This window comes from Sturnus vulgaris, chromosome 4 (assembly GCF_052056855.1).
Source record: "Sturnus vulgaris isolate bStuVul1 chromosome 4, bStuVul1.hap1, whole genome shotgun sequence".
Classification (NCBI taxonomy): Eukaryota; Metazoa; Chordata; class Aves; order Passeriformes; family Sturnidae; genus Sturnus; species Sturnus vulgaris.
In genome coordinates this window covers 63,201,327-63,309,107 of record NC_142246.1, presented here as the reverse complement: position 1 = coordinate 63,309,107, position 107,781 = coordinate 63,201,327, and the positions used below count along the sequence as shown (strand labels likewise).

At 41.1% G+C, this 107,781-nt stretch overlaps 5 protein-coding genes across 8 annotated transcripts; 3 read left to right on the top strand and 2 right to left on the bottom strand.

Moving 5' to 3' along the window:
- Window positions 1–4,109: 4,109 nt before the first annotated feature.
- On the bottom strand, window positions 4,110–17,862 carry HELQ (helicase, POLQ like). Its single transcript, XM_014878991.2, has 18 exons — window positions 17,639–17,862; window positions 16,532–17,270; window positions 16,008–16,186; window positions 15,262–15,462; window positions 14,152–14,224; window positions 13,558–13,655; window positions 12,867–12,965; window positions 12,033–12,178; window positions 11,141–11,380; window positions 10,321–10,462; window positions 9,915–10,019; window positions 9,190–9,409; window positions 8,301–8,458; window positions 7,817–7,915; window positions 7,375–7,548; window positions 6,798–6,911; window positions 5,700–5,834; window positions 4,110–4,308 (listed from the first exon to the last, which is right to left on the bottom strand). The coding sequence occupies exons 1-18, from the start codon at window positions 17,789–17,791 to the stop codon at window positions 4,222–4,224; spliced, it is 3,162 nt and encodes a 1,053-aa protein (XP_014734477.2). The 5' UTR covers window positions 17,792–17,862; the 3' UTR covers window positions 4,110–4,221.
- Window positions 17,863–17,974: 112 nt separating this feature from the next.
- Window positions 17,975–20,368, top strand: MRPS18C (mitochondrial ribosomal protein S18C). Its single transcript, XM_014878996.2, has 6 exons — window positions 17,975–18,072; window positions 18,187–18,260; window positions 19,222–19,305; window positions 19,738–19,795; window positions 20,098–20,157; window positions 20,245–20,368. Exons 1-6 carry the CDS (start codon window positions 18,021–18,023, stop codon window positions 20,319–20,321), a joined length of 405 nt encoding a protein of 134 aa, XP_014734482.2. The 5' UTR covers window positions 17,975–18,020; the 3' UTR covers window positions 20,322–20,368.
- Window positions 20,324–26,897, bottom strand: ABRAXAS1 (abraxas 1, BRCA1 A complex subunit). 2 transcript variants are annotated; one of them, XM_014878994.2, is made up of 9 exons: window positions 26,757–26,897; window positions 25,613–25,703; window positions 24,722–24,758; window positions 24,122–24,188; window positions 23,297–23,490; window positions 22,597–22,716; window positions 22,199–22,283; window positions 21,600–21,708; window positions 20,324–21,456 (listed from the first exon to the last, which is right to left on the bottom strand). In XM_014878994.2, the coding sequence occupies exons 1-9, from the start codon at window positions 26,841–26,843 to the stop codon at window positions 21,029–21,031; spliced, it is 1,218 nt and encodes a 405-aa protein (XP_014734480.2). In that variant the 5' UTR covers window positions 26,844–26,897; the 3' UTR covers window positions 20,324–21,028. The 2 variants fall into 2 exon arrangements, with proteins under 2 accessions (XP_014734480.2, XP_088020230.1); XM_088164104.1 differs by having other exon boundaries at window positions 24,042–24,188; window positions 26,757–26,890.
- Window positions 26,898–28,728: 1,831 nt separating this feature from the next.
- LOC106854826 (glycerol-3-phosphate acyltransferase 3-like) lies at window positions 28,729–49,300 on the top strand. 3 transcript variants are annotated; one of them, XM_088164103.1, is made up of 12 exons: window positions 28,729–28,870; window positions 41,949–42,021; window positions 43,553–43,823; window positions 44,207–44,281; window positions 44,639–44,728; window positions 45,057–45,150; window positions 45,437–45,552; window positions 46,237–46,292; window positions 46,641–46,726; window positions 47,347–47,475; window positions 47,899–47,978; window positions 48,419–49,300. In XM_088164103.1, the coding sequence occupies exons 2-12, from the start codon at window positions 41,994–41,996 to the stop codon at window positions 48,531–48,533; spliced, it is 1,140 nt and encodes a 379-aa protein (XP_088020229.1). In that variant the 5' UTR covers window positions 28,729–28,870; window positions 41,949–41,993; the 3' UTR covers window positions 48,534–49,300. The 3 variants fall into 3 exon arrangements, with proteins under 3 accessions (XP_088020229.1, XP_014734429.1, XP_088020228.1); XM_014878943.2 differs by lacking the exon at window positions 28,729–28,870 and adding an exon at window positions 34,930–35,219; XM_088164102.1 differs by lacking the exons at window positions 28,729–28,870; window positions 44,207–44,281 and adding an exon at window positions 34,930–35,219.
- Window positions 49,301–58,218: 8,918 nt separating this feature from the next.
- On the top strand, window positions 58,219–81,681 carry LOC106854847 (glycerol-3-phosphate acyltransferase 3). Its single transcript, XM_014878987.2, has 12 exons — window positions 58,219–58,492; window positions 68,287–68,359; window positions 74,039–74,309; window positions 75,399–75,473; window positions 75,963–76,052; window positions 76,241–76,334; window positions 76,739–76,854; window positions 77,974–78,029; window positions 78,510–78,595; window positions 79,017–79,145; window positions 79,621–79,700; window positions 80,533–81,681. The coding sequence occupies exons 1-12, from the start codon at window positions 58,352–58,354 to the stop codon at window positions 80,657–80,659; spliced, it is 1,338 nt and encodes a 445-aa protein (XP_014734473.1). The 5' UTR covers window positions 58,219–58,351; the 3' UTR covers window positions 80,660–81,681.
- The last annotated feature ends 26,100 nt before the right edge of the window (window positions 81,682–107,781 follow it).

The following is a 107,781-nucleotide window of genomic DNA, read 5'->3' as shown; positions in this document are numbered from 1 at the left end:
TTTGGACTTAAGGAAATTAGGACAGAATTTGAGTGATGCCCTGTGAGCTACAAGGGGAGCACTTATGAACTAGGACTAGGCTTAAGCCCACTTGAGTGTTACTTGAAGCCAACTCCAAACAAGCATTCCACCCCTCTTCCTCACTCCACACAAAGCCCAGTCCCTGCCTTGTGGCATTCAAATGCTTTGGTCTTGAAGCTCCTATTAGACAGTTCTGCTTTTCCCAGTAATGCCATTAGACACCCCTGTGATGACTATGTTTTTATAACCAGAAAGAACTAAAAATAGAACCTTCCAGGAATTTCAACTGTCTAACAGCAGTAGCAGCATGCTGTTGCTAACTGGGGCACCTCTGCTGTTCCTGGGCAAGCACTAAGAACTGATCTATTCATACCTATATCTACATATATCAGTGCTTTACCTTGTGTATATTAAGGGAACTCAGAAGGGAAAAGCTGCCTGTGCAAAAGGCAAGCAATTCTTGTGACACAGATATTTGGGCAGATGAACAGAGCTGAGCTGTGTCAGAATATCGCTCTGTTCCTATATAAGAAGCCTCAGGAAGATGAAACTGAGGCTAAGATGATGCCAAGAGAGCATGGAAACTGTAAAACCAGAGATGCCTATCAGAGTGGTTTTGTGATCCTTCCTTCCTCCCTGCCCCAAGCCTGCAGCCAGACCTTGTCCTGACACAGCACACAGCTCTCAGTACTCCCTGCTGGTTTTATTTCTGAGCCCAGCCTCTTTGGGGAACCTGGGATGGCACACGCTGTTTATTCAGAGATGGAAATGACACCTTGGCTGTAGATTTTAGCAGCTCCCTTTGATATGCACACAGAGATGAAAAGAAGCTTTAAAAGGAAGGAAAAAGTGAGAGCTAGGCAGGACTAACTCACATAGAAACAGCTTTCCAGAGCACAAGAACACAATAGGTCTCATTCACACAATGAAAATTAACAGCTAAACATTACCCTGAGCCTGACTCTCTTTCCAGTCCTTCCAGGGAGACAGTTTTCAGTAAGTTACGTACAGGGGTTCCTGAAAGTACAGAATCATAACTCAGGGGAAGGAAGGGAATCACACAAACACAATCACTGGTCCACGTGGGCAAGTTAGAAAGTGCAGTGAACAGAAATAAAGACTAAGAAATATGCTCTGAGATTTTAGGTCAGAATGTTTCTCTGCACCTGAATGGACTTGCACACACAATAGCTCTTATCCAATTTACTGTGGGTTATGAAGACATTGGCAGAAACACCCAAGAGAGCATATTTTTATGACCTACTTATCTTTGAAGCATCTACCATTATATCACATGGAAATAAGATAAATTCATCAATGTTGTTTCTTTCCCTTTAACACAGCCTTAGGATACCAACATCCCATTGAAACAAGTGAGAAATGTTTGCTTTCCAAAATATCTTGAACCCATCCTCAGCATAAGTTTTCCCACAGCACATCCACCCATAACAGATATTCACCAAACGAATGCATACCTATTCCAATACCTGCATGTTTTATATAAATATATATATATACTTGACACTGAAGCACTGAGCATCATCTGGCAGCACAAAAATACCATGAGCAGCATCTGTTGTATTCCCTTTTTTCTCCTTTCCCATCTCCACTCAGGGGAAAAGCCCAGGTAAGAAAGCTTCATCTGAAGAGCATTTAATTGCACTTTAATACATTCTGCAGAATGAAAAAGCAGCATGAAATACATCTACTGCCTTGCCTGATGAGCTCGATTTCAGGAAAATAAGACAAGCTACATATAGCAAAGTTTCAGTGCAAATTAGTGCAGCTTCATTTCGCTTCTGATGCTCTCAAAGGTCACAGAGAAAGCCTTAGGGGAATTGCACTCATCCATCCAGGCAAAGCACAGCCTGTGTAAAGAGAGCAGCCAAGACAACAAATGCCAACCTCTTTTTCTTTCCAGACCAGATTTATGCAGATTTAAAAACACTGTCTTGTTTCAAACCAGCTTTTCCTACCATTTTCACAGGAGCTCTGGCATTTGTAGGGAATACTTGACTTTATTCCTAAATGTCTATCTCACCAGATCTTGCAGAAGTGCTGGGTCTTACAGTCATGTATAGTGTGAGGATACATTTAGCAAGTGTCAGGAATGGTATTTTCCTGCTGTTCCCCTCTGCTATACAAATACATAAGGTGTACACTTTAATTAGCATGCAAGTACAAATATCATGCAAAGAATTGGGACAGAGGTTACTGGCTCATTAACTATTCTGTAATACATGTAGCAATTAATGGATTATTTCCATAATATCTGTTATTGCAGTTACTCAGTACTCAGAGTGAATAATTTTATAGTAACTTCCTGGGGTTCTTTTACCCCCCAGCTCCACAGAAAACTGTACCAAACTTTGGAAAAGCACCATTAAGTACCAATAAACCTTTAAGGTAGCTGTGTTTTCTCATGTGTGTACTACATCACCTGCTTAGATATGTATTCACAGTTATTCTGGAGTGAGCATCATCTGCCATTTAAATGTAATACAAATAAACCAATATAGATTTCAATATTATCTATCACTTGGTCAAAAATATCTCTCAATTAAAAGGACAAGGCATTAAGAGACAGACGTACATATAGCCTCAAGTCATGGCAAATATTGCTTCTGCCCTCGAGGACCAACTTCACATTTTTTCATGTTTCCAAATCCAATTGTGCCTTAGGCACTTAAATATCAGTAACAGGATTCCCCTGTGGGCACTCAGTGTACCAGTGGAAATGAATCACACTGCCTCTAAAAATTGCTGGTTTTAAATTCCTGACCTGGTTTAATACTGAATGCAGTCAAATATTGCATTTATCCAAACCACGTAAGGCACTATGAAGCAGCACAAGTATGGGTTTAGAGATATATTTATGCCAGATAAAGGCTTATAAAGAATTTATTCAATTGCTATGATTTCTCTAATGCAACAACAAAATGAGCAGTAGAATATTAGCATTTTCATCAGTTTTTCACCATAACCACTTTCTATCAAGCATTCAACATCTAACATCCTCACTAGATTTAAACACATTTGTTTATTTCTAGAACCCCAACATAATTAACCTGACTATCAAGCCCCCATTTCAACTCAGGTTTATTTTACTTTATTGAGAAAAGACCCAGTTTTACACAGAAATGCCATATTTAAGTGTGCTGTTATACTGGCTACCATAATCCAAAACTACTTTCATGGCCTCATGAGACCCCATCTGAAACACTGCATCCAGATCTGGGGTTCTCAGCACAAGAAAGCCATGGACCCTGCTGGAGAAGGTGCAGAGGAGGCCATGGAGATGCTCAGAGGGCTGGAGCATCTCTCCTATGGGCACAGGCTGAGAGAGCTGGGGTTGTTCAGCACAGAGAAGACTCCAGGGGTTATAACAAATGAGGGAGTGAGAGGCAGATAGTGATAGGACAAGAGGGAATGGCTTTAAACTAAAAGAAGAGATATTTAGATTGGATATTAAGGAAGAAATTCTTTACTGTGAAGGTGATGAAGCACTGGCACTGGGTGCCCAAGAAAGCTGATGTCCCATGTCTGGTGTTCAAGGCCAGGCTGGGTGAGACTTTGAACAACCTGGTCTGGTGGAAGTGTCCCTGCCCATGGCAGAGGGTTTGGAATGAGATGATCTTTAAGGTTTAAGGTTCCTTAAGCAAGAAATTAAAAAAACCTTTTAAAAAAAAGTAAACCTTCTGTTTGGAATACTGCTTCAGAGGCATTCTGAAAGAATTAACTCAGGGAATAGCCAGAGGCTGAATATGAATTTGATATCTGCATTTTTAAAAAAAGGCTTAAACGAGGCATCATTTATCATGTCTTACACAACTCTGGGACAACTTCTTTGTAACAAATTGCAGCTCCTTCCACTAGCTACGTTTAGGGTACAGAGAAACCTGCAATAAGCTCCCAGCAGAAGTGCACACAAGGCAGTCAGTCCAATTCTCGAAGTACTCCTAGGGCTATGTCTAAAACCAGGAATGAATGAAGGTATTCTTGTCCTGTTGCTCAAGAAGTTCATAATCCAAACCTTCAAATTAAGTCAACTTTCCAGGAAACATTGTGAATTCAGAACTCACTCAAAATTGTGGTATACAAAAGACATTAAATATTTATTAAATTACAGCAGCTTTAAACAGGAGAGTAAAAAATTTTAAAATATCCAAATTTTGGATTAATGGTTTTTCTTCATGACAATCAGTGGGTCCCTGGGATATCTGCTGGCACTTTTAAGAGTTCTTCAACTTCTTCCTGTAAAGCCTCAGCTTTTTCACTCAGCAGCATCTACAACAAGAAAAAATCAAGAAACAAAAAAGAGAAAATAAATATAAGCATTAGCTATAACTCTTAGATTAAAACACCAATGTTTCTTTCCAAACTTGCACCTGGGTCTGTAAAAGACTTCTGCTGCTCCCAAGACTGCAGCAACTTTTACTCACAGGACCAGCATTTTTTTGCTGATTAGTGTACACCCAGATAGGAAGCAGTCACACAAAAATTCATACAGGACACAGTTGGTTTTCTGGATTCTGCCATCACATAATCCACCAAATTTACAGAACAGGAACAGTTTTGTCTGGAACTGTTAAGGAACATTTCTAATCTTAGATACTTATTGTCTATGATGGAATAAACATTTTTAAGTTGTGCTTGCTGAGTTGACAACTTCTTTTATTTGAACTTTCTTACTACAGCATTTTACACCAGACATATGGGACTCCTGACATCAGCAGTTGTTTAATCCACTGCCTTGAACTGTTTGTTGCTGGTATGGAGAAGAACAGGATCCCATGTAAGCACTCTTCTAACTTTCCAGTTAGAGAAAACTCCATTAATTTAGTATCTGAGCATGAGAGTAGGGTAGATTGCTAGATTTATCATTGATGTAGATAAGGAATCTGCATATATCCCTTTCTTCTGGCTCCCACATCAGCAAACTGAAAAAGCAGCAAGAAGTCTACAACAACATTATCTGAACATGACCTTTTAAGTGCACAACCCCCAAAGTTGTTATGTTTATGAAACCAAAACTTTCTAATTGACTGCCTTATTTTTATACCAACCACCCAATCCTTTTATTCTGGACATTCCCTTACTTCACCAAGAGCTTGCTCTTTTAGTAGAATCAAACATGAAGCCAATACCATTGCAACAGCAAATGATGAATGGAGATAGAGAATACCATCACTTGATAAAGCACTTCCTGTAGTTTTTGTTTAGACACAACTCAGTGTTTGCTACAGAACTTGCACATTCAAAATGCAAAAGACAGGAAAAAATAAGAGAGCATGACAAAAGCAACTTAAATAGGTGAGGTTAACCCTGCACCTTGTTGCTTTCCATTCCTACAACCCTACAAATCCTATTCTTTTGTCACAACTACCACTAGAACTTCTGTAAGATAAGTCCTGAGATACTGGTAGAACTGGGCACTTCAGGTGTCAGACAAGCTGTCAAGCATTTTTGCCCTTTGCTTCCCCTCTGGAAAGCAGCCCCACTTGGCACTGTCCTGTACACAACAGATTGTTCTTAGTACAGATCAGCATTTGGATCACAAACATCCACTAATGCCTTTACTAGTAAACTGATTCTTTCCCTTTTAATGCCATTCAAACACCCACTTTTGACACATTGGAGTTCTGAAGCAGGTTTGTATAGATTTGTTTCTAACTCACCTTTGCAGATGAAATGATTTGTTTGGCTTGACGTCGTGACAAGTGCTCAATCATCTTCACCAGAGTTTCTGGATTTGCATTAGCCAAGTGTGCTAAAGTTTTGTACCCTGCATTGTAAAGCTGCTTGGCTCGTGCCTGAAAGTACAAAATTGTGTTAGATTATCAGAACGGGACATAAGAATTACTGATAAGTGCCAATCCCTGCACCAACCTCAAACATTTCATTCTGCTTATCAATCCAATTCTCTTTTTCTAATATGAATACTCACTGAGACCCTTTATAGCCCAAAAGCACAGCTTTACCACTAAGATTTACCACCCTAGCAATCTTACTCTGCTCTTAGGAACCCATTTGCCTTTATTTTCTCTGAGCCTAGATGATACCAAGGCTTCTGTCTTCTCTTGTTGCCATGTTTTTTCTGCATTCACTGTCACTGACAGGAACGACAGTCCCACATTCTTTGAAGGTGTCTGTCTTGTTTAGCTTCTCAGGTTAAAACCTCACTGCCACTAAATTCTATGGTTTTCTGACAAACTGGTTCTACAATATGCTGGACAAGCAAGTTAAATAATTTTGCAAAGAGTAGAACTTCGGACTGAAGCCCCAAAAGAGCTTTTATTTTAATAGGAGTCTTTGATTCAGAGACTGGTTAAATTTCTTATTTAAAATACATGCAAGTACTGCAAGTGATAGCCAAAGCCAAAGTTCCCAACAGGACTTTGCATATTTCTGTAAGGATCTTCTAACTTAAATATGTAAATTCTTATTTCTCTTTACTCCCAAGAACTGAAGAATCCTTACCACAAAAAGAAACCTGGACTCTGTTTTCCAACTGAGTATGCAGTTAAATTATTGTCCAAATACAGTATTTTCATAGTTGCTGTGGCAGCAGCCAGAAGAAAAACTTTGGATCCAGCTCCCATTTCCTCAACAGATCACTTTTCCCCCAACCTCCAGACTGTTGTGGAATAAATATCTGCATTATGCTGAACTCCCAGTAACAAATTAGCTTGGTCTTCCAGATACACTTGGAAGGCACAGTAACATTTTGCACACAAGTTAACATTGAAAAGTTCCATGGAGCCAGATTTACTGACCTCTAGAACCCCTGCTACCTCCATCAGAGGGATGAGCTCTGTCTTAACACAGTATGTCAACTGCTTGGTAAGTTCTGTCAGCAAGGCTTTATAAACCCAGAATTCTTCCAATTCCTGCAGAGACAAAGATTGCTAAAAATCAGCTCCAAAGTTCTGTATTTGGGGAATATGACTGACCAAACTCTGCTATGGCAACAAGCATGTATCTGGCTTTTAGATGGAAGAAGAACTATTATTTCTAGTCATCCTTTCAGAGTTGCAGAGGAGTATTCAGCATTCTTCAGCTGAACATCCCAAAGCTGGGGCAATTCTGAAGGATAAGCAATGCATTATTTTAATTATTTTACCAACAGCGTTGGCAGGGATCAGTGCTTGCTTTTACTATCAGAAATGTCACCGTATGAGCATACTTTGCTCAATAGAAAAAATAACATAGACCAAGAAAGGCGAAGAAACATTTTTGCACAGGAAAGGTGAAATACCACATCTGCATTCAGTTCTAAAGTTAGAGAACAAAACTCCAGATTTTGCAAAACCAAACCACAAAGAATTTATTTACATTTTTTCAACACAATACCTCACAGAAATGTAGAAGGCAGGATGCAAAGGAGGCAGCAGAACTAAGGAGATTTTGCACATATCCCCTGGACATGTTAAATCTCTCTGAAACACTCCATATATTGGTCTCTTTCAGTAGGGAATAAAGGACAAATGTCAGGTAGAGCCTGTTCACCACAGCATTGTCCACATTCTAGGAATAAGACAAGCTAGAATTCAGAGCCAGTATCACACTGCAGATGTTCTGTTAGTACTACAAGGCAAATCTTTTCATCTCTGCTCCCTTCACAGTTTTAAAACACTTCTATATTACATGCAAACACATTAAAACATTAAGAAAATCAACCAATGAGATTAAAGGAACTTTAACCATCAGAACAGCAATAAAAAAACACTAGCAGAAAAATAATCAAATGAAATGACTAAACTGTCATCTTAGGTATGAGAAATCTCCAACCTACCTTTTTGATGGCTTGACCAGAAGCCTTTTTTGTAATAAAGCTTTCAGGTACTCCCACAATATCTGCTACTTTTCGCTCTGCTGCACTCAGCTGGTTGAACTAAAATCAAATTTTATAAATAATTTTCAGATATTTAGCTTTCTTAATATTACAGGAAACACAAGTGTATTATTTACAGTGCAACAATGTTTTTCAATATCTCTATAGAATCAGTGGAGTAGCACTACAGTCACAGTCACAGGCAGCTCTGAAGCTTCTTTACCTACTTGTCTGAATTATCTGCAACTGTCCATCTCTGAATGCCTCATTTTAACAGAATTAAATAGATTTTAATGCTCCCCTAGTAAAAAAAAAAAAAAAAAAAATCTGAATATTTGCCATCAGATTGTTACACCACTTCATATCCTGTGTGTTCAAACCCCCTGCAAACTTAATATACAGGATTACTGAATGTCCCAATGCATGTTTGCTAGCAATTTCTCACCTGTCTAAAGTATATCATCCAATCTGGGCTACAGGTAGAAGTCATATCATAAGGAGTTGACAGATACAGGAGATGAAAATTGCTCTCAAGAACCAGCCCCTCCAAACCCTTCTTCAAGTCTCTGTACAGAAGATTGCAGTATGCCAAATCTATTGAGCCTAGAATAAGCACACAGGGTAAGAATAAGCACAATTATAAACAGGCACATAGAGTTAAATGAAGTACATTTTAAAATAGAGTCAGTATTGTCTCTACCTCCCACTAAAGCTTGCTATGCCATCTGAACTGGAGAGAAATATCTGTAACCTGAATAACTGTTCTGACTTAACATGAGCAGTGAAACAAGGCTGAGGAGAGGCAGTCACCTATTTCCATGTATGTTCATTCTGTGTGGGTTTGGAGTGCTTGTGAAATGCCTTGGCTTTACTGAAATCCTGCAATAACGTCGTAGATTGAAGGAACCCTTCAGACTCATCCTATTTCAATTACATTCCATACCCCAAAATCTTTGTGTTACAACAGGAAAACAGAACCTCCTGATACATTTGTTTTAATTACAACTGGTCTATGTGTCATATGTTCCCTTTCCGTCTTAAGCTTTCCAAGAAATCCTTCTGTTTACAATAACCAGTTCATAACAACGAATTGTAAAACAAGGTCCTGAGCCACTTTGATTACAACCACTAAATCAAATCTTTAAGTGATTTTTCTAAGGGTACAGTTCTGGTTTTGTTCCCAGTAGGATCAATATTATGACACTTCATTCCCATTGCATTCAGTCATGTGCGACTTCACTCCCATTTGCAGTCCACTACATCACGTAGTAAAACTCTTTCTCTACAACTTATTTTTCATTGAAGTTTGATAATAAGAATTAAAAAAGCCTTACCCTTATATGTAGCTTTACCCAACGGTGTGATTGTCAGGGAACATTTGGAACTGTCGTCTTGCTCAGATATTTTTCCTTTTAGGAGTCCTTTTTCTATTAGATTTTGCAGCCCATCTTTAACTACCTCTGAGAGGCTCTTCTCTTTAGGCAGCAGCTGCTGCTGAACACCCAGCAAGGTACAGCACATAAAATTGTCCACTTCCTCATGGGTAACTGCTATCTGCACCAGTTTGGGAAGTGATTAGCATATTTAAAGTTATAATTTCACACATTTAATAAGACATAGGAAAAAATTACTGAATAAAGAAAGAGTTTGTGTTTCTACAGAAATACACCTCAACAAACAGAATGATACTCAGTGGGGCATCTGATAGACTGCTCTCCATCTTTTCTATTACCCTAGCTACTGCATCATGTTGTTTTGTTTCCACTGTTTGTACTTTGAATCAAGTATCAGAAACAGAAATATTACTAGTCTGCTGTATAATAAGGTAGATATAATATTGCTTTTACACATAAGATAGTTGTTGTGTTACATGATTACTTATTAAGTGATTTAAATGAAAAGATCTAATCAGATAAGGAAAAAAATTTGAGTAAAGCTGTTCCGAACTTGCAAGTCTTGCAAATTTAAGCAGTCTGTCTTTTTCTACAGAATCCACAGGTGACATTTTCTTGGCATTTCCAAGCACTTGAATTACTAACAGAGAAGAGTTAACTGATACCTTCAGTCCAACTAAAGATAACAAAAGGCTCTGCATTCCCTTGGTCAACTCCAGCAGAAGATTGCTGTAGCAATTCTCCAAAGGACTGTGAACTAAATCCTGAACCTAAAAGGGCAAGGAATATATTAGTACAGAAGAATATTCATGCATTAATTTCACACTTAAAAAAAATCAAACCTGATATGCATGACTCAGCTTATAAAGAAAGTAAGGGTAAAGACTGAAAGTTTACAGTTCCCATCTGAAAACAAGCCACATAAAGGTAGTTTAAAGGTATTATGACATAAATCAAATACTTACAACTATAAGAGGTGAATAAAAGTTAAGCTAGGCATCTTGGCTCCTCCTGTTTATTCTGCCATCTTAACCCAGCAATTTAAATTACCAACAGCTTTGTAAAAATTACCAAGTGTTTGTCTTTTTCTTGCACTATGAGAATACTTTCTCCAGCACTGTCAATACCAGCACGACCAGCTCTGCCAATCATTTGTTTATACTGGTTCTTCTTCATGAAGTCATTGCCAACATATGGAGATCTGAGAATCACCCTGCAAAGAAGCCTTGAGTAAGTTATACTTTATATTCAAAGTACTAAAGCAGCAATAACATGTTACAAATTCAAATTCATTCTCTAGATGTGCCCCTTACCGTGTAAACAATAAAAATCAAATGCACATCTTTGGACAGATGTGACATCAATTGTAAAGCATTAAACTATTTAAAGTGTATTAAATGTGCACACGGAAGTGGATTCTTAGCAAACAATCTTTGGTCACACAGAGCACAGCAGCCCTATTATCAGAACTTGTATAGGAAATGATAACACATTTTTGTGTTAGAACATATTCCAACTGTAACTCCTTAGAAAAGGTTTATTTTACAATTTAAACACTGTTCTTAGAGTATCTAAAGAAACCACTGTTCTCTTGAATAACACTACTAAAAACACTAAAGCATTTTTCAATTTATTAAAACTTCCTTAGTCTATTTAGGTAATTGCTCTTCAGTGATATACTCTGAGGTATTTCCTACTGATTCACATTTCCTACATAAATACTGCACAGTCTTGTGTCCCAAGCTGAACACAAAATCCCTTATACTTCCAATTTGCTGGTAAAAGCACAAACACACTTTAAATAGCACCGAGATTCCCAACTTATTAAAGAATTTTTTTTTAAATACAAAGCAAAAAATCAATGCAAAAATGAAATGTTTTGGCTACTCACCTTCTAGCTGGCAGGTTGACTCCAGCAGCTAGAGTGGCTGTGCAAGCAAGCAGACACAGGACACCTGCACAATAAGTTTCCTCTATGCTTTTTCTTTCATCATTTGTAAGGCCACTGTGGTGATAGGCAATACCAAAAGGGATTGTTTGCTTCAGAACAGGACAGACAGTTCCATTTCCAATACTCTTTAGGTTCTTGATGAGATCTTGTTTTTCTTTCTCCCTGTGAGCTCTAAATTCTCTTGGAGGTAGAAAAGCATTTCTTTAGACTTTGATCAATCATTAACTAAAAAGAAAATAAAAACCAAGAGACATGCTAACTGTCCACTTCTGTTCATCATCCATTCCTTTAATATCTAAGTTGGAGAAATAGTTATTTCCAGTAATTTTGAAACAGCAATACACAAGAGGCTAACTTAGTTGCAATAGAACTTTTCCTGTTTGGAAACACAGAAACAGAAGGGATTCTATTCTGGCTGCTTTAAAATTTACAACTCAGATTTCCAAAGTGGGTACAGAACAGAGATATTCAACTGACTACCAAAGGACATGACCAAATACCATGATATAGAGAAATATGTTTGCTTTCTAAGCTTCCAGAAACCAGTGCCAAAGGGACACAAAGTTAGATTAGTTTAGTATGCTTTTCATTCTTTTCTTTAGTATTTGTCCTCTGACAATCATCTTTTTCAACTGTTTTGGTATAAATTAAGAACTTTTAAAAAAACTTTTATTTAATTAATGCTATCACTTATGCAGTTAAAAACTTTATATGCTTTCATGCTCAAAGCACTTACTTCTAATCACCAGGACTTGCAAACTAAATGACAATAAACCCTAAATTGTAAGCAATTATTTCACATATAATTAAAAAATAAAAGACAGAAACTTACTTCTTGAGGTACTTGCACACCAATGAAGCTACATTTTCACAACTCTTTTTAGTGGGACAAAAGATGAGGCAGGAATATTTAGGAATAACTTCGGTAACCAGTGCAATGATGTGGTCAGGATCTGCTTTCTCCAGATTACTAGAATACTGTAATAAGCACAGATTGACAAATATTTAAACGTAGGAATTAAGTCATAACCGAAATATTCAATAGCTGTTCTCAACCATGCTCCCACTGGATTTAATGTGATGTAATTCCAAGAAGTTGTAGGACAAGCTTTTCTCCCAATCCTCACTTGAAAGGCACCTAACTTGAGGGATACATGGATACACAAATCAAATTCTTTGCTTTTTCCCTTAATACTTCATTTTCTTTTAGCAACACTTGTGATACTGGCAGTCTACCATTATACACATTGTTCTTTATAAAGGTTGTAATGAATCCCTACAAGGCAGTAGTAAGCTGGCAAAACCCTCAAAAGGTTCCCATCTGATCTTCTTTCAGTTTTGTCTGAGAGTGATCAACTGTTGAGAAAAATCTACCCCCAAATATAAAATGTTGAGTATCTGGAATACTCAAACACATTACACTTCACATGTCAAAATACTGAAGAAACCTCTACCTTGAGGTGTAGAAAAGAAGTGAAAATCAAGTTAAGCATTCAGTAATTTAAGGCTTTTTTTTCCTTCCCAAAGCCTATCACTTCTTTCTCATGGTACTACAAATGTATTACCATGTTTAAGTGATTTCTCTAGTAAAAGGTCTGTAAGAAAATCAGTGTAAAACAATGCATTTCACAACAGTTCAAAGAAATTACAAGCACTTTGTTTTTACCTTGAAATTAAGGAGACGTGAAAAGGCAAAGCCATTTTCAGCTTTGCTGTCAACTGCATAAATGGTGTCTCGTATCTTTATGTATTCCTTTAATTCTACCTAGCAAGACAGAAGCCACAAAGAGAAACTTTAGATAAATCATTCAGTTTTCTCTAAAGATATTGCTGATGTACAGCTGCACCTTTTCCCTGGGCATCACATCATACACATACTGGCACATAAGTACATGCTTTATAATTTTTAAGAGAACTTAATTGTTTTAATTATTTTAATAATTTAATTATTAAATTATTTAATTTGCCTTGATAAAGCACGGAATAATAATGAAGAACACCAAAATTGTATTCCATGAACTATTTATAAACTATGCTGTCCTGACAGCATACAAGAACCAGCAGTACAGATTCTAGTTACACCAAATGGACTGCAATGATTCATCACAGCAGCTGTAATTTAGGAATTGCTTAAGTTAAAATGAAACAAATGCCTTAGCACAGCAGTATAAAGGTATTTGGGTATTTAGAAGTGCATAGTGCTATTTATTGTATTGATAGCAATTAGAGAGCAATAGCAGGCCTGATATTATACTGTGCAATTAAGCACAAAAGTTGTGATACAATCCCATGCAGATTTACTATGATTTTAAAGGCAAATCTCTTCTTTACTAGTTCCTGGTATTTTGGATACAGACCGGTCTAAAATTATTAGTGTAGTACTCTGCTTGCAGGAACTTCTGCAGGTCTCCAACATTATTTAACGTTGCACTCATGCCAATGATCTGTGTCTTTTCTGTAAAACAGAAGTTGAGATGAATTTATTGTCACATCACCAATTTTTAACACCTCCATTCAATATTTAAGTCATGAGACTCCTTCATCATTAGTCTTTTCAAAATGCCAAAGTAGCAGGTTTGAAAGGAAAGGCCACTACAAAAGAAATACTAAGTAGTAACACTGTTACAAAATACTAACTGAGACTTAAATGTTAAAAACGAAGCATTGAATTGGATGCCTAAAGGGCTCCTACGAAGAAATGGAAGACATTTGACAATACTCAAGATTTCACAGAGAAGCATCAAAAGAGCTTCAAAAACACCCTAACACCGTTAGAGGGTCAATTATCACTTAAATGAGTAAATGCTGTTAATAATAGGGAGTCATGCCATGTTTTTCAAAAGTAGCCAAAACAGCACAAAATCAGAAAGTGAGAGCTGACTTCCCTCAGAGAGGTCACAATTACAAAACTAAAAATAAAATTAATGACATTAACTGTAGCCATGACTTACTACTGGTGTAAAGAATTTTCGCCAGAGTAATTTCCAGAATTGCTCCACGACTTCCCTCCCCGAGCATATGCAGCTGTGCACAGAAGGGGAAAAGAAAGGGCAAAAATGCTTCTGAGCTGAGAGTATTTCTAAAAAAAACCCCTCCAAATATATAGACATAAATAATTACTATAGAACTGTCTTTGTTGGACTTCCTCATGATATCCCTTGTGTAAACTTAGATTGTTAAGTTCAGATGTGTAACCTCCCTTAAAAAGCATTCAAGAATCACAGAAAAACAGAATCATGGGCAAATGTAGACAACAAGATTTACCTTCCATTTAACTAGACCACAACTGACACAAACATTTAACTCCTGACAGTAAACAGTCAGCTTGGAGATTTTTGCATTCACCAGTCTGAGGCAACTTTAAACAAAACGTGGTTTAAACAACACTTAGAGTAAAAACTTTCCTAGCAGACAGCTTCCAGAAAAAAACAGAAATTAGTGCTTCAGCTGCCCTCTGTTTAGAAGCTACAGTATGGTCAGTCAGCCTGAAGAAATCCATGAATTAAAATCCCTGTTAGAAGTTATACACATTAATCAACCCCACAATCCCCCCTTGGTAGTGCAACTCAGCCCCACCACTGTAAGGGGCAATTATCACAGCCAAATGTTACTTGGTATTTTTCTTTTTTGTCAATGTTTCAATGGGTCATTAATACGAGACACAAAGTTGCAAGGTTTCACAACTAAGAGTTAAGTTCTAGGCTTCATAAAGTACATTCCATACAATTAAATTTCTTTATGCTTTTTCGTAACCCATTAGAGACTTCAAAATGACAAATAGTTATGCAGGAATTCACCATCAACCACTACCACAGTGGATGTCTCAGTATAAATCTATCACTCTAATATAGCAATAAGTGCTTCATTTAAAGAAAAAAATATCTTTCAGAATTACAAAATCACGTGCTAATTCAGAGCATAGAAAAATAAAAGTAATGTTCATGATGAACACTGTAGGCAAAACCAAGCAGGCAAAGAACTACACCTTCCTAAATAATTGCTTATTAGAACCCTAAAACAACATGCATCTGACAAATCTGAGTACATTTTTTGTGGCCTACCTCATCTACCACAACGAGGCCAAGGTCATCAATTCTTTCTGTTTCAATTAAGGAGTTCACCAGAGCATGTCCTTTTTCTATAGTAGCAATATAAAGAGATTTTTTTACTCTCCTTTTGATTGGTGGAAATCTTCCTTTACTTCCTGCATATTCTTCAACCAGGAAACCCAATTCTATCCCAAAACTCGATAAACCCCTAACCTATAAAAGAAAATCAGTTAAGAGAAGAAATTTATGCTCATTTTGGATTTCCGAGCTGCCTCAACAACTCAACAGAAAACCAACTCACACCACAACCAACTGCTTGAATTAGTGAAACATACTAGCTAAGAATATCTATTCCAGCTACAAAATTGAAGAGTCCACACATATTATCAAGCTGGGTTTCATCTGTTCTCTAAAAGTAACTTTTCCTTTGTACCAAAAAATGTTCATTTTTATATCAAGATCACTTCTTCAGCAAACTGGGCAGCACAGCTCTTAGGCTGCAGAGCTAAACAAAACATCAACAAAAAAGCCATTATTTGAAAATTCAGCGTTTCATAACTCAACATCTTCACCTCATGATTTGTGGCTGTTCCATTGCAAAATTACTGACCCTCAGAGCAGCATTTAGGAGAGATCACTCTCTTCCCACCATATATTCATAAAAACCTTGCTGAAAACCAGGCGAGTGAGCAAGTAAAAAAGCCTACCAGGAAAAATTTATATCAAACAAAGCAGTACTAGAAATACTGTATCCAGACCTTTTCTTGGACAATGGCAACATATGGCAGGATCATCAGAACATCCTTCTGCCTGCAGAGTAATTCTTGGAGAATTATGATTTCAGCTACAAGAGTTTTTCCACCACTGGTTGGCAATGAGTATATCAAGTTCTTCCTTTGCTGTAGGGATTCTAACATTAAGCAATCATGCTGCCACTCTGCAAAATGAAAAAGGAATTATCAGCAATCCTAAGGGCATGTTAGTTGATACCAAAATGACTGTGTTTCATTTAGAACATTTTGAGCTCAGTGTTTGAGAGCTTTTCTTCAAAAAAGCACTTAAAGCCTTCAGTGATGGTGACTTCCAAAGTATTCCATAATCCGGATGGACACCATCCACCCATTCCATCCATCTAAAACACCAAAACAGCCACTTCCTAAAACAGGACAACTACTTTCCAACGTGGTTTACATTAAGCGTTACCTTAAATATTTTTACAGTATAATGGGTGAGACAGACAATACTCCACTAGCAGTTCTTTTTTATCCATTAGTTACACTACCATAGAGTGTTTCAATCCCTCGAAGTTGTCTGAATAAATCTTTAACCTTGCTAGGTAATCCATAAAAAGGGCCTATATCAACAGAAGAAGATTCAATAGCCTTCCTAGCCACAAAAATCTCTTCAGATAAAACAGCTTCTTTGAGCTGCTTGGTCTTGGAGACCTGCAGAGTCTGGGCTCTGGCATTTCCAGTCATAGCATTTTTCAGGTGATCTTTGAGACTCTCAGTTTTAGATAAAACACTCTTGGAGCATGAGGAAGAGTCAGTAGGTCTGTTCCTGTGTTCAGCACCAGTATAAAAAGACAATGGGTCCCTGACTTTGTCCGAGGAAGAATTCACACGTTCATCCCTCCCTTTTGAGACTGGAGATGTTCTAGGAGCAGAAGAAAGTTCATCCATTTTTTCAAAATACAGAAGTTGTGACGATGGCAAGTCATCTAAAATAGAATCAGTTAATTCTTGATTGCCACCAGCTGGGTCACGGTCAGGCCTTTGGCAAGCACCCTCTTTGTCACTTTCAAGGCCAACCACATTTTCCGAAGCAGAAAAGTTATCTTGCTCTTTCTGGTGAACTCCTGACTGAAGGTTCCCAAGTAAGACCTCTCCAGCTGCTTTCACATCCATATTTTTGTCCTGCAGGTATTTGTGTTCAATATCATCCACTTGAGCTATCAACGAATCGTTTCCATAAAAGCTGTCATAGTCACCAAACATATCCTCCTCGCTATCGTTACTGCCCTGCAAAAACGAAACAGGAGTCATTAACACCCCGAGGCAACACCACGGAAGGCAGAACAACTTGCAGAGCACAAACGTCAGAGCCAAGTTACCTAAGTCTGCCCCAACTTAACACGAAAGCATTTTGGCTGATGTTGCCATTGAGGACAACCCAGCTTGGGTTCTGAAGGAACGCCTTGACTCACACAGATATCCTACAAGTAGGAGGATACACGTGAGGAGAGATGATAGAGATGAATTTTTTCAATGCTAAAGCCAAACAGCACCATACCTTTGCTTACAAAGTACGGCTCTTCCCGACACACACCACCCTCCCAGACGGAGCCCCCCCGCCCCGCCACCAGCCCCAGGATCCCGCCATCCCCTACCGGAGCCTCGGCCGGGGGTCCCTCGCCACCAGAGCTCGGTCTCTTGCGAGCCACCGGCGAACTGGCGGCGATGGGCTGCACTGGGGCCCGGCTCCGCTTGCGCTCCGAGCTGGAGCGGCTCTTCCTCCGCACGGCGAGCCTGGGCTCCGCCATGTCCGGGGCTGCACGGAGGCAGCGCGGCGCTGTCACGGCCGCGGCGGGACACGGGGAGAGGCCGCCGGACCGCCCCAGGGAGGCGCGGCCGCCACGGCGGGAGCGGGCACATCCTGCAACAACCCGCTCGGGGAGCACGTGACAGGGCTGCGACCAATCGCCTGCCCCGAGTCGGGAAGGCCGCGCTTCTATTGGCCAGCGAGCGGCCGGAAGTGGTGCTGTGGGTGTCATGGCGGCGCGGGCAGTGGTGGCGAGGGCAACCTGGCAGCGCCTGGTTCCCGGTGCGTCCCTCCCGCTTCCCCCCTCTTTCCTTGCCCTGAGCGGCTGCGGGGCCGTTCGCGTTTCCGGGCTGTCATACCGCGCCACCGCTAACCCTGTCGCTCTTTCCCCTGCAGCGGCGCTGTGGGCGCGGCCGCGCCGCCTTCGGCATGAAGGGCAGCCTGAGCGGCAGCTTGAGCATTCGGACCAGGTGAGGCTTCCCCGCCCTGCTGTACCACTGTTCCCCCGCCGCAAGGCACCAGCAGTGGATGGAAACGTTTTGCTCTGGTCGCTGTGTAGCTCTGGCTTCTCAGACCCCGAATCTGTCGTGGGGAGCGCAGAGGGAGGTCATCAGGCGCTGGAACTTAAGGGCCCATGGATCTGTATTCCAATATCTTGACTAGAGCCTGTTAAACCTGCTGTCTCAGTAACTCGGATGTGGAGCCAGTGACAGGACAAGGACCAGTGGCCGTAAACTAAAAACGCAAGTTTCACCTCAGCATGGGGAAAGACTTCTTTACACTGAGGCCTCCTCCCAGGGAGGTTGTGGAGTCTCCCTCTCTGGAGACATTCCAATCCCACCTGGACGTGTTCCTGTGTCACCTGCTCCAGGTGACCCTGTCTTGGCAGGAAGGTGGACTGGATGATGTCCAGAGGTCCCTTCCAACCCTGACAGTCTGTGACTCTGTGAAAAGTAAAAAATTGCCTTTCATATCTTGTAAGAATTTGGTGCTGGGTGTATTCTGTAGCTTGAGGAGGTGTTTAGTCCTTGGGAGGTATTTCTTAAACGCTTTATAAAGTGTGTGAGCATACAGGAACCTCCTCAGGCCATTTTTTTTTTAAAGATTGTTGCAACTTAGCAGACAGATCTACTTTTCTACCTGCTTCTGTAGATTTTGACTTCAAGTAGAAAGTGTAAGCACTATCTTATGAATGATTTAATAGAGTTGCTAGTGTCATTGTTACTGAAATATATAAGGCTGTTTACTTGTGAGAAATCTGCTAGGTTGCAAGGTATCAAGAAGTGAGTTAATGAAGTTATTTCAAAACTTCAGTGGTGCACTAAATATCTCTCCTGGTTTCAAGACAAATATTGATCAAATTATTAAAAGTAACAAATGTTCTCTATTTTCTTGTGAAGCTTACAGATGTTAATAATACTCTGATTTCAGCCCATACAAATGGAGAACCCCTATAAAGACCCTCCAAAGAGATGTGTGTTATGTGGAATAAATGTGGACTATAAGAATGTGCAGGTGAGTTTGAAAACTGCTGTGCTTGCATGAGAGTAATTGCTTTACAGTTTTTAAATGTGTAGGAAGACCAAAGTGATAAAAAAAATAATTAAAGGGATCTATTCATATGTGTAGGGACTTAAAACTTAAGAGTAAGAATGTGTGCAGGTTAAGGGCCATATAATGTAGTCATGCTAAGATGCTTAATCTACTAATGGTGTGTGACAACTTTGTTGTTTAACAAATAGAGTCCTTGTTTACAATTTGGCTGCTGCAAAGCATGGAAGTTATTCCATAGAAAATACTGTCTAGCTCCAAGCTGTACTTTTTTCTTCAGATAGAACTGAGTTTTGAAAAAACAGATGAAAAAAATAAAAAATAGAGTGTAACATAGTAACATAAAGCTCAAAAAAAATTCTTAAACTGACTTTGATTTTTCTTAATTTTAAGTAGCTTCTTTCCCAGTTTGTTTCTCCATATACTGGCTCCATTTATGGCAGGCATATCACAGGTATGTGAAGTATTAAATTAAATCATATGGGTTAATAATACTGTTTTTGTGACTCTGTGCATCAGCAGTCTTTCTGAAACTAACCACTCCCAACTCTATACATTTTGTAATAGTATTCCCCTGACTTAGTAACCTGGATCAAGGAATTAAAATATCTTTAATTGTATGCATTTTGTATTTAACAGTGAAAGCACATGTGCATTTTTCTAGAAAGACTTAATCAAAGCTAGAGGGAATTGTCAGTAACATGCCTTTCACCCTCTAATGACTTGCTTAGTGTTGAAAATAATTTATCTCTTTAGGCTTGTGCAACAAGAAGCAGAAGGAAATTACAAAAGCCATTAAAAGAGCTCGTGTATTTGGTAAGTATGATTTTGCTTTTGAGTTTTCAAACTCAAGGCTACTTTTCTACTAAGAACACCTCCATCTTATTTTTTTTTTTTTGACAGGATTTATGCCAGTTATGTTTAAGAACCCACAATTTCTCACAGACCCCAAGCTATGTAATATCAAGTATCCAGAGTGATATACTGTACAGAAATAAACAATAAAACTGTATTTCATGTTTATATACTTGTTTGCTGGAAATGTGGTTTGCTAGCATGATGTGTGGTTGATTGAGGAGTGGATATCAGTCATTATTTTTTTTTTTTTTTCTTCATGAAGTCTCTGCAAGTTATTGTGTGAAGGAGGATTAAAGCAATAATAGAAACTGGCAGCTGTATGGACCCCTTCCTCTGCTCACTGGTCTTGCTAAAGCTCAGGTGGCTGCTGTTTCCCTTGCTGGGTTGTAAGATGGGGAGAAGTAAACAAGCACTGGTTTCCTGAGGATAAATTCATGTATCTAAACTGTGGCAGTTCATGTAGAGAGCTAATTCTGTTACGTGTTCATTTGATGCTCCCTGCATCAGGAGGGTAGCACTGCTTCTTCACCAGCAGCTTGAAGTTGAATCACTTGGAGGCAGTATGTGACATGCTCATCCAACTGATAGCATCCTCTAGCATAGTCTTTGAACCCTGAGAGAGAGAAGACAAGATGGAACTCTGGAAAGCAAAGTGAGAAAATGTCATCCTGGACTTATCTTTATGCTGAACGGGATTCGTGCACTGGAAAAAAAAACAAACCAACCTGCAAAAATGCCCTGCTACATACATACATCCCTGCAGTGCAATAGATAGATACATCACTGGAGTACACCAGCAGCAGCTGTTGGTGTGAAGTCATCTGACAGATCAGAAAGTAGGAGAGTGTGGGTATTCATTTGCATCTCTGTTTTTATCAAGCACTTCCTCATCTGTTTCAGTGCTACTCAGTGTAAGCTTCCTGTCCTGGTCACTGTCCTCTTGGTCTTGAAGTGATTCTTGATGAAGCTGCAATGATCTGGATTTCTTGAATGACTTTGAAGCTGTTGTGGTCCCCCTGACTTTACGCTTGTTTATATGCCTTGTTTCAGCTTCAGTGAAGTCTCTTTCCTCTACCATGAGAGTCAGTTTGTCCATGACATTAATATGGTGGTCTATGTTGCAGCAATTCTTGGATATGTGTTGGCCTTTGAAGGAAACAATGCATGTCTGGAGTCCGGAATTGGGGAAAAATGTTTGCAGTGCCTGACAAAGGAGAACGTTCTCCTTTGGCTCTGCTGGGTGGTTTTTGTCTTCTCCTGAGGAAACAAAACAAAGTCAGAGTTCAGAACCTCTTGCACCACTGCTGTTTTGGCTCCCTCAGGTTCAGAAGTGTTTTCTGCTTCTGCCACTTGAGTCAACCTTGGAAAGGCAAGGCTTGCATCACATTTGGTTAACTTACCCGAGCAATTTTGTTGCTTTTTCCTCTTTATTTCTTCTTTTAATTGGCTCACCTCTGCTAAGAGTTTCTCTACAGATCGTTCACTGATTTCTACTGTAATGCATATTTTCTGCAAAAAGAAGAGCATGTTGATCAGATTAACAGTATTCACAGCAGCTGATTTTAAAATACTTGCAAAATCCTTAAAGGTACTCATGGCTAAGTTGGACGTGAAGTAGTAAAAAGCTTAAGTAATGATTTGGAGGTAAATCTGTCAGATAACTTAAACCGTGTATTGAACAAGATGCAAGATGTTTTATTTGATCCCATCTAGGCAAAGGAGATCTAACAAACAACAGATTGTACTCCTTCAAAATAATCCTCTTGTAAGAATGTATTTGTGGACTTGAAGATTAAACATTGTACTTTCATCAAATGGGAATTTAAATCCTCAGCTTTGAGAATGCAGTGTTCAGCACAGTAAATGGAACTCATTTATCTTTCAGTTTGTCCATGTTTTGGACATGGCTTTGTTTTCTCATGCAGTGCAAGATGTTGTAGCCCTTGGGTGCCTTGGTTTTGTAGAATTGCTGAAGGTGAGGCAAGTGTGCCCGGCTTACCTTCAGTTCCTCCTGCAAGGTGGCATACATCTCATTTATCTTATGAACCTCTAGTAGGGACCCATCTTCATGGAAGAATTCTGGCCTGTGGACCAAGAGTAGAACTGCATAATTACAAGTTAGTGATCCCAGTGCTTAGTAAGAGCTTTAGTAAGTAAAGAAGTATTTTGGGCTTCAGTGCCAGGTGCCTGTGTGAGACAGACAGCTCCTGGCAAAATATGGGACTGAATTAATTTCCAAGTATGCTGGAATGGTAAGTAACTGTAGAAAACAGGTCAATAAGTGAGCAAGGTATGGCTGTAGCATTTGCAAAAGCACTTAAATGCTTTCATAGAAAGGTGAGTGTAGTTATGGTAGTGGGGAGCTACAGCAGACAGTAAATATGACATGTATTGTACCTGTGTTGTCTCACAGCTCTCACAAAACCGGAGGATACACAGGAGCCAGACACTGTTCTGTAACCTTGCTGTTCTGCCATGCCCAAGTTGGTAACCACCAAAGGGACTTTCTGGAAAAGACTTAAAATGCAGAAGTATGAAAACAGATCTAGTCATATCCAAAGGTCTCTCTTTAAAAGTTAAATGTTCTTGACAATTCAAGATCCAAGGAGAGGGTTATGGCATGGTTGATCCTTGCTAAATGTCACATAGCAATGAGGCTAAACACAAACTCCAAGAGCAACCAGAAGCTGAGCAGTGCCCATAATTTCCCCCCCCCTTCTGACTACAACGCACACTAATGCAACACTTGCAAAGCCTAGCTTGTGAGCAGGATATCCCTGAAGATAAAGTTAACACCAATTTGAATATTTTGATGAACATCATGTATGGTTGGAAGTCCTGTACACAAAACAATTTGATCAGGAGCAGCTTATGTCTGTAAATAAACTGACAGTGTCAGTTTGGTGATGCTGGCACCAGAGATAAAAAGGGTAATCCTAGAATAGATTTCCAGGGTAAGCCTTCAACTGGGCTCTGGCAACATAAGGAACAATCTTATTAACAGTTTAAGTTTCAAAAGTAAAATAAACAGTGTTACTGATTTAGCTGCAACAAAGTAGGGAAACTTTCAAGTTTTAGCACATGCTGTAGACATTACCCTTCCTGAGGCCGATGTAGAGCATGTTCCAATCTGTAAGTAGAACAACTTTCTGTCATCACACTAGAGGTTAAAAGGAGGAATACAAGCCCCTGATTTGATAGGTGTGACTGCAGGTTTTTGTGAAGAACTCTTTCCCGGAATGTCATGGTCTGGTCTGTGTTACGTCTGAATTTGTACCATCCTATTACACTCTGCAGGCAGAAGAAAATTCAGTTACTGTTGAATCATTATGTCCCTGTGTGTCACACTGAAGCAAATTTCATTCAGTTCAAAGTCACTGAATTGTTTGCTAGTAGCTGCATAGTTAAGCAGTTGAAACCCTTAAAACTTCTAAGCCTAATTCCCATCTTCTTTCCTTCAAAACCATGTGTCAAATTGCTCTATTTCTGAGCTTGTGTTCAAGCTGAAAGTGCAAGCTTTCTTCTGTGGTGTTGTTTATTTTCAGCTTTCAGTTTCCCCTTGTAAAACTTTGTTCTGTGGAAAAGACTGAAGTTTTTTTGATGAAGTGGTCCTCAACCATTTGTGAGCTGACCTCAACTGATCTTAAGGTGGAAATTTGTGCAATTCCTTTGGGATCCCTGAAGTGTTCACTTGAGAAATTAATAATTAAAGTTGTGATACATATGTAGACAAGCCCTATTCAAAGATAAGCTAAACTGGTTTTTTAAGGAGAAAAAGGATGTAGCTGCCTTGACCAGCAGCATGAGGGACTATAAAAGGTTTAAAATGAGAAAAGAAAAACCTTGATGCAAGAGGTATCCAGAGCAGCCTCCAAAATTTGAGTGAGCTCCTCAGTAGGGTTTAGATTTGAAAATAAAGTACCTTCTTACAGCCTGACAGTATTTTCTTCAGGGCAAGTTCATTCAGTTCTCCTGCAGAATTATAAAAGCTAGAAGAAAATTAGGACAATTAGAGGGCAAGAAATTTGACTGGAAAAATAACTCTAGCATGCTGGCAATCATCTCTCTTTTTTTTTTTTTTTTTTTTTTTTTTTTTTTTTTTTTTTTTTTTTTTTTTGTTTTTTGGTGTTTTTTTTGTTTTTTTTGTTTGTTTGTTTGTTTGTTTGTTTGTTTTTTGTAGTTAATACTATTAAGGGTGGGGTTAGAATGTATGGAATGCTTTTTTTCAGTGTGTTGACATTGTTCTGTAGCTTATATAGTATCATAGCTCACCAGAAGTTGCAGTATGCCTTATCTCTAGTTCTATACACATAGACAAACACATGCACACACACACACAAAAGACATAAAGAACCAAAATAGGAATAACATAAGGCACTTTGCATCTGTAATTCCAAGAGGTTGACATTACTGCTACAGTTACAGTTGGGTGATTTTCTCAGGCAATATAAGTTTAACTCTTGAAGAGTTCAAGTTAGGATTTATTTTAACTTTTCAATGTCTGTTTACTTAAGATTCTTACCTGAACAACTGGTAGCATGGAATATGCTTCTGTATGTCTGGAAAGAGAAAGTCATATTACTCTGGGTTTGTCAGCTCAAGATGTGTATTCTATGTGCTATGATCAGCATGAAACTGATAGAAGGACCAAGAAATAATTCTATATAATTTCTTAAAATTGAATGCATTAGCATAAATAAGGCGAAGAAATATTTTTAAAATACAAATTAATTTTGTCAAATATAAAGGAAACCACTTACATAAACTGTACTTTTTGTATATTTTTCTAGTTTGTCAACTGAAAAATCAAGCTGGGTACTTTATCTTTTTCTCCTTTCTGCTGGGTGCAGGAGTAGTATGTAGTAGGAAGTATTTCACTTGAGTTACTCCACTCCAATCACATCAAGAGGATAACGAAAAATACATCTGGCATCTGCTTAGTGAAATTATTAAAGAGCTTGCAGCCTTCATGCACAAAATTTTGTCAACTCCAAATGAGGTAATAGATACTAATACGTTACAGTTCACATCACTGATAGACTAAGCTCTTCTAGGGCAACTGTAGTCTAGGACTAGAGTTTAATGTAGCCAAGACAAAGGTCTAAACCCCAAGTTATGTTTAATGTAACAAGATATGCGGCAAGATATTATCCATTCAAGGAGCTAAGAACTATTATTTCTGTTAAATTACTCTGTTTTCTGCAGCAAAATTGTAATTTTTTAGCAGTTAAAATGTTACAAAATAACCCTTCCATGTGTTTTGGTTGTTTGGTTTTTTTTTTCCATCAGTGAAGCGTGTAGGACCTTGGAGCTTTGATCTTTCTGTGGGATTTTCACTGCTGTCCCTCAAAACTGAAAACTGTCATTTACTGCCCAAAACGAAGGAGGCTATGAAAAATGTAGACACACTAACCGATTGTATAAACAACTTCAACATCATCCATTTGGGAGTCTGTAATGCTGTTCTTGGCTTCACCTTTCACATCTCCGAGAAGAAAACCTTCCTTTAGAGGGGAAGAGGGAAAAAAAAATCACATGAACAGTAGCATTGAACAGACACTTCTGCTCTCCTCGGCGCTGGTGCAGCCTCGCCCCCTGTCCTGTGTGCAGTTTTGAGTGCCACAATGTAAGAAAAATACAAAGCTATTAGAAAGTATCCAAGGCATGGCTGCGGAGATGGAGGGTCTAGAGGAGCAGCCACAGCAGGAGTGGCTGAGGTCACACAGTCTGTTTAGGCTGGAGGGGAGACTTCATTGCAGTCTACAGCTGCCTCAAGAGGAGAAGTGGAGCGACAGACACTGATCTCTTCCCTCCGCCCACCGTGACAGGACCCGAGGGAGCGGCATGAAGCTGAGTTGGGGGAGGTTGAGGTTGGATAGCAAAAAAAGGGTTTTTCCCCAGAGGGTGTTTGGGCGGCTGAACAGGCTCCCTAGGGAAGTGTCACAGCACCAAAGCCTGGCAGAGTTCAGGAAGCGTTTGGACAGCACTCTCATAGGGACATGGTGGGATTCTTGGGGTGTCCTCTGCGAGATCCTAAAGTTGAGCTACATGATCCTTGTGGGTCTCCTCTAATTCTATCATGATTCTCTAATAGTAAGTGCTGTCTTCAGGAACGGGAAAATTCTGTCAAAACGAACTTTATATATGTATATATTTTTTCTTTTTTTAAACAGAGTGGGTTCTGATTCATTTTTTCAGTGCTAGCCCGCGGTCAGGAAGGAATCCCCAGCGAGGCAGTGCAGTGTCCGGCTGGGTTGGCTGACGGAGCCCGAGCAGCCCGCGGCCGTGCGGTGCTGCCCGCCGAGGCTGGGGCCGGGCAGGGCGGACACGGCGCTGCAGCCGCCGCTCGCCTCGCTCGAGCACCGTGGGGAACACCCGCGTTTCTCCGCCGCTCGCACACAAAGCGGCTCCCGGGCGCGGCGCGGCGGGACAGCCCCGAGCCCGGGCGCTCTCCCAGCAGGGCCGGGGCAGGGGACGCCCGGCAGCAGCGCGGCCCGCCCCTCCCTCCTCTCCCCACGACCCGGCCCGGCCCGGCCCGGCCCTCCCGCGGCACCCACCGTGTCCGAGTCGGTGCTGAGGTGCTGGAAGGCGAGGGCGCCGAACACGAAGCCCGAGAGCAGGGCCGAGGTGCTCTCGCCCTCCATGCCAGCAATGGCGGGCCGGGCCTCAGGCGGGCGGGCGGGAGCCCCCAGCGGCCGCGGGAGGCAGCGCCGGCCCCGGCCCGGCCCGGCCCGGCCCGCAGGGAGCGCGGCCCCGCGGCGGGCCCGGATCGGATCTGTCCTCAGCTGCAAAATGCGGAACTCGGAAACACGTTCTCAGGAGATGTTTGAGCTTGGTCTGCTATCAAACCTGGTCAGCAAGAAGGGAGATTTAATCCGTGAAACGGTCACAGAACCAATTAGGTTGGAAAAGACCTCTGAGATCATCATCAAGCCCAGGCCGTGACTGAACACCACGATGTCAAACAGGCCATGGCATTGATTACCACGTCCAGGCTTTCCATAAACACCTTCAGGGATAGTGACTCCGCCACCTCCCTGGGCATCTCATTCCATTGTCTAATCACCATTTCTGTGAAGAAATTCTTCCTAATGTTCAACATAAACCTCCTGTGGTGCAGCTTAAGACTTGTGATAATTGATAAAAGATTCGTGTTAATCACAAAAGTATTGGGGTTTGTATAAACCAGAATACTAAGCTCTGAAGTGAAGCATGGACACTGGATAAAGGAAATTATATGATTAAATCATTCTGTTTTAAATCACTTTATGTTATGTTATGTTAAGTTTTCCAAATAAGTTGCATTTGCTACCAGCTTGCAAAATCAGACTTCCCGATAGCCCTTCCTGCCTTTGTTTGATCAATGCTGCCTATCTCAAGGACCAGACTTCCAGATTTCGCTGGTGGTTATCTACAGGGACCAAATGGTTATCTGTGAGACTGACTATCACCAGAGATTTTGTGAATTTGTATAAGGATGTTTATTCGACCACCACTGCTTACCTGGCAAAATTATGGCAGCAAAAAACCAAAAATTACTGATTACAATGAGAAACCATAGTATAAGAAGAGGCTTTGGGCCAGGGTTCAGTGGGGCGTGGTGAGGGCAGTGACCCTTCATGTTCCCCAGCGTTCTGCTTGTTCTGTCTATATCAAATAAAACAATCTAAATTTTGCTGACTATCAAGACTTTTGTTTCTTATTTATAACAGACTGTAAGATAGCAGCTAACAAGCAAGCTCTGAGTCATGTCAATGTGTTAGAAAGACAAATTACTCGTTGGTAGAATTGTCTTTTTAAGGTTTAGAGCTGGACATGCTTCAGTGTTCTCACCCGGGAGAGACTAACAAAGCTTGGGAAGAAGGATGCCCATTGATACTGGATACAAAGAATGCTGAATTTAGGGGCAGTTCAAGGGTTTGTCCCGAGGATGAATCAAGCTGTCTTGTCCTCAGCCATTGCTCCCAGTCCCCTGTCTGCAAGCTCTGTGCTTGGACAGGATCTGTGCTGATGGAAGCACCTCACTGAGCTGCACTAGGAGCTTTAGTTTGATGCTTTCACCAAAACACCAGCATTTAAACTGGGCTGCTGGGCCCACATCATTCCACTGCGAGTGAGGGTGGAGCAAGCTGTGCTCCCATGTCCCGAGTAGGAGATTGTGTCATGCCAGCCTGCAGTATGCAAGGCATGGCACTGGCTGAGCTCCTGTCCATACCAAGGCTGTGCCTTTCCAAATAGGACATGCAGCTGTGAGTATGTCTGGAGGTGTACTGCGCTCCTGGAGAATGTGGGGAGAGTCTTCTGAGTTAATAACCTAATAAAATGTGATAAGGATGTAATAAAAGGATAATGCTAAATAATGATCTGACAGCAGTAACTTGTACCGCTTCTTCCTCAGACACAGACTGCTTGCAGAATGTGTGTTTTGTATTTGTTGAGTTGTCACGTATTACTTCTTTTTAATACTTGTAATAACCTTATTTTTTTTTCCCATTCTAGAAAGTGTTCAAGTTATATCAGTCAGAAGAAAGCCCTAGAAAACAATTTCAGGAAAAGATAGTTACAAGTGACAACATTCTTTGAAATGTGACCTGGTCTAAAGGCCGCAGGAGTTTTACTCTTTTACTTCAGGAGAGCAAATGTTCGATTTTGTCCCTCATCAGAACTATAGGTAAGCACATTCTTAGCCTTAGACATTAATTTCATGACTCTTGAAATAGGATGTGTAGACCTGTGGTCTTTCAAGAGATATTTCCACGCTTTTTAGGTCTCACATATATTTTTTTAGGTTGCATATAAAATTAATATTTTCAGTGTGGTTTCTTTTCCCTTAAATTTTTTTTGCAAGATTTAGAAGGAGAATGGTTAGTTTTGGCATATTTACATTTAAATAAAATTCCTTAAATATAAAATATATGTGAATGATGCCAGTATTTAGAAGGGAAAACTGCAGTGATTCTTAATTATTGTTACAGTGGAGAGAGGGACCAGGTAAGACTTTGATTTCTCAACACACTCTTAAATGATCTAGATCTCTGAATAAGGGGATGACAAGCCTCTGAGTGGTACGGAATGATGGATAATGTTGATGGGAAAGAACCAAAATGCATTTCTTGCAATGCAGACCATGTGGTGTTAAACAAATGGTGTTAAACAAGTACAACACATCTCAAGGGATATATTACAACACATTATTCCATTATGGACTATGTTGCTGTGGTAGAGGCAACAAGAACAGATGCTATGACAAACTTCTATAGCTGTTTGGGGAGAAAATACTGAAAGTGGACACAGAATGCTGACCCAATTCAGGAATTCTCCCAAAGGACTCTGTGCTGTCCTTGCAGTCACTCCTAAGCCAGAGCTGTGAGAAAATTGTATGCATTTAATCAATGCAATAAGCGTTAGGCATTGACAAATTAATTTATTGCGTTTTGTCAATGGTACACAAACTATATACAAGATTTGTATGGACAGTATATGAGGTATGTATTGACAGCCATGCTATGCCTACACATCTGTGGGTATTTATACATTGCTGAGGCGAACAAATGTAATCAGAACATGTAGTGGATTTCCCTGTTTTGAGATACAAAGACTCAAGCCTGTGGTAAGCCAAAGAATACAATAAATAACTTTCTATAATTGTTGAATTTATCTTGTGTGGAAACAATAGTGCTTCTGTGGTCAGGAGCTAAATGTGTTACACACACACACTGAGTGATACAGTTATTAAAGATACTTCTTCATAATTGGTCTGCTGATGGCCAAAGATAAAGTGTAACTAGCACAATCTTACTGTGGTCAGATATAAACACACTCCTGTTTGGTGGCATAGATGGAATCTGTAGAGACCTAAAGAGCAGCAGACATAGCTCAATTAGAGTGAGAATGCAGAGGAACACATATTTGCACTTCAGTGCATGAAGACAGTGTGTTTTCCATAAATAAATATTGCACCTGACACTGCTTACCATGCAATAGGTGACCTCTAAGGTTATTCTGGCCTTTTGGAGGATTTTCCACAAATGAAGCATGAACCTCAGTCTTGATAAATACAAAAACAAAACTACCAGAGATATTTCACCCTTGAGTAGCAATTAGGTAAGGAGTGTGATGAATGTGGGGTTGAAACACTGAGAAGACATAAGCACAACTAAAACCGGCTTTTTGTTGTTGTTATAGCTGGTTAAAGTTTAGTTGAAAAAGATATGTTCTTAGTAGTTTTAATTCTGAGTACATTCATGAGAATCACTGGGGTGTAGACTGTTCTGATCAGTCCTGTTTGAAGAGTTTCTTATCCTGTAAAACATAATCCCGGTATCCCTGGATGTTAAGTGACGCTGGCAAATCAGCCCAGGTTTGCTATCTGACTCTGTGCCATTGACTTACAAGGCTTTTCTAAATAGATCAGTCTGCTTTGTAGCATGGCAAAACTCACAGAGAAATACCAGGGAGCCCTACAACTGGAGTCAGAAGAATAATTTCAGCAGTAGTAACAGCTTACTGTGCCTAATAGCAATGTCAGGATGCACTTCTGTACACTGGATGCAAGCAGCTTTTGACAATGTTGCTACTCCAAACAGGTAAAAATTATACCCTGTGTGTTTTCTATAAAAAGGATCAAGTGATAGAAGGTTGACCTTGATTGTCAGTCATGATCGTTGTCATTTGCCTCAGGTAGAAATAGCTCTTTATTAACCCTTAGGGAGTGTGTTATGTGTTACCTCAGCTTCTGAAGCACCACCTGGCTGAAGCTGAGGTGTCAGTGCTGCTTTGGAGCAGTATCTGCTGGGGACATGAGATGTTTTTGGCTGGTCTAATAAGAAAGGTGGTACAAGAAAGGCAGGCTGCAAACTCTCCCCTGACATCCCCCTGGAGACATTGGAATGGTTAATGTTGGACATGAAGGAAGCATACCTTGGAAAGAGTGGTTGCCAAAATTTCTGTGACTCTGTGATTCCTTCTTTTTAATGACCATGGCAAGTGTTATTTCCAGGCTGTGTTCCCCTGTGTATCAGAGGGGAGAAAACCATAGTGGCACTTCTTGAAAGATATCACCTCCTAATGCAGTTTGATATCTGTTCACAATTTATATGAACCTGCTTAAAAGCTGACTGCTGTATAACCACTGCTGTGCAGGAAAGGGCTGTTTACACCTGATTTAACCCTTCCGTGTGAGGCACTGCAGATAGACACAGGTCAGTGCTGTGTTTGCTTCTTCTTGCACCGAAAAAATAAATGGGTCGTAATTCCGGTTCCCTCCGACAATTGGCAGTTTGGCAATAGGCAATGTTTTGCAACATGAAATTAGTGGAATGACCTCAAGGTATCTAGAACCTAGAATAGGAAGCTGATGCCCATTCCATCTCCTTGACATTTCCCTAGGAGACCAGGAATTGTTTCAAGTGAATTTCTTATGCTTGTGGGTGTCAATTTGAGATTTGTTAAATTAAAGGGAGCTCTGCTCTTGGATTCCTCCTGTGTCAGCCACATTGCTTTCTCCTAAGTTGGATTCCATTCCTCCAAATGGACAGAGAGTTTTGTACATTTTCTGGTGGCTTTTCCTGACATATGGGGTACTTCATAATAAAAAAGTGCTTGTGGTTATTTGTTATAAATTCATCAGCTATTATTTCCTGGACCTCACAAATGAGTGCCACGTTCTGTTGCTGCATGTTTATTTGAATTATTTGCAATATCTGCCCACTTCTGGATAAAGCCTCTCTCACAGCTTCAAAACAGATGTGATTGCAGCAGACTGGCTGTTGGTAAGAGGGACAAAAAAGGCAGAAGACTGACATGCAGAAGCACTGTTTAGTCAGTGGATGGCAGAACTAATTCTAAAAGAAATTATTTTGCTGAGGAAGTTTATGTAGCCACATTACAAACTGTAGTTATTCAGCTTAGTGTTGGATGTGTATCTACTCACATTGGAATTTGACAAAAATTGCATTTCATGGCTCTTCTGAAGAAATAATAATAATAATAATAATAATAATAATAGTACTACTACTACTACTACTACTACTAGTAGTAGTAGTAGTAGTAGTAGTAATGGGGTGCAAAAAGCTATGCCAAATTTCTGACCAAAAAATAGGAAGCTATGTTATGCCTGGAGAAATAAAGAATTTCCTTTCTTCTTCACATCATGAACAAGTTCATTACCTTCATTCAGGGCAGAGATAAAGTTCAAATCCATATTCACTTCTATAGCAGTCTCAAGTGCTTTGGAGTTAAGACATACAGTGCTTCGACCAACATGTCTCAGTTGTTTTTATGGTCATGGTCTTAAGAGCAGACAGATGCTTTAGAAGCTTTGGCAGCCATTTTTTGGCAGAAATTTAACAAGATTTAACTCCTTGGTCGTGGTTGGACAAGTTCCAGTATTTGGGTTCATTCCTTAGTGGGTTTTGGGACTATTTTCCATTGAATTAGAATTTTTATTCCATAAAAAATTTCCTTGATTTTGGTGTCATTCCCAATTTGGGTGGTTAAGGTGCAGGTTTTTTATTTGTGTGTTTGATTGCTTCTTTTGCTCTCCAAACCATGTGACACCAATGGTAACAGAACAGTAAGACCATTGAAATGGTTTTCATTATTTTGGGAGGTACAAAGTGGATAAAGCAAAGAATAAATATAAAAAGAGCCTTGGCCATATGGATCTTGTAGTACCTTTGGGCTGGATGGTTTGACCACCTTTATAGAGAGGCTACTAGAAACTTTTCAGTTTTTCTTTATATAATTTCAGAGGATGAAAAACAACTCTCCCTTATCCAGGAGAAGAAACTTCTTCCTCCCACCCAGGCTAGGGAAGTCTGTTTTTCATTTTCTGCTTTTAAGAAATGATCTGTCTTGATGCTGAGGCATCCCACCAAACGAGTCACATCTTCCTGTTCCTTGCAATGCTTCATTTTGCCCACCTTTCCTGCCTCAAATCAGGTCCCAGAAATTACCTCCACCCTCCCGCCCACGGGGTTTTTAGCACCCAGAGAGGTGCATACCGATCCCCTGTGCCGAGGCTGATGGCAGCTATTCACTGGTGCTGCCAGGTGGATCAACGCCCTCTGCTCCAGCTCTCCATCACAGGCCACGCTATGGAATGTGTGTTAGCTGGGCAAGCCACTTGAGGAAGAGATCAGAAAGGAGAATAAGGAATGGTAGCTAAAGAGAAATGGGTGAATAAAGCTGTTTTACAATGAAGCCTTTTGGCAGGACAGGTGAGAAACAGTGGCTAATGGTGTACCTGGTAGCACCAAAGTGGAGAGCGAGGGGCTTAAGGTTTCCACTGAGAGAAAGAGCATTGGGAAGGCAGAAACACTTAAAAAACAAACCAGTGAGGTTTTATAGAGGATACAGAAGGCTCAGAAGGTGGCCCGCAAGGGGAGAGAAGGTAAGGAAGCTAAGTAATGAAAAGATGCAAAAGAGAAGTTATATTGCTGGAAAAGATTGCAATGTCATTTGAAGGACCTGAGGGATGTCATGAAGCATCAAATCTGAAGGTACAGAAGCTACTCGACTCACTGTGTGGCACAAGAAGCGTGCCATGGATTCCTATGGGCTTCATATGAGCGTCAGGAGTCTGCCTGCTGGTGCCTGGGTGCATGGTGTAAGTTAGAGGTGGTGCAGCCCCCTCTGACAGCTATGCTGCTCTTACTGCCTGGACAGTGTTGGGTGCACATTTTACACAGCATCTTTGGGGCTGCTGACATTTCTAAGGAATCCAGCTGCTCCACAGCACAAACCAAGCAATGGTACTTGGGGATGGGAATATTTGAAAAGGACAGCCCCGGCTTCAGACAAATACAGCAATTTAAATATTGGCAAAGGGAAGATCTGGACTGGCATGTCACTGTCTTGGAAGTTGTGCCTAAATGCTCATTTCACCAAAGCTGGTTAATTTGTTCTGTGGGAAGGTAGTAAATGAGCAGCTGGTGAGCTCACCTGAGCTCACTTTGTATCGTCTGTGATGCATACAAAAAGGCAAAAAAAGGGTGGTTGTAAAGGGTTGAGCTGGGTATTTTCTAAAAAGTACTGAATTAAATTATTGAAATTTGATAGGCTAGAAGGATAAACTGGATTATCTATTGCATTTCAATTCTGTAGTTGAATAGGTGCAAAGATAGATGGCTTGTTACTTCACCACAGTGTATTTTGTAACCCTGTAATACAGGCTTTTTGGCTAATTTCTGATAGAGTGGAGGGAGCAGGCTTATTGTCAATCCTTGCCTGCTGAAACTTGCATCTGCATTTCATATGTCTTATTAAAAAATAAAATAAAATAGAAAAAGTCTGACTTGCACCTCAAGCTGCCATTTCATTCATTCATTCAAATACCAAAACAAGGCAGTTATCTCAACATGAAATAGAAAATCTGACTGAATAAATCATAGATTTGTCCAAACGTCGTTGGAGAAATACTTCATGTGTATAAAGAAGATTTAGAAGAGAAGATTTTAGGCAGTCTGAAAAACACACCCACCTAGTTCCGTATTGTAATTTATTGGCAGGACACCTTGTGAAAACCACTTGTCACACTGACAAGGTTCCTTATTGGCAGCATCTAATTATCTAACATATAATATTATCATGTTTTTTTCTTTCTTCTCCCCTGGTAAGCAAATGCTTATCAATTACAAGGAAGTGGGTGGAGTTAGGGCGGGACAAAGGGTAGAAATTACCTTATCACTGACAGTATCAATAGTGTCAGTCCTCAGTGAGCAACAGCCTTCTCCTGGGGACAGCTTGGGCTCTTAGAATGTGTAAATTTTATTTGCCTGTCACTTGAAGCTTGCTTGATTTTCTGCTACAGATGAGCATATATTCTCAGATGGGCAGCTGGCTGGCATTTTGGAGGAGCAAACATGGAAGAAAATAGAGAAGGTCATGGCCTTGCAGAAGGCAAGATTTTGTCTGTCTGGATGATTTTGTTTGTGGCATTAGTTTTGTTGCCTTCGGTGTTTCGAGTGTCACTGGGGATTTCTCATTTCTATGTGAAAATTGTAATTAAAATGTTCGAGGTAAGTTGAGAAGTGGGTTGAAAAGGTATGTGCTTGCTACAGGACATGTTTAATAAAAAAATTAAAATCTGTACATTTGATAGAAATGCTATGAAAGTCAGCAGAAAAAAAATCCATTAACTTGCATGTGTTGTTTGCAGTTTTATGTGATAATCTTTTGAGGGGTGTCTTTAATGATATCTAGTTATGTGCTGACTTATAATCTGCTACTGGTTTGAGGTTTTTAGGGTTAAAGTAGAGATTCTATTTTCTTCTAGTTCATGCTTGTTAGAATGCTTCATGCAAGTAGAATACTCATGACAGGTCAAATATAAAGAAAAAGATCTATTAGTTTGTAGGAGTTGGTAAGTAATAAACCCATGTATTTTAGATGTATATAAGTTTCAGTTGTTTTATTTGGATTGTTTTAATTGCATGGAATTGGTATTCCAGGTAAGAACACTAATTCTTTGTGTTTGCTTCACCCAGTTATAAATCTGGGGGATCCAGCAGTTACAAGTTCTGCTTTACAAGACTTTAAGGAATCTGTGTGAAACCTTCTAAAAGCGTAATTTTTCTAGAGATAAACAGATGATGGCTAAGATCCTGATCCTGCTTCTGTCAGTAAAAGGTTTATGGGGCTTTTTATAAGCTCGAATCCCATTTAATTTTTCAAGTTTGACTTTTGATATCTATTATTAGCCAGAAGTAGGTGCTGCGAATTCATCATATTGAAGAGTGAAGCATTTCCATTTTCCAGTAGATTAACTTTGTGCTTCTGGCATAAGCCTGCTTTCTGTGAATATACTTTCTCCTTGTGGCAGAAATAACAGAATAATATGTTACTGTTATTGTTGTTGTTATTATTATTAAGCCCTTGGAGTAATCTGTTTTGCAGTAGAACATGTCTGTAATGGTGTGATACAGTTAATATCACGACCATCTTACCTGGCCAATTCTGTCTTTTATTCTTCTTATCTTCTCTTTTGTTTGTTTTTGTTGGCGGGGGTTGTGTGTTTGTGGGTTTGGGGGAAGTTGTTTGTTTGGTGTATTTGTTTTAATACTGATTAAGAGCTCTTGGGCAGTATCTTGTCTTCTACTGTATGAACATCATTTAGCATAGTGCACGACTGCAAAATTTAGGGGTTACTTATTTTTTTCAGATACTGATGCCAGCAGGCAATGACTGCCTGTGGTGGCTGTATGTAATATTGGCCTTTATATGTGAAATATTTTTTAATGAGCCAGTGGTATGCTAATTGAATTCTTATTAGTACCCTAATTAAGAGCTACTCTCATATCAAACCTCTCTTTGGACAGCTTTGCTGCTGCAGCTGGTGGGCATCAAAATAATTTCTGGATTTTTTTCCCTGGGCATTTCCCAACTTCAAGAGACGTTTGACCCACTCAGTGTGTGTTTTATGTAGGAAGGCACTTCTCTTTCATAAAACACATTAAGTATTTTTCTCTCCACAGTTATGGGCATGATAATTCTGTGCTCAGAATGTGGAGGATCAATGTATTGAAAAATAAATAAGTTAATTGCTATGTGATCAGCTACAGCCTTTTGTGTCTAGTTCCTTGTTGCCACAGCAGCTAATAACAGGAACAGCACAACTCCATGCACTGTGTTTAGGCTGGCTTATTTTGTTCTTTTGTTCAAAGTTGTCCTTTTGTTGTTGGAAAATGCTGGGTTAAAGCTTGTGCATGGAATTGCAGTGGGCCTATTCTTGGAGTCCTGGGGCTATTTCACCAGAATAGGGCCGAAATTGCAGGTTGGGATAAGTCAGCTTTAAAGCAGGCTTGTTTGAGACATGAACAAGCTGGCACTGAAAGCCTAGAGAGGTGTTGACGGGTCTGTAGCTGTGGTGCTGTGTTCCTGTGATGTTGCTGATGGGATAATGCACAGAGAGCATCCGTGGTTCCTGTTGTCCTCTGGAATGGTGAAACAGGATGCCTTCCCAGAGAGCTGAGCTGGAAATGCTGGAGATATTTAGTCATATATTAGCACACTACTGACTATATTGCAGGAATACCACTGCTCTAGGAGGTGCTAAACAACTGGGTGATGCTTCAGCAGAAATCCAACCTTGAGCACTATGGTTGGTGTCTCCATTGTGTTGCATTTGGCTTAGTCTGTTATATAGACTAGAAAAATTAATAGAAAACTTCTCACCCAAGGGGTTTCTTAATATCTGTTTCTTACAGCTGAGCAGAGGGAAAGCATGTTTTATTTTCCTCCATGTTTGGCAACTTGAGAAAAACAGAAGAGTGCAGACTGAAATCAAGGACTTAAAATTAAAAAAAATATTTTTTTAAGTTTTGTTTTTAAAGAAAATATATCTTTAGACCTTACTTAATTTGTTGGGAGCAAAAATGGTATTTTTAGAATAAAACTAAAGTTTTCAGATCTATCACTAAGCAATGAGTAATGGTGGCATGTGATAAGTCACTGATTTCTTGACTTCACTGAAGTGTTTTAGCACTGTGAATGGTGATTGGAATAAATGGGAAAGATGTAATTGTGTATGGAAATAATTTTTACCCTCTACTGCTTTTCTGTCAAGGAATCTAGATACTTGTTCTTTTAGAAAGAAAATAAACCAAATTATAAAAGCAAGATTCAAGGCTTGAAAATTTTGGTGACTTTTTGTTTGCAGGTGCTTTTTGTGATTGGTTTTTTATTTGGGTTTTTGGGGTTTTTTAATGGATAATATAATAGCAAAGCCCTCCAATACAATAATTTCTTGACTGTATATCTGTTGGCTCATTATTATTATTACATTTAATTTATCCTTCAAATATTTCTGGAAATTATAAAGGTGAACGTGGTTTGAGTTTTGTTAGTGTTATTCTTTCACATATGCTTGTAAATTTTTATTTGTAAATGATGTCTTTTCTCTGTCTTTGCCTGTCCTGGGGTTTATGGGAGATGAGAATAGTAGCAAACTGTGCCAGGGGATGTTACTCCTGCAATTGCAAAAGAAGATGCATTTGCTAGGATGAAATCTATGCCATGCTCTCAGAGCCCTGTCAAAGAGTCAAAGAAACACATTAAACAGCTGCACTTTTATTTGCCAAGAAAAATTCTGGAGTTTTACAAGACATGAACTTCTGTATGAAATTGGAGCATTGTTGTTTCTTGAGAAAGAGAAATCAGCTAAAAATTGTGAGTAGTTTTTGCATTGAGAGCTCACTTGTACACGGAGGTAGCTCATATGCTATAAACTCCTACTGGAGTATGGCAGATGTTGCAGACACTTCAGCTGGTGAAAAATTGCACTGCTGTGCTTTTAAATACATGGTTATCCTTAGCTGGCCTCTCCATCAAAACCCAAACAAGTTATACCTGTGCTTTTATCCCTTCTCAACCCATTTCATCAGTCCTCATGGAGCAGCCAGGAGATTTGTGAGTCCTTTTCACAGCCTGAGGGTGGAGAGTCACATCCTCTCAGACACTGAGTGTAGCACACACCTTTTGATCTGGGTTCATGTTTGTGATGGGCAAGGGGAAGTGAGACCAGGCAGAAACCACTATTGGATGAAGTGGTTGATCTTAGATGGTGATTTTAGTTTGTGCTGAAAACCTACCAACTTTTTCTCTTTGCCACTGTAATGGAAGACTTTACATAGAGGAATTGCCCCAACGCCTTTGTCACGCATGAGGAAAAGATTGAGAGAAAAAAACACGTTATGAGTGATTAGAAAAATCTTTTTCTGAGAATATGGGATATGAGGTAGTAAAATATGGGAAGAGTGGCAAAACTGAATTATTACATAGTATGGAAAGATGGAGTACTGAGCTGTACTTGAAAGGGAAAAGGGAGGAAAAATCCTGCAAGAAATGAGATTTCAGGAAATGAAGGTTCCACGTTGTATTTCATGTCATGTCCTGTGAAGACAATAATTAATATAATGAAGTACTGGGCGCCCTCATTTTGTTTAGAATGTAATTACAGGAAGCTCAAACAAATGGACTGTTGAAGTTAAGCTGTCAAGTATTCAGATCCGGGTGGGATCAGCTGTTGGGTTTTGGACTCCTTGCATCCTCATCACTTCAGAAATGGGAGTGAGGAAAGCGCAACACCTGAGTTCTCATTCAGTCAGCAAATGTAGGAATGAAGTTGCTACATTTAATACTTAAATTCTGTGTTAGTTGCAACATCTGTGATTTTTTTTTTTTTTTGGTAAGGTATTTAAAACATCCTTTCATTACTGTTTTGCAACAAAGACCAGTGTGACAGCTCTGTCTCAATACTGTGCAATACAAAGACGATCACAAAGCCTTATTTCATTTTTGAAAACAAATTATACACACAGATGCTACTGAATGCTGAACACAGTAGCCACTCCAGAGTTAATATGTCCAGAGTTTGACCCAGACAAACGGTTTAGACAGGTATCAATTCAATGGCTTGACTGAAAGCTTAAGACCTGGGTGACTGTACAGGTGTATTCCCTCCTCACTGCTTGTCCTACAGCCCCCTGTGCCAAGCCACAAGTTAGAATTTCATGTCCCATGATGGCTTGTGGAAATCTATTGCCTTTTTTCTTGCTCACACACTCTGCCCAAAGCTTTCCCATGGTAAACCTCAGTTCTTGTAGTAGAAGAGAAAAATGGATAACTGTTCCTTAAGCACCTGCTCTGTGCCAGTCTAGACTTTGTAGGTGCCTGTCTTAACCCATCTCAGCTCTTTTCCAAGCTAACGAGCCCTGTGTAACTGTTCAGCCTTTGAAAGCTCTTTCTCATTTTTCTTGGACACTGACTTTGTAGCCTTGACTATTTAGTTAAAGTCTGCCACTTTTGCCTCACTCTCTGTGCTAGGAGGCAAGATTTATATAAGATTATAAGATTATAGATTTATATAAGATTATAATTTACTAGTAAGCTTTATAAATTTTTGTTGGTTTTGACTTGTCTTGCTCATTTAGATTAGTTAAGGTGTGTTTTTCGAGTCAGCTTAGTCAGTGATTGTTACCCTTTTTCTATCTGGGAATCAAAAGCCAGACTTCTGGAGGTATTCCAGATCCTTCAGGATAGTATGAGCAAGCTCATTTCTGGCAGTGCAGGCCAGCTGACAGGTGCTTTTTTGTGTAGGAGGACAATGATAGGCAAGATAAGGGTGGGAGACAGGAAAGCAGAGACTAAGGCAGAAGGCTTTATTTGTCTGTCTCACCTATTTTGTATTTTATACTTTTTCCTCCCTCGTGCCATGCAACTATCCTAAAAGATGTTGGGGAAGGGATGAGGACCAGCAGTATTTTGTAGAGAGGTTAAATTTGCCATGTCTGTCTTTACTCTCTTTTGCAACGTTCCTGTATCTGTTCTGTATGTTCTTTCATTTCTCAGTGTGTGGGCTGCTGTTTTCATGACATCCCCTGGCTCCACCACTCTGAATGACTCTCCATGTGTTGCAAAAGATTGAGAGAGATGATGTACCTGTTGACCTTTTCAGGAGAATAATTGGGAAGTATAGACAAGATGATGATCTGTGGTGCCAGTTTTTTAATTTCAGTTTTGGGGGAGTTGTTTGCTTTATAGTGCTATCAAAGATGGTTTGTATGGAGTTTAAAATACCACATCAAAGCCTATTCTGCCTTCACTTTTTTCTTTTCTTTAATGATGGATGGTAAAACAAAGAAAGGTCAGCTAAGGGTAACTAAAGTATCCTAATTATGTCAAGGCCAAGTGTCCATTTTGTTACTGACTTAACTTTAGCTACAGAAAAAGCTACAGAAAGAGATGGTAGAGAGCATGCAAAACTTAAGGGTAGCAAAAAGCTGGTTGTTGTTTGCACATGAGACATGTTGTAATGTAGTGAAGACTATTTGAGATCAGCTTTGTGGTGACTTGTGTGGTGTACATGTCAGCTAGAGGGAAATACAGTGTTTAGCAAGAGTTTGTAGGAAGCAGATGGATTATCCTTATCTGTTGTAGATGGGAACCCTTAATAGCAGGTGAAGGCATAAACTGAGCCTTTAATAACGAGCAGAACCTACTCTCAAGCATCCTGTGCTCTTTGTTATGTATTTGACATAAATACAGCCAGATTTTAGTACTTATGAGAGCTATTTATATGTCTATGTATGTATGATGAAAGCATTCAAAACTAGGTAAACTTCAAAAATCAGGCATATTTTTGTATTTGATTTTGCTAATAGAGAGTTTTATGATGCTCTACACAAGGAGAAGCTAAAAAAAAGGATTATAGGGAAGGGTGAAAGCTCATTACCAAAGCCACTACCTTCTGAAATACTATTGATATAAAATGTTGCCAGCTCTGTTTACTGTCAACAGAGACCACTTGAATGCCCCCCAAATGAGGTAATATCTTTTATTCTTTAAGGTCAATTTTTTAGATCTATTTTTCGGCATGTCTCTAATGTCAGTGATATTATTTTGTATAATCCTGTTGCCTGAAGCTAACTGGAGAAGAGAGAGACACATTGGATCTTATAGAGTCTCATTGGTAGCTCAGTTCGTTGGACCCCCAGAAAAAAAAAAAAGTGCATGTGTCCTGAAAAGAAGTTTAAGCCAAACAATTTTTCCTGGAAATGGCAAATAGTAGTCTATGTAACAAATGAAACAGGAAACGTGCTGGGCACCCTTCAGGCTGAATTTGAAAAATTAAACTCCTAGACCTGTCAGGGGTAAAAAAGGCTCAGACAATTCACCATAAGTAATTACAGGATGTCTGGAAATGATGAAATGAAAACCATCAACATCTACTTTTCTTGTTTTGGGAACAGTGGGCCACCCTGCAGATTGAGGAGGGAGTAAAAAAGCAGAAGGCGATGGCACCTGAAAATTTAATCTCCACTGGTAAGATCTCTGGATGAAGGGGACAGCATTATTTACCTTGTAAAAAGGCAGCTATTTAACAATCTTACTTAGAAAGGAGTTTGATGAGCAAATATCTGTTGGAGTTACAAGCTACATAAGCATTTTATAAAAAAAGATAATCTCTGAGTTTTGTGAATAAAAGGAATTGGAGACTAGTGTGGGTGTAGAAAGACATTGCTGATAAGCATTTGAGAAGCATCCCTGTTTTCATGAGTGTTTTTTTGCTTTCTGGCTCCATCAGCTCTCTCTTTACAGGACTGGGAGGAATCAGTGTTCCTTCTGCTTGGTGTGGCTTTGCATGGTTATCTTTTGCTTGGTGTAACTCCTAGCATGTAAAAAATTCAGAGTCTCTCAAGTAAAAGAGTTACAGCATCCCATGGATCACAGTTACAATTTGCATTCTTTTCTAGACATGAGGATAAAATCTAAATAATTTTTTTCCCCAACTGTTTTTCCTTTCTTCTTTGACCAAAGAGGAATGGGTTAAGTTTTCATAGTTATCCTTTTACTTGTAGTCCCATTTTTAGTCATTAGTCATCTAGGCTGCTTGGTTTGTCAGCTAATAATTTTCAGGTCTGATGATTTCCTGGGAATTGAAGGTTTTACTGAAGTGCAGATGGCGGAAAGTTTTGTGATTCTGATTGGGGGGAGGTAGATTGATCAAGATGAATTAAACGTATTTTTACAATGCATATTTAATATCATCTAATACACCCCCTCAAAAAAAAAACCAAACCAAAACCAAAACGGGGCGGGGGGATGCAAACAAAATAACCGAGTGTTAGCTGGTATGAACCAAGATAATTTTAGTCACTATAACCTGCCAGATAAGAATCTGGTCTCAGAGTGACCTCAGCAGATATCTGAGACTTGCTGTGTGCCTGTCCTATGGGGTGTGATTTTAGAAATAGCAGAGCAAGAATGTCTTGTCATTCTTCCTGCGCAATGTGTCTGTGTAATGCTTTATATGTCTGGGGGCGGAAATCCAGGCAATTTCAAGTTTGTTGGTAGTGAAGTGACCCTTAATGAAGGGATAGGGGAAGACAGAAGGTTCCAAGAAAAAAAATGAAGAGTAAGGTGGTTTTTACAGCTGAGAAACAATAAAGTTAATCAGGAGCAGTAAGAACAACAATCATAAAAACTCTGCCTGAATTTGAGTCTGGCACCAGGAGGGATTTGCCATCTTGGCAGTGTCTAGGTGACATTTGTAGGTGTGAGTGCATATGTTATTTGGTAAATGACAATGAAGTAGTTGTTGTGCTCAAGGTTTTATTTGCAGCTTGATTGGAATCCTTTTTTCCTTTCTCAGCAATTTAGGGGCATTAGATGGCATAGGATTAGAGAAGTAACTTACGGAATGAGCTGTCAGTACATAAATGAAGCATAGCAATGCCATTATGGTGCTTGAGCAGGAGAAGAGCTGTTTCTATAAAGCACACATATTTTACTCTCTTTGCAATCCATATTGTTCATTTCACCATGTGGAAGGACGGCTCATTTCCTCATGCAGGAATCATCCAGAGAGATGAGACCCCCATGGAAGAGGAGGTTGTTGGCCGGTGCCGAGGGTGTTTCAGCCTTGCTGATGTCATGTACTTCTCCAAGAAGGGCTGTGAGGCTGTTGCAGAAGATGAAGTCACTCACAGGTTCTCCTCCGAGGAGCTGCTGTCCTGGAATCTCCTCAGCAGAACCAATGCCAACCTGCACCATGTCAGCTGGAAAGTGGCTGCTGTGTGGGTCACTGGCATCCTAATTCGGTATTGCCTCCTGCTGCCTTTCCGGTGAGCCAGACAGAGTTTGTGGGATTGTTTCTCATGGTTCTTTTTACAGAAGTTGGGAAATAAGACACTATTGGCTAGGGGAGGAAGGAGAACCTGGCATGACCTTTCCAAGAAGCCATCTAAACTCAAATACCCCTAGGAAAAAAAAAGTAAATTTCTCACATTCCATATGTTTTATTAGTAATTAATTTGCTTTTAAAATCCAGCAAAGCTGGATTAAGGGGTTTGTGTGCTAGTTAGCTAGTGGGTTTTTGCTAGTTAGATGCTATTAATGCTGAAAGGAAGCATTGTGAAGTGAATCAAAGGGCCAAATAAGAATACCTGCTTACTTACTCCTCCAGTTTTCTTTCTTGGAGTTTAATTACGATTATTTTACTTTGTAGCATCTGCTTGTCTGTTTTCAGCATCCTGTTGCTGGTGTTGGCCAGTACAGTAGTAGGACAGTTTCCAAATGGCAGGTAGGTGTTTGCTGAGGACTCTTTCAATTTCTTTTGTATTTCTTCAAGGACTTGAACTAGTAGTTATAACGCTCTGCTGAAGTCCAGAGGATTGATGTGGACTGTCATGGGGTGACTTTTTCTCTCCTGTAAAATTTTCTCTCCTGTAAAATGAGTGTTATGAGAGAGAGTTACCTGTAAAATCCTGTAAAATGAGTGTTGTGAGAGAGTTATGGCAATGGCATCTGAAAGCAGACATGCAGTGTGAGCCTTAGTATAGTCTTTGTAGTAACAGCAACTGGGGATAACTCAGAGAGTTCACATTGCATGTGTAACTCCAAAGAACTGGAAATGTACTTATGGCTTCATTTCTTCTAGAGTTAAAGGCTGGCTGAGCAACCAGGTCCAGATGATATGTGCCACCTTAGGTATCCGATGTCTGAGTGGTCTTGTTCATTTCCACAACAGGTAAGTGTTGCCACCTTGCCCTTATTAGTGTGGAATTTCTTTCCTGCAGTATTTAACATCTCAAGATTTGGAGCAGGATTTTTATTCCATTACTGCCTGGATATTTTGGTGATGGTACAATCTGATCCAAAAAGCTGCTTAGATCATCCAGGCTCTGTCAGGATGTTCACATGCCCTCCTGTGTTTCCTGTTGTGCATTAGCATGGTGTGTGTAGATGATGTAGTACTGTCTTCAGACACTTAGATATTTTTCAGTGCTTGCCACCTGATTGGGCCTGCAGTCTGGAGTATAAACATTTACTAATTACTTTTTTGGTTGTCATTGCAGGGAAAACAAACCACAGGAAGGAGGCATCTGTGTAGCCAACCATACATCTCCATTGGATGTCCTAATCCTGGCCAGTGATGGATGCTATTCCTTGGTATGAACAACACAGTTAATACATATCAGTAATGTTGAGATGCCCATAGATGTAGCGTTGGGTAAGAAAATAAACTTCCTGAGAAGAAGATTGGGATTTGACAGGATTCAAACTCACATTCTGGACTGCAAAAAACCAGATGCAGGCAGGTGTGTGCACATTTATGACCAAGGGGATTGGTACAATTTGTCAATAAGCTTAGTAATGGTTGTATCTGCGTTTAAAATTTAATAATTTAAGTATATGTGTGTGTTTGCTTTGTAACAAGTTTCTTTTGGGCTTTCAGGTTGGCCAGGTACATGGAGGGCTTATGGGACTTATTCAAAAATCCTGCATGCAAATCTCTCATCATGTCTTGTTTGAACGCTCAGAAATGAAAGACCGTCACCTGGTGAGGAAAAAGTAAGGTAGTGAGGTGTTTGCTTCATTGTCTGATCAGGTGTGGTAATTTCTCATCAGTGTTGTCATTTTTTGCCATCAGTTGAATTTTTTTTTTTTTGTGATGTATGGTGTTTTGATTTTGCTCTTTAATTCAGGCCAAAGAGGAGCTCCATGCTCTTGAGCTGTAGGAAAGACAGTTGTCTTGGAAAATGACAGATTTTAGTGTCTGTAATCTGCTTAGTGGTGATATTTGTTGTTTTAAGTGATGCAGCAAATGTAGTAAGATAGTGCCCTGTCACTTAACTAAATGTGGAGAATCATTAGATTCATGTAAAATGGATGCTGTGAACCTAGAAAGCATGAAAACTAAAAATTTGCAATATATTTCAGTCTAAAGAAAGGCTTGACTGCATTCATAGCTGGAATCTGGGAAGTTATTTTCACACACTTCAAGTACCACCATTCTCTGGTTAAAATGGTAAAATAGATCTTCATACAGCTTTGTAGAAAATCTACTTTTTTAATTAGCAAGAGATGCTGAGATAAAGGCCTGAAACCAGAACATATTCCAGCTGCAGCAACTGACTGGGCAAAGGGCAATTGGGCAAGGGCTTTTATCATCCTATGTGAGAGGTAATGGATGTTTAGATTCTTGGACAAATATAAATATGAAGTATATACTGAAATTTTATATTCTCTCCACAGAATCAGTGAACATATTGCAGATAAGGCCAAGTTACCCATTTTAATTTTCCCAGAAGGTAGGAAGCAACTGTATTGATTGATATTGCTCTTCTCACTTCTTGCCATTGAGTGTGCAGTTTATTATATCCAGTCTTTAGAAGTGAGGTGTTTGTCTTTAGTTTGTAGAATTAATTAGCTCTTGGGAGATATTAAAAGTCAGGTTCTAGTATTTTACAAAGTTTCATGAAGTTTATTTGCTTTAGCATGTAACATAATGAAGACATACAAGGCTCTGGGATTATGTTCCAGAACTAAAGCTTACTTTCTCCTTTAACAACTAAGTCTCCTTAAGACAGTTTAGGATTCGCTTCCTGATACTTTTCTCGGAGTGGATTAAGCCCTTCATCTATTTTAATTCTGACCAGGCACCTGCATTAACAACACATCGGTAATGATGTTTAAGAAGGGAAGCTTTGAGGTAGGAGGAACCATCCATCCAGTAGCAATCAAGGTACTGTAACTGCAGTTTTCAAACATGGGAGGGATTGTTTGCAAACGTTTCTCAGAGAAGCTGTTCATGTGTAACCCTTGAAAAGGAATATGTTTGGTGTGCATAAAGTACTAATTAAGCCCCAAGAGACTGTTGTGGTTTTAAGCAGTATGGGAAACACGTCATTTCTGTCCTGGCTCTTGTGTGCTCTGAGGATAAAGGCAGTTTTCTTGGAACTCTCTTTCTCAGTAGCTTTAGCCAGGTCACTCTAGATCTGGAAATATTTGTTACTTTTTCTGGAACTATAATGCAGCCTGATCTTATGGACGTTGTTAAAAGTGTTGTGAGCATTGTTGAGGAAACCTTTGTAGTCAGCATATCTGTAGATGTTTTTATGTTTTGAATAAGTCTTTTGCTATAGGTTGTGTCATAGTTTGGGGTCATGCATTGCTTGTAAATGTTAACTGTTAGAAACTTGTAATAAATGTTGGAGCTTTACTCTGAATTTACTGATACTTTCAGGAGTGTGATTAGATTTGCCCCTTATTTAATAAGTTGAATTGTGACTTTGTGGCAAAAAAAAAAAAAAAAAGCCGTTTATGTGATTTAAACCAAGGCAGTTTGTTTTTCTTGTCTTCCAGTATGACCCCCGCTTTGGAGATGCCTTCTGGAACAGCACAAAGCATTCCATAATGACCTATGCTTTTAATGTGTTAACCAGCTGGGCTATTGTCTGCAATGTGTGGTACCTGCCACCGATGGTCAAAGAGGTTCTTACTCTTTTCTATGTCTTGAAAGTGCTTGTGAAATGGAAGGAGGTCTGCATTACTACACATGGTGCTCTGAATCTTTACTGGTAACTTAATGGACAAAGGCCAAGAAGCAACACTACAGTCTTAATTTTAAGTGAGCATGGATCTATGTGGGATGCATCCCCTGCTCTGGCCAGGCCTGGGACCTCAGATTGTGTGTTGTGTGAGATTGTCCCACAAACCAGAGAGCCTCCCATGTAGGTTTTTTTTGGCACCAAATAGTGGCAAACCAGGATCAGCTGGAACTGCCCTGCAGGTCACATTCGGCTTGTGGGTCTGGAATAAGCCCCAGTGCCTGCTGTCTGGCAAAAACCTCTCTTTAAGTGAGGCACAGAGAAAATGTCTATGTTGTAAAACAATTAATGAATATATTTTTTTCAGGAAGAAGAAGATGCTGTTCACTTTGCTGACAGAGTCAAGGCTGTCATTGCTGCTCGGGCAGGAATGTCTGTGCTTCCTTGGTAAGAAGCACCACCTCTGGAATTGTTTTTAAAGGTGTTCTGTATTCTGAAACACTAGCATGGAATCCTTTAAAACCTGCTTTGTTTGCTCTGTAGTCCATCACCCTTACTGACTCTGATTCAGAAAATGTTACTTTATTACTTGAACAACTGCATTAGAATAAATAGAATAATATAGTAGATAGAGAGAAACAGAACTGACAGGTGGATCTAGACAGCAGGCAGTATTAGGTGAAAATTAATTGCTTGCCTGTTAAATGCTGGGTTAAAAGAAGGGTATTGTGGTATGGTAAGTCTTGGCAGTATAAATCACTAAGCATTGTCTTACAGAAGTTAACATTAAGAGTGGAAACTGCTTTGACTACATAGTCTAAATATAGTAATGTTTTCCTGCCTTGACCCTGAAGTGAATTTAAAGCTGTTTCTTCTGTGTTTTGCAGGGATGGGGGACTGAAAAGGAAAAAAGTCAAAGAGTCTTTCAAGGAAGAGCAACAGAAAAAATATTGCCAGATAGTAATAGAAAATGGATCAGTGGGAAACGGAAATGTTTGTTAAATGCTATTTATTTTATCTCGTTTTTCTATGACTTATCTCTACCAGAAAATACTGGTTTGATATTAAACCCAACATGTTTTCCTTCTGTTCCTGTAAGATATTTTGCATGTGACACAGCAGGGAAACTATAAAGGAAACTATATAGAGATTTCCTTATTTAAAGCAAAGTACTATAATTTTATAAATAGGAAATCATAAAACATGCTAATAAAATTCTTCCTGATGCTGAGAAGAATCTACAGTAAAATTAATGAATTATGTTCATTAAAATACCACTTTAAAACACTTGCAATACCTTGAGGACTTAAATGGTTACTTATAATAAATCACCTCTGTACTGCAAGACTCTCTCAGGGACTTAGACTAGCAGTATTTCTGTGAGCCACAGTAACTGTGTTGCTCTAGAGACAGATCTCCTGAAGTCAGAAGACATGAAGCAGTTCACTAAAATATGTTTTGTGAATTGCATGTTGGAGAGGGAATGTTGGATGTCAGAGGGAAAAAGCAGATGCTGACTTTCTCCTCCATGTCACAAGACCAGGGATGGCATTGTAGAAAGTTTTCTGCTCTGAAAAAGAACAGAACAGTGTCCAGGGCAGCATGTCCCTGATGCCTGGGTGTGTGAAGCTGAGATAAATTAATCACAGCCAAGGACAGTGTCATAAAAAAACACCTTGTGTTTTAAAATTATATCTTGTGGTTTTGTTAGATCCCTTTCTGAGTCTGTTTGTATGCACTGCACAAATTAAAGAAAACCTATGATGTGACATCCGCTGTCCTCTGCTGCTGTTATTTCTGGATAGCTTGCTTGTGTTATCTCTGGATGTGAAGGCTGAGGATTTGGCCTGAAGCCCATTCTCCAGGAACAGAGCAAGTGCACTTAAGGAGTGTGCAATGGGAACATTTCCATCTCCTATAGTATTTATTGGTATAAAATATCTGCTCTCCTGGTAAGTAGCTCCCATATGGAAGGGTCAGGCTTCTTTAACAATCTGAATGTCCCTAATGAAACACACACAGATAGCTGCAGTTTTGGCCAAGGTGCTCTTGAGACAGACCTTGGTAAGAACAGTTAATAATGTTTACATGACAGCAGCTTGTTGGCTGAAGTCTCAGAAAAGACAGAGGATCAGTCTTGGTGAGAACAAATACATCCTACAGAGGGACAGATGCACAGATACAGCTCTGCCCAGCCGTGGAGAGTCTAGAAAAACAATATTCAGAATATCTACAGAAGTGATAATTGCCCTGAGGCTGTGTGGCACAAAGGTAGCAAGGAACTGAGCTCTCCTCTTCTGTGGCCAGGCCTGGCATTGCTACAGGTATGTGAATTTCTTTGGTGGGTCAGTCACTCTAAGTGTTGGTGTCATGGGTAAGTAGTAGGAGAATCTGCCCTTTTGCACAGCTTTTAGCCACTCAGGCAGTAAGGAAAATTGCCTCAGGCTCTCCTGCTAGGGAACAGGTCTACTTGCTCCCAGCTATAATAAGATGTACTTCCATGGCTATTTAAGATGTTGATTTATTTTCTAGGTATAAAAATGTGAAGAAATGTGATTGAAAATCCTGATAACTCTCAAATGTTTTCAGTGTGCCAGAGTTTAAAACTGTGAGATTTTCTTTCTGTGTGACTGATTTGAGTTGCTAACAGACTGCAGTAAGACTAGTGTTGAGAGCATTCTTCCCACACTACTGTGAGTTTTCTTCCTTCTCAGAGGTAAAATGGGAGACTGAACAGACAAAAAGAGTGGGCAGACACATGAAAATATAGGGAGATAAAGGACAACTGCTGGAAGATAAATTTTCTGCTTCTGTAAGAGATTAGGAGATTGATGTGCCTTTTTCCTGTCTTGTAACACTTCTCCAGCTCGTCAAGAGGAGCCTTGGAATGTGTGATCCTCATTATGGTTATGACTCCAGGTTGTGTAAAAGTAAAGCTCAGACCTCTGAATGTATGAGTATTACATGTCATCTGTGAGAGGATGACAGGATTGTCAGTATTTTCTCAGCCATTTTTTGGCTATCTTAGCAAAACAAGCTGAAAACTCTGTGAAGTGGGTACTTAGATATAGAATGGGGAAATAGAAAGCAAGTGATGAACCCACGAACTTGTCAATTACAAGTGGAGTGTGCTTTCTTAGCTGCTGGTAAAAATGCCAATCTGACTTGAAATAGAGACTACTTTGTCTTGCCCTGCTTTAAAGAAGTATTTCTGATTTTTGGTGTTATTTTCTCCATCTACCTTCCACCTCCTCCTTTCTTTTCTCTTGAAATGCAAATGAAATACAGGATATATCAGCAGAGGCCTTAGCAATTGCTTTTACCTGAAATTGTATACTGCCCTTAGACTGCCAAGGTTATGGAGGAATTTATTATTATCCAAAAGGTCTCCACAGATAAATGTGTTTTCCTCCTCCACCAGAAGGGCATGGTAACAGAGGAAAGAACATGTTCTTATGACAACAACGTAAGTGGGAAGCTGACAAACAGCTTATTTTTCACAATCAAGGATCTTGCACTCGTGTTACTCCTCCTCTTTACTTATCTTTCACTGGTCTTGCAGGAACCAGGCTTCTAAACTATTAGAGCTCTTCTTTTTTACCATATATCTTTGCAGGATCAAACACAGCATGGTCTCATGCTGACAAATGATAGGCTAAAATGGAAGAAAGTGGAATATTTGGGTAGATCAGGTAATTAATGCTCAAAACAAAGCCAATCAAGGAAAAAAAACCAAAAAAACCCAAGCTCTGTCAGTGTAAGTAATGTTTTTGCTTGTTTTATTTTTTAATTTTTTATCTGATAGCTGTGCAAACCACATAGACAAGATGTATCATCTCGGACAAGCCTGTGAGCTCTGTCTTCCTCCAGAGCACGAATTTCCTCTGTTTACCATTTAATGTATTAACCAAGGAGCCTTTTCCTTTTAATTGGCTGGATTATCTCATCTCGAAATTAAATAAGATACAGCTAATAAGTGCAAATAAGTGCAGGGAAAACCTACATTCTAGGTAGCTTTGCTTTGTTATTTTGTGCTGCAGGTTCAAACCTTTGTTTGAAGTATGTGAGGGATGCTGTTGCTGTGGCATTAACGCATGAGGAAACTGAAACAAACCACAGTGGTCCAGAGTGCATTCATCCCAAACTTGAGCTGCCTAAGTTGAAAATAAATGTAGGTTGGAATTAATGAATAAAATAACTCCCTCTCACTACGTGGGTGGGGCAGAGAACGAAAATAGCTGCTGCTTCTAATTCTTGAAGATATCACTGTTTTAACAGCTGTGTGGAGGGAAAACCAGATATATTTTTGAAAGTCGTTCTTTAGGTCCATAATGAAACTCAGGCAGTGTGCTCATTTTTATAATAATCTTTCCCTGTAACGTACTTGCAATACTGGTTGATGTAGCTCAAGTCCTTTATCCCCTCGGCTCCGAATGTCTTTTTCTACCGCTGCCTTAGATTTGGGAACGTTTAAATGCTTATTTCCGACTTTTCCCGGCTGGCTGGCTGTTCAAGGTGCCCCTTGTGCTGAACATTAGAAAAGATGTGCAACGGGGGCCATCTGGTGGTGTCCGGACACCGGTAGCAAACTGGCACCGATACAAGAGCACTGCCTGCTCTCCCATTTTCAGAAAACCGGGAAAACGTAGGAATAACGTTGAATACCCCAAACATTGCATTTTTGAACCTTGGTCGTGGTTTACCACCCGCAAAACTTGTGCTTGCTTGAAGTTTCAGCAGCCTTTGCTGTGTGGGGTTTCTCCAGGCCATCTCTTCCCTGTCACAAACCGAAATCAAAACTACTTCTGTCATTTACTTTGTTTAAAATCGGGTAGGGGTCTAACCTCTGAGCTTTTTTTTTTTTTTTTTTTTTTTTTTTTAATTTTTATTTTAACACTGAGTAGCTGTGACAGACCTGGGATGATCCTGGAGGCAGTACAACATTAACATTTGCTGGGATATTTCTTCAGTACCTTGCTGCTGTTTAATCTTGTTCTGCAGCTGGGGAGATGCTTTCAGAATTAGTTTTCAGGATAATGAAGATGTTCAGAACTTGTTTTCTACCAGCATGCAATTCCTTGAGCTGTAGTGAGAACTACAAACTGTTAGTGCCAAATTCAAACTCTTCCATGTGCAGTTTATCCTGAAAAAAGCCAAGAAGGGCAGCCTGGGCAGCTCCTCACTCTAAGAAATGTATTTTGGGTACATGTGCAGTCTGAGACCTGATTTCAAGCAGAGCAATGGAGATTGGTCACATGTGTCACAGATAAGACCTCTGGGGTTTCTGGCCTCTTGATTTTCTTTTGGAAATGTTTCTGCTGAGGTGCTGTTCAGACTCTTTGGAGCAGGTTTCCCAGCTGTAGCACAGATTGTGGAGATGACCTGTGAGGAGTTCACAGGTGTTCCAACATTTGGTGTTGGAAAAGGAGGCTTGGAAGCTAGTGGACATCCAGCATACAGAGGCATTCCTGGCTCTTTGGTTTTTTATTGTTTCATTTCACAGACAGGCAGGACTTTAGCTTTGTAGCCATTTCTCCTCTCCCCTCCTCCTCTATTTATTATTCTATTTAAGGATGGCTCCTCAATTAGTGTACTAAGCTCCTCTGCGAGCAGAGTTCATTGTGATCAATTGTCATCAAGGCTCATGTTTAGTACATCCAATCAATGCTATTCTATATAATGGCTGTGGTATTGACTGATTTGTAATTTTACAGTATGTTGAGCCCTGCTGAACTCTTTTAATATGATAATTGCTTTCCTAATCAGTAGTCATGATTTGTGTGCAGTTGTGGATTATTGATATCACTTGATACCCCCTGGTACTTCTATTTGACAGTATGAAAGATGCATGTGGTAAAAGACATGTAATATCTAAACTGTGGCTATTAATCAGAATAATATTGGGAAAATTACTATATCCTTGCATATCAAACTATTTAATAACCTACTTCTAAAAAATTTGGAAATATATATTTCTTTTTATAAGGGATATTTATTAATATCTTTTAAATTTATACAGACATCTGTTGAACAGCTCTTTTTGTAAGCATTCATTAGTTCACACATTAAATACTGCATTTATCAATTATATAATAGATTTTTTTCCTAAAATGCTCATCGTAAGTAGCTATGGGCAACCTCCTTTTCTCATATAATTTATGACTTTTAATAAGATGTATGTACATGCATTGAAATTTTTTACACTTCAAATAACCACTCTGTCCAGTGTTTTATTAATATAATTTTCTGAAATCCACCTACAAGGGATCAGACAGATGGATATAAAAATTACATTCTTGTTAGATTTCAGGCCGATTTTTATCCAGCTGCTGTCTTAAGACATTTGGGCATTTGGGCTTTTAAGGTAGTTGCAGTGTCTGTGTGACACAGGGATGTGGTGGGTGTATTGAGCTCAAGGATTACACTGCAGGGCAGCACCAGGAAGTGGCACCCCTCTCTGTGTGTCTAAGCTGCCATGAGGACTACAACCTTATTAATGCTCTTTTGGGAAGTGAAGGCTTTAATATCACCCAACAAAAAAAAAAAAAAACAACAAGATGTAAAGTTAAATTAATTTACTGACTATCAGCATGTTTTGTCCTTCCTTAAAATCCGTTGTGAATGGAAAAAGTTTGTTTTTAAGTGGTTAATTTAGTTGTCCTGGAAGTTTCAGTCATTAAAGAGATCACGGAGTTCTGGAATAATACTTCCATTTTTTTCTTTCACTGTTTCCTCTCTCCCAATGCAGCAGAAATCCAGGCTGCCAGGCCATGGTCGACAACCAAAGGAGGTGCCATCCTTGTGGCCTGCTCCTTGTATTGGTGTCACAAATTCTAGCACATCTGCTGGGTCAGTTGGTTTTAATTTCAGCTGGATTGATGAATTCCTAGAAACCTGCATTTTTAACTATGGAAATTAAATTTGAGGTGGGGCATGCCTGGATTCTGTGTTCATGAAGCACACAGTGCTTATAAGCCCTTGCTGTTGCTGGAGACAGCACACAAGGCTGCAGCTCTGTCAGTGCACACTGCCAGGCTCCAAGGCTGTGTGGAAGCCAAACTACTTCTATTTATTTTCAGTTTAATAGGAATGGGAAGTCCATGACAGCAGACAGTAAAATTCCACTTAGGATACAAAGTGAAGCTGAAAACATCTGACTCCTTGTATAAAAGATATCAATTTTTACAGTGAGTTATAGGAAATACAGTGGTGGAGAGAAAGCATGACCTGCCTGCAGCCAGAAGACAGATGAGAGAGTGCAGAATTCCCCCGAGTGGTTTGCTGGCTTCCTGCCATTCCTCAACAGCACAAGATAAAAGGGAGCACTGGGAAAACCATCCTGACCCTATTTACTTGCAATAAAACACTGATATTCACATGAGATGAAACTTTTTGATATTCTGAAGCTGCCCGGTTCCAGTGACAGGAGACAAATGAAATGCTACTTTTTATTAGATCTGACCTAGCAGAAACCAATAACACATGCAATAACTTAGCAAAGGGAGATGGGAACTGCCTCACGAGGTACAGGCTCCCTTCCCAGGTTGGATTAAAAAGGTTTACTCCATCCTGGAAACCAAGTTTACAGCTGTATTTCATACTACCAAAACTTGAGAGGTGTTGATAATTAGGGGGGATAAAATAAGTGTGGCCAAATAAACAAAAGGAAAAACCCAACAAAAAATTTAGAAAAGCGTTGTGGTAAGACTGATCTTTTTCCTCTGTTTTTGATTCAATCCAACCCCCATTAAAAGCATGTTACATAACAGAGTCATGTTTATTTGGACAATAAACATTCTACAGACATAAACATACACTGTTGCTAGTATTGCTAGTATTAGTAGGAAAAAAATTAGGAATCTATGAAACTCCTCACAAAGTTAAAGAAGAAAACCAACAAAACTTTTTACATCCATTTGAAGCACCTGATTTAGGCAAACTTGAAGCATATCACTTCAACCATAACTTTTTTGATATGCACTGTATTTTGTGAAATAATTGAAAAATAAGGATATATGAAAATGTTTTCTTACAAGTACAGCAACACTGGTATATTCTCATAGGATGTTTCTTTTTGGAAAATACTCCATTAGAAACATGTCCAACTGTAACCTTTCTACATAAAACAGGCCTTGAAAAAATTAAAGGCTGGAAAATTTTTAAAACTGGCACTCTTTCTGTATCTTCAATGGAATCATGTTGTCTTACTCATACTGAAGGTATGGTCTTAGTGCTTGAACAAAAAAAATCCTCCTCCCTTAGGAAAACCAGCTTGCTGGTAAAAGTGCAGCAGAGAAATTTTATGCGCTCATAGATTACAGTGCAAACAAATAAAATGTCATGATCTAATCAATTTGAAAATAAATTATCTGTAGATAGGTGATCAGCAGTTTATAACAGCTTTATCTTTAAAAGGCAAAGGCCACTTGGTAAAGAACTTCAGCACAGTGACGACAGGACTTTGGTAGCAGCTCTGTCACCAGGAGGCTGTTGGATGAGCAGACATGTTTCCTTTCTTCTGTCCCAGGCAGAGAAGGTGGTTTTTCAAGCAAGTCAATAACAGAATTGATTTTTTATCTTTCCATTTAACATTAATGGCATTGTAAATTATTCATGCAAGCATGGAGGGGAAGTCTGCATGCAATAAATGAGAGTATGTGCTTATGTCCGAGTCTTGCCTCTGTCCTGGTGCTGTTCAGCTCACACAGGATGACTGCCTGTGCCTAAAACTGCCTCCTGCCATGATACATTTCCAGTGTTTTTCCCCACTGTTGTGTAGTGAGAGCAGGGGTTAACCCAGCCACCTTCCCCTGCTCTTAAAACACAAATGTTGGTAGAGACTGCTCCCTTCCTACTCTTTGTTTATGGAGCCTGAGGACAGGGCCAGCAGGTCCAATAGCCAGGCTATTGCAGCAAAAAAATGCAATATCTTAATTCCATGTGCTGAATATTACAAGCAGAGGTCTCCAGAATCTTCTTTTGTTTCTCCAGGTACACTGATGGATTTCAGCCTTCTGAGACTCAGGAATTTTCCCCACACCACCAAATTTGACATATGGTGTGCCATTTCACTAAAGTGGAGGTTAATAAGCATGTGGACTAAGTCAAACTATTTTCACTTTTCAAGGTTTGTTTTCTCAACAAACCCACAAGGCAACACGTTGCCTTGCACAGGATTATCTGTATTGCAATCCCTGCTTCAGATGGCAATGTTAGATATTGCTGCTAAATGAAGGTACTGAAATGTCAGGGAGATACAAAGCTGTGTGACCCATTACTGTGAACACTGCACTGTTTTCCTCAAGATCTAGACAGCATCCATTGTTGCTGTTTGGGCTACATCTGTCCTTTGGATGAAGACTTTTGTTCCTTAATGCCAGATGCAAACAAACCAACCAGGCATTTCGCCTCTGCCATTTGCACCCCAGATGAAAATTCACAAGCAAGTACTAAGAAATTTGTATCACTTTCTGCTTGGGAAGCAACAGACAAAATACAAAATTAAAATATCTTATCTATGGGTGTGTTACAAATATCAGCCAGTTTGGGAAGTAATGTGCTTTTGATTTGTTTCTGTTCTGGGCTTTGAGCACTTTTAATTGACTTGGATCCATGCATCTTTGTCATATTTAAAAACCACTTGTAGTGCAGATAGTAAGAACTCCTTATGGTAAGAACTCCACATGGTAATGTGTATGGCACTGACAGGTTATAGCCTTGATCCTAACTGGGCCTTTTGGGCATGATCATAACTAAACACTCAGAAGAATGAAGACGCTGAAGTGCTGTTTGGCAATGTCAGATCTAGCAGGACAATCCTGGTTGCTGTGTCTAGAGGCTTCAGCAGGGATCATCCTGCTTCTGCCTCAGAGAAATTATTTAACCAGATGAGGCAAAGAGTAGGAGGAGAGACATCAGAGCGAAAAATAGCCAGAAAGCAACGCCCTTGTCCACACGACTCTCCTGGAAATAGTTCTGTAGGCCTTGGACTCCCATTCAGGTTTTTTGTTGGATCCTAAGCACTTGGCTCTCAGATACATTTCTGATCTCTCAAACAGAGAGAGGCACACCAAACATCCCATTTCTGTGAAACAGTTATGAAAGACGCACACAGAAATAAGGCTGAGTGCCTTTTTTTTCGAAAGATGATGCTATTCCCTTTCCCTGGGATGCTTTGTCAAGGCTGCCGTCCCTCTTTTTCTGCTAACACCGCTTTCTTGGTATGGATTGTGTCACGCCAAGTGCGGTAGGATTGCTGTGCACAGGCCAGGTCGGCCACTTGCCACCAAGTTTCCTTTCTTTTTGGAGCGGGCTAATGCTTGGGTGGGGTTGGACCCTCAGTGAACCCCTCTTCCCTGCTCAAATAAAGAGAAAACGCAGGCGAACCTCTTGTCCCGTTTCCTTTCTTTAGCTGTCCTTATCTTCTTTGATATTCACAGACCCAGGAGCTTTCCCCAGTTTTCCCTTTTGCTCCCCGAGCCGCTCGTTTCGGGCATCCTGCGGCGCTCCACCCCACGCTGCTGCCCCGCGGCGGTGCCGCCCCCATTGGAGCCGTCCATTCCCCCGCCAGGAGCCTTCCGTGCCATCCGCTACACCCGGCTCTGCCTGCTTCCCACCCGTCCGAGGCACACCAGCTGCCCGACAACGCCGGCCCGGCCCTCCCGGAGCCCCCGGGGCGGAGCGGGGCGGGGCAGGCCGGGGGCGGGCCGGGGCAGGCCGCGGGCCTTTAGGGCCGGCGAGAGGCAGTGCCGCCCGGTCCCCGTTCTGTCCCCGCTGCTGCCGGCGCTGGCGTCGTGCGGCCCAGCCCTGCCGTGCCCGCCATGGAGGTCGTGTGGGCCGTGGGGCAGCTGGGCGCCGCATGGCTGGCCGTGGTGCTCGGGCTCGTCATGCTGCCCTCGGCGCTGGGCGTCTCTCTGGGCATCTCCGAGGCCTATATGTGGGTGCTGGTGAAGACGCTGGAGGTAGGCGGGAGCTCTGAGGGGAAGGGGGGGTGTCCCCGGCGGTGTGTTCCCCATGGAGAGCCGGGCACGGCTCCCTCCGGCCGGGGCTGTGCGGGGATGGATATCCCCGATATCCCCGAGGAGCATCTGTCCGCTCCGCTCCGGTCCCATCTGCCTCCTCCTGTAAGGGAGAGAGGGTGGGTCACGTCCTGCCTGGCATCAGCTCTGCCCAGCTCGGGAAAACTGGAGATCCGTGTTAATTTCGTGGTTCTCACGGCTTCTGAACCCGGAGGAGAGCGGAATAAAGCTCGTCACCTAAGGCTGTACCATGGCCCGGGCGAGGCTGTCGCTGCTCGGTGGCAGCTGTGCTCCACCCGGGGGAAATGATGCCGGGCCGTGCTCTCGGAGGGGGTAAATAAAGCTCTGCTGCCAGCAGTGCTGATGCTCACAGACGCCGACTCCCATGTCCAGCACCTCAGTTGCCATCTGCCCCTAAATTCTCAGGGATAGCCAGTTTCTCGCGGAGGAACTGCTTTCTGCATGGGGTATATTTAATACGTGTGTGAAAACCCTCCCTATTCCTCGACAGGAAATGTGTTTTTAAATTCTTGCTGGACATGATCAGATTTAAATATTTACTACGCTTTTTCCAAGGAGGAGGGGCACCCAAGCCAAGGGAACAGCTGTAAGGAGGAAAAGTGAGATGACTCACAGCGCAGTCAGTGGCCATGCAATGTACGTCAGTGTGTGACTATGGAAAGTAGATTTTGTCTAATTTCATCATGTTCTCCGAGGTTTTCAAGCAAGCTTTGTTCCTGTGCTTCAGTGCCTGGCTAAAAAAATCCCACCTATAAATCAGCATTTATTAAATACGTCTTAAGTCAAAATGTTTTAAGGCTTTTGGGTGAGAATGAATCTCCTCAAAGTACTTTCTGGGACTGTGAATAGTATCATGATAACTGTTGAACAGAGAAGATGCAGTTATTAGTGGAAAAAAGGATTTGAATAGCAGATAGGAAGTAAAGATCACTCTGGCCTGAGGGAGCAATCCAGATGGCCTAGTGAGATAGTCTTGTTTGTATGACTTGTGATGACCTGTGAATAACCACAATTTGCGTTCTTTATTCCTAGATCATTAATCATTCTTTTTTAGTGTCATCAAATGTTGCAACAAGAGGTGACTCAAAATGTTTTGGGCAAAATTATGGAGAAGTATCTCATGGCATATTGACGATGGTTAATTGTGAGAGCTCTCCTGTTGCCTAAGGGAGGAAATAATGACTTATCTTGCAAGTCACCGTTACTTTTGCATGAAATACTTTCTGGAATTGCATGCTGCTCAGTATATTAAAAATTGTATTAATGCCTAATTATATTTGATATAGATATGATATAAAATAATGTATATATAAAAGAAAAGACAATGAAAAATTGGAAGGTATTCTGAGACGAGTCAGCTAAGCTGGACTTACTGTGGGAGAGTGAAGAAGCTCAATCCATCCAGGTATTCTGCTTATCTCAACTTGGCTTTGCTTTGCTTGCAAGTTCTTTGTCCTCAGGATACTTGCATGGGGATAATCCCTGAAAGGAAGTGGTTTGTTGTGGGATGTCTCCTGTTCCTTGGCTCACAGGTTAGAGGCCCCACAGAGGCCGATTGTCTGCAGCCAGGTCCAGGCAGTGCCTGCAAGAGCACCTGAAGACGTGCAATATCTAAACTGTGGATCTTAATCAGAATAATATTGGGAAAAGTCCTGTATCCTCGCATATCAGACTTTTAAGAAGTAGGTTACTAAATAATTTGGAAAGGTGTATTTCTTTTTATAAGGGATAGTTATTAATAACTATCATGTTAACAGTGAAATGTGCTGCTAGCTGGGTGTCTGAGACTTCCTGGGATGTTGAATTGAGTGTGCACAGTCTTCTCCTGCGAAGAGTATTTTGGCTCTGTGAAGTCACAGGATGCTGCAGTCTGATGGCCGAGGCCTTTTTCAGCAGTGTTAACTTAATAGCTTCCTTAAGCTTCCTCTTCCGCTCCCAGCCCTGGATCTCCCCAGGCCTTTTCCCCTCTTTCCCAGGAGGAGGGTGGGCTCTTGCACCTGCGGAGTGTTCAGTCAGGATGCTGCTGCTTTTGTTGCCTCTCTAATGGGCCACATTACAGGAAGCGTCTGCAAAGTGGTGGCTGTTTGTGCATCCAGCTGATACCCAGTTGCTCCCTGGTTTTGCCTGTTTATGTCTTGGCTTAGTGGAAGGACGCAGTGACTGAGGTTTGTTTCCTACATGGCCTGTGTTGTCAGGTTACAATGTCTGCTTTATGAGAGTCAATCTATTTTGAACGTCCAAGTCTGTCCATAGTTCAGGGACAGTTAGTTCTATAGTTTGCTGTGATACCTCTTCAGGTCATGTCAGATAAAACAAGACATCCAAAAATGAGTCTGTGGTGTTCAGTTGTAAGTGTAAGCTGTGTGATGGAGTAAGATGAAGATGACAGGGGGCTTGTGCTTGAATTTTTTCCTGCCAATTTAAAAAAAAAATTCTGCTTGTTTCAGGAGGCTGAAGCTTGTTCCTAGTGCTGCATGATCCAAGAAAAGAGAGGGGAAAGCTCCTTTTAGGAACAAAGTGTTTTTGTACTTTGACCATCTGACATTTCTGACAAGGGACATCAGTTGGTGCACAATAGATTTTTCTCTCTGCTCAGCTGCCTCAGCAAGCACACGCTGCTAAGAAAAACGCAGCATGTACAGATGAGGATGTGTTGCTGTTGGGTTGCATTTGACCCTTAAGTACTGCACTAGGGTTTACCAGCTTTATATGGATATATTTTTTCCTATGTGACTGTATTTTTTTTCAATGTGATAAGGGAAAATGTGTGGAAAGTTGTTCTAAAGAAGTGCAGCAGGCAAACCACTTGCTATTTGAAAGCTTGCTGCAAGTGCATTAACTTGCTTCTGAATTACCTTACCAAACTCAGCAAACGTTTAAGAGATTACTCATTTTTTCTTGTGGCTTTCCTTCCAATGTTTAATATAGAAGTATTTCTGGCACCATGTTAGCATGGTTTTTTAAAATGTGGGAGTTCTGCTGCAGAAACATCTCCAGCACCTGTTTGCCCCTACAAGGAGCTAGTCTGGACTAGTCACCTGCTGTCCTGATGCTTGTGAAGTCACTTGCCACAGAAATATTCCCTATGCTGAAATGCTGGTGACTGTCTCTTGCAGTCATCACAGCATGCTGCACTGCTCCCTGTTTGTTTTTCAACATCAGCAGATAGCTTCCAATTTTAAATTTAGTGCATCTTTACCTCTTGGTCTCATTTTTGCTCTTAATCCAGTGCCTCTTGTCAGCTCTTAATATGATTTGGGGCTGTCGAGGCCCCTGCAAACATGCCATTGGAGCTGTCTTGCCGAGCCCTGGAGAATCCAGCCTTTCAGCAGGTCCTTTGTCTTTCATTGAGGCCCATGGAGCAGCCGCTGTCACAGAGGATCAGTTTCTCTATTTCCATCAGATTGTAGAAAATCTGGAGGACTGGTTTGAGCTGTGTCTATATATTTGGCAGTGGCAGTGCACTCCCAAAGTGATGATCTCTGCTTGATGGATTGCAGATCGCCTTGTTAAATACTTTGGGGTTTTTTTCCAGTCTGCTGGGGTTTTTTTTGGGGTGTGCCTTGCTGCCTGAGACAGTTGAGTTGTCAGCAACACTTTGTACAGAGTGCCCTGCTTACCCTTTCTAATGGGAAAAATTTCTTGTGTTTTTTAAACTGTGCAGTGCATAATACTTGTGAAATATTAAGAAACCCTGAGGGAAGTGAGGTCTTTAGGTCACATTTGTGTCAGGAAACAACCAACCTGGCTATTAACTAACATCACATTATTGTGTATTTCTGGTTTGTTGATGACTGCAAGCACTTCCCCTTCCCAGTCTCTTGAGACTTCTTGTGGGGGCTTGCAGTGAGCAGAGAGAGTGCTTCTTGTGTGGCTGTAATACACAGCAGATGCTGCACTTGTAGGTGTTTTTCATGTCCTGTAACTGATCCATCAGGGTTTAACAGCAGCCTCTTGTAACAGAAGCAATTTATGATACCTTATTATGCTGCCTGTAGGGAATGTATTTTTGCTAGACAAGAGTGTAATATTATTCTGTAGCTGCAGGTTAAGCCCAGGCTCCTTGTGTTGCACATGACCTTGGCAGTATGAATGGACTTAGATGTGAGGAAAAAAGGACTTCTCAGTGCCTCTGGTCAAACTGGAGATCGTGGCTGTGCAGGGCAGGTGGGATGGACTGTTACTCTTATCCTAGGTATGCCAGGCTGCAGCTTCTTCAAATGAATCACCATCAGGATTGTGTGTGGTGCCAGGTATGAGGGTGGGGAAGGGAGAAGGAGAGGACAAAGCTGATAAATAGATGAATCATTGCGGGCTTTGACTGCTGCTTGTGTAACTCAGTGGCCTGGGCAGCAAGCTTTGCTGACTAATGTCATTGCACAGAGTCAATGAAGGCCTCTGTCTGTGTAATTGGTATCCTTCAAGGACTGCTGGGCAGAGGAGAGTCGAAGAGCTCTGCAAGCTGCCAGCTCAGATGGTAATGAGAAGCATGTCTTGGAGACATGCCTGATGTGAATGATGTACCCTTGTTTACAGGGCTCACACTGACTCTTGGAATAGTATTTTAGCAAATTTTGTGCAGAATTTTTAAGTAAATCCCCAGCCTGTATTAACATAGACCCCAGTCCTTTGAAGGCCTTTATGTATGTTTACCACAAATTTAAAAATCAATAGTCCTTGCACATTAGTAAGTTTGGCAGAGCTGGGGGTTGCCCTCTCCTGTGGTTGCATCTGTAATTAAGTCACCATATTCTGGGTCAACAGCTCTTGTCTGAAGCTGCACTCAATTTTACAGCAGGTGAACGCTGTTGATAAGCAAATGCTGTTAAAAAAATTACAGCAGCTATCTTCAGAGCTTGCCTTGAAGTAAGAGTTTGTGAAGCTGCTGTAAAAGAAGCTGCTTGGCATTACTTTTGCTGATGCCATTGATGTTACCCTGTGAAGTTGGACTCTTAATTGCTCACTGGATACCTGTCTACCAGGAAGGACTTGCTATGCAACTCCTGTGTGCAGAAGAATTTAGGAAGCTCCTTGGAGGCAGTGCCAAGGGTTTCCCATCAGAATGAGAAGTACATGGGAGATGAGAGAAGACCTTTTGCCCTGGCTTGGAAATGATTGCTCCTCGTGGTGTGGTTGTGTTCTTGCCTCACACAAAACAACCCAATAACTGGCAGCAGATTTTGCTGTGTTAAACAAGGTGGCATTGTGTGGGATGTGCTCTGCAATCTTTCTGTTGTTATTGAGGTTTGGAGAGATTCCAAGGAGGAATGCTCACCTAAACTAGCACATAAACTTTTGGCTCTGATCCAGTGGTTCCTTTAAAAGAGGAGCACCAGTGGTCTGTCTCCACGTGATTGCAGATTTCAGTCATCTCTCCCTTCCGAAAAATCATCAAACATTAAGTCAGAGGTGATGTAAAGGTGGTAAATGAGGTGAAAGGCTAAGCCCCATTTCTTAGGGGAGGGAACAGGGCAACACTCTGAGGTATTCCTAATGATTTGTCTTTTGATCTCAGCAAAGAATGTATAGAAGGGTTTTCATGAAATGACATGTCAGGTTTGGCTTTGGAGATAGTCAGACCTCTGAGGCAAAAACCACACATTTACAAGAGATATCAAAAGCCCTTCCTAACTCCAGATAAGACAGCTGCCAAATAGACAATTATGTTTCTCAAGTACTGCATAAGTCCTCTGTGTGTGGCAGTTGCTTAGTGATGCCTAAGTGAAATTGATCTTTTGGCCACTTTGGATTTTTTTTTTTTTTAAGGTGCTGATAAATTAGAGGCCTTTTCTAAGAGGATAAGGAGGGAGAACTTTTCAGGGAAAGTTGATATTTTCCTTGCCTAGTAAAGTGTGGTATCTTCAGGTTCTGCATTGTGTAATTAAAGCATCCAAGCTACTTTCTTGTCAGCAGTTAGGATAATAAGGTGATGTTTATAGTTCTGGGATCATGCTGTTTTCTAACTTTACATTTCCAATCCAGTGGGTAGCCCCATTATAGAACTATTTTTAGTCTGTTCAGGAGCCTGGTGTTTTATACTTATTCTCCAAATCTGCTTCAAGAATCCCTACTAAAAACACAGGTTTGCACCAAGGTCCTTGGGACTGCCAGCTCAGCACCAGGCTGGGAGAAGCCACTTAGGTGTGTGCCAGTGTTACTGAGAGATCCAAAAGACGCGCCAGTCTGCTTTTTGCTCATTTCCTGAGTAGGAGGGATGCTATGGCTTATAGTTGTTCCATGCTTTGATCTCTGATACACAAACATATTGTTTTTCCCTCTGTGGGGTGGATCAGCTCTCATTGTGATAGCTTTTTGTATCATAACATTGTCCTTCAGCATAGGAACCAGCTGAAGCAGTGATGGATGGCACATATCCCTGACTAGCAGGAAGGAAGGGGAATTATATTACTGTGGGTGGTGTCTCTTTTGTTTCCCAGCCTGGATATAAACAAGCTTTTCACTTGATCAAAGTTGTGATTCTGGCTTTGAGGGTAGTGCCTTTAACTCAGGTGCCTGAAAATACGTGAAAGAATTAGATGTTAATTAAAAATCTCTCATTTCTTGCTCCTTGTTGTTGCTGGAACACACCTAGTTTTTGGAAATATGATGGATTGAGGTAAGCAGAAAGTTGACAGAGAACTTAAAACTAGTTTGCTGTGTCATCTGGTATTTGTGGGTCCTTAGGAATGCCCAAATGCTCCTGACCAAGAGGGAGAGCTGATCTCGTCATTGCCTGTTCTATTAAGTGTGCTTAAATCCCCTGAGAGACCTGGCATGGGATGTACAACTGCCTCAGCCACTGACTTGTGGAGCACAAGTCAGCTGTCCCCTGGCATGCTCGGTGCAACCTTTGTACAGGGTGCCACGCTGGTGTCAGGCTCATGGCAGCGCTCCCATCTCCTGGGAAGGCACGGGTAGAGGGCAAAGGGGACTGTCCTGTCCTGACTTTCTCTTTGCCATTGCTCCCCCATCCCCCAGGTGGGCTGCTGCACCTTTCTGGAGTTGGATGGCCCTGAGGAGCAAAGGTCAGAGCACTTAGAAAGAAGGAATGTTCTTTTCTGAATAGGGCTGATAAATGCACCTGAGCAGTAGAAACTGCCTTGAGTTCCATGACCCTGCAATTTCTGTGCTTTGGGAAGATTGCCCTGCTTCCTTTGCATAGCAAAATGTCAAAGGATACTGCAGTACAGGGGGGTGTTGCAGGTTTTTGGGCATTACAAAGGCCTGTCTCAATAGCCTGTGTCCTCATGATTTGTGCTGAGGCTCAGGCTTTGATGCAGTCTAGCATGAACCCATAACTGCAGGATTTCTGTAGCAAGAGCTTTCTGAAGGGAGTGTTGCATTCTCTTTCTGAGCACGAAACAAACTGTTCTTCCAGGTTTTGATTATCCCTTTGAGAGGATTTGAAGGGTGAAAGCTTTTTTTTTTTTTTTTTTTTTGTGGTGTGTATGGCTGAGACCATTATCCAAATAAGCTCTTGTTCCTCTGTGTGATGAGTGACTTAGCTGTTTGTGGAGATTCTAATTCATTGAATGCAGTGGTTCAAGTCTGGTCAGAAACGATTGTGTAAATGTATTTTCTGGTCCCTCTGTACCCCCAAATGCATTCCATAGGCAAAATGTAAAATGACAGTGCTGTCAATAGGTTCTTCCTTGAACAGTGTTTTGGTGGTATTTCTCAGAATTTTTATGGTCACAATATTTCTAAGAATGATGTGTAGCAAGAAAGTTACTACAAGTACTTAAGTACTACAGAAAGAATTGAGCTATTCCTACAGTTAAAATTAATTCCTGGAAGAGCTATTGCCTTAGCAGCACCATAACTGGGAAAATGAGTGACTGTATTGGCGGGGTATGTTGTGATTCAGCAAAACCTGGTAAAGTAAGCAGTACTGGCTCATACTGGGAAGTTATTTGATTGAGATAGTGGCATGAGTCAGGATGCTGACCTTTCAGAAAGGAACTACATCTCCACGTGTCCCACAGCTCGTTTAGAGGGGAAAATGTGTGGTTTAACGTGAGGCTGGGTCCTTCCTGTGTAGACCAAGCATCATCTGTGTGCTCCTTAAAAAAATATATATGCCTTTGATACTGATTAAACTATTTATGATTTGAACAGGGTAATATCCTGATCTCTTGATATGAGCTTATTTCTACCGGGTGACCTGTCTGTCTTGAAAATGCCCATTTTAACAGTGTTCCTAGAAATAGAAAGGAGTCTCGTGGAGGAGGAATTGATATGGGTAATGGGGAACCACTGAATCAGCCTTATTTGGCTGAGCTTTCCATCCCTTAACAAATCTGCCATGTGGAAAAAGGAGGGATTCAGGCCAGAAGGACTATTCTGACATCACAGACTTCGGGATGGAAAAAGGATTATAATTGTTAACCCAGTAAAAATGAAGCCTGAGATAGAGGGCTATATAAAAGCTCTCTGGAACTGAGTCAAATAGAGGTCAAGAAACCCTTCTGCCCTGAGAACAGGTTAAACTGGCTCCAGCCTCATCGGGGCTGGAAATGAGACAAAGTCTCTTGACTCTGTCCTGCTTTTGCAGGAGCCAGGGCAGCTGGGAAGCTTTGGCACTCGCTGGAGAGCAGAGCTTACCTTATTCCCTCTTTCAGTCTCATTGTCTCAGACCACCCACAGGAAAAGAGCAGGTAAACCCTAAGTGAGCTGGAAGCCCTTCCCAAGGGTAGAGGAAGGGGCTCTCTGTAGCTCACCCTAAAGCTGGTGAGTTGGGCTGTTTTTCTGCTGCTCAGAGCTTCAAAATGAGAGCTAAGAGAGTTGGGGTTGTTCAGCCTGGAGAAGGCAACTGGAACATGGTGCCCAGAGAAGCTGTGAACTCTCTGTCCCTGGAGGTATTTAAGACTTGGCTGGATGGGGCTCTGAGCAGCCTGATCTGGAAGAAGGTGTTCCTGTCTGGGGCAGGGGGTTGGAACTAGGTGATCTCTGAGATCCTCCCAACCCAAACCATTCTACCATTCTGTAAAGGTGCCAAGAAACAAGCAGTTGCAGAGTGAAGGGAAATGTCAGGTTTGTTCAGCTTGGAAAATTCTTGGGTGCAATCCTTTTTGGGTTAAGTCTGAATTTAATTGAAACTTCCCATGACTGCAAATGCTATTTTTGGTTTTTAGTGAAATCAGCTGTGTGCAGGCTTCAGTTTCATTTAACCCAGATAGGATTTCTTGGGTTTTCTTTTTGCTTCAGTATGATGAAACTACTCTGAAAGAAGACAGGCTGGGTTGTGATGTGTCTGTCAGCTTTGTGGACATATGCTGTGTGTTCTGTGCCTAGCTCAGCTGTGGGGCTTTCCATGCAGCCTGCACTCAGTGGCTGCTGTGGCAGTAGCAAGGCTGACAGAGGCCTTTCAGGCTCTTGGTGGCTGTGTACCTGAACTGGAGCTGAAGCAGTTGTGGAGCACTGAGTTGGCTCTCTGAAGACTGAGAGCAGAGTTGGGAAGTACTGACTAGCACTGAGTGTTGTTTTGGTTTGGTTTTTCTAATTATTATTAATTACTCTGAGTTTCTTTATAAGAACTGTGTATGGGTTTGGTGTTGTGGGCACATCTGAGGAAGATGAATGATGATTACCTGGCGAAGATATTCTTTGAAAATCACAATGTGTCTTTGACTAACTGTTGGGGTTTTTTTTTGGTGACGTTTTTCCTTAAGTGAATTCTGCATTTGTGAAATTAATGTTTTCTTTCTGTTCAACAGTGGGCCACTATCCGGTTACAAAAAAGTGCCAAAAAGCCGCAGCCACAGTTGCCACGGACTCCTACTGCTAATGGTGAGAGCTGGGGGTAAAGTCACATTGATGAGACTCATCCTGTGACCTTGGAGTACTGAGGCCTTCTCAAATAAAGCACTTTGATATGTACATGAGAGAACTGGAGAAAGGTGGGGTGTTACATGCTCACTGAAAATCATGGTTTTTCCTCAGGCAGCTGCTCACTCACTGCCCCAGTGGGATCGGGAAGAGAATCACAAGGGTAAAAGCCTGAAAACCTGTGGGCTGAGATGAAGACAGTTAAACAGGGAAAGCAAAAGTCACACACACAAGCAAAGCAAAATAAGGAATGAATTCCCTGCTTTCCTATGGGCAGGCAGGAGAGCAGCGCCCATCATGGGCAACAGTGACTTGGAAAGACAAACACCATCATTCCAGATGTCCTGCTTGCCTCCCATTTTATATCCTGAGCATGATGTCATATGGTTGGGAAGATACCTTTGGTCACTTTGTGGCACCTGTCTGGACTGTGCTTCCTCCCACTCTCCCAAGCACCCCCAACTTCCTCATCAGCCTGTCTGTAGGAAAAACAGGAAAGCCCCTGGATCTGTAAATCCTGCTAAGCAATAATAAAAACATCTCTATGTTATAAACTGTGTGCTCAGCACAAATCCAAAACACGGCCCCATACCAGCCACTGTGAATGCAATTAACTCTGCCCCAGTGAAAGCTAGCATGCTTTTTATTTATGAAAAATCAGGGGATGAGGAAATGAAGGCTGTGAAACAATATGAAATTTAACAAAACAAAGTAGAGCTTAAGATGGAGACTGTTCTCAGTTGATGGAAATTTTTGTGTTTAAATATGAGGTTAATTTTAATCTTGAAATGTTTGAAATTTACCCTGATGCTTGCAGGGTTGATGGCCAGCTATCTCAATCCTAACAGCATCAGAATGCACTCAAATATTCTCTGAAGAGATATAAGAGTTTGTTGGACAGTACTTTTCTTTCCAAAGCTCAGTGCTTTGTCTATTATAGGACTGCAAGTTGAAAGTGTGTGGTGGGCTACTTGTCTTTTTTTTAGTCTGCTGCTATTGACCTTTTACCCTCTGGAGTTAGTATCAGTGTTTGCCAAACTTCTTACACTCACTGTCTGTAGAAAGACAGCTGAAAAGTTGCTTCATCTTTCTTCCTTTAGCCCAGTTTTGAAATTAGTTCTTTAACTATATCTAAACCCATACTATGTGTGAGTGGTAGACTGTAGTAGGTCAGAGTTGGCTTTAAGACTTTGGAGCCATGAGAGAAGTCTTGAGTTTGCCCAGGAAACAGGAGAAGGCTGAACAAGGCACTGCAGCCAGCACTTGGTTTCCTCCTGGTTCCTAAATGCTTCAGTTTTGTTATTCAATTGCTCTGTTATGACAGCATTTGGCAGCAGTGTGAGCATTTTCTGTGTGCTCCCTCCTTAGGCTGCACAGCTGGAAGCAGGCCCAGCCTGCCAGTTAGCAGACAAGTCAATTGTTACCTGAGCCTGTGGATTAGCTCATGGGAACATGATCCAGCAGTGAGGACTCAATTGCTGAGCTGGGTATGTGTGTTTCAGCTCCAAAGGGATATCCTTATCAATACTGCAAACACCGGGATCACACTGTCTGCAGGCCAGGCATGGAACTGGCTTCCATGGCAGCAGATGCAACTGTCAGCATCTGTGATAATAAACTGGAGGTACTGCACAGCAGCTCTGAAAAAAGGTTAAACCTTGTCTTGCTTAATTGCTGACTTTCAAGTGGCTGAGAAAAAGCACATCCTATATCACTTACCAGTGTCCTGAAAGTTGTGGGGTTTTTTGGGAGGAAAGGAGGAAAGGCAAAGTTAGGGATTGTGTTAGCTAATTGTCAAGGACATGTTGTCTGCTTCCCAGTGATGCAGGAAGATATCCTTTTTCTTCCTGTAAAGCTGATGGTGCTCCATCATGTCATGGGCCAGTGAGAGGGCAAGAGACCCTACTGAGCTGCTTTAGCTGCACAGCAGGAGCTGTCACCCTCCTAGACATCTGATTGTTCTTACACATAGTTATTTCTTCTCTAGTAAAGAGACAGCAAGGGAGAGATATCTTAGCTAGTAGATGCTTATTTGAGCTATCTTTAAAAAACAACAAACCTACAAGTAGCTATTTCTCCTGTGTGCAGTGGAGGGGTGTGTAGTGTTAATATGTGCTGTGGTTAAGAACCTGTGCTAAGTTGAGTGTACTCCACTGGCTGGAGGACCATTAGAGATAGTAAAAATGGCCTGAGGTAATTAATATAGATGATTGCATGCAGGCTCCATTCAAGCAGTCTTATGGATGGGGATGCACAATCACAGTGGTAGCCCGAAGCCCTTTTCAATGTCCTTTGTATATCTGAAATAAAAAGTTTAAACCTTTCCTCACTGGAGGTGGCTCTTTCTGCTGGAAGCTGCAGTCTTAACTGTACCTTACTTGAGAAAGTATGGGGAGACATGCAGTGCCAAGCTGTGCTCCGTATCTTGCTCTTGGGAATTTTTTAAGCATAGGAGTAACTGGCTTGTGATTAGGAGTTCCTGGCTGTAGAAGAAAGTACTTGAGGGCCAGGACAGGTGTAGGTCTAACAGTGCATTATATAAGTTGGCATCCCCTGAGGTGACAGAGCACGAGCAGACAGAGGCCCAATTGCATTACACAATATTTACTGAGGGAGGAGAAACTCCTGCTGATAATGAATTCCAGAGTAGTTGATTAAAGCAGGGTAAAGGTAAATGTTTGTGTGTGTATGCACTATGTGTAAGTGCTGAAAGCATGTGCGTATCACCTCTTAGGTCTTTCCTGATCACCCAGCCAGGACTAGGAGGTGGGTCAGGATAGGGGAGAGCACTGCAGATGTACGTGCAAGGGCAAATTTTCCTGTTCACTGGCAGAGAAAAATTAGTCCTCCTCAAACACTTTGAAATTGTGTCCCTCAGTTAAAAAAACCCACAAAAACAACCAAAAAACCAAGTGAGCACAATTGAGGAGGCACCACCTTTCTCTGCAGTATCAAATCCACAAATTTACATCTCTTGGCAGAAAGGGCAGCCAGTGCCCCTGTGTTGGTGGTGTGATAAGGAGTAGTTTCAAATGTTGACTGATTTAGTTATGTGGGGAATTATGTGGTGCAGTCACCTCAAGATCCTCTGCTTGAGGGCAGTGTGTGCTGGACCCAGTGGTTGCTCTTGGCTGAGCAGGTGCCTGAAGGGTAGTGTCTCTCTCACTGCAGCTGAATAACCAGAGAGACCTCAGCTCTCTGTGTGGGTGCTGGCTGGGTTGTCAGCAAGGTGGTGGGTTTAAAAAAGAGAAAAATACTAATAAGAGATTTGAAAATTACATTCGATAAAAGAAAAGCTTATGCAAATAATGTTAGTAGTAATGTCTAGTTATTACATAAGTAGATACTACTAAGGAGCTAATTACTATATACTACTAAGTAGATACTACTAAGTATATCTACTTACAATGTAAGTAGATAGTGTCAAATTTGAGCCTGGTATAATTAGTTGACTGGAGTATGTGAGCTTGAAGGCTTGGGGTTTGTGCTGCAATACTGAGAAAAACAGTGACTATAGCTTTTTTTTTGTTGTTGAGAGTAATGTTTGCTGTACTCCTGCCTTTGGCAAGCTGAGCTGTGCCCATGGCCAAGGGATTAAAGGCCATTGAATGTGACTTGTGATTACAAGAAGGCTAAGTACATCACCAGAGCAGCGTGTGTGTGTAATTCTGTTCGTAGTACCTTTGTGTGCTGATGAGATCTTGGCTTGGAGTAGCTGTCCCAAGGCTGCAGGGCAGCTGGTGCTGGCATAGGGATGTCATGTGACAATGACAGCACAGACTGATGAGGCAAGACTTTACAGCCCTGCTACCTCAGCTTGTGATAAACTTGAACTCTGGGTTGGCTTCAGCTGAGAAGCTGCAGCTAGACTGGCCAGCTGCTTGAGTGGTGCTGAATGGGTGGAATAAGGAGGAAACATTCCCAGCTCTGGGGACTGGAGAGAGGGGTGGTACTGGTGTGATAGGTGCTGGACCATTCCCCTGGTTTCTTGCCTACAACTTGTTTCCAGCAGCACAGAGCAGACAGGTCAGACTGATGACTCACCTACAGTCCTGGATATTTCAGTTTGGAGATTTTCTGAGTACAAGAAGAATTGAATAAAAACTAGAGCACTGATTTGGGTTTAACATATGACATTAGTGTAGTCCATTTTGGTAAATGTTTGTTGTAATGCATGCTTGTATAATTTAGATCCTGAAGAGCATGTGGCTTTTTGGGTGAGCCATATTAATGGTTTATATTTGTAGGCTTGTGCTAGGACAATGCAACACAATTGGAAGTTGTGGCTGCCAGGTTCCAAGCTGAAGGTGCCAATATGTTTTGTTGCATGTTGTTTTTCTTTAGTGTTTACCTCAGTGATTTGTGGGATTTGTATCTTGGAGCTTCTTGTGTTATCCCATACGTGTGCATGTGCCATATGAAGATTTTCCATATCACTTGTAATTTAAATGTTACAATTATTGACACAGGAAATATACCGAGATTTTCTACTGGCAAGACTTCATTAGGAGAAGATTTCCTACAAAAACATATCTTATGATGTGGAAAGTTCCTAGGAGCTTGACGAAATTGGATGCTCTGTCCTTTCCCTTTTTTTTATCTCAGCATGGAAGCACAGAGATTATGCAATTTATCAGAGGGTATCTGACAGAGTGGCAACCTGAACTTGGACCTCTGTAATCCAAGTTGAGTGTCTCAGGGGATGGTTTTTCTGGTTAACTGTTACTCTAGATTTCTTTGGTCATCAGTTTCTGGAGCCAGACTTGCTTACCAGCCAGCAGCTACTTGATCTTTGTTTAGCTTACACAATTTGTTCTTACCTTTGAAAGCTCTGATGAGAAATCTGTGCTTATCAGACCATAAGCTTAAAAATGGAAAGGGTGGAGGAAGGGGAATACTTGTTTGCACTGCAGTTCAGAACTCTCCAGGTTTCTCTCCAGGCATTATGTAGTCAGAGTTCAGCTGAAACTGCTGTTATTGCTGAACTAAATCAAGGCTCCTCTAGGCACAACTTTCTTTGATGTGGTGTTTTGGAGGGCTTTTCTTTGTTTGATTTTAAATAAAATTTAAAAATAGTGTGGTCTGCCTGTACTTACAGAAAGAAAATATTTGTGCTGTGAAGGCAGGGAAGTGTGTTTGGTTCAGAGCTGGTCTATGCACAGTGTTGTGGTCTGGGGCTTTGGCAGCATTGTGGCTATGGGACACCAGAATGTCAGACAAAAGATGGGACTAGAGAATCCTCCATCAAGGAGATTGAATGCCCTTAAATACACAGACCACAGAGGGATTGGAAAGGCCAAGGTTTCACTTGATTTCTTCTGAAAGCATAAGAGAATCCTGGATAAAGTTTGAGTTGAGAACATACCGAATGATGGGAAGGGTTTGCCTTCTTGCTTCATGTTCAGTAGGTAACAGAACTTGATATAACTGCTGCTCAAGGTGTTGGTGTGAGGAAGGGGAGTTGCAAGTGGCCTCCTGCAGGGTATGCTGTGTTCAACTGCACAGCTTCTCTTCCTGTCCTAGGAGGGGCTCTGACAGTAAATTTGTCTCCTTGAGTAATGCAGAGTAACAAATGGTCTGGAGGGTGACTGTTACATCACAGAATCATTTTCTCAGGTGGTTACCCTTTTCCTTCCCAAGGTATCATTGAAAGGGATGAAACACCTATGGAGAAAGAAATCTCTCTTCTGCATCGAGCAGACTTCGAATTCTCCCACATTTTCTACTTCTGCAGAAAAGGATTTGAGGCCATTGTGGAAGATGAAGTCACTCAACGATTTTCCTCAGAAGAGCTGCTCTCCTGGAATCTGCTCACAAGGACTAATGTCAACTTCCATTACATCAGCCTGAAGCTGACTGTTGTGTGGGTCATTGGGGTGATAGTGCGGTACTGCTTCCTGCTGCCCCTACGGTAAGCTCTGGTGCTGAGGGGTTTTGTCAGCCTAGGAGCAGGTAAATTTGTGTTTTCTTGGTAAATGCCATCTCCGCTTGCTTTAACCCAAAAGCAACATTGGCACATATAAAGTATTAACTTGCTTAAAGGCTCCCTTTATGTTAAGAAGCCCTTATTCACTGTGGAGAGTAGAGTAAGGCTGGTGGTCATCTTTTCCATGGATGCTTCCCCTAAGTCCATGTGTATTGGCAAAATAAATGTAAACTCTAAAACTCCCTGATACTGTGTGCATGGGAGTATCTGGATCTGCTGCTGATGGGTTTAATTGCACCACTTAATTAGTAACTTGTTTTCATTTTGTTTTGCTTTTATTCAGAGTTAGGATTAAAACACGAAGGAGACAGATTTCTCATTCGGACTTGGTTGTTTATTGAATCTTATTTAAAGTACAGAGAGTTCTGCAACACTTCTAGCTACTAGCTAAAAGTGAGCAAAATGGAGATGAATTTAGCTAGTTACAAGGTCTTTTAAAGCTAAATAGTTTAATTAAAATCTAACACCTATATTATTTATACTTTTGACCCAATAACTAAACACCTGTGACCCGCACTGCTGGATTTTTTTATCCAACTAAAAACTACTACCTGAAATCATGAAGAAGAAGGAAGCAGAAGGAAGAAAGAGACAATGCCCAACAATGTCCATCTTGTTCTATACCTATTACTATATTCTAAAAACTCCAAACTCAAAACCTTTCACCATGTGAACTTACACACTTCTATTCTAACAACACACCAGTGATTCTAACTTTATCACTCAAATTTGGAAGCCTTCTCCAAGGCCTCAAGTCAAAAGCAGTGTTCCCTTGTGGGTTAGTGTCAGAAAGCACAGAAAGTTCAAAACTCTTAGGCTTCGGGGTTCCAACATGCTGCCTTTGCCAGACCAGGACTTTAAGTAATAGATCAGGGAATTGCTGAGTTAGAGAACTGCATATGTCAAGTATCTGAAGAATAATTGAATTTCTGCAATCCCTTTTCATTTTAAAGGAGGAAAGTATTACAATGAGCAAAGCTACTTACTTAGGTTTAATGTCTGTTTTGTCTGTAGCTTTACCCTCGCTGCTATTGGGATTATGTCAATGATTGTGGGAACAACAGCAGTGGGACAGCTGCCAAATGGCAGGTAGGTACTTTGTGTGAGGGATGAACTCACCGAATTGCATCAGTGCAAGCACCTGAAGATTAGGAGTGGACAGATTTGTACCTATAACAGACTACCAATAGTCCATTCCACCCACAAATTTGTGGACCTTGTTTTAGTGGCATTTTGAATTTGGGCTGAGGTTGGGTTCTTACCAGTCTTGGCACTAAGGTTGATGATTTCTGGTGGGTTCCTCCTGCTGCCATGAGATACTCAAATGGGGCATTGTAGAACAGGTAGTAGTGTTGGGATGAAAAAAACCCACCAAAAAGGGGACAGCCTTGGCTAGCTAAGTAGCACCAAGGATATGATGTATCTTGGCTGAGCGGCTGTAGCAAGTGAGTAGTAGAGCTGGGAACATCCCTCTGTGCTCCAGAATACCAGGAAAATTTCAGCCCTGAGTAGGCTGGAGAATATTGCATGTGTGTCTAGCTGCTTTCCAGGATGCTTCAGGTGTCTGATTTCTTTCAGGGTGAAGAACTACCTGAGCGAAGTGGTTCACCTCACATGCTCCCGAATCCTTGTCAGAGCTCTGTCTGGTACTATCCATTACCATAACAAGTGAGTGAGCACAAGTGTGAATGTGCTTATATGTGTGTGTCATCCCACTGGAATTGGGGACTGCTCTCCTGAGCTGCAAGTTGATGTCACACTGGAGGGTGACTCACCTGACAGCTTCATGGAGCTATTTGGTGTGTAATGTGGTGCTTAGTGCACTAGCAGTCTAACAAAAAAACATGTAATTGCAGGGAAAACAGACCTCGGAAAGGAGGAATTTGTGTTGCCAACCACACATCACCGATAGATGCGATCATTTTGACAAATGATGGATGCTATGCAATGGTATGAGGACATCCAAGATAACCACAGCTGAGGGACCAGGAGAGGGAAAGATTGTGGGGTGTTGCTTGTGGACTTCAGTGCTTAACTTTCACAGCAGAGATGCTTGCTTGAGCAGTGTTCAGTGGGCACAAGTGTAAATTATGTTGAAATTGGTCTGTATTATGTGCTGGAGAAGTTGTCCTTGGAGTGTCAATGCCAGGCTGTTCATCTGTTCAAGTACCTGAGGCAGGCTTCCATGTGAGTGTCTAGGTGCTCTCAAGCTAATGCATTTTAACAGTTCTGTGGTCACTAGCTTGCAGTCTCCCAGTGCATTTGGGTTTGTTGGATTTTCTTGGAGGGTTGGAGAGGAGGAAGTTCTGCCTTTCAGGTGTCTCAGACACTGATGTGCCTTGCTGGGCTTGCAGGTGGGCCAGGTTCACGGTGGGCTAATGGGCATTATCCAGCGAGCCACGGTCAAGGCCTGTCCTCACGTCTGGTTCGAGCGCTCTGAGATCAAGGATCGCCACCTAGTGACAAAAAGGTGAGGTGTGTGCTGGGCTGCCTCCCTGGAGAGGCAACGGGCAGTCCAGGACCCGGATTTGGGAATGAGTTGCAGGGATGGCGTGCAGCACACTGCATTGCTCAGAATGACCTGAGTGTGCTTGCTTGTGTGGGCTTTGGTGCAGTGCACTGCAGTCAAAAATGTCAGGTTCCCAGGTCACCAGGGAAGGCTTGAAACATTTATACAGCCTGTCATGGTTCAGACCAAAGGTTGTGGGAAGGTTTGAATTGCAGACTGTCTCAAAGCATCTCAGTTGGGAAGCCATCAGCATAATAGCTAATGTGTGATGAAATCAGGTATGTGTTTTGAAAGGATGTGAAGATACTTAATTTCAGGTACTTTCTGTTGAGGAAATACTGATGATAAAGTTGGCTTTCTGTGACAAAAACTGTCTCAGTTTCATTGGTAATTATGAGCCACTAGATATAAAAAGCTTTATTTGTTTGGGTGAGAGGCAAAATGTCCTGTTATGAGAATATAAGCTATGTACAAAAGTGGTTTTCTCCTGGATGTCATCAAAAGCATACCCATGGGTACTGTAGTACAGGGATAAAAATCCTTCCTAATCTGTAGAGAGCTTTTTAGGTTAATTTGGACTGGTTAGCTTCTTCACTGGCTTATTAGCCTCTGCACAGCAGGACAGCTTTGCCAAGTTGTCCAAGTGTTAGTCAAGTAGTATGAGCTGTAGGCATTTAGAGGTCCCCTTTTTTAAGAAATACACTGTTAAACAGCAGAGATTGGATGGACCACTGCACCAATAAGGTTTTTTCTTATGTAGGCAATTTCTTGAAGGTTGAGTTGAGTTGAGTTAGTTGGACTGGCTTAATGGCATGTAATTGTTGGCTTCTCTGACAGTCATCAGTAAAATAATGTAAAGAAAACAGGATCTTGCCTCAATATAACGCTCCAGGGGCCTGAGGGATGGCAGGCACAAAGCTTCAGTGTCTGTGGAAAAGAAAAGCAAGTACAAATTAGTGTCTAGTAAAAGGCTTCGGTTGCATACATATATAATATATAAAGGTATTTTTAATGCACCTGCCTGAGGAAAGAAAAGAGTTGAAATGAGTTGTTTTTTAAGCTTTCCTTCTGCTTCCACAGACTCAGGGAACATGTGGCAGATAAAAGCAAACTCCCGATCTTAATTTTTCCAGAAGGTAAGAAGCTGAACTACTTATCTTCATTCAGTGTAGATGTCATCCCTGTTCTCTTTTCATGGCTTTTCTCTTTTCTGCTGCTCAAATCTACCTTCACCTCTGGCTTCAACTCTGTTAGGGCATTCCTGCTTTTCATCTTTAATGTAAGATGAATATACATGGAGACAACACAATACTGTCTCTGGACGTTGCTTCTCCTGACAAAAGCTGCAGGCAGAAGAAGGGGAAGATTGTTTATTTTGCCCTGAGATTATTAATTTGCTGTCCTAGATATTTAAACCTCAGCATTGTGCATTTTGTCTTGCACACCTTCTGGCTTGATTCAGGGAGTCAGTCACAAGACAAAAGTTAAAAGTAAGCAGGGGAGAGATGCTTGACTCAGTGAGCAGCAAATGCAGGCTATTTATGGTAAGACCTGTATATGGATGTTGTGTTGTACTGAAATGGCTGTGTGAAGCAGTGACTTTCTCTTCTGGACAGGCACCTGCATAAACAATACATCTGTGATGATGTTCAAGAAGGGGAGCTTTGAGATAGGAGGGACAATCTATCCTGTTGCAATCAAAGTAAGTGGAAATAGCTGGCTGCTGAATTTCAGAGTTTGGGATGGGTTTTTGTGAGAGGGGCAGGAAGCGGTTTCAATACCGCTGCTATTGAAAGCACAGTAGCTCTGGCAATTGGGTGCATGCTGTGGAAGGCTCCTGGAGAATAAGTGGCTGAAATGAAAGTGAAGTCTTTTGGCCAATAGAGCCTGGCTGGTAGGCCCTGAAGAGGTCAGTTTCTTCTTCCAGAAAGCTGGAAGGAAGAGAAATCCAGCTAGTCCTTCCCAGTGCTGAAGGGAAGCATTCTGCTCACAGCATACTTAATTCTTTCAGCTGTCCAGGCAAATGGGTGACTGCTGCTGGTTCTGCCATGTAATCCCAGGTCTGAGAGGCTGTGATGGTCTGGGAAAAGGCTTAATCAATTGTTTTTTGTGATCCTTTGCAGTATGATCCTCAGTTTGGAGATGCCTTCTGGAATAGCAGCAAATACAACATCGTGAGCTACCTGCTGCGAATAATGACCAGCTGGGCCATCGTTTGCAATGTGTGGTACTTGCCACCAATGGTTAGAAAGGTAATCAAGCATCTGATTGCCTGACTACTATTTAAGAACTTGACTGTGTCTGCAAGTGCACTTTTACTCTTTTTTTCCTCAAAACCTCTATCCACCCCATGTCTCCAAATCAGTTTTATACTGGATTTTTGTCAGTGCTGACTGATGTATGGTTGGACTCTGCTTTTCCTGATGCAGCTTGCTACCATCAGCAGTGCATCAAATATGCAAAGGATTGCAGTAAATGCAATGTTGTTCACAGTAGCAATAATGTTAATGTTCCATCTTGTTGAAGCAAAATTTTCTCCTAGTTTCAACGCTTTAGGGGAAAAATGAGTTATTATCACATGGGAACAGCAGATTGTGATGTTGGCATGATAAGGAATGGGTTGTTTGGCAGTGAGCTAATTTGATGAGACAGCAGACAAAAAAATGTTATGAAAGTCTGCTTCAGTTGACTTCTCTCTGCTTTATGTTGAATTTATGACCCTTAAAGGAAGATGAAGATGCTGTTCAGTTTGCCAACAGAGTGAGGTCAGCCATTGCTCGCCAAGGAGGACTGACTGAACTTCCCTGGTGAGTGATGCCATCCTTGTTAGAATTTATGGACTATTTGTGGTTAGTTTGACTGATAGGTGCTTCCCTCCTTAGCTTTGTGACAGATAACATTCAACATCACTTTATTCCACTCAGAGAAAACACTGGAGTAACTCCACATGCACGTATGTGAAAGTAAAAGACGTATCAAGTCTTTGGAGCATGTACCATGCAGTGAGTTTCATCTAAAGGCTTGATGCTTTTGAAGTAGGTCCAGTCACAGTTGTTTCTCATGTTGAGATTAAGTAGCAAAAGTGAGGTTGCTTGGCAAATCTGATGAACACCAAAAAATAAAATAGGCCTTGAGGCTTTCTGCTCTGACTTTCTCATGTCCTGCCTCAGTAAGTAGCAGGATAATGCCTAGATTCATATGACACAAATTTGAGAGCAAAATTCAGATGAAGAGAATGGGCAAATAGATTCAACTATGAGACCCAGCTCTGAATAATATAAGGCAATTCACAACTGTAGTGTTGCAGAAGACTGGCTGCCTCTACAGTCTGGGGAAGTAGCATCCCAGATTGGCAAAGATTTCTGTTGTAGGTACAGCTTGTTACCAACATGAATAGACTGCTTCAGTGGGCTGAATTCAAAATTTGAACTGCATAAGTGTTGTGGCTTAAGGTAAAGGCTTTAATAAACGTGCTTAAAATTGGATGTTATAGAAGTTCTGAAAAAAAGCCTTTAATAATAATAATTTAGATTACCTTACCTACCTTAATCAACTGTAGAGTTTTAATGTAATGCATAGTTCAATAGCAATAGCTATAACAGTCCTGATGGCTTACTCTTCCCTCTTGCTCTATTCCAGGGATGGAGGTCTGAAACGAGCAAAAGTCAAAGATACTTTCAAAGAAGAGCAGCAGAAAAACTACAGCAAGATGCTAGTGAGAAATGGATCAGTAGGAAGCTTGTCTGCAGAAACTGAGTCAGACTGAATGGTGATTCTTGAAAAGTAACTTTGCACAACCAGCCTTAGCAGGAATAATGTGGGGTTTTTTTAATTAAAAAAAAAAACTGAGAAAAAATAGAGCAAGAAAACAACAAAATCCTTCATTGTGTGTATGCATATTCTCTGTGTGGCTGGTGCAGAGCCTGCCAAGGGTAGTGTCTCTGTGTTCCTCCCTGTTCATTCTTTTACTATCCTGCCCCTCACCATCTTCATGTGATGATGCACTGCAGCTCCTGGTATTCCCAAGCTGAATGCCTGCAGAGTGAGAAGATGAGAAAAACACCCCAGTTTTTCTGAGTTTGTAAGGATGAAGGGAAGTAGACTGAACAGATGCTGTCAGGACCCTGGTTGTGAAGATACCTCTTGTTCATGGTACTTTAAAGATTTAAACAACAAATTTTTTTTTCTCTGTTGCTCACAGACTTTTTGTTGTAGATGACTTAAATAACATGCTTTAGGATGTGGTCAGAACTGTAAGATTGACTCCTTTTGTTAGCTTGCACCTGGATGTGCAAGGAGGGAATGGAAGCAAGGGCTGCAGAAACCCTACAGGATGGGAAAGGAGCTGCCTGCCAAAAGCACAGACCATGGACCATGAGGAATTTGGTTGCCTTATAACATGGTATTGCCTTTATTGAGAACTGCTGCCTGAGGGAAGATGAGGGGCAAGTCCTCAATCTCCCTGTCCATTGCTCTTGTTGAAATTGCTTTCTTGAGCTCTGGAACTGTAAAGGTAAGGTACAGTTAGGATTGGATAATGTAGGCTATGACAGATGAATTTTTGTGGATTGTCAAGAGTGCCCATCTGCAAAAATTATTGTTAATGGCTTGAAGTTCTCAAGAGAGCCACTCCAGAAACATATTTTGTGTTTCCTGGGCTAGCAATAGCTATCACAACTATAGACATAGGATCTGTATCTAAGTCAGCTTTGATACGAGACGTGGCATGTCCAAATCTGCAATATATTGCTGTCTGAATGTAATGAGAAATAAATTCTATATTTCTAATGGGTCTTGTGTGGCATTATTACTGTTCTCTATATCTATATAATTAACACATTTATACTTCCTGAGAACTTAACGTTGGAATCATGGAAACTTCAGTCATCAACATAAAGGACCTGTTGTAGTTGAGTTCTACAGATTTCTAACCTGACTTTTTCGTTTTTTACCCTCTCCTTGGACTCTAAGGCACATAGATGGCTTGGTGTTTATCCTTGTTAGAGTAGGAGTAACTCATCATGCAAGCTGATCTTGAAACTACAGCATGAAGTCATATCAGGGAGACTCAATTAATAAATCTGTAATTAACTGGGAAACAACTGAGCTTCTAAATTTTTAGCTGAGTTCATGTCTAACTAGTCTTCTCCTTTTAGCAAAGATAAATTAAATTTAATGCTGAAAAAAATGACTGTTCTATAAATCAAAATTTTAAAATCTGTTAGAATATAGTCTCCCGGAAAAAGAGTTCCTGTTTCTCATTATGCACTTACACAAGGACAAATATTTAGGGAAGTGTTTTCAGGTTTAGCATGGCAGGCCTTCAAGAAGGAAATGGTTTATGTTAAAAGTGTTACAGTGGTTAGACAAGTGAGACACAGCAAAGGCTTTTTGATTAAGGTGAACCTTGTTTAACTGTGGTCTGAGTTGTTATTACTGTTAAGATGAACTGGTCATGCAAGCTTGGGGCTAATGAATGTGTTTGTCATAATTTATAGATATTAGTTGCAAGCTTGAGCTCTCCTGGATTGCACTCACAATAGGAAGCTTTCTAAGGACAACCCTTTAAAAAACATGCCTGCTTGTTTTATATGCATACACACACATAAAATACAGTTTAGGTAACACATTTTAAAATCTATTCTAAATATTGGGATATATATATTTTGAAAGTTTCTTACAAGGTATAGATCATGATGTATTTCTCTGTAGATGGAACAAGAATTGTTCTGGTTGAAGGTTTAAATATATGATTCCTAAGAGAACCTTCACAGCCAGTTTATGGGCTCTACTTTCTTCCTGCTTTTGGAGTTGATCATTAGTACCTGAACTGCAGTGGTTTTTTTGGATGCTCTGTTAGGTGTGTGTGTGTGTTTACAGCAACAGGATTGTGAGCTTTGGCAAAAGTGCCCAAGGCTGCAGTTTGCTTCTTGCTTAGGGCAAACCTGAATTTTAAGGCAAAAAGCCCTACTAAGTTAAAGGATAATGACAAAGTATTTTAATGACACTAATGAAATGTCTGACAAGGCAAAGGGAGTTCTGTGACTTAATTACAAGTAGTCTCCGTTGAACTGATTTTTAACAAAATCTGCCTTATTTTGGAGAGAATTTGTCAAGTGTGTACATTTAGCTGTATGAGTGGCACGGGCCATGAGAAGAGGCATCATGCAGTCGTTTCTTAATTGAGAATATGTAGGTGAACAAGCTGAGGTTTCTGGAACCTGCAGCAGCTTGTACATCTTTACTAAGCAAAATGTCCTGTGTGTTCTTTGAATCATGGTGGTGTATTCCCAGACTTCACTTAGCTCTGAAAGTGTATTCAGAGAGACTGTGTGGGCAGTGGTGATAACTAATAGGTGGTTCTGGACTGTGTCCCAGATTTCTTACAGACGTGAGATCCACATTCTTGAGGTGGTTTAATTTTTGCTTTGGAGAAGTATTTTTATAGGGCAGCAGTGTACACCATGATGACTGGTAGCAGAAGGCCAGTGCATAGAAGGTGTGACTTGATTCACTGCCTCTCTCTACTGCCTTTGGAAAGCTTTTCGTACATTTTTTCCTTTTCCCCTGACAGACCTGGGAGATGTTGCAGCTGTATTGGTTTAAATGAGTAGAGATAGCTCAAGAAATCAATGGTTGAACTGGAAGTTTTAGTTTCTGGTGCTGGGAACATACAGCATCAGAAAGAACAACACCTTATTTGTAACAAACTAGTTAACATACTAGTTCCCATGAGACAACTCTTTTTTCTGTTCTCTCACCACAGTGTTAAGGATGTCCTTTCTCCTAGCTGTCTCCCAGAGTTTGAAGCTGAAGTTTTCTGCATCTGCAGATGAAGCCAGCTCCCTTTTCACCTCAATTCCACATCTCCCCCTTCCTTTGTACCAAAAACACTGTAAATATCCCTTAAAAACCTTAAACGTACATCCTCTCAAACATGGAAGCAACATTAACACAACAATAATTACATCAGATGGTCTAACATTTTTAAAGGTTTTGTTGCAGCACTCCAAGGAACCAATACAGCTGCTGCCACTCTATCTGAAATTCCAAAATTTAATTTCATCTTTGCAATCTGCTTCAAATTGGTGAATGAATCTTTTTTGCTTAATCTTTCTGTTAGGGATCATTGTGAGGTTGGGTGTTAGCAGGGTAAGCCTCCCCAAGCTGCATGGTCCACCCTTGATGTGTGATAGGAAAGCAGGCCATGCTCTGTCTCAACAAATGAGAAACAGTTACTACTGGGAACTTAACAGAGAATCACTGGACCAGGAGAGAGTGGATGAGGTGTAATTACACCATATGCTTCCATTTCTGTAAACAGGATGATGGGGGAAACATCCCACCATACTTTTTGCTCATCTCTTATTTTTTGGATGTCAATGCTCCTATGTATTTTTTGTATTCCTTCAATTTTATTGATGTAATGAAATTTAACACAAAAGTCTGTTTTGAGAGAGCCTAAAATTTCCAACTCTTGGGGTTCTAATGGTGCACGTGGCAAGTCCCAGGTCCAGTAATACCAGTTATCAACGGGGTTGTGAATCCATTTATTGTGAGGATGCAGTTTACAGATGGCCTTTTCCATTAACAGCCACTGATCTGCTGGTAACCCTACAAAGCAGGTGGAAAAGGGGTTGTTTGGTGTAGTTGCTGATAGACACAGGGTTTCTTGCTGAGTGGTGTTGGCTAGCATTACTCAAACATTCTGCTTTGTCTGCACGACTTTTCAAGACTTTGTGAGGAGCATGGCGTGGATTGGGATGGCTTTAGCAAACAGGGGTCCTCTAAGGGTCATGTTCGGTGGGGTAAATTGTGGATAGGACTTAATAGCACTTAAGAATTTAGGTAGGGTTAGGAAATAGGTAAAGGATGGCTATTTATAAGCCTTAGGGTGTCCTTTCTGTAGGTTTTTCTTGGGGTTCCTCCTGCTGAGCTTTTTGGTGGTCCTGTAGAGGCTGCAGGTATGGCTTGATGTTCTGAGCAGGAGCCCACCAAGATCCTTTACCTGTTAAAACATAAGCATAACTCTTTCCCCAGGTAATCAGTGGAACTGGTCCTAAAATTTGGTGTGTTTCTGGGTAGCTGTATTTGTGTGGTATTAGAAAAATGCCTGATCCATGAAGGAATGATTTAAAAAGTTAAAAACATGCACTACATTACTGAGCCTCTCTATAGTAGATAGGAACATTATTCCCCCTTTATTGTTCTAACAGGCATTTTAGGGAAAGCCTGTTGGGGAATGTGGGATACCTGTAGTGTAGCTTATTCCCCATAAGTTAGAGAATTACTGTACTTCCTGGGAAACACAGGCTGAACCATAATCCATTTCAATTTCTTGTGGGATACGCATCATTGAGAAAGCCTGCAGGAAATGCTTACTCACCCCTTTGGCTGCTTCACTTATAAAAATAATCTGCAACAGGTTGTAAATATTTAACAGTTTGAAACTATAGCCTGAAACACTCAGAATTCGACTGAAGCAAGTTTAGAACCACTGAAATGTTGAAGTTTCTTCAGAAGGTATGTTAAAGGTTTGGACTATCAGCTGTCACTGTAGAACACAGACTCTAAAGATAACATGTAGAGCTTATTAGGAAGACAATGTTAAACAATACAATAATATAAAATCAGAGAACAGAGGACATATGGTAAAATGACCTTACTATATAAATTATAAAAATACAGTTATGGTAAAATCATTGCAAAAAAAGGCCAAAATGTAGTAAAGGAACACAGAGTCCTGATTTATTTTGTTCTCCAGTGTGTGCTGAAGCAAAGATTAGAGTGGTGCTTGTCATTTTTGATGGCTTGAAATACTTTATTTAAGGCATTTTTTGTTTCGTTGGTCAGTTCTCAATGTAGGATCAGTCAGCTTTTGCGTATCATGAAGTGTCCTTAGGTCTTGTTCTTTACTGAGGGCAATCCTATTTAAAATGTCTCTGTTTGCTGCATTTTTGATGTTATCCAATATCTGCCTAGGGGAGCAGGTGGCTGAAACATGCATACTGTGGCTGTGATGGTATAATATTATTTGGTATAATATATGTGTATAATTATATAGTATAATATAATATTATATGGTATAATAATATTTGTGGCAGCCAGAGCTTCCATAATCCTCTGCCCGGTTGCCTGTGCTTGAAGGGCTGCTGGAGTGTTGTCTTGCATCAAGGCTTTCTCAGCTGCTCCCTCGATGTTATTCAGGACAGGCTTAGGGAGATTTACTGCTCAGTCCTTGGGCTGCTTACATGCCCCTTCTAGTGTCAATCCAGCTCGTACTTGGACCCCCACATAATCTTGATTTAACAGTCTCTTAGAACAAGCCTGGTTTTTAACCTCAAGCATGGACTTAATGGGTGCCGCCATGTTGGAAGGCGTCACTTCCGGATTCCCGGTGGAGGTATTTCCGGTATCCCCAGTAGGGGGCGCTGCAGACCCAGAGGAGGCGGGGTCTGAGGCGGGAGGGGTGGGAGCCCGAGGTAGGGATGTCGCCCAACCCGCCGGGGGGTACACTGGAGTGGGAGCAACAGAGCTGATGGTGGAATGCTGGAAATGATCGCCATTGTGCAAAGGGCAGGAGAAAGGACAAAGAGTAGGCACGGGAAGGAGGGCATCCAAGATAGTGCGGCCGCCTCCATCTTGGACTCCATGCGGGAAGGTTTGGGGCAGACACAGGGCGGTGGCAGCGATATATCTAACCGGGCAATCTGAAGGGCAAGAAGGAGAGGACATGAAATGGCGGGGCTTGAGTCTACACGGGCCCCTGTGTCTGTGACGGGCTCGTGTCCCTCTCCCAGGGCTAGAAGGGCTGGGGTCTCGCAGCTTTTGTTCTGCCTTAATCGTTTTGTAAATTGCGTGAAATGCAGGCAACATGCGAGGAGCTAGAGGGGTCCCTGCGAGCAGTCAGGTCATACAATCTGGACATCACCGAGTTCCAAAAACGTGGGAGTAAAGATGTCACAGTCTGATCCAAGCCGAGCAGTGGGGCTGACCGCGGTAGAGATTACACAATACTCATTTTACAAGGGTTTTCAGCTCACGTTTGTCCACCAGCTTTCTGTGGACTGTTAAAAGAGTTTTAAGTCATCCATATACATCTCTCTACAGATGATGGCCTAGTGTCCATTGTGCAACCAGCACAACTTGGATGGAGTGGGATATGCCCCTCCTTTAGGAAAGGGTGATGGTGTAGCTCTCCCTTCTCCATTCACCTGCTTCCCACAGGTGTCTCTGGCCCAGCTGGTCACACTCTGCAGGTCCCCACTGGCTCGACTGGTCCCACTCCAAAAGTTGCCCAAAACGTTTCATGTCATGCCTGACGAATTTGTAATCCATGGAGAGAAAGTCCTATCAGTCAGTTCTTCCCTGCTGACCTGATTCCCAGAGAGGTCTCCCAATATGGGGGTCCCTGTTTGGGCGCCAATTACAGCTGCTGCAGGCGGCCATAATAGGACGGGCCAGCCAGGGAATTTGTGACATAATACAGAGAGATGGGAACAATGAAGTTGTTGAAAAACAACTTTTAAAGTAAAAATAACAAACATAGAGACTGCATGGTACAAGGGGCAACCTCCAAAGATCCCGAAACCCAAACGCACAGCTGTATAAAGGCAGGGTGAAGGACATAGGGTTCAATAAATAACAAGGATAAGGAACAAAACCATGGATGTAGCTGGGCATTAGCCAACTACGTATCAAAACCAAGTTTGTTACTTATTTGTAACCATCTGGTTAACATATTAGTTCCCATGAGACAAGTCTTTCTATTCTCTCACCATGACATAAAGATGTCCTTTCTCCCAGCTAGGTATCTCAAAGGGTTTGAAGCTGAAGTTCTCTGCCTCTGCAGGTGAAGCCAGCTCCCCGTCCATCTCAATTGCCACAGAATTCTTGCTTGAGGAATGGAAATTATTTCAGACAGTACTGAGACCTTTAAGGAAAGGGCCAAAGAAAACTGTGAAGAGACAAAGAAAACTCCGAAGAGACACAGCTAAGGTGAAAGCAGACTTTGGCTGTGAAGCCTTCTCTGAGGCATTAGTATTAATGCTCTGGAAGGGGGTTTCTAGATCTGATTCTTTTTGTTGATGGTGGACATAAAGTTGCTGTTGGATAAACAAAAATATTTATCAGTGCTAGCACTAAGGAAGCCAGATCTTATATGTGATTGTGTCTCAACTTAGACTACAAGCTCTGATTGAAGCTGTGATACAATACAGTGTTATCACAGAATGATTTGAGTTGGAAGGGACTTCTAAAGGTCATCCTGTCCAACCCCCCTGTGGTGAGCAGGGACATTTTCAACTAGACCTCACTGCTCAGAGCCCTGTCCAACCTGAGCTCTAATGTTTCCAGGAATGGGGCTTCTACCACTCTGGGAAACCTGTATTAGCATTTTGCTACCCTCATTGTAGAAAAATTCATCCTTTTCTCTAGTCTAATTCTACCTTTTAGTTTAAAACATTACCCCTTTTCCTATGCCCTACTAAAAAGTCTGTTCCCATCTTTGGTGTAAGGCTCCTACAAATACTGAAAGGCCACATAAAGTCTCCCTGGGCCCACTTCTCAAGCTTGTTCAGGTATCCTGTCCTCCAGGTGTGTCAACAGCACCACTCAGCTTGGTGTCATCTGCAAATGTGCTGAGGGGGCACTGGATCCCAGTATGTTATGGATGAAGTTAGTACTGGTCTCAGTACATCCCTCTGAGGGACACCACTGGAGCATGATGTGGGCCAGTGTGTGCTGCAGAACAGAGCTTGACTCAGCGCTGTGTGAGGATATGCAGGTGGACTGAGAGCTACTAAAAATCTTGGGGGGTTTTAACATTTATTTGTGTGGCAAGCTGGGTGCTCAAGCCTAGCAGTGAGGGTGAAAGCTTTGATTTTGCCACAGACATGTTTTTGGGTGCTGCTGTGCCGTGAAGAATGTGGCCATGCAATTAGCAATCCTGTTTTGTTCCCATCAAAAAAGATTTTTTGTTTCTCTGAAATGAACATAATAAAAACAGCAGAACTGTGACCTCAAGAGTCAAAATACAGACTCCAATGATTGTTCACTGTCTCCATATTTTTATTAAATTTTTCTGAGGCTCTTTTTTGCTGCATAAAATCCATACAAATGAAATACAAGCACAGTCAGTAAATAGTAATGAAAAGGTAAATTCGTTTTGCAAAGAAGCCAGTGCATATAAGACATCATCTGGAATAATGATGATTTTTTTTTCTTTCTTTTTTTTTTGCATAGAGCACAAAGCTATTACAGGCTTTTAAAATTAATATCTGGCTTTTAGGCTCTGTAATGGTTTGTGTGACCTCTTCTTACCCTTTGGCTAATAAGAAAAATTATATTGTTTTTAAATACAAGACAGACACAATATATGATAATTGTATGGATAAGACTGATATTTCTGTTAAATAGAATGGAATGGCAAAGTGCTTGGTTCAATTTTCCAAATTGTGGCCACCTTTGAGACAGGGAGGTATGAATTTGTATCTGAGCTTTGGCAGAGCTGCCCTGCAGCTCGGTGGGGAGGCACAGGGAAATCTTCCTGCCAGCTTCCCACCTCTCTTCTTAGGCCAGGCAAGGTACAAGACTGGAAACTCAGCGAGACGTGGCAGTTTGTGCATCTCTACGGTGAAAAGGGCCTGTCCTGGACCTGGCTCACTGAAATCCAGAATTTCCAGCACCCCCAGAGGCAGTGACTGTTGTGTCCTTGTGCTGTGGTGGTGTGCAGTTCACAGACTGGACTGTATCCAATTTTTTCTCGTACACCAAAAGATATTCTGTACATACAGCATGTCTTGGAGACCTAATTTGTAGGGATTTTAATTTCAAAGAGAACCTGAGAGCTGAATAAATAACCTTTAACTTCTGTGAATTGCTCTGTCACGTGATGGCTTCACACCATTCCACAAGTGTAACTTGTTTCTTTGTACTGGAGTCGTGCCAGTTCTTAAGGAATCACAGAATGGTCTGAGTTGGAAGAGACCTTTAAGATCATCTAGTTCCAACCCCCCTCTGCCATGGGGGGCCTTCCACTAGACCAGGTTGCTCAGAGCCCCATCCAGCCTGGCCTTGAACACTTCTAGGAACAGGGCATCCATCCTGGATGAGGAATGGATCTCAGGAGTGAGATTTTTAGCTATACTTTAAATACATGTCCTGTCTCGGTATTTGGAGCTTTTGATTCCAGAGTTGTCTCATGTGAAAGCAAGTTGCTCAGAAGTCCAAAGGAGATTTGCTTTGGAACCTTGAGGCCATCACCTAGACCAGCTACATTGCAGGAAAGACATTTCCTTGCTAAGCAGCACCATCTATCAGCTGATGACTGCATGAAGGTTTATTGGGTTTTGTGGCTTTGTTTTTTGTTGGTTTGGGGAGTGAAGAGGGCTTTTGGGAGACCTGGCACTGAGCTAGGGAGCAGAGAACTTGTGCCTTTTACAGTTAAATCTTCCTTGGTGCTCTTGGAATTTTCAAGTATAGGGCATTCCCAGCAGAGCATGCCAAGCTCAGTGTGGGGCCCCGTGTCAGTGTCAGGCTAGGCAGGCCAAAACTTTCTGCCTCTGAAGTGACTTGTTGGCATAAGTCAGAGCTTTATTGGGCAGCAGCAGATTTTTTTGTGCGCTTTTCTCATCAGGATTTTCCACCTTTCTGTATTTTGTGTCATGTGTTTGTTGTAACCTAATTTTTATTTTGTTGGGGTTTTTGGGTGGTTTTTTTCTTGTTTGTTTTTGTTTTTTTTTTGTTTGTTTGTTTGGGTTGTTTTGTGTTTTTTTAATGTTATCTGACTGTGAAATTCCATGCCTGGTGTTTAGGAAAGGCACAAATTTTGTCACTGAAGGATGATGTCTATATGTACTTTCGGTTTTGCCTCATATTGCTTGCTTGTGGGCTCTGTCTTTCTATCTCCATTCTCACACAGGGGCAAGTCACTGTCTCCTGCAATTAGTTACAAAGAAGAACGATGAGATTGGCCCTGTGTTCTCCTCACTTCCTCCTGGGATAATGGATTAGTCCAGATGCTTGACAGCATTGCATAAAGTGAGCGTGATGGAGTGTAAGCCCAGGTGGGGACAGCTCTAGCACAAAACAACCCTGGCATGGCATACTCTAATTTCCTTCCTCATGCTTCATCTTGTGCAACGGTTCCACTTAATTATTGCACTGTGGAAGTCAGCTGCCTGGGCAGGGATTAATCCTTTCCAACAATTGCAATCAAACTTCCACTTGTGCACTCGACTCCTAATGCTGGGTTCGTGCTCAGGGAAAGGGATGGGAATTCAGAAGCATGAGCTCTTGAGAGCAGCAGAAATTTCCTCCTTGTCTTGTTCAATAATAGTAATGGCACTACTTTTTGGAGAGGGAGGGGAATAATATTGTTTAGGAGGTTGTCAATTCCCAAGTTAGCCACAGAAGAAACCAGTGACCAGCTCAAGTCCCAAATACACCTGTTTAGCTGGGCTGGCCTAGGGTGAAAGTTAAATATGCCTGAAGTTTTGGGAAGGAGTTGGAGGGTGAGGGAGAGTATTCAGTCTTTTAGAGGTACTAATTAAATGCTGTTTGGAATGCCTAAAAAACTTGTATCTTTAATCTTCATGTGCCAAAAGATCATTGGAAATCGTCCCTGCTATCTTGAGAAAGGTGATGCTCAAATATAAATCTTCAGTCCTAAGTAGTTGAGAAGTAATATGGGCTTGGTCTAGCTCTGTGAAACTAGAGATAATACAGGAATGAAGAATACACAACTTCACTGGAGTGAAGTTATGGCATTAAAAATAACTTGCTGTTCAGAAAATGTAGTGCTGAAGCCAAACTGCATCCTTAGTTTGTATTCACCTCAGTATCTTTCAGAGCTGTGCAGGGTGGTCTTATGACCATCTCTTCATGCACCAAAGGGGCAAAATCTTTGCTCGTATTCAAGCTTGTTACATTGTCCTTGGACTTTTGGATGTGTACTGGTCAAGATTCAGCTGTGCTCCCACTTCTGTCAGCACAGGGTTTTTTACTGTATTTCCAAGGAGCTCAAAGTAAGCCTTGAAGATGGCAGTAATGTCTGTGTGGCATCCCCATTCCTCCCTTAAATTATATGCACTCATTTTGCTCCTCAAGAAAACTTCTGGGGAGTTGACCATCAGGGCTATCTCAGGACTTCCATTTCCTGTAGACATGCCAATTTCTGGTTCTGAAGTTATTTGAGCAGGATGTTTGCTGCTGTATTTGCAGATGTTTCCAAGAGGCTGCAGTGGTTTGCCAAAAGGGCTAAAGCTTGTCCTAAGGTCTAAGACTGAGAGTTAACTTCTACCCAGGGTGGCATCACTGTCATATTCCTAATGGTATAAAAGATTAAGGTTAGATGCATATGTGTGTTCTCTTGCAAGTACCAGCTAGCTTTAGTTAATCACTGCTGTTAGATGCTATCTTCAATATGCAAAATTGAGGCACTTTGTGACTTTCTTTAAATCACTGTTATCATTCAGACCTTGTTTCTCTAATGGGCTCTCCATGAAGTGTGGGTGTTACAGTCCTCACTGATGGCTGCCCCAGGAACTGGTAACCATAGGGATATTGCTACTCTCATTCCAGGCTTTAGGAGCAAATAAGACCAGTGATCCCCTCCTGGTGGAAACACACACCAGCTTCTGACAGAGTTTGTGTTTGGTCTGGCTAAATCACAGTAAACTTGTATTACTGAAATCTAGTTTTGGAGACCAGCCAAGTCCAGGATTATTGTCAAAAATATAAAATTATTTACTTGAGCCTGTACTATCCAGCTTTGCAAGGCTGAAGTGACTTAACAGTTCAGGATCTTCTGGATTAATCTTTGCTTGAAGTAGCTTTATTTGCCCTGCTACATCACCAACTGAAATGAAATTGTAAAAAGATGGATGGACTCTGTAAGCAGGGCCACTACTGAGGCTTGCATGGTGTTGCATTTTAGCCCCCTCTTCACTGGGTTTCCTTCCTCCTAACTAAATATATTGCTCTTGCCAATTTTTCCTGCTTGTTGCTGTCCTTGGGATTTTCCATCAGTGCTGTTTTGTTCAAGCTGTGGAACACTTTTTCCTGTAGCTTCAAAGAAGAGAGAGATCATTAACAGATAAAGAATCAGGTTACTTGTATATGTCACTGTGGTCCTTTAGGAAGATGGACTCTTCCTAAAGGAGGGAGCAAAACTCTGAGCCATTAAGAAGATTGCTATTTGAATTGGTTGTGGCCTAGAGAGAAAGCAGAAGAAATACATCCCAGGATGCGACAGGAGAGGTGCTGTCTTGAGCATGCCTTTGATAACCCTGAAGTTCTTTTTTCATGGGCATATGATGGGAATTCCATCAGACCTCTTTACAGCTTACAGAATTCCCTTACTTGCAGTGTCTCACAGCCCTCCATTTGTGCATGCATCCTGAAGTAAAAGTGGATATTTCACACTACTCTCTTAGCAGAAATGTAAAATAAACTCTTAAGGTTACTTTTTCAAGGAGGCTCTTATGCTGTTGAACGTCATGTTACTTTACACAAGGGTTTGCTTGTGGTTTTCAAAACTGTTTGAAGAGGGTACTTTTTATTGCATGTAGCTGCTTATGAAGTAATGATCAATTTTGTTTTCCCACTTTCTTGCTTTAAAGATTTCAGTTCTGATGCTTTCTATTCCTGAAGTTGTATGGTATTTAAATAGGAAGATTATTTTTTAAATTCTAAAAGGCTAATGTTTGGATCTAGCATAGAAATCAATGTTAACTAATATGTAGAGAGAGTGAGGATCAACAGTGTTTGGAGCTCTTGAACTGCCAGGATTGGCTTCTCACAGCTCTTGGAAAGGTGTGCCAAGATTTAAAAACAGGAATGGTTTGTCTTCCATGCTTTTATGTGTAGCATAATCATTTTCATTTTCAAGGTGCTTCAAAAAAACCCACTGGATATAATATGAGCAGCATAAAAATAACAATATGAGAAAAAACAAACAAACAAACAAAGATCCCAACCACACACAGTCCAAAAGCCTGGAATATGCTGCGACATCAAGGTTTCCGCACCAGAAAAAAACTAGAGGCACCCTGTTCTTGCAGATGTTATGCACTTAATTTTAAATCTTTCTGTAGTTGCTGCTCTGTAGTTTACCCCAAGCCTCGGCTGCATTGCCAAGTGTGGCAGTAAAGTAAATATTACATCATCATTTTTAGGTAGCCAATGGAAAGATGAAGCTGTCTGTCAAAGCTGGCTCTGATGCCAAGGGTGGAGTCCCACTATATGGGCAGAAAGCCACTATTAAGGAGCTTTTGGCCAAAAATGTCATTGGGCTGTAGCCACAAAGCTGGGAAGCTCAGTTCCCGTGGGTGGCTCCTTGAAAGGAATAATCCTGTCTGTTGTCAACAAATGATGGGGACATTGGTCAGGATGAGCAGGATTTGGGAAGGCCAGATTTTTGTGGGTGAATGCAATTGGATCTCGCAGTCTGGCAGGCAGTTTCCCCATGCCTGAATCCTGCAAGGATGTGTGTACAGTCACTGCCAGCACTCTCTGTGCTCCCAGGGGCTGGGGTGGCACTGGTAGGAACAAGAGGTTGAGCTCAGAGCGGTTCATGCCACAGTAGCCTTGTGTCTCCAGACAACTATGGACCGTGCACTGCATGCAGGAAAATTTTGGCAAACTTCTCCTTCTCATTTTGAATTTTCACAAGGAAGAGGAGAAAGCTTCCTGGAAAGCTGTGATTTTAGTGTTGGGAAAAGCAAGCTCAGATTAGAGTGGTGGCAGGGTGGAGGTGTACTACAGCCTTGGTAGCCAGAATTCTGTTTTGGAGACCCAGAGCTCTCAACTGCCATTTGAGAGGACGAGAGGTTTAATTGATGGCACTTGGATGAAATCCTTGCCTTGCAATTTCATTATTAATATTATAATTATATCATTACTATATGCTTCTTCGAGTGCCTGTTCCTCTTGATGTAAGATGATGAAAGGCAGGGAGGCCCTCTGTTTTCTACAGCTTTGCACGCTCCGTTTTTGTAAGTAATGCTGAACCTGCTGTCTGAGACACGCTGGTGGGCTCCCTGCACCTGAAATTCCCGGACAGGAGGCTGCTGAAGAGCCGCTGCTTGGCACAGTTTGTCTCTGCTACGTTTGCATCCCTCTGGAAACGAGCTGCGAGGATCTGGTGTATCACAGCACAGGCAGCTAGGTGCCAGCACCAGCTCACGTTTGGTTTGCCTGACGCGTGTCCTCCCCGGCAGTGCCCAGAGCGAGAGCAGCTCAGCTCCACGGGGCTCTATTTGCATACTCTAACGAGTTGGGCTATAATTGGCCTTCATTGATTTTGTTTTCATTGAGCTAAAATAGAGTCAGAGCTTCTTAGGCAAGAAGAGCTGATTGATTTGTGGTAGGATTCAGGACTATTCAGTTGAAGGAATAATTAATTATGTTCTTATTTAGTAATTGTCAGGGTCTAAGTTTACTCTTACCTTTCAAGTAGACACTGCTAAATTTGCTCTCTAGACTCTGTCTCTCCTTTTAAAAGCTGGCATAAGGTGCCAACATGCAGAAGACAGTTCACAGGAAACGCTCAAGTCATCTCCTTCTCTATCCTTTCGCTGCCACTTCTTTTTCTCCCTGCACTATGTCCCTTCTTATCCATATGCATGACATCCTTCTTTCCGGGTCTTAATTGATCAGCTCCATTCTCTGTCAATTTTCTGCTGAACAATTCGAAGAAAACACCTTTTTAACCGAAAGTTGGAAAACAAAGGAAAAAATAATCGCTTACTTGAGAAAATTTGACTGGTAGCCTACTGTTAAGATTTTTATGATCTTTTTTTGATTCTAATTGAAGCTCTTTCCCCAAAGAAATGTTTTCTAGTGTTGAACAAACACACCTTCGAAGCTCAAGAGCTGGGGGTGTTGATAGTGTGCTGTTTAACACTCAAACGTGAAACTCTGTGTGTGTGTGTGAGTGACGGTCTTCCTGAAAGTGGAAACTTGTCCTTCCTTGTGCTCTTCTTAGCAAGTATCCATTTAATTAAACATTAGCACTGTGTGAGCAGACAGTGCTCTGTGGCAGAGGCACATTTTATGAGCTGTTTCTGCAGATTTGAAAGCAAGGTTATAATAGCCACATAGAGCAAAGTTAGCATTGGCACACATATAACAAAGATGATGTTTAGTACATTTTCTCTTCTTCTTATCTTGTGCTTGCAGCATAATGCGGTGGCAACATTTGCTAGTGGTTTTTAAGTGGTGGATCTTATTACAAATATAATGTTAAACACTAATGAATTGAGTCCAGGCGGTTTCTGTGCTGCTGCCAGGAATGCAGTGCTCAGTAAATACCTTGCACCAAGCAAGTAAATGACAAAGGAACTCCCTGGGCAAACAACAACCAAATGCAAGGGATCATTCTTTGTAACAAATTAGTTCTTAAATAGAAGGGTCTTCCACCAGCTTCACCGGATGAAAACTCCTGGCTCAATGAGGGCGCTGAAGTGGACACAATTGCCAATAATAAGTAGGACACAACCCCTGCGTGGCCTCAAGTCCTTTGCAGTATGTGAGTTTGCAAGGGTGGGAAAACCAAAAGAGAAAATTATTTGAGAAGTAATAGGGGGAGAGGTTGATGGCTTTAAGTAAAGGGACAACTCCAGCAGCACCATAACTGTTTTGTCTGAGAAACACATGGGCATTATTGTTCAGATAGAAAAGGTTTGGCCTCTCAGTTTGGAGATGTTCAGAGGGGTGCAGTGTACTCTGGGGATGTTGCCTCTTTGCGTAGAGAGTTGGAAGAACTTGGGAAACTGCCATGGAAGACCTGCAATATTCCTTTTCTAATGTGTTTTGCAGGAAAGAATTGAATTTGGAAGGAACTTAGCAAAAATGCTATGTTCCAAATCAGCTGTGTTAAGATTTTTTTCTTTCTTCCCCTTTAATTTCCAAAGAAAAGCAGGAGAAACACTGTTTCATGCAGAAAAATCATCTTCTCAGTCATCAGTTTCCTACAAACAAAAAAAAAAGACAGAAAGTGCTGAGGTTTTGGGGTTTTTTTTGTTTTTTTTTTTCCATTTGGACAAAAGGTGGGGTTTGTTTTGTTTTGGGTTGTTTTGTTTGAATGGGAGATCTCTTATTTAGAAAAGTTGTAGTGGATTTCTTTGAGTAATATCAATCCTACTCCTTTACTTTTCCCAGATGTGAGCAAACTTCTTCAGTCCAACTGCCTGGAAGGTGCTCTCACGGAGAGGGAGAGAGCTGGAAGCAAGCTTCTTGAAAACTGATATCTGAATGGATTTTGAATGCCATTCTGCTTCTATAAAGCTTCCCAAACTGTGGCAAAATCACAGCCAGGTAATAACTGCCTAGGATCTGGGGCATTCGGTCGCTGTGTAGGCTCACCTGGATCCTGCTGGGCTGAGCAGCCATCTCTGGACACCAGGTAAGCCCCTTTTCCAAGCCCTCCTCTCTCTGCAGATGTCTCAGCTGAAAACCTCTTATTTCCTTGTTTGCTGTCTCACTTTTTGGTTAAATCATCTTTTGCCACTCCTGGATGACACAGACACAAACCCCCCACCACTGGCCCAGCCCCAGTGCCTGCCTTGCCCTGGCAGGATGGGTCCCAGACCCTCCAGCTGTTTTGTGGCCTGTGCAGCAACTTCCATGTTGGAAACAGTGCTTTGACTGGAAAACAAGGTTATGTGGGAGTCTATGGGGCTTGAAGACTGGAAGAAAAGAGGTTCAAGGGATAAACTGAAGCAGAAAAAGCAGCTGTGTGATCTTGCAGTGGTAAATCAAAGTCTGTGCAAGCCAGCACGTTCCTTTGAATTGGACACTCCCATTACATCATCTAAGTTGTTCTCTTTTTGGCAGTCACTTTTCCCTAAATAATGCGTTTTATTACTCTGCATGGTCCTATTTTGAGAGCTTAAGGTCACAGGCTCCACCATTTCCATAGAGCTGTTTCTTCTCTTTCCTACTGACCTCTTTTAAGGAGCAGGGAGTCATTGAATTAGCTTTCTTCCCAGGAAGAATCTTCCTCTGTAAAGCTGAGATGCTTCCTCATAAAATACCTTTTTGCTAAAAAAGTGAATGGGTGCACCATAGCCCAAGACAATTAGCATCACTTTGTGCCTGAGTGCTTTCTAGTGAAGAATTAACTCACGTGTGCCTCCTGGGATTTCTGTGATTTGTGCAGCCACCTTGCTATTTGTCCTGTGTCAGAGTTCACCGATCATTTCAGAGCAAGGAAGGCAGGAGCTGGGCTATTTTGCACGTGCATTTTCTAGGCTTTCATTTGCCAGGGGCCTGAAGGCTCCTGCCTCATTCAGTTTACTGAGAGCAGCTTTCTCCACTGCATATATATCTCTTGGATTGGATTCTTATGTGTTTCTGCCTTGGGACAGAGGTAATGCTTAGTGCATACCAGGGCGTTTGTAAAGGTTGCCGGGTGCTGTCGAGGCTGTGAAGTGAATCTGAATTCCTGAATTTCAGTATCACCTTTTCCTTTGCTTTCATTGAAAGCACTGATTAAACACGTGTTTACAGGCCTTTTAAACTTCATGTAGTTAAGGTGCACCCGAGTTTCAAAGACTTGTCATTTCTACTAGACTGATTGCCTTGGAAATTGAAAAATTTTCTGTACTGATATGCTCTGGGTAATGAATGATCAGCTTAGAAGAAGATGAGTACTTTGGGGGTTGTAAGGATTATTGGACTGCCTTCCCTGGAGCTCCAGCTATTGCATTGTGAAGATAATGAATGATTAATTGGTCTCATACTTTGTACTTCACTTAATTGGTAGCAGCGCTTTGGATGCACTGGCTGCTGTAGCAACTTAGAAGATATACCCCTTCTGAATCAAAAATTAAGAAAAAAGTGAAGGGGTATAAGACAGGGAGCAGAAATTGTCACCTCACTTGCCCACATAATTGTTGTGGGCAAAATAAAAATAAAGGGAAGAGCTGGGAAAGAGGACTACAGCAGAAATCCTCCAGCTGGGAAGACGTGGAAGTTCTCCCTGTTCTGAGGGAAGAGCTTGCTGTGCATCCTTCTCCTCTACTGGATGAGATCTATTTTTTTCCTTTCAGAAAAATGCAGAACAATGTTAAATGCCTGAAGTTTCCCTCTCACATGATATCTGTGTACCAGCCTCTGTCTAGAAGGAGGCTGACCCTGGATCTCTCCTGGGTACCTGCTCCTTTACCAATGAATTTATTGTAGCGAGCTGTAACTACAAGGGCTTGTTCCTGCTGTTGTGTTATTTCCTTTTCCGAGCATTCCTGCTCAGGTGTTCTGTGTCCTTGGTGGATTATTAAACCCTGTACTCCTGTTTTTCAAGGGGTGAGCTACAGAAGTAAGTGGCTATTAAAAGCAGCAGTTGGCCACAACAAGTCTGTGTTAGACATGAAGTTAGTTCCTGTTATTGTTGCCGCTTTCTTTGTAACCAGTAAATCCTTATTTTCCGCCCCTGTTTGTATGGGTATGTAAAAGAACTTGCCAGGTCTAAAGGGAGCACTGGCAGCTGTGCAGCTCTAATCTCGTGTGCAACAAGGGAGAGTCACAATCACATTTTGTCTAACAGTCTGCCAGAAACCATCACACATTCATTTCACAAAGTGGAAGGAAAAAGCTCTGAAATTCCTTACGTAAACCAGGGAACAAGCTGTAGAGCTGCATTGTCTTCCTTCCTTCCTGATGGAACAAGAAAGGATCCTATAGTGACTTGCATCAGAATGAGATGCTGGAATAGATGTTTTATGGGTTGTTCACCCCCTCTCTGTCCAGGTGAAACTTCATCTTGGTGGAGACAGTAATAGTAATGATTAGAATTGTTTCTCTCATGGAAATTTCTCACTAGTTTGGAAAAAAACTGGAAGTAAAATTGCATTTGAAAATGAAAACATGGACATGATGTTGTGGATAAATGGTTTGATGGGTGGAGCATGAAATTGCCAATATTTCTGCAGCAGTATTTGTGGCCAGGACACTGACTTGGGCAATAATCCCTGAAGTGAAGAAGTACATCTTTCAGCCAGATTTTGAAAAGGACAGACATCTGTCATTAGTGGCCCAGAGATGTGAAAGTCTGTCAGTGGGAAAATAAGTCAGTTTTCTAATGTGCTGTTTCTGCTACTGCAACTAAGAAATAATTGCCAATATAAGAGTGGAAAGAGATACAAATGAGTATGTTATGGTGTGAGCAAATGGAGGTTATGTTAATCTTGGTATGAAGAACCCATGTATGTTAATAATGATCAAATTAAATTGCTCATTAATAATCACCATAAGTAATATTGATCTCTACAGCACTTCCTACCCAGATGCTTAAAAATGTTTTATGAATCTTTGAAACTCATAGCAAGATAAGGTGAGAAATTTTGTGTAGCATAGGCTGTGATGATGGAGGGGTGGAAATTAAATCTGGGGTCATAATGATTCGAAAAATTTCAGTGAACAAAGCTGAGTTGTCCTGAGAAGAACTAAAATTCCTTGACTTGATGTGATGCAGGAAGCTACATGTTCAGTGACACTGCTCTAAAGTGACTCTGCTCTGGGTTACCTGCAGTTGGAGAACTGCAACAAAACTTAGTAGCTCTGTACATTGCTTGTGCTGCTAAGGAGCAACTTCCTCTTTATACTGACTTTGATGTGCGAGATGCACTCAGAAGATAGCAAATATTGTATATTTTGTAGCAATAATGTGTGAAAAATCTTTTGGGTTGGTTTTCTAATTTGTTTCTACTTCAATTAACTTTTTAAACTGCATGTCTTGTCTCATAAAATGATGAACGCTTTCCAATTTATTGAAACAGTGGTTCTATAAAAGAACAATATGCTTGAGCAATTCTTTGTACTGATACATCATCATCAACCTGAGTAATGAGTGAGAGAGAGATAAGAATAGGTTTGGCTCCATTGAAAACATTTGTAGATTTTATCTGCACAGATTTTATTAAAATTGCAACAAACTTTATTCAGCCCAATATACGCTTCATTAAGGGAACATTACCTTACAATTATGATTAATTAGATTAAACTTATGAAAGTGTGTTATTTGTTCAAATCAAAAGGGTGGCAGGGAAGAATGATGGATGATGAAAGAGTGTGATAAATGAAGAAAGCAGCTGAACTAAATTGAATGTGTATTCATCCGTTTTCACTTCATAACTAATGATAAATTGAGCATGTCACATTTAACAATACATGTCTGGGCTTAAGCACAGTCCCAGCCTCTGTAGTCTAATGTCTTTTGTCAGGTAGCTGCATTCAGGGGACGTGATATTTGGTTTGGAGGAATCTATGCAGTTCATTATCTATCTGTCTCTGCAGCTAAAATCACAAATGAAGCCTCCTGCCCACCCTTGAAATGAAATCACGGAAGTCTCAATTAGGATAGAGTTGTCCAGGAGGCAGAATCTGACTGTGAAGTGTTAATTTGACTCGAAAAGCAAGTGATGTATTGAAAATTGTGTGTTGTTGACAAGAACACATTTTGGGATAATTGCAAACTCGAACAAGCCTGTGAGGTCAGAGTCTAACTCACAGGCTCAGGCACTTGTTGTGCAGCCACGTGAGAAAGATGCTGTTCAGCACCAGCTGAAATGTCTGAATTTGGCCTGAAAGACCTGGGGAGTTTGTATGGGCAACGACTGGCTGCCTTGGGAGCAGGCAGGCTCTCTCAACTTGTACCTCAGTTTGTGATGGTCAGCCTTTCCAACAGCAATCAGCAGTTCTGGTTGTATCCTTGGTTGTAAGAGATGTGGAGCAGGATGTCAGGAACAGGTGCTTACTGAGGAGAAGTCTTCATTTTGTCATCATCAAAACAAAAAAGGAAAACATTTTTTTCTGGGATCTTTGGTCATAATACCAAAAATGTACTTTTGGCTGGCTTTGTTGTTCCATTCCTGGTCCAAAATTATTCACACGTGTTAGGCTGAGTAATGATGGATTGAGCTGCTGAACCACACCAGGGATGAATTTTGAGGATGAGATGTTCAGCATTTCCAGGAATAGTTCAGCTGTGATGCTGCAGATCCTTGTGTGCCACAGACCAGAGAGAGAAAAGGTTGTTGTATAGTTTTAAGGAGTAACAGGAAGCATTGCAGAAGAGCGGAATGCATGAAATAATAGCTATGGTCCTCCAAAACTGAAATGGAGGAAAGTCCTGCGTCTCCAAAGAACCCTGGGCATAAAGGGATGTCCTGTAAGCAGATGAAGAATAAAATTAGGTAGCTAAGCATGGGCTTAAGTGTCATGCACAGGGATAGGGAGTAGGGAAGGGACAGTCTCTTGCATTTCTCAGGTTGCTTTAGTTGCTTTAGAGCAGTATCAGACATCCCTCTTGTTCTCTGTGCTGTTCCTCAAATTGTCCTTGTCCCTCTCTTGCAATCAAGTCTCTTGACATGACATTCACTCCCTGTCTCTTGCTAGGGAGCACTCTGTGGAGTTTCAATGATATTTTTGAGCTTCTGAGTCAGGAGTGGACCAAACTTTGTTCTTGTACAATACTGTCTGTAAGACTGGATATTAAAGAAGTTCTGGACAGTTAAGGTAATTTAAGAAGGTTAGTGATATTTAACTTTGCCAGTCTCTCTGAATTTAATGACAGGAGGAAAGGAGTTTGCGTGTAAAAGTTAAGGACACAAAAGAGACTATGAAATAAAGGGAAGAAAACTGCAATGTTAAACTTTTCAACCAATTTTAGTAATTACATCATTCCCCCTAGACTGATGCCAGTGTTTTAAGTGGCTGTAGTGTTGTTCAGTCCTGGCTTCCTGTGTCTGAATGCTTTGTGCTTCTGTGCCAGACATCACAACTGGATGGGATGGATGTGGGGGAACTTCTGTGAAGTTGTCTCTGCTTTTCCTTTATCTGTTTCTCAAGAGCACTGTAAAATGTTTGTCTGTTTGACTGAGGAGTACAATTGAGCATTTCTTGGTGTGTAAAGAAGTAATTTATTTACACTTGTAACCATCATCTATAAAACCACGTTCTGATTTCACTAAACTATTGTAGCCTTATCCTTTGGGAAGGCTATGATCCCTCATGGCATAGCTTTGGCTCTAGCAGTGAGGTTATTAGGAGTAGGTTTCTTTAGGAGTAAGTGATAGAATTTGTAGTGGAATTTAGTCTGCAGTTCAATTGTATACTTAGTGGCAAGAAAAGTCTGAGGGAAGTCCTATGGAAGCTAGCAGTTTTATTTATCCCTCATGCCATGAAAGTGGTTTGGTGGGGTATTTTTTTTTTATGTAGCAGACACACGGAAAGCTAACTTTGTGCTTATCTCTAGGTGCTATAAGTAATGCTTCTCCAGCAATAGTTTATAGTTGCCACAGAAATATTTCTGACACTGATCTGATTGACTGAGGTGGATTTTTTTAGAAATGGTCAATGCTGTGAAGATGGTTAAGACCCTACAACCTGGAGGTAAATGGTCCATTTCAACTGTTTAGGCAGTCTGAAGCTTCAGTCTCTCAGTACCTGATGGTTATGGTGAGGCTAGATTTGGGTGAGAAAGGAGGATGTGAGGTGCTGGGCTTCTCTCTGGGATGTTCCCACAGGCTCTTTGGGAAGAGAACAGTGCACTCTAAGCATCTCTGCATTGCCACCAATGCAAGCCCCTTGCCTGTGAGCTCTGCTTAAGCCACTGCAGTCTTTTGTGGAAAACAGAGAGTTGACTGAGTAAGGTGGGAAGGACTCTTCTGGAGAATGAGCTGCAGATGGCTCAACTCCTTCGAGGAGCTCACTCTTTCCATGTGCCCCAATTTTGGGTAGCCCAGTTGGAGACTTCTTCAAAGGAGACGGCTCTGGATACTTTCAGGACTTCAGATTTCTGCAAGGCTCTTCCGTGTGAGCTCCTATGAAAGAGGGGTAATGGAAATGACTCCCTTCTTTATCTTTAAAAAGGTATTTAGGCCACCCTTCCCCCATGGCTGAGCAGACGGCTCAGAGGAGACAGGGGTGTAGGAATCATTAAAGTGAAATGTGAGTCATGTTCATTAAAGGCAAGCTAGCAGAATGTCTTATATTAGTGGCTGCGTAATGATTAGAGCTTCCTGTAATAATGATGATGGTGATTCTACTATATGAATTGAACATTCATTCTAAGTTAATTCACATCCTTTTAACTAATAAGTTATTTAAGGGAACAAGAAAAAAAAAGAAACCCTTTTTAGCTCATAATTTGAATAGACTGATCAGAAGAATGCTGAAATAGCAACTCTTCCTCTGTGCTGGGGAGATTCAAACACTAACTTTTATCTCAGCTTTGTAGTTTTATTTATTTATTCATAATTCATTGCATCTCTGCTAAATACTAGGCCTCCCTCCCATGGCAGATTGTCTATGTCTTCACTAGTGATATGTTCCTAGTCAAAATGGTGGTAAAGAACTTTATTTTGGTGTGAAATTATTTGAAGACAACTTCATTTTTATTTTTCTTATTCTGAGACATGGCAGGAAGATTAATGATTTACTGTTTGCCTTTCAAAATCTCCATTTTTGAGCAAGAAATCGTGGTCTACAAATATTTTTCATCAGGAAAAATAAAAAGGGGAAAAATTATTTCTTGTATATAGGACATAAAAATCTGAATAACAAGATGAAAATGAGGCAAAAGTTTTAGTTTAAATATGGAAGGAAAACTCTGATAGTGGCAGCCATGGCTTTGCAGCAGTCTCTTGATAGGGAGGAAAAACCCTGTTTAAAGCTGTTTAAAGATGGCCTGGGAGATAGAATAGATGAAATAGAATTCCCACAGCAGAGTAGAAAATAGATACAAGAAGCTAAATGGTCTTTTTTGCTTGCAGCTTTGGTCATTCTGAGGATCTGTACCCACTTGCAAGTTGAGGACTTGAGCAGTTGTGTTCTATTGATGTCAACTTCTGCACATCTGCAAATTCACCTGAACAAGTTGAAACTTTAAGTTAATAACATAGGTTTTCTCATTGCTTTATTCATTACTTTTGCCTTGCAGACAGAATAGATTTGCCCAAGTCAAGTTTTGGCATGGTTAGGTATAAACACTGTACAGAATGGCTCAGTGTTTCAGTTGTGAGTCCTGCTTAGAAGTAACAACTGAATTCTTACTATGATTTCCCTCCTGATCAAAGGATTATATGTATTAAACTATGTCTTCTATTGCCTTATATTTTGAGATGAAACTAGTAACACTTTCAGCTCTGTACACTGTAATCTGAGAGGTTCAAAGTTAAATTCATATTAGTATAATCTGGATGAGCCTGGAAGATACACTATGATGCCTTAGTACATGCAAGTGTGTTCAGCTGAGTTACAGCATTTAATGGCCTTTACAGCTTAGCTTGTGCAAAACTGCAAACATGTACATTTGGAATAACTTGCCATAATTTACTCTTTAGGTTGTGCTCTTATTGCTGACACAGTCTGGTCTGCAAAGCCCTCAAAGTTAGCTTTTATTTGAGTCATTGGAGATATCTGCTTCCTTGTAAACAATTTATCATGAGCATTTGGTTATTTGAGATGGAACTCAAATTGGTTTGGAGAATGCTTCTTTTTGGATGCTGTGGCAGATTCTGGAGAACAGCTGTGACAGGAGTCTGGCTGGGTCTGCCTGGGCAGGCCTGGGTGGAGGGAGCTGTCCAGCCATATTTTCTGTATGAATCTTGCAGGGGTGATTCTTAATGTTTCTTTAGCTTTCCTTCAGATGAGAACTTTTCTGCTTTCTGCTCCAGGCCTACAAGAAAATCCTTACTGCAGTCAAAGTTGTTGTGGAATACCAGTACTGAATTCCAGATCAGGCTTAGATAATCATTTAATAAACATGAAGTTCTAACTACCTTAGTTAAACTAGGCTGAAACACCAGCACCTTACATCTGATGCTGCAGATGAACATTCTCACTTCAGAATACAACTAACTTGAAATTATCTCAAAAATATGGCCTTCTCCTCATCCATATCCCTGAGAAAAAAAAAAAACCAAAGTCAGTTGAAATTTCTCATAGGTATCACAGAATCATTTCGGTTGGAAAAGATCTCTTAAGTAATTGAGTCCAACCTTTGATCACTACCATGTCAGCTAGACTATAGCACTGAGTGCCACATCCAGACTTTTCCTGATGGTGACTCTACCACCTCCTTGGACAGTCTATTCTGATGTTTAATAAGCCCTTTCTGTGAAGAAATTCTTCCTGATGTCCAGCCTGAACCTCCCTCGTTCAGATTGAGGCTGTGTCCTACTAGCTGCCTAGTAAGGAGAAGGGTTTGACCCCCACCTTGCTACCACCTAATTTCAGGGAGTTGTAGAGAGTGATAAGATCCCCCCTCAGCCTCCTTTTCTCCGGGTTAAACATCCCCACCTCCCTCAGGTGCTCCTCATAGAACTTGTGCTCCAGAACCTTCATTAAATGTAATAAGCAAAAAAATGTTTTCTTTGGGGTTTGAAAATACACTGCTAATCACTCTGGGTTAATCTGAAGACAGAGGCCTTTGAAAGAGAAATATTTCTTTCCCTCTTAAAATAGCTTTTTTTCAGCTCCTTCTCAAAACTGAGTTGTCCTCAGGCCATGTCTTCTCTTTAGTTTTCCCTGCACAGCATCTAACACACAGAACCATTTCTGGTAAGGTGCTAACTTGGTTATGAATGTCTCTGTTTCTGAATGTCTCTGATAATCTCAGTGGTTTGCATATGCTTGGACATGGGTCTGGAAGACATCTAATATCACACCAAAGGTTCAGCATGGTTAATAATATTGACCTGAAATCTGCCAGACGTTTATGAATCTATTTGTATTGAGTGGTGGAGTCTAAGTTCTGGGGGAAATAGAGAGGTCTGGCAGCTCACTGTGCAGTTTTATACTTATTGGTAGGCCTAACTGTTCTGCTTTCAAGCTGTATTTCCTCCCTCAGAAGAGTTTCTGTACTTTCATCATCTTTACTGGTGACACTTCCCAGAGTTGTGTACCATGATATAAATAATGAAGGATGCTGGCTGCTCTAACCCAAAACATACAGGAAGTAGAATATGTGGCAAGGCTCACTGTGCCCTGTCTTGTGCTTGCATGTTGCAATGGAATTCAGCTGGATGTTAGGAAGTGAATCAATAGTCAGGATGATAATGATCAAAAAGGATGTTCGCAGACAATAATTACTGATCTTCTGGCTGTATTTTTTTGCCAGCAAATATAATGTTCTGATGAAGTTATAATTTAATTAACTTCATCTTAACAGTATCCAAAAGCCTATACTTTGCAGGAATCAGTCATGCCCTGTCATCTGTCTACATTGATGTTACCATTGCTCTTGTTTGCTATAATCTTCCTGTGTTGACGGTGAAAATTGCATCTGGCTTTTATATGAAATTCATGAAGATCTCTGCTTTTAAGCAACTATCAAAACAGCTTCTTATACTTCAACCTGAACATTCATGTATTTACGTTTAGCTTTGTGGAGAGCCACTGGGAAAAAAAAGATTTTTCTCCTCCCTCTCCTCTTACTTTCCTCCTTCATCTGCCTTTCCCAGTACTCTCCTTTACTTTCTCCTCCCTTTCATAACCTCATCTAGATACCTATTAGCTCTCTGTTTCAATAACACTGCTCTGGCTTCCACGAAAGTGCTTTTTAATGTAGGAGATGTACTTCAGCCATAACACCAGGGTCACTTTCTGAGTAACATTTTATGGGATTGATTAAACTTTAACACCATAACTGTTGACTTTATAGGCCAAGGAAGAGACACTGAGTGCTAAGCTCTGGATAATTTGTGCTTCACAATTTTTTAAAATCAGATAGAGATAAGGTTTAATGTGTTTGATGAAGCAACCCTTTATTTTTTCTACAGAGTGACCTATTTTAAAAGACCCACAACATTTAACATAAAGTCTTTAACACTAATGAAGTAAAGTTACAGTAAATAACCATATATATGTAGAAAAAGTTATTTA

Coding starts and splice junctions, on each gene's coding strand:
- HELQ (XM_014878991.2), bottom strand. CDS start 17,791: ATGGCGGAGCCCAGGCTCGCCGTGCGGAGGAAGAGCCGCTCCAGCTCG. Junction 13,656..14,151: donor GAAAATTCTTTACACCAGTA/GTAAGTCATGGC, acceptor TCTGTTTTACAG/AAAAGACACAGATCATTGGC. Junction 9,410..9,914: donor TATCTTTAGTTGGACTGAAG/GTATCAGTTAAC, acceptor AAACTGGTGCAG/ATAGCAGTTACCCATGAGGA.
- MRPS18C (XM_014878996.2), top strand. CDS start 18,021: ATGGCGGCGCGGGCAGTGGTGGCGAGGGCAACCTGGCAGCGCCTGGTT. Junction 19,796..20,097: donor TTATGGCAGGCATATCACAG/GTATGTGAAGTA, acceptor TTATCTCTTTAG/GCTTGTGCAACAAGAAGCAG. Junction 20,158..20,244: donor TAAAAGAGCTCGTGTATTTG/GTAAGTATGATT, acceptor TTTTTTTGACAG/GATTTATGCCAGTTATGTTT.
- ABRAXAS1 (XM_014878994.2), bottom strand. CDS start 26,843: ATGGAGGGCGAGAGCACCTCGGCCCTGCTCTCGGGCTTCGTGTTCGGC. Junction 24,189..24,721: donor CCATGCTACCAGTTGTTCAG/GTAAGAATCTTA, acceptor ATTTTCTTCTAG/CTTTTATAATTCTGCAGGAG. Junction 22,717..23,296: donor CTACATCGGCCTCAGGAAGG/GTAATGTCTACA, acceptor CTGCATTTTAAG/TCTTTTCCAGAAAGTCCCTT.
- LOC106854826 (XM_014878943.2), top strand. CDS start 35,064: ATGGAAGAAAATAGAGAAGGTCATGGCCTTGCAGAAGGCAAGATTTTG. Junction 43,824..44,206: donor TGCCTCCTGCTGCCTTTCCG/GTGAGCCAGACA, acceptor TTTACTTTGTAG/CATCTGCTTGTCTGTTTTCA. Junction 45,553..46,236: donor CGTCACCTGGTGAGGAAAAA/GTAAGGTAGTGA, acceptor TTCTCTCCACAG/AATCAGTGAACATATTGCAG.
- LOC106854847 (XM_014878987.2), top strand. CDS start 58,352: ATGGAGGTCGTGTGGGCCGTGGGGCAGCTGGGCGCCGCATGGCTGGCC. Junction 58,493..68,286: donor TGCTGGTGAAGACGCTGGAG/GTAGGCGGGAGC, acceptor TCTGTTCAACAG/TGGGCCACTATCCGGTTACA. Junction 79,146..79,620: donor TGCCACCAATGGTTAGAAAG/GTAATCAAGCAT, acceptor TGACCCTTAAAG/GAAGATGAAGATGCTGTTCA.